General features: G+C 41.7%; 1 protein-coding gene across 1 annotated transcript; it reads right to left on the bottom strand.

The window, feature by feature from the left end:
* Nucleotides 1-38,245: 38,245 nt before the first annotated feature.
* On the bottom strand, nucleotides 38,246-143,698 carry LOC124137163. The gene is made up of 17 exons (XM_046503360.2): nucleotides 143,618-143,698; nucleotides 137,866-138,813; nucleotides 136,036-136,933; nucleotides 134,410-134,568; nucleotides 133,492-133,548; nucleotides 133,095-133,235; nucleotides 132,247-132,374; nucleotides 130,668-130,848; nucleotides 128,981-129,061; nucleotides 127,519-127,635; nucleotides 102,385-102,560; nucleotides 87,805-87,933; nucleotides 85,983-86,149; nucleotides 79,045-79,164; nucleotides 74,727-74,883; nucleotides 70,726-70,969; nucleotides 38,246-41,803 (listed from the first exon to the last, which is right to left on the bottom strand). The coding sequence occupies exons 2-17, from the start codon at nucleotides 138,805-138,807 to the stop codon at nucleotides 41,622-41,624; spliced, it is 3,879 nt and encodes a 1,292-aa protein (XP_046359316.2). The 5' UTR covers nucleotides 138,808-138,813; nucleotides 143,618-143,698; the 3' UTR covers nucleotides 38,246-41,621.
* Nucleotides 143,699-144,179: the final 481 nt, after the last annotated feature.

The following is a 144,179-nucleotide window of genomic DNA, read 5'->3' as shown; positions in this document are numbered from 1 at the left end:
GTCATCTTTAAATGGGGAATGACGAAGATGAATATGGCAGATGAAACTTGTCCAAACTCTAAACAGTGCTTCGGAATGTCTGCCCTAGGGGGTGCAAGGAAGGCGTTACAGTCGTGTGTGCATCCAACAGCTGACCTTGAACCGTGGCTTGTATGTATGGACACTGTATGTGTATCAATAATACAGTTATATGCGAGTAACGCTTAGTTTCACAAGGTTAACGTACAGTTCTACACCAACATGCATAGTTGTACATGAATAGTGCTGTGAATAGCTGTACACGAAAACTCATATTTTTATCCAGTAATGTAACTGTACGAGATATGTGTACGGTGCATTGGGTGTATGCAATATCCTACACGTTATGCATGTGATGCAACCGGTTCATGTTAACCTCTTTCTCTCAACCAACCAAACTCTCCCTGTCAGTCCAGTATGTCAGACATCCAACCAACCACTCTCTCTGTCAGTCCAGTATGTCAGACAACCAACCCACCACTCTCTCTATCAGTCAAGTATGTCAGACAGCCAACCCACCAAACTATCTATCAGTCGTGTGTCAGACATCCAACTCAACACCCTCTCTCTGTCAGTCCAGTATGTCAGACAACCATCCCACCACTCTCTCTGTCAGTCCAGTATGTCAGACATCCAACCCACCACTCTCTCTGTCAGTCCAGTATGTCAGACAACCAACCCACCACTCTCTCTGTCAGTCCAGTATGTCAGACAACCAACCCACTACTCACTCTATCAGTCCAGTATTCAGACAACCAACCCACCACTCTCTCTATCAGTCCAGTATTCAGACAACCAACCCACCACTCTCTCCATCTGTCCAGTATGTCAGACAACCAACCCACCACTCTCTCTATCAGTCCAGTATGTCAGACAACCAACCCACCACTCTCTCTATCAGTCCAGTATGTCAGACAACCAACCCACCACTCTCTCTATCAGTCCAGTATATCAGACAACCAACCCACCACTCTCTCTATCAGTCCAGTATGTCAGACAACCAACCCACCAAACTATCTATCAGTCCAGTATTCAGACAACCAACCCACCACCCTCTCTATCTGTCCAGTATGTCAGACAACCAACCCACCACTCTCTCTATCAGTCCAGTATGTCAGACAACCAACCCACCACTCTCTCTGTCAGTCCAGTATGTCGGACAACCAACCCACCACTCTCTCTGTCAGTCCAGTATGTCGGACAACCAACCCACCATTCTCTCTATCAGTCCAGTATGTCAGACAACCAACCCACCAAGCTATCTATCAGTCGTGTGTCAGACAACCAACCCGCCACTCTCTCCCTGTCAGTCCAGTATGTCAGACATCCAACCCACCACTCTCTCTATCAGTCCAGGATGTCAGACAACCAACCCACCACTCTCTCTATCAGTCAAGTATGTCAGACATCCAACTCACCACTCTCTCTATCAGTCCAGTATGTCAGACAACCAACCCACCACTCTCTCTATCAGTCCAGGATGTCAGACAACCAACCCACCACTCTCTCTATCAGTCAAGTATGTCAGACAGCCAACCCACCACTCTCTCTATCAGTCCAGTATGTCAGACATCCAACCCACCACTCTCTCTATCAGTCCAGTATATCAGACAACCAACCCACCACTCTCTCTATCAGTCCAGTATGTCAGACAACCAACCAAACTCTTTCTATCAGTCCAGTATATCAGACAACCAACCCACCACTATCTCTATCAGTCCAGGATGTCAGACAACCAACCCACCACTCTCTCTATCAGTCCAGGATGTCAGACAACCAACCCACCACTCTCTCTATCAGTCCAGGATGTCAGACAACCAACCCACCACTCTCTCTCTGTCAGTCAAGTATGTCAGACAGCCAACCCACTACTCTCTCTATCAGTCCAGTATGTCAGACATCCAACCCAACACTCTCTCTATCAGTCCAGTATGTCAGACATCCAACCAACCACTCTCTCTATCAGTCCAGTATGTCAGACAACCAACCAAATTCTTTCTATCAGTCCAGTATATCAGACAACCAACCCACCACTCTCTCTATCAGTCCAGTATGTCAGACAACCAACCCACCACTCTCTCTATCAGTCCAGTATGTCAGACAGCCAACCCACCACTATCTATCAGTCCAGTATTCAGACAACCAACCCACCACTCTCTCTATCAGTCCAGTATGTCAGACAATCAAACCCACCATTCTCTCTATCAGTCCAGTATTTCAGACAACCAACCCACCACTCTCTCTCTATCAGTCCAGTATGACGCCTAGTACACGTTGTGACAACTCCTCTTATCGGTGTAGTTTGTGATTCAGTGGTCGTTACCGACATCGTTCTCCTTGTGCACCTATACCTGCTGTTCCCGGAATATACGTGGTAGAGATGGAGCGGTAGCAATAGAACATGATTTATTTCATCAGAAGCTTTTCCCACGCAGTGTAATTCATTCATTAATCCTAATCGGCTGTTTTTGCTCTTAAACCAGCATCATCAGCGAACATCAATCACGAATATTTCCGCATTACATAAGAAATGATTGTCACATGTCTGTTTCTCGGTTAAGACTTACATTGTACTCTTTAGCGTGACACACCGTGACAAGCGTGACTGAGGAGCTCCGTGTCTGTGTAATAGCCTGTATCATCGGGCCGCTATGCTGCTGTACAGTTCAATATCACCATATTGACGTGACAGTGATACACGACTTGAGTGATTGGTGCCAAAAACTTTTAATACATTTCATCAGAAATGAGCAATTGTTTTCTAATGTATGCTGTTAGAGAGAGCAAAACGTTTGTTGTCACGCTTGTCGAGAGGCATCGCAGCAGGAGTCTAGCCATTGAAGAGAATTAGTGTGCATCTATCAGCATACCACACCGGCTTACACCCAAACATCAAACGAATAAAACCAATTAAAAGTAAATCAAATTAAAATGTATTAAACTCCCATCAGTTCAAGGCCGCTGATGCTGAACACCAGTTTAAGTCATCCGCATTTCTAACTCAGCATAAAACACGTTATTTTTTTAGTCATTTTGATCATATTAATTGAACTATTTCACATCAAGGTAAATATTGTGAACGTCCCATAGTAAACATGCAGAGAATGCTATAGATGCCGTCCTGTGCCTATCGGTGGAACGTGCGATCCATCACGACTAACGACTGTCTGTTCACATGGTATGTACATTCCCATAGGCGATAATCTATCAGTAGATATCTACGGTACTATCAACACTCGGGTATTTCCTCCCTAATAGATTTGCACTAACACTTCGTTCTAACGTCCTTATGACGTGACGTCGTGCGTTTGACGTTACGTAATATGAAAGGGTGTCTATTACTCGTGCCTGTTTATAAACACATTACTTAGGCCCCTATACCCTGGGATTACAGTTTAAGAAACCCTAGGGACCGACTTCACAGTGCTATGTAATATCTGGGTGAAACAAGCCTGCACTATCTCTCACTTTAAGGACTAAGGGGGGTCGAGGCACCCCCGATCTACCCCCGGGAGATAAGCCCTGGAGGGCATATTCAACCCTACAACCTTGGATAAAGATTTTAAACGAATTCTCCGGAAGGAGTAAATCAAAGTGCAAACAGTGTAAACGAGCGCCACTAAGGTCACGAGTCCTCCATATTTGCATGAAGTATAATAGCGATTTGTCACATTATTCTGAACTACCTTTCAAGGATTACCGCTGGAGAGCAATAGCCAATTTCATCAGGACATGTGAAAAGAGGGATTAAAGTGAACTCTAAATCGGAGAGAAAACGGAATTGTAATTTTTTTTATGACCGGGTATTGCTGGAAAGTGCCATTGTCTTTAGAAATTACATATCATATGTCTCAAATTGACCATTGTACCGGTGTCGTATTCTGTGGTGGGTACCATGAACTCCAAGGGGATACGAGAAGCGCATTAATGTTGTTTCCATCTCGGTGATCTCTGTTCGGATATGTTGTGAAAACTATATATTTATGCCCGTGGTTGGTCTTTCAGTATGTACAAGACAAACAGTTGACAAGCGAACGACCGCAACTTGAAAGATGTTTGTTTTGTTTGTTTGTTATTTAACGCCGCTCCAGCAATATTCCAGCTATATGATGTCGGTCTGTAAATAATCAAGTCTGGACCAGACATGATTGACATCATGAGCATCGATCCACGCAATTGGGATACGATGACATGCATCAACCAAGTCAGCAAGCCTGACCACCCGATCACGTTAGTCGCCTCTTACGACAAGCAAAGTCGACTTTTGAGACAAGCATGGGTAGCTGAAGACCTATTCTTCAGGCAAATACATAATGCCGATAAGGATTCTGTCGAGGTCATGAAGTAACGTCGTCTTAGACCATCTAGCGAGTTCGACTTGACAGAACTGGCTGTTATTGTGGAGATGGTCTTTTAAGCCGCTCCCAACACTTCAGAGCAGCATCACTTAGAAGGACGTCGTGTTCCCGTACAGGGACTCGAACCAGGTTACGTGAGTGAAAGTCGAACGTGGAAACCACTAGACTACCTTGCCTAATGTAGTAGTTACCTGTCTATATATATATATATATATATATATATATATATATATATATATATATATAACTGGAGTGTGTAAATACATTGTGACGTCACAGTTGTAATTTATGACGTCATCATAAGTATGACGTCATTATATGTATATGTCAGTTACACTGAAGAGCTGTCATGAGACAGCGAAAGTACTATGTATGAAACTGATATAAAGAAGATGATGGACTAACGTGGACTTTATTATTTTATTATAGATATAGATATATATATACATACATATAAATATAATATATAAATATATATATATATATATACAGTCTACCTCTGTGTGTGTGTGTGTGTGTGTGTGTGTGTGTGTGTGTGTGTGTGTGTGTGTGTGTTAAGCATATATATGATAAGTGTCATTGCATGTCCTTATATATTGGATTTGTGATGGTTTAGGCTGAGATTATGACTTAGTATTGCACGTGCAAATTAAATAATGAATAAGCTTTTTATTTTATTTTCGTAATTCAAAACTATATATATATATTCTTTTCCTTTAATCATTTTACTGAAACCATGTGATTTATGAGCTAACATATATTGACGGCGCTATAGTGTTTTTCACAAGATCAGATACAAGTATTCTCAACTTCTTTTTCAAATATGTGTGTGACTTCAAAATCCTTCAAACAGTTCTTGATCCAAGATTGAAGTAGACATGTGAGCCTACGCGATAGAGACCCTCAACAGACACGCACCATTCCATATTTCAATTAAATCATCAAACACCGCGCGAACAAGCTACTGTGTCTGTGCGAAACATTCACGCTCAATCTGTAGCACAATCAAAGACAAGTGCCAACGATGTCACCTATCGTGCAGCACCCCACGACGTAACCCAGGGACCAACCTATACCCCCAAGGACACAGCCTTTCCCCAGGAACTAAACTCTTACGCAACTGCCCCATGTTTAGAATGTGTCACCACTAATGTCATGTGCATACTCTGAGTAGCCCGGATTGAACTACTTTTATACGCGTAAAGATATCTAACTATGAGTTAATAGCCTCATGCGAAAGTCGCATTATCTCGCTATTGCGTGCCATTTAATCCGAACATTCAACTAAAGTAGATGGCCAACTGTCTCTACACTTTGATAAGCAACCATCTCCCAAACTGATCACTGTGTTACAAGACTCACAGCAGGAAAGTTCATCACATCTAAACAACGCTACTATTTAATTGAGATATTGCTTGTTACTACATAAGACACTTTCGGTTATCGCATTATGACGCAATAATGACGTAAGTCACTTAGCGATGACGTAACTCGCCTCATGACGTTACTCCCCTAACGTGTTAAATGTGTTATTGAATGGTGGTTTTGTGATAAATGCAAAGTAATTACATGCATGTGGCTCGTGCACCTGTCTCGGTGCATTTTTCACCTGCTGGTGCGTTCATCAACGCACATTGCTCGCCGCGTCTATCTGGGGTTGTGCGGTGTGTTGATAATGAAATAAAGTACATTTGACCGCAACAAGCATGTTATCCCTCCCTGTAACCTCTGTAACTAATATCAAACAGATTTTATCAAGGCTAACCTTTTCTTAACTGTGTGTTATCAAAACTGATAAAGACCTGTCTATGGTGTTATCGGACGATTTATGTAAATCTATATTATTAAAAATTAAATTAAGTGATTTCAAGGGTTTCGAAATGTAAAGTTAAACTGTAGTCGTCTCCTAGATAGAAAAACGAAATATACGCGGTGAGAGGTTTCATTCAAAATCACTGCCCATTTTCGTCCGATTTTAATGTTTTAGCACTTTGTGTGAAAATACGACTTTGTCTTTTTGTGTTTGTTTGGGTTTTTTTGTCATTAGAGTAGTAGATTATTGCTGGTATATTGACATTATCTTATGTGAGCTAACAGACATATAGAGTTGCGTTTTGATGGCTTTAATCAAAGTTGTCTGAACGGCCAGTTGACCCCGAGCCAAAGTCAAAGAAAATCGTTTTTCGCGGTTGGTCCAAGGGAGATAACTCCGTTTTTAGTGGTTTGCAATTCAACACAAATCACACATGATCATAAAAGTCGATTGTTTGAAAATGCAACCTTGGCATATAAATATATATGTTACATCTACGTCAGGGCCCGTATAAAGTTGCCGTGGGTTTCTTCACGAGTATTATGCTACTGTACACATGCAGTTTTACCCCCTCCTAAGCCGGATGTGTCACACGACCAAGCCGGGGACAAACACCCCGTGTCAGTTGGTCCCCCATACCAACGTATTTTGTATTCATTTTCTCTCTGATGTCCGACCTAAGACCTTAACACTCTCGTGAAAATATGTTTAAAATGTGTCCATGATTATAAAGATATCTTACTCAATGCAGTCAGGGCATGTATCGGCGACATCTAAAACATCACACATGATACAATACGCTGCGTCATCACCTACTTCGTAACAGAGAGCCAGCCCATCCCCTGAATACAGCAACGCTTTATAAACATGATCATACAGACACATACGTAGCCTTTCTTACAGACACCAGCGCACATGGTTGATAAATCGATCTCCTATCAGCCTGTGCATAGGGTCTTTACCGTTTTATACTTTATGTATTCCCATGTGTAGATAGTTTGTACCCTGCCCTAAGAGGGGTGGGGTGGGGCTGGGGTGTGTGTGTGTGTGGGTGTGTGTGTGTGTGTGTGGGGGGGGGGGGGGGGGGGGGGGGTGTACCCTTGTGGTTAAAGCGTTCGATCCTTATGCCGAAGACCCGCGTTCGATTCCCGACATGGGTACAATGTGTGAAGCCCATTTCTGGTGTCCCCAGCCGTGATATTGCTGGATTATTGCTAAAAGCGGCGTAAAACCATACTCACTCACTATTTCAGGGACCATATGTCAATCTAGTCAATCGCTTGGGAAGCGTATTGGTTGAATCGTCCGCTCTTGACACTGATTCGGGCAAATCTTACCATAATAACACGCTGATTTGGTTGGTAAAGTGAAATTATTAATGATGGTTTACATATCGTGTTTGTTATTTTGGGTAGTAGACTTTTGGGTGGTACCACCCCAGCTGAAGTTACAAATGGCCCGACTCCCCTCCCCCCTTTATATAATGCTTGATCTGCATGTGGGATATGAACCAGGACAGGCGTTACGATCGATCACTTTAACCACTAGGCTACCCCGATATTTCGCTGTGTGTAGCCGCTCGTCTCATCTGCACCATCGCTCTGTAACGAGATTCAAAATACATGCCCAGTGAGTAGAAGTCTAACACTATCAACCGTATGCATGTAGTTAACTTTATCAACGAAGTCATTACGCGGGAAGTTCTGTCTTAACAACGAATGAATTGGAGACCTACTCATTCATTGAGATAACCGCAGTGGCTATCAACCAATCGCTTTGGTGCATTATCCACAACCAATGGGAACCCGCCATCTGCTATCGTCTGTTATCAAAGAACTGCACATTTAGCAGGTGTGAGGTTTTGAAATTCCTTCGACGTTTTTTATCGAGATCCGTTTTATCGCTCGGGGGCGACACTGTTTTAACGGAGTAATGGGATTGTCTTTGATGTTGAAATCTTAGTTTATCGTCGGCATTGGGCGGTGCTGACGACGTCACCGACCCACTTGGTGATAGGCAAGGGAGATAACTCTAACACATTGCTGTAGCCGATTAATTCATTATAATAGCTTCAAGCCTGAAATTCCTATCTCGCCGAGGTGTGTAAACTGTTGCAGAAAATATTAAGTTTTGACTTCAGACTTTTTTATCAGACACCAACACCTACAGGTTACATCGGCTTTCTGAAAAACAACAACATCGGAATAAATGAATATTGAATGAGGAAGTGCTTTCAATGTGTTATGTTTCTCGGAACAGGTATTTCGGTGAAGTACATTTGGGTTGCGCCAGCGACTGACGAATCCACGTTCATCTGGGGACTGGTATTTCTGGTTTGATATGCAAGAATCGTGTTAAAACCGTGACTTCAATTTTACAGCTATATTTATCTACTCTGTTAAATGGGATACGCTGTTCGTCATTTAATACAGAATTAATTTGCCTTTCAAAAACCGCAGATGTCTCGTGCTGGGGCCACACACGTCACAATGATGTTTTATAGTTGTATAGTGACATCGGAAAGAATATATATACATTAAACACATATTCATATACACGTCTTATCTAAAGGTGTGAGTGAGTGAGCGAGTGAGTGAGTGAGTGAGTGAGTGAGTGAGTTGGGTTTAACAGCGCCTTGAGTTCAAAGTTTTTCAGTTGAATGACAGCGCCAGTATGTATGCCTGAAACGACACCAACTGTTAAAAAAACTTATATGTACAAAATATTATATTCCAAAGCCAATTCGATGGGGATTATGTCAGCAACAGGTGCACCTGCAATACGTGCATATTCCCGAGCACAGGCACGTGACTATCTGAAAAGGTCCCTCGCAATAATTCCTCTGACGTTCCGAATATCAATATCTTAACAGTGTAGAGGTCAAAGGGGAGATATCTATGTAAATTGATAAAATAATATGCCGTCAGCCGAAGTCACAAGACGAATTGAGAGCTTAGTCTAATTTTCCCCTTACTAAGCAATATTGAGTTACGCGAGAGGCGATGAATGGAGGCCATATTGGGAGACCGGATGTCGTCTGCTCGGGCTATTTAAAAACGCCATTTTGTTTGCCTAACACGCTTTTAAGAGGGTTGTACTTGTGTCCCCCACTCCCACATAGTCGGGTATCTGGGGTAGATAGCGAATAGACAGCTGTTGCCACAGTGTACCACCCGTTCACCTCGCGTCGGAAGAATGCTCGAATCAGCATATTTAGATATAAGATCTTTCCGATGGACTTATCTGCATGAACTCTGTATACAGTTCGTAGTATCTCATTGACAGAATAACAATGCAGCCATATATTTATTAAAAGACCCTAACTTGAAAAGAAATACAGAAATGAAACATTGTTTTTCTTGATTCCATTTAATTTACTATTTGCAAGTTTGTCTGATTGATCAATATCATAATAATCTTGTAAATCTATCCGTCTGTGTACGCGAAATGCGGAAAACATCGGAATTGTTTTTCTTAAACTGTTGAAATTATAGGCCAGTTTTGATACGTGTACTATTGTCAAACTGAGAAAAGCACAAGAGACTAAACTTGCAGTATTTGAACGATATATTCCTAAAATTACATACAGTAAATTTTAAACCACGGTTATAACGAACATGCTTATAACGAACTGACCGATATAACGAGCTTACTTTTTAGACCCGGCCATTTGTTGTATATATGCTGTATATATGCTTGTTACTAACTACGGCTATCACGAACTAAAATAAGCGGTCCCTATGAGTTCGTTATAACCGTAGTTTACTGTACATTATAAATAAAACGGTAAACAATGCACTGTATCCATTGATAAACGGAAGGGAGGACCGTTCAGAGCACACTGGTTCTATATGTATGTCTTGTCCTTTTATTCGCCATCAAACGTTGCACCAACAAGCAGGTAAATAAACTCCGTTTAGTCGACACCTAACACATATCTTTCGTCTTCTCATCCCAACATACCCGTGTAGATCCGGGGTAGAATAGGTCTTCAGCAACCCATGCTTGCCAAAAAAGGCGACTTTGCTTGTCGTAAAAGGCGCCTAATTAGAATATTTACAGACCGCTGTCACATAGCTTTAATATTGCTGAGTGCGGCGTTAAACAATAAACAAATAAATAAACAATCTCACCCCAGCTAGCGTCCACCTGGATTCGTTAGTCTAAGCTGGGGCCTACTTATACCAAGGCCTAGAAACATGCAATACAAAACTTTTGTAATATTATATGTTAGTTTTATTAATATTATGCAAAGTACTCCACTTGAAGCCATTGGAATTTAATCATTTGTATTCATATACATAGAGACATCTTTCTAAACTTTTTGTGTCCGTAAATATTCCTTTACATAATTGTGTACACTGAGTCGGATATTCAAATACGAAATGAAAATGTCTGTCGACTGAGGTATGGCCTCAATACATTGAGAGTTGTATAAAAGGATATGATCCTGGCCCGTGAATAGAACTGTAGGTGAGGAGGGGGTGGGGTAGGTTAGGTGTGTGGGGGCAGTTGAGTGTCACCTTGACATTGTACAACGTGTGAATGTGATCTAAATTTATTCTGATCTAATTTATAAATTCGAAAAAAGATTATATTAGAGCACTAGAAATTGTGACTGACACTTTATGCCTGCGGCAACGTCTATCTATAACTATATAAATGAGTGCATGTTACGTCAAATGATGGTGGCAACGTCACTCTACGTCAAACACTACATATGTAACAGCAAGGATGGCATCTACGTCACTCCATGTCAAACACTGCATATGTTACGGCAAGGATGGCATCTACGTCAAACACTAAATATGATACGGCAATGATGTCGGCTACGTCACTCTGCGTCAAACACTGCATATATATGTTGCGGCAATGACGGCAGCTACGTCAAACACTTAGTATGATACGCCAATGACGGCGTCTACGTCACTCCACGTCAAACACTTAGTATGTTACGGAAATGATTCAGCTACGTCTCTCTACGTCAAACACTTAATATGTTACGTAAGTGATGGCGGCTACGTCACTCTACGTCAAACACTTCATATGTTACGGCAATGACAGCAGCTGCGTCACTCTCTCTACGTCAAACACTTAGTATGTTACGGCAATGACGGCGGCTACGTCACTCTACGTCAAACACTGCATATGTTACGGCAATGACAGCAGCTGCGACACTTTGTCTATGTCAGACACTGCAAATATTACGGCAATGATGGCGGCTCGTCGTCCCCGTTACGTCCCTCAATATCAAACACTGCATGTTACGCTAATAACGGCATCTACGATGTCAGATGCTGCACACAAGGCCGGATGGCGGCTTTATCAGCCTGTTCGTGTTATCAGGGCAGGTCACTGCAACACGGGGCGACACTACAAGGGGGATATACGGTCGTGCTGATGCCCTTGGGTGTTACGCAACAAGAGGGAAGTGAGGTGATGGTGAGGGAGGGTGGGGTTTAGATCTGAAGAGGGTAGCTATAGGGTAGGATAAGGAAAGGATAAGAGTGAAGAATGGGGAAGGGTTTGACGATGATTGGGAAGGGTTAGGATAGGATAGGAAAGCGGTGGATGACGATTGGGAAGGGGTAGGGTATTGTGGGAAAGCGGTGGATGTGGATTTGGAAGGGATAGGATAGGGTAGGAAAGGGGTGGACGGGGATTGGGAAGGGATAGGATAGGGTAGGAAAGGGGTGGACGGGGATTGGGAAGGGATAGGATAGGGTAGGAAAGGGGTGGACGGGGATTGGGAAGGGATAGGATAGGGTAGGAAAGGGGTGGACGGGGATTGGGAAGGGATAGGATAGGGTAGGAAAGGGGTGGACGAGGATTGGGAAGGCTAGGATAGGATAGGAAAGCGGGGACGGGGATCGGGAAGGGAAAGGATAGGGTAGGAAAGCGGGGACGGGGATCGGGGAGGGATAGGATAGGGTAGGAAAGGGGTGGACGGGGATTGGGAAGGGATAGGATAGGGTAGGAAAGCGGGGACGGGGATCGGGAAGGGATAGGATAGGGTAGGAAAGCGGGGACGAGGATCGGGAAGGGATAGGATAGGGTAGGAAAGCGGGGACGGGGATCGGGAAGGGATAGGATAGGGTAGGAAAGCGGGGACGGGGATCGGGAACGGATAGGATAGGGTAGGAAAGCAGGGACGGGGATCGGGAACGGATAGGATAGGAAATGGGTGGTTGAGAGTAAACATGTTGGCGAGAAGGTAAGAGTAGGGGGGGTGTTGGGGGGGGGGGGGGGGGGGGACGTGAGAGAGAGTGAGTGAGAGAGAGAGAGTAGGGGAAGGGATAACAACCGACTCAAATTAAAATGTTTGATATGGAAATTGAAATAAAAGGTGTTCACAGTAGAGAAGTATATTTAAGCATCCACTAAGTTCAATGTTAGTTCAAAGACATAAAACATAATTTTATAACATTCGTTTTTCAGAAACCGCCCTTTCCTGTCTTCAGTAGTATTCATTAAAATCTACAAGTTGTATGAACACATGCTTTTTTTATCAGACTCTGTGATATTGACACCTAGCCCAACGCAATACAACATCTTCTATTACTATGACATCCGGAATCGAATACCCGCCCCCATAAAAAGGGATTAGTTATAACTAATATAATTAATGTTTAATCCATGAGAATCTGTATTTTTATACATTCGTACCAATGTGTGAATGCTTGTACCATTCTAAACGTCAGCATATTATACGTGATATATGACACATTTTTATATTTCAAAGAAGCTCGGCCACGTTGTTTGACAGATCTTGACGTGTACAAGTCTCGGATGTTAGGAGAGAGGGTATCATGGTGACACATTGCTCTTATAATTTGCAGATAAAACCTTTTTTAATAAAAATATGCAAATCGTTGTCGGAAGGACGAACATCAAACAAGATTTGATATTTCTTGTTACAGCTTCCAGCACGTGCAGGACGTGAACCCATATTCATTGTACAGACCGGTTTCGTCTGCAGATCTTTGCCGACGGTCGAGGGGAGGTAACTCATAGCGCCATGGTCACTTTCTGACCGCAAGCTGTACATGTGAGAGGTCAATGAGTTTCTGAATGTATATATATACACGATAGTAAAACAATTCAGCATCGGGGATCACGAAACAGCTTATAACGAGACACCGACAGTCAAGCGTCAAATAAAATAAAGCTAGAACCTATCTTATGGACAACGTCTAGATATCACGTTAAATCTTTACAACTATTGACTTATCAATAGTGTACGCTGCCAGCCACCTCATGATATACATAGATGTTTATATACTGTGATAATGATGTGTAACATCTCTATATAATGTACATTATGTATATCTACCTATCATGTCTATAATTATATTTATTCCCATATGTAGATAGTTTGTATCCTGCCCTACGTAACGAGGGTGTTCTGTACAAGAAAAAATCTTGATTCTTCATAAAATTCTTGATTCTTGATAATGTTTAGAGAAATACTGTGTGATGACACTCCTTGTTCCCAAGGCGCCGTGAAGTAACCTGAATGAGGTGAGGTGAGGTGAAATTGGGTTTAACGTTGCGTCAAAGATTATTGCACTTATATAGCGACGTGCATGTACGTGTGTGTGGCTGCTTGTACTAGTCCGGACTGATGCCGATTTATAGTGCTAGCTCACTGAGATACCATGCCGCAGTTTAACATGAATACCCCACTCAGACACAGTATACTGACTCCGAGCCGACCAGTCCTTGCTTTAACCCCTTGATGCCGAGCGCCAGACAGGGTAACAACAAGTACCTTTTTTACGTCCTTTGGTATGACGCGGCCGGGGATCGAACCCCGGACCTTCCGCTCTCCGGGTTGACGCTCTACCACTAGACCACGGAGGCGGTTTTTATGATAATATCGCTTTGAGGAGCGATGCTTACAGGCACTGGGTCAATTAGGGTTCAAGTTCCAGAGAATTTCGCTTTTCACATTTAACACAGCCCAACATTTATAGTTTTATTATTGTGAACGTGTTATTTTCCAAAGCATGTGAAGGTAATACGCTACCCCAGAACCACATTATTTCCCCTTCCTCCAAGCCCCTACTGTAATGCTATAGCTCTAAATGAAGCAAGTCTAGTTTTTTGCCACAGGCTCTGAAGCTCCCATGCTACTGGTGCTCCTTTTCAATTTAAATGTCGTTGCCTTTTTCTATCAAAATTATATATTTTCAGAGCCTCAGCTTTAATCTAATAATGAGTATGTGTCGACTGTAATTCTTTCTTGAAGGATTCTTGTAAACGATGACTCATTCTTCCAATGTCAAGGTTGTAGACTGGTCCAGTCAGACGTTGTTGTTAACGGGGGTCAAATATAGTACAATAAGAATGCTATAAGGACAGTTTTCATGAAAAGAATGATCTTTTACCAACCCGAGTCTTGGTAGATATATGTGAAAACAATACACCCTCCAGACTAAGGATGCTCCTAATTTGTACAGACTGACTCCGTGGTCTAGTGGTAGAGCATCTGACCGGAGAGTGGAAGGTCCGGGGTTCGATCCCCGACCGCGTCATACCAAAAGACGTTCAAAGATGGTACTTCTTGTAAGGCGACTATGCTTGTCGTAAGGGACAACTAACGGGATTGGGTTGTCAGGCTCGCTTACTTGGTTGATGCATGTCATCGATCCCAATTGCGTAGATCGATGCTCATGATGTCAATCACTTGATTGTCTGGCCCAGATTCGATTATTTACAGACCGCCGTCATACAGCTGGAATATTGCTGAGTGCGGCGTTTAACAACAAATAAACAATTAAACTTGTTGTAACCCTGCTTGACGCTCGGCATTAAGGGGCTAAAACAAGAACTGGTTGCCTCGGAGTCAGTATGCTCTGTCTGAGTGGGGTATTCATGTTAAAATCTGCGGCATGGTATCTCATTGTGCTTACATTTCACACACACACACACACACACACACACACACACACGAACACACGAACACACGAACACACACACACACACACACACACACACACGAACCTCCTCGTAGCCGCATTGCACTAATCTCGAACAAGACGTTGAAACCCATTTCACCCCACCTCGTATACCCGTAAACTGTGTTAACTGTATATACATAGGCCCAGGCCATCCAAATGCACCTAATGTCATATATATTTTTTTTTAAAAGAAGAAAAATCTATTAACCTAAATATATAATCCATAGAAAAGACATTTACATTTTTTAAATATCTTTATTAATACCATACCCCCTTCAAAGTGTCAAACGGTTACTCTAAACAAACTACAAAAAACAAACTCCAAGTCCTAGATTTATACCATAATCCATTACTATCAATACTCAAGACTTTTTGAAGAGAATAAGCCCATGAAAAACCAAATACATCAATAAAATATGATCCAATTATGATAAATAGGTTCCCCAGGATCAAAGGTCTCAATAGGCTATGATATTAATAAGTGCATTTTAACCGCGCGAGAAAACATTTCCGCTCTATCCGCGATCTGTGCGGTTTATGCTGTGTCGGATAGCATTGACAGGTTTATAAGACAAGGCATGTGATACTACCGCGCGTCTTATCTAGTGTGCATGTATCTGTTCTGTTTTTATCATTTATCAATCTGAGGGAGTTGATCATCTGTCAAGGTGTTTTATATACGTTTATGGACAAGAATAATCTGGCCCACACATTTTATAGAGTTGCTGCCGTATATGGATTTCATTATTTTGATTCTTTTCAATGCCGGAAGTAAAAAAGGTTCCTCTTTGAGAGGCAAGTACGTTTACTATCTAAGATAGAGAGGAATTCTAAAACTGATGGACCGCACTGTCAGAAAAGACAAACAAAGATATAGTTGACATACTGTTGTTTTAGCATGCATCGTGTACCGTTATCAGGTTGGTTGGTTGGTTGGATTGTTGTTTAACGCCGCACTCAGCAATATTCCAGATATATGACGGCGGTCTGTAATTAATCGAGTCTGGACCAGACACTCCAGTGATTAATATCATGAACATCGATCCACGCAATTGGGATCGATGACATGCATCAACCAAGTCAGCGAGCCTGACCACCCGATCCCGTTAGTCGCCTTTTACGACAAGCATAGTCGCCTTTTACGGCAAACATGGGTTGCTGAAGACCTATTCTACCCCGGAATCTTCCAGTTATCAGGAGATATCTTGAGTATAAGTGGAAGGGATAGACCGCAGGAGAGGAGGAAGAGCGCAGGAGAAATAGACAGTGTTAGGGTGTAGATGAAGAGAAAAAGAATTGAGCAGATGAGGTTAGGAAGGAGAGGTTAGAGGGCGAAAGAGGGAGAGACAAAGTGAGATACAGAGAGACAGAGACAGAGAGAAAGAGAGTGGAGGAAGAGAAAAGAGTTTATCAGATGAGGTGAGAATATAGAAGAAATAAAAAGCAGTGGGCATGTAAATACATGTATGTTTGTTTGTTGTTTAACGCCGCACTTAGCAATATTCCAACGATATATCTGTAAATAATCAAGTCTGGACCAGACGGTCCAGCGTTTCACATCATGAGCATCGATCCACGCAATTGGGATCGATGACATGCATCAACCAAGTCAGCGAGCCTGACCACCCGATCCCTTTAGTCGCCTCTTACGACAAGCATAGTCGCCTTGGGTAGCTGAAGACCTGTTCTACCCTTGATCTTCACGGGTCAATTTGGGGTGTTGTTTTTTGTTTATTATCAAAAAAAGCTGTTTTATATAATTATAACATCTACAATAACAACGTTCTGATTTCAACTTCTTCAATCTTCCAATGCAACGTGTCAGTACAGAACGGTACATGACGCGTTTATATCAAAGTTATCTAAACCGAGTTACCAATACCAATAACTGCTGCCTATAGAACACGACATGTTTTCAAGTGTAGAATCGCAACGTTCTACATAGACAGTTAGAGGATTGGTTGGCCACAATTTGTGACCTGGCTGATCGTGCGTCTTGTACCCCGATGTACCCCGATGTACCCCGATGTACATGCCAACACTCACTAGTTTACCCGGCTCGATTCTTTCCAGGCCGTGAAAACGCTGCGTAAAACAATATTCACTCACTCATTAATAGCTGATTCCCACTTTTATATAAGTGTTTGAATGTAACAGTTTTATATAGCGATATCGATAAGGCACATCGGCGAGACTGCACTCTCAATGCTCTTTTCGGGGCGGTCGGGTAGCCTAGTGGTTAAAGCGTTCGTTCGTCACGCCAAAGACCCGGGTTCGATTCCCGACATGGGTACAATGTGTGAAGCCCATTTCTCGTGTCCCCCGCCGTGATATTGCTGGAATATTGCTAAAAGCGGCGTAAAACCATACTCACTCACTCACTCACTCACTCAATGCTCTTTTCACCTGTGTTTACCAGCACTGCACTGAAGTCATCCATTATTTGACAAACCACTGTAGGGGTATCTGAAAAAACCTGTTATTTGTTTATTCTAAAACAACCGCCGTCATACATGCATATTCACAATAAGGTAACCTGCCTGACCTGCGGTACACAGTCAAGTGACAACGTTTACCGTGTATGTTTTTCCCACCCATATCAACTCAACCCACTAACACTCAGCCGAACTTGTCAACAAATTCCAACTTTTGTCGTCTGTACCTACCCGGGCACTTATTCTGTAGAGGGGAATTCCACGGAAGGGATTACTTCAAGGGGACAGTGATGTGTGGGGATCGTGTGACCGGGGGAGTCCTCGTGCGGGTACACGGGTGTATTCTTCAGGGTATGGGTTTTATCGTCCCTGCTTCATCAGTTAAAGTGACCATGGTTGAGATTGACCACGAGTGACCAATGCTACTCTGCTATTATAGGTTTTAAACAGAAGTACTACTGCAGCATTAGAGTTGTGTGTTTCCAGTGTCAAGAGGCGTTAAATGAATATATAGCGGCCACGTGTTTTGAGGAGGGCTGCATTCCTGTGGTCAAAGTTAATCTATATAATAAATAGATGAATGCATGTAATTTTCGAAGGAAATTGCGTTTGATAGCAAACGTTGTGTTGTCTATGTCTAAAACCAAACAGACTTTCGGGAAAAAGAAAGTTTTCAACCCTTTAATAATGGTGGTTAAAGGTGAAACAAACAAGAAATGGTTCTGCGATGGTGATGTACAGTTGATACGGGTATCATAGGTGTGTTTTAGACCTTAAGTTGGCAGTGTTTCGGCGATTGTTTTCAGCCTGCTAACGTTTTGACAACGTTAATAAGCTTTTTGGACAAATCCAATTGTCATTTATTCCGGGAATTTAACAAAAAATAAACGATCAATAAAATGTCATTAGAACAGAATAAAAACACTCCAAGTTATTTATGTACAGTGTGATAATTCAATAATATTAATTGTTAAAGCAAAAAGGATAGTTCTTAGATATATTAAAATTTATGCTATATTAGGAATATTGTGCTTAATGAGAAATCATCAATGGACGTGAGGCAAAGGGTGTTAGAAAACACCAGTATTTGAACTAGTCACTGGGTAAGCGTCATTTGGGAAGCGTTTGATGCGAGTTAACGACAGAAACTCATGGCGTTATAGATAAACCCATTCAGGGTATGCCACCCGGTCCTGCTCTGGTCAGTCGAGTGGTCAGACCGATACTGGCCTGTGCGAGTGACCGGTGAGCTGAAGGGCGACGGAAAGGACAGCACTCTATGTGTTAATGACACTGAAATGTAAACACACATAAGTTGGTGGGTGATAAAGGTCTTGATATGGACACTGGAAGAACAAGTAGCCTAATATAGAGGGGGCGGCATTCGTACAGAACTCGAGAGGATGTCGTCTCCCAGAATACCGTAACGTTATTATTGCCGTGACGTCCGCTGTAGGAATGCCGACTTCATTTATACACGTGTCTATATCTGCCGTGTTCACAGACCTCAGTTGTGTGTTGTTTTATTGCATGATATGGTTAGTTTGATCAAACTATAAATTTGCTCTGTTTGCTTTTTGGTATACTATAACTATAGATTTCATCTATAAACATTTGGACCAAAGAAAGAACACACTTTAAATTGGAATTGGCAAAGTTAATACAAATAAAAATACAAACATTTTCCAAACGTTACTCGAAACAATGCAAAAATAAAGTCCAAAACACAACCATGATACCCGTATCAAATCATCACCAAAAAATCACCACTCTTTGACAATGATCTCCATGGGTTAGTCAATGGATGTAAACTCACCTGTACGAGGGGCGATCAATAAGTTTTGCAACTTGGGCATTTGTGTTTACACAAAAAATGTCAACTTGTGGTAGGTGTGGCACTAGTCATAACATCAGGTTGACACGTGTCATAACAAGTTCCAGACACAACAATAAGTTAGATGTGATGGCTTCATTCACCTAAGGGTGGTCACAATCATGGATTCTCTCAAACGTGAACAACGCGCTGTAATAAAGTTCCTTACCCAGGAGGGATGCAAAGCTAAAGAAATCCATGATCGCATGTGTAAAGTGATGGGTAAGGATGCTCCTGACTATTCCACAGTTTGCCGTTGGTCTCTACAGTTTAAAAGGGTTAGGGAGTCCATAGGCAGGCAGGAAACCGAAACCATTGCTGCTATAGAAAGAAGAATTTTGTCTGACCGACGAGTGAAAGTATCTGAACTTTCTAGGGAATTCCAAATATCAGTTGGAACTGTTGGAACCATTATTCATGAGCATCTTGGTATGCCAAAGGTAGCTGCAAGATGGGTACCTAGAAACCCCTGAGCTCAAGATCGCCATTAGAGAACTGAAAGTTGTCGAGACCTCCTAGATCTCTATACTGCTGAAGAAGCCGGATTTCTTTCTCGTGTAGTGACAGGTGATGAAACATGGATCCACCACAGGGGCCCAGAAACTAAATTGGAATCCATGCAATGGAATCACCCCAATTTTCCGCCTCCGAGGAAGTTTCGCAATCAACCATCGGCTGGCAAGGTAATGGCCACCATATTTTGGGATGCAAGAGGCATATTACTGATTGATTACATGCCACCAAAAATTACAATCAATGGACAGTATTATGCTAATGAAATGAAAGAATTGCAAAAATCTATTCGCCAGAAACGCCGTCACCACGTGGTATTCTACTTTTGCATGACAATGCTCCGGTTCACAAGTCGAGAAACTGCACAGACCGTCATATGTGAATGTGGATTCGAACAGTTAAATCACCCACCCAACAGCCCAGACTTAGCCCCCAGTGACTATTTCCTGTTCCGGCAAAGGAAATCTGCTCTACGTGGAAGACGCTTCTAGGATGACGAGGACATAAAGGCCGCCACAGAGGCGTGGTTAGAGGGTCAATCTGCTGATTTCTATAAAAGTGGTATTAAAAGCTTGAAGGACAAATGAAATAAGTGTATTGAGGTGAATGGAGATTATATTGAAAAATAAAAGTGCAAAAGATATTCTGCGACTTGGTCTTATATTGAAGTTGCAAAACTTATTGAACGCCCCTCGTAACACCCAGTACGGGCCGGGTTATAGTAGAATCTCCCTGAACATATACCCCCGGTACAGTTGTATTTATAACACAGTCCGCAGAACTATGAGATGTTGACATATTGACAAGGTTTTAACAAAACTCCGCTAGAAGGGGTCGGATGGGGCCAGGGTATGGCATCTTGAGCGGGTCAATATCCGGACACACCACTCGAGTAGAAACATTGACGGATGGGGTGGGGCAGGGCAGTGCATCTCAGAGGGTCAATATCCGGACACATCACCCATGATGGTTTGGGTGTGGTGTGGTGTGGTGTGGTGTGGTGTGGTGCGGTGCGGTGCGGTGCGGTGCGGTGCGGTGCGGTGCGGTGCGGTGCGGTGCGGTGCGGTGTGGTGTGGTGCGGTGCGGTGTGGTGCTGTGTGGTGCGGTGCGGTGCGGTGCGGTGCGGTGCGGTGCGGTGTGGTGCGGTGTGGTGTGGTGTGGGGTGGTGTGGTGCGGTGTGGTGCGGTGCGGTGTGGTGTGGTGTGGTGCGGTGTGGTGTGGTGTGGTGTGGTGTGGTGGGATGGGGTGGGGTGGGGTTGGATATGATTTGGTGTGGCTGGGTAGGGTAGGGTTAGTGCTGTGAAACATCAGTAAGGGTAGAGAGACAGATCAGGAAGGGTAGAGAGACAGATCAGGAAGGGTAGAGAGACATCAGGAGGGTAGGGAGAGACATCAGGAGGATGGGGAGAGACATCAGGAGGGTAGGGAGAGACATCAGGAGGGTAGGGAGAGACATCAGGAGGGTAGGGAGAGACATTAGGAAGGACAGGGAGAGACATCAGGAGGGTAGGGAGAGACATTAGGAAGGACAGGGAGAGACATCAGGAGGGTAGGGAGAGACATTAGGAAGGACAGAGAGAGACATCAGGAGGGTAGGGAGAGACATCAGGAGGGTAGGGAGAGACATCAGGAGGGTAGGGAGAGACATCAGGAGGGTAGGGAGAGACATTAGGAAGGACAGGGAGAGACATCAGGAAGGACAGGGAGAGACATCAGGAGGGTAGGGAGAGACATCAGGAGGGACAGGGAGAGACATCAGGAGGGTAGGGAGAGACATCGGGAGGGTAGGGAAAGACATTAGAAAGGACAGGGAGAGACATCAGGAGGGTAGGGAGAGACATTAGGAAGGACAGGGAGAGACATCAGGAGGGTAGGGAGAGACATTAGGAAGGACAGGGAGAGACATCAGGAAAGACAGGGAGAGACATCAGGAGGGTAGGGAGAAACATCAGGAGGGTAGGGAGAGACATTAGGAAGGACAGGGAGAGACATCAGGAAGGACAGGGAGAGACATCAGGAGGGTAGGGAGAGACATCAGGAGGGACAGGGAGAGACATCAGGAGGGTAGGGAGAGACATCGGGAGGGTAGGGAAAGACATCAGGAAGGACAGGGAGAGACATCAGGAATGACAGGTAGAGACATCAGGAGGGTAGGGAGAGACATCAGGAGGGTAGGGAGAGACATCAGGAGGGTAGGGAGAGACATCAGGAGGGACAGGGAGAGACATCAGGAAGGACAGGTAGAGACATCAGGAGGGTAGGGAGAGACATCAGGAGGGTAGGGAGAGACATCAGGAGGGTAGGGAAAGACATCCGGAAGGACAGGGAGAGACACCAGGAATGACAGGGAGAGACATCAGGAATGACAGGGAGAGACATCAGAAAGGACAGGGAGAGACATCAGGAGGGACAGGTAGAGACATCAGGAAGGACAGGGAGAGACATCAGGAAGGACAGGGAGAGACATCAGGAGGGTAGGGAGTGACATAAGGAAGGACAGGGAAAGACATCAGGAAGGACAGGGAGAGACATCAGGAATGACAGGGAGAGACATCAGGAGGGACAGGGAGAGACATCAGGAAGGACAGGGAGAGACATCAGGAATGACAGGGAGAGACATCAGGAGGATGGGGAGAGACATAAGGAAGGACAGGGCGAGACGTCAGGGGAATAGGAGAGACATCAGGAGGGTAGTGGCATGCATCAGGCGGTACCGGGGAAGACATCAGGAGGGTAGTGACATGCATCAGGCGGTACCGGGGAAGACAACAGGAGGGGTAGTAAGAGACACTGATAATGGTGGGGAGAGACATCAGAACGGGTACGAAGCGACACCAGGGGGAGTAGACGGAGACATCAGATATACATTTGGTCGGGTAAGAAGACAATAGGCGGGGCAGAGAGAGACAGGAGGGGTAGAGAGACACACATTTAGTGAGGTAAGGAGAGAAAGGAGGGTTGGGGAGAGACATCCGACGGGGTAGAGAGAGACACATTTGGTGGGCTGAGAAGGGACAGGAGAGGTAGGGCTATAGATTAACACCAGGAAGCTTAGTGCTGGGGGATGACAGGGAGGAGGCAGAAGGTACAGGGGAAGCGGGCTTCACTAGGCATGGATGGGAGCAGATTAGCTGGATTAGCCAGGTATGCCTATACCTTCCGCCTGTAGGCCACATACCCCGCCCCTCCCCTCCCGACGCTGGCTCCGCCGGCTACATATACCACATGCAGGGGGCAAATATTGACCGTTTTAGCGACATTTCGCACGGGGATTTTCTGTGTGTGATCAGTTACTTACCGCTTGTTATCCCGGTCGGTGGGTTGCCAGTAATTGAAAATAAATATAGAAACACACTGAGGATAAATACACCCCTATGTATGCTATAATTGTAGACCCCCTCAAAATGCCCGGCTTTTCCCCGACTAGCATTTTTCACATTCCCAAATCATAAACCTGATCATACTTATATCCTATCATACTTTGTACGACGTACTTTTGTATGACGTTCCTTTGTATGACGTACAATATAGTGTATAGGTACGGAGTTTATTTCCGATCCTTTGCAAGACGTCTGTAGACGACGCAAGATATGGTATATACGTACGGGTGACGGTTGTTACGGGGTGTCTCTATAACTGGGCGTAAGATTTCAGGTGTCTCCAATTTCATGCGGATGGCCTATATCTGTAATTATATGCATGACGTACGATATAGAGTATTATATATACATGGCATACGATATGGCGCGTAGTTATATGTTTGACGTACGGTATAGCGTATCAATATGTATGGCGTAGATATATTGTATTTTATATGTATGACGTACGATTGGGGTATTAGATATGTATGGCGTACGATATAGGGTATTTGATATGTATGGCGTACGATATAGGGCACTAATATGTATGACGTACGATATACAGTATCGTATTTGATATGTATGACGTACGATATAGGGTATTATTATTATTATTATTATTATTATTATTATTATTATTATTATACCTAAGACTTGATTGTTCGTGGATATGATACTTTGTTGATTGGTTTGTTGATTGGTTGGTTGTTGGTTGGTTAGCTGCTTGTACTAAGTACGCCACGCACTACACCTGGATTCGAACCCTGTGTAACTGCCTTGTATCTCCATAATAAGGATGCATTAGCGACAAAAACCGCTTCAGATCACAACTCACTCATCCCGAATTTACGAAATATCAATGTACCTGAAAACCTCGAAAGGAGAGGAGTATATCCTACTGGTTTCTCAGTAGACTACCAGATGAGTAGATGTCTACTATCTACAAAAGGCTAACCAAGACATTCCGTTCCGTGTCTTAGGTTTCTTCCAAGGCTGCAGACCATCATCTAAGGCATCGTCAAATATCTCATCCAAGTATCACTAGGACATATCTGTTTAGATACATTTTCTTGTCAAACTCAGAAATATTATCTCACAAAATATTTTTAGCTAATGTATCGAGATTAGCGAGTAATCCTTATTTATTAAGTTATCAGCGATCTCGTTACGTTTCTTTGTGTGTAGATAAATATATCGTTATCTACCTGATACAGGCGTATAGGCATCTGTCTCATGTAATACCCCCGGTGATGAGCGAGTGACCCTTTATAGGGGGGAGGGGCTTGGGTGGTGGGATGAGGTCATCAGTCAGCGTGTGTCTATGAATTGGGGGTTAAGGATGGACGAGATTGGTGTTGTGGCTCACCCGGGTCGGAGAGGGTGAAACAGGGATGTTGGTCACGGCTTTGGGCGGGGTTGCGGGACTTATAATGAGGACGAGAACTAAATGTCATGGCAATGAATATTGATCAAAGTGAGTGAGTGAGTGAGTTGGGTTTAACGCCGCTTTTAACAGTATTCCAGTCATATCACGGCGTGTCAGCTAAATGTGGGAGGAAAGCCCGAAGTGATGCAGGTCTTAGACGTTTACCACTTCGGTGAAACCCACGAGCACGGGTATGGTGCTGACAAACCTAGAAACATAATCGGGGCGAACCGGGATTCGAACCCACAATCATAGGTTTCTGGCATGCCAAAGGGACGCAACTCTGCACAGCGAATTGCGGCGCCTTAGACGACTGGGCCACCCGTGCCTCCATTGATCAAAGGGGTGGGGAGGGTCTGTGGACGGGTTTGTGTACAGAGGGAGTCAAGATCAAAGGGTAGAAAAGGGGATCCATTGTAATCAATTTACAGGAGCAGACTTAGAGTAGACCTAAATCATAGCAAAGTGGGACGTGCATCCACTCTGTACATATATAATCCGGGTTCGAATCCCAATTGGACTCAGTATTTTCCCTTCGTAGTGCAAAGGTTGTGTACTGTGTAGCGTCACGCTCTACCTCATCAGACGCATGACGTAAACACAAATATTTAAGTCCACTAAAGTTCATAATTGTTTAAAGGGAGACTAGGCTCGATTATCTGGCAGTCCAAGCAAATTTGATGCCACCAGGGGGCTCTGCTGAGGAGGGTCCATCTCCAAAAATGTTCGGAATGGTTCAATGTATAAGTAGCAAGTTTGGTGCTTTTAACCCAAAGTGCACAATTTTAGCCTTAACCGCCCCACTATGACTCACGTCCCTTAAATAACAGTTTCTTGGTCTGTTTTTTCAAATTGTATTATGTATACCAATTGATGAGTTAATAATAACCATATTACATGCATACACTTTTCACATGTTATTGAACAAAATATCTTGAACTAGAGAGAATATGGACACCAAACCGCGATGCGTACTGTCCCTTTAAGACAGAATTAGTTTATTAATTATTTAAGGCTTCGTGTCATGTCCGAGTGCGTCGATGAGACGGGAGATGGTGTGAAGGGGAGTGACAATCATTGGACATTAGTCAGACATAACGATCGGTCACTCTCGGTCACACCTTGGTCAAGACAAAGGCACTTACATCTGACCTGGTTTCCGGAAACGGCCCCGGGGTAGCCCGCTCCGTGCCCTCACCTGTATCTGCTAAACACAGGGAATGTTCCCACTGTTTATCTACGCTAATTTATCTGGCGGAAACGAGGGAATGTATCGCTTGCTCTTTCTCAGACCGACCAGTGTGGTACATCACACCACACGGGACCGCCTCCGTGGTCTAGTGGTAGAGCGTCCGCCCAGAGAGCGGAAGGTCTTGAGTTCGATCCCCGGCCGCGTCATACCAAAAGACGTTAAAAGATGGTACTTGTTGTTACCCTGTCTGGCGCTCAGCATTAAGGGGCTAAAACAAGGACTGGTCGGCTCGGAGTCAGTATACTGTGTCTGAGTGGATTATTCATGTTAGACTGCGGCATGGTATCTCAGTGAGCTAGCACTATAAATCGGCATCAGTCCGGACTAGTACAAGCAGCCCCACAAACACACACACGTACATGCACGTCGCTATATAAGTGCAATAATCTTGGACGCGACGTTAAACCCCATTTCACCTCACCTCACAGCATACCACGTTGTTTGCTAGTGGACATCTTCGATATCAAAGAGGGGAGGATGGGTAGTACGGTGGTTAAAGGGTTAAAGAGAGAGTGAGTGAGTGAGTGTGGTGTTACGCCACTTCTAAAAATATTCCAGCAATATCACGGCGTGGGACACCTGAAATGGGCTTCACACATTGTGCCCATGTGGGAAACAACCGATGAGGAAAACGCTGATGGTTTAGAATCAGTGTATCCCTGATAGCACGTGAAGCACGGACCGTGTTCGAATCCCATGCAAATATCTTCATCCACTGGAAGATGGTATTGATTTATGAGGAATTTGACATTCAAGCTTCGTGTCACATCTGGAATAATAAAATAAAAATGCACATTAAATTAAAATTTAAAAAACCCAAATTGACTTTTTACAGGAATTGTTTCTGTCGAAAATCGGACGCCAAAAGATTAATTTTATGCCTGTGAATGTGAGCAACGTTTTCACAGCAACTCTCGGGTACCTAGTAATACACACGCGGTCACCGAAGACGTGTCCCTTTTTTATATGGGCTCAAACTGAAAAATTGGATCTGGCCAGACAATTACATATGTTAACATTATTTAAACATTACTATGCTAAAAACAGTCGTCGAAACACTGGAGACTTAAGATGCAAAATACAACCATGATACCTGTATGAAAGACACTGCATCGAATAAACATTTCTTGCTCTCTTTTTCCTTTTTTTTTCATTTCAACATGGGTGTATACTTTCTTTTGCCCGGCAGTTTACGTTGAATTCAAAGTCAGGACTAAGCGAACATAAGTGTTTGTAGACAATTCTCACAAATCACGGATACACAATAGGGCGTATAATCACCATTACTCACGGTCATAAAGCTACGTCATCATAAACTGACGGGTACCCTTTAAATCATTTGGGTTTATGTTACACAACGTTTAACGTTTAGTCATTTAACGCTGTGGAAATTCCTCTGTGCCTTGATATAAATTGGAAAACATCTGCCTCATGATAAACTTAATCCACCCGGGGTATAGAAAGTGTACACCCGTAACCGTATCTGCCCCGTGTATACACCGTGTTTAATCTACATGGTATAACGTTGCAGTGACTGTGGAGGTCTACACGATATATCACGGCGTACTGAGGTTCGGAATTATTCACGTGTGAATTACTATAGCAAATAAACTCAGCGTAAAACACATGCGCACAGTGACTGTAATGGACTAGATATACATTGTGATGCATGCAGACGTGAAATGTTCCGTTTAATGTGAAAATCGTCTGAGTGTAATGGCTGTTTAATCTTTAACGGCACTGCATCGCCGAGCCTGTCAGTGACCTTCTGTAAGGGGAGGTAATAAATATGATCTTGTTACAGCCAATGGCAAGTTGAGAAGGTTCACCTCAGACAGATGAACCTTCACTATCCAAACGGTCGCCAGTAAAACAGCTTTGTATCCTAACAACAGAAATATTGAGTACTTTACAATAAATGACTTCGTGCTTACAGCAAGAAGGAGACGGGAGGCTTAGTGGTCTGGGCGCCATAATTCGCTCTGCTTATAATCCTTTGTTCTCCTGAGTTTTACAAATGCTCGCGGGTGTCACCAAAAGTATTGAACGGCCCGGGCGTTAAACTCGCTTCGCTCTCGCAGGTGGGATTGCTGATGTACGGTCTCCGGTTTGATAGGGTTTAAATGTAGCTGTTGCTGCAATATATTTGGACCATACAGTAAACTACGGTTATAACGAACACGCTTATAACGAACTGACGGATATAACGAACTTACTTTTTGGTCCCGACTATTTGCTGTAGTTATGCTGTATATATGCTTATAACGAACTACGGTTATAACGAACTAAAATAAGTAGTCCCTTTGAGTTCGTTATAACCGTAGTTTACCATATATATCCATTCATGTGCTGACTACAATACTGACCCTACCAAGCTTGCACTTTCACCATGCAAGTCCATACACAGGGGCGGTCGGGTAGCCAAGTGGTTAAAGCGTTTGCTCGTCACGTTGAAGACTCGGGTTCGATTCCCGACATGGGTACAATGTGTGAAGCTCATTTCTGGTGTCTTCCGCTATTATTTTGCTGGAATATTGCTAAAAGCGGCGTAAAACTACACTCACTCACTCTCCCATACACAACTCACCATACCGTGCTCATGGGTTTCACCAAGCGGCGTAAAACCACACTCACTCACTCTCCCATACACAGCTCACCATACCGTGCTTATGGGTTTCACCAAGCGGCGTAAAACCATACTCACTCACTCCCTCATACACAACTCACCATACCGTGCTCATGGGTTTCACCAAGCGGCGTAAAACCACACTCACTCACTCTCCCATACACATCTCACCAGACCGTGCTCATGAGTTTCACCAAGCGGCGTAAAACCATACTCACTCACTCCCTCATACACAACTCACCATACCGTGCTCATGGGTTTCACCAAGCGGCGTAAAACCATACTCACTCACTCCCTCATACACAACTCACCATACCGTGCTCATGGGTTTCACCAAGCGGCGTAAAACCACACTCACTCACTCTCCCATACACAGCTCACCAGACCGTGCTCATGAGTTTCACCAAGCGGCGTAAAACCATACTCACTCACTCCCTCATACACAACTCACCATACCGTGCTCATGGGTTTCACCAAGCGGCGTAAAACCACACTCACTCACTCTCCCATACACATCTCACCAGACCGGGCTCATGAGTTTCACCAAGCGGCGTAAAACCATACTCACTCACTCTCCCATACACAACTCACCATACCGTGCTCATGGGTTTCACCAAGCGGCGTAAAACCATACTCACTCACTCCCTCATACACAACTCACCATACCGTGCTCATGGGTTTCACCAAGCGGCGTAAAGCAATACTCACTCACTCTCCCATACACAGCTCACCATACCGTGCTCATGGGTTTCACCAAGCGGCGTAAAGCAATACTCACCCACTCTCCCATACACAACTCACTATACCGTACTCATGGGTTTCACCAAGCGGCGTAAAACCATACTCACTCACTCTCCCATACACAACTCACTATACCGTACTCATGGGTTTCACCAAGCGGCGTAAAGCAATACTCACTCACTCTCCCATACACAACTCACTATACCGTACTCATGGGTTTCACCAAGCGGGTAAAACCATACTCACTCACTCTCCCATACACAACTCACTATACCGTACTCATGGGTTTCACCAAGCGGCGTAAAACCATACTCACTCACTCTCCCATACACAACTCACTATACCGTACTCATGGGTTTCACCAAGCGGCGTAAAGCAATACTCACTCACTCTCCCATACACAACTCACCATACCGTACTCATGGGTTTCACCAAGCGGCGTAAAGCAATACTCACTCACTCTCCCATACACAACTCACTATACCGTACTCATGGGTTTCACCAAGCGGCGTAAAACCATTCTCACTCACTCCCCCATACACAACTCACCATACCGTGCTCATGAATTTCACCAAGCGGCGTAAAACCATACTCACTCACTCTCCCATACACATCTCACCATACCGTGCTCATGAGTTTCACCAAGCGGCGTAAAACCATACTCACTCACTCCCCCATACACAACTCACTATACCGTGCTCATGAGTTTCACCAAGCGGCGTAAAACCACACTCACTCACTCTCCCATACACAGCTCACCATACCGTGCTCATGGGTTTCACCAAGCGGCGTAAAACCACACTCACTCACTCTCCCATACACAGCTCACCATACCGTGCTCATGGGTTTCACCAAAGTGGTAAACGTCAAAGACCTGCATTACTTCGGGTTTTCCTCCCACATTAAGCTGACACGCCGTGATATAACTGGAATAATATTAAAAGCGGCGTTAAACCCAACTCACTAACTCATAATGATGTCACTTTAAAATCCAACCTTGTACGTACTGCGGTCTAACATCGGCTCTCCGCTTGTCTCGAAGTACGGCTAACTCGACATAAAAGACACGTAAAGGTGTACACAAATTGTAGAAGTTATGTAAAGTAACAACACGCAATTAGATAGAAAACTTCTTTATTTACCCCAACGGGACTTGCTGACGAGGTTAGCAAACATGCGTCGCAACAGTGTCAATGACGAAGATGTCACCAAAACAAATATCATTGCTTGTTATTAAGTTTTACAGTCAACAAACACTATGATGTATGTGCGACCTTGAAAGCCTGCGATGCGGGGATAAGTGTATGCATGAAACCGCTTCATTTACTCCGTATTCACTGGAGGCGACATACCTAGCATACTTCGCCAGGTAGACCGGGCGTAACGCTACCTACCTATAGGCGATTATCAGCACTTTCTCACCTGTGACTGTCAACACGAAGCAGAGCATTAATGTCACCTGTCAGTGATGAGATGGTGATATATCATGACTAAATTCAATAATTATTCCACATAAATATACACAAAGCATTTGATAAAATAATGATAACTTCTTTAAGTGGCATTTGGAAATCGGTATGATGAACAAGGGAGATAATTCTTTGGATATACAACTTCTTTATTACAATGAATGGGCCGACGTATTCAGTGTAATATTGTTTTGTTTTTTTTGGTGTTTAACGCCGCACTCAGCAATATTCCAGCTATATGACGGCTGTCTGTAAATAATCGAGTCTGGACCAGACAATCCAGTGATTGACACCATGAACATCGATCCACGCAATTTGGATGATGCATCAACCAAGTCAGCGAGCCTAACCACCCGATCCCGTTAGTCGCCTCTTACGACAAGCATAGTGACTTGTGAAAGTTAACTTGAATAACAATTGAATAATCTTATCTTATTTGCCCCCCTGTTAAACTCTGTGGGTTCATTAAATTCTATATTTCATTAGTTAATGGCAGCATTAAAATGGGTTGCAACAAATGCTACCTTAAGTATAGCATGTCCATCACATGTCATTAAATAGGGTATTCCCCTAAGTTTGTCCCACAATTCCGTTTTAGCAGACACGGACGTTATCCTTCCCATCATCTGCTTGGTGTGGCGGGTAGTAGCCGATCTCTCGACTACACAAATTGGTCATAATTGTCAAATGCATGACTTCTGACCTTCATATATGGGATGTACATCACGTGTGCTGAGGGTTTCAATGTAAAACACAAAGGCTTTGTTTATCAGGCACCTGCATATCAGCGCATATTATTAGGCATGGCTGGTTTAATGACAGGTTAAAGGTACCCCCAAACCTCCAATAAGTTAATGACCCGTTAATGTACGGATGGTGTTAATAATCGTTTGATACAACCGAATGTGGTGGCATATTAATCAATGGTGTTTTGATATAACCGGGTCCAGGCCCACTTGCACAAAGCGATCTTAGCGCTAAGACTATCGTAAGCATATGTTAAAGTATGGGAGTTACGATCATCTTAGCGCTAAGACTATCGTAAGCACATGTTAAAGTATGGGAGTTACGATCATCTTAGCGCTAAGACTATCGTAAGCACATGTTAAAGTATGGGAGTTACGATCATCTTAGTGCTAAGACTACCGTGAGCACATGTTAAAGTATAGGAGTTACGATCATCTTAGCGCTAAGACTATCGTAAGCACATGTTAAAGTATGGGAGTTACGATCATCTTAGCGCTCAGGTCGTGTTGTGCAAGTGGGCCCAGATCACCTCCCACAACGACCAGACCACGACCATCCTGCCTGCTACTCTCTTATGGGGCCAGTAAGTCTAGGTTATTGTTTGTTTGTCGTTTAACGGCGCACTCAGCAATAATCCAGCTATATGACGGCTGTCTGTAAATAATCAAGTCTGGACCAGACAAACCAGTGATTGACATCATGAGCACTGATCTACGCAATGGATACGATGACGTGGATCAATCAAGTCACCAAGCCTAAACACCCGACCCCGTTAGTCGTCTCATACGACCAGCATGGGTTGTGGAAGCTATTCTAACCCGGATCTTCAAGGGTATATGGGTTAGTGAGTGTGTAGGGGTTACAACTTTCTGACAAAACCACGGTTTGGAATAACAACAATCGACTTTACACACTGTCCTTGTGAGAAAATCGAACCCGGGCCCTCGGCGAGTTAGCAAACGATTTAATCAGCAGGCTACCCGACCGTCACGAAATTGGGTATACATTCAAATTCGCTCATGACACAATTGAAAGATAGAGTAAAATAACTTTTCGGTGTTATTTCACGAACAGGCCTTCAGCGATTATCAAAGCTAACTGGGTAACGGAGGTAAACACATGGAACAAGGCACAACCTCTTTCTGGGGATTTTTTTCTACTTTTTTATTTGGTTCTTTTTTCACGTTCACTGACAATAAAGAAACCACGACTTACACAATCCCTTACATACCCACGCGGTTAAGGGTTACTGGGTTGGTAAGAAGTTAACATTTAAAAATGGTCTACGTATATCTCTAACGTCATTGCATCTCTCAATATAAAACATTGATCTGATTGAGAAATATGTCTCCTATACCTAAGGCTGTAACAAGACATATGCGTGTATCCAGATGGTCGCAAGTATTGAGGCATGACGCAGAGAAGCAACGGTAACAACTGAGCAGTTTAATAAATATTACAGTCGAACAGTCCCAAAATATGCGAATATAATCTCGATACTCACACGGCTCATTCACTCGGTGTACGGCGCAATTTCTCGCAGGTGGTTAATACAGTCAACTATATTTCACAATGGTCTTTCGTCTTCTTCTTTAATTATGTAGTGAATGAATATAATTGTACGCTACAAACTCGGTAGCGCGAAACTTGATTTACGATTAGGACGCTTTGATCCTTTAAAGGTTTATACAATAAACTCACACGAAGTTTAAATGAACAACTCGGTTGATGTGGTCTAATAGTATTCCAGCTGAACACACGTTGAAAAGTCATCTTTCATGACAGTGTGCGACAAATCTTAAAATATCCTTCAACAGAGACTGTCACTTCATTCCAACATCAACAATTTAAAACTTCATCATGTGTTTATAGATATTTTGCAAGGAAGGTATATTAAAGCATAAGAAAAATGTACCTATATAAACTACATAAAAAACTTTTAAGATCATAACAAAGGTGACCGTGTCCTGATTCAAAGTATAACCATTATGACACATTAAAAGGTTTTGAGAGCGACTCTTCCATATCGTGCTTTTACAGTCAAGACATTTTCACAACAAGATGCCTCTCCGCTGGTTAGTCAAGGCAGGAATGGGACATACTGTCATGGCTTACGACTCTTCTTCCAAGCTATTCACCCCTCACCCCATGCATGTAATGCCAGACATAAATGTGGGTTTAGATCTTTGTCACATAGAATATCAATGGGCGGGGGATTAAAGAATTGTATGTGTAAACTTTATCACCAGATAAAGCTATGTGGTCGGTGGTCCTCTACTGTTGACCTCTTCCCATACCAACAGGCTTTTGACCAAGACAGCAAATCAGTATTTCTGATTAAATAGTGTGTAAATTATATACACGAGTTTTGACACGCATGTTACAATGAACAATACATGCTCGACAATTGGATCTGGATTGAAAGATTTGTTTCTATTGTTAACATGAGATGAAAGGCTTATCTAGGGTCGTTAAAGACACCAAGTGTAAAATATTCAGTGGTTAACAACAATAAACGAGGGCTTAGCATGCACCCTTGTGCTAGTCCTGGATTTGAAAGCTAAATGCACATTTCCACTTCTGCAAAGGGTGCTTAGATTACACGGCTAAGTAAGCACATGGTCGGTATAGTAAAGATCCATCTGACCAAGACAGGGGATATGTTGATAATTCACTGCCACTGTCCTTACTGAAGGCGGACAATTCAATACAGACAAGCTTGGAATACCATCCTGATTTATGTAGATATCAAAAGAAGTTGACATTTCTGGTAGTTTGAATTTGACATTGGTTGAAGTCAGGCTCACAGATAATGACATGCGTCCACCCTTAGTGATATTAATTTTTCCCAGCTTCGGTTGAGGTTTCCCTGCCTACGCAGTAACCCCAGCAAACATTGAGTGGCATGCTTTACAAAGTGCATGTGTTCCCAACACTATATTGTGCAGGAGTGTTGACATTTTAAGGCCAAAACAGCAAGCATATGGTTATTAGTTTTGTTGTCAAAAGTTTAGTTTCTATAGCCCATGGTCCTCCATGTAAAGGTCAATCAATATGTATGGGGTTGAGTGAATAGTTAAATTCAAAGACTATTTGAACTGTAGTTTAGTGACAGTTTTATGTGGGAGAAAAGCCCAAGGTAGGGCAGGTGATAAAACTTGGGTTACCTACGAGCATGAGTTAGTGAGAAATCAAATAGACTGTGACTTCAAACTATGAGAGGGCACGGGTGGCCCAGTCGTCTAAGGCGCCGCGATTCGCTGTGCAGAGTTGCGTCCCTTGGGCATGACAGAAACCTATGATTGTGGGTTCGAATCCCGATTCGTCCCGATTATGTTTCTAGGTTTGTCAGCACCACACCCGTGCTCGTGGGTTTCACCGAAGTTGTAAACGTCTGAGACCTGCATCACTTCGGGCTTTCCTCCCACATTCAGCTGACACGCCGTGATATAACTGGAATACTGTTAAAAGCGGCGTTAAACCCAACTCACTAACTCAAACTATGATCAGCGGATCCTGGCACAATCAAGGTAGCACATTCCAGTCAGTGTGTGTTTGTTGTTCAAGCAATATTGCAGCTGTACGACAGACAGTTGTAAATTATTGAGACTTGGCCAGGCAATCCAGTGTTTGATATTATCAGCAATGATCCACGCTGTTTGGGTACATTGAAGCATCATCAACAAAGTCAGCGAGCCTGACCACCTCATCTATTAAGTTGCCTCTTACGACCAGCATAGCTTGCTAGGGACATATTTCTTACCCGAGAACAGAACAGGTGTGATCACAACCAAATACATCACCCATTGAAAAAAGTTGTCTCAACCCGTGTGTGAAAATGAAGATACAGCTAACGCCCTTACCCAAATGATAATGAACAATGAACCATATATTTATACATATATGTTGTGTCCTACTCTCATAGACGTTAGAAAAGTTGTGTTTATTACATTTTGGAGGGGTATAGTTAAAAAGTGGGAGCCTTCAAAAGTGTCTACCTTCTTGGCCTTGAACCAAGAAAGTCCCGATAGAGACAATTAAAAAAATACATAATAATTTTGTTCCCCACACAATACTATAAACATCACCACACACTGCGTCAAGTATATTGAAGTTTATTCAAAAATATGATTTATTTTCTGGCCTCAAATGATCATGCTAATTCAAGAAACGTCATGTGATGGATTAAAAAGGGAATCTGTCCTGTAGATAATGAAACGGGTGCACAGGTGAATAGTTCCAAGCTAAATATTTTATTAGGAAATGTGCTGCAGATAGTGAAATGGGTGCACAGTTGAATAGTTTCTGACTAAATATTTTATTAGGAAATGTGTTGGATAAAAGCCGAAGTTGTAAAGTGAGTGCGTGGATGTTTGTCAAGGCTACAGGAAGCTATATTCCAGCTCTATCACAGCTGCCTCTGTGTAATCCAGACAAACCAGAGACTTACTGTAGGAGTAACTATGAGGTGAGGTGAAACTGGGTTTAACGTCGCTTCTAAGATCGTTGCACTTATATAGCGACGTGCATGCACGTGTGTGTGTGTGTGTGTGTGTGTGTGTGTGTGTGTGGCTGCTTGTACTAGTCCCGACTAATGCCGATTTATAGTGCCAGCTCACTGAGATGCTGCAGTTTAACACGAATACCCCACTCAGACACAGTATACTGACTCAGAGCCGACCAGTGCTTGTTTTAGCCCCTTTATGCCGAGCGCCAGACAGGGTAACAACAAGTACCATCTTTTAACGTCTTTTGGTATGACGAGGCCGGATCGAACCCCGACCTTCCGCTCTCTGGACGACGCTTTACCACAAGACCACGGAGACAGTCAGGAGTAACTATGAGCGCCATCAGTACATTGACATACACCCTTGGCAATTCCAGGTTAGACTTGGTAGCAAGCAGCCTAGCCTTCTTGTAGAGTGAGTGAGTGAATGAATGAGTATGGGTTTACGCTGCTTTTAGCAATATTACAGCAATATCATGGCAGGTGACACAAGAAATGGGCTTCACACATTGTACCCTTGTCGGAATCGAACCCAGATCTTCAGTGTGACGAGCGAACACTTAAACCACTAGACTACCTGCCAGCGCCTCCTTCTTGTAGTAGTTGACTTACTGGATCGGGTGGCCAGGCTAGGGAATGGCATGTCAACGACTTGGATCATTCCTCACGTTCACTGCATTGTCTGGTCCATACTTGATTCTTTACAAGCCTCTATCATATAGCTTGAATATTGCTGAGTGCAGTATAAAACAACAAACAAAATAATGACACACAATCTACCCCTCTCCAGACACAGACACAGAAAAACACACACACACACACACAGCCTGACTACTCATCACAATTTTAGTTGCCTGTTACAACAGGCATGTTGTGCTGATCATGAAATCAGAAATCATGTGTATATTTCCTTGAACGTTCAGAATCTAATTTGATGAATGAAAAGAAAATCATGATATAATTCTTCAAATTTATTCATAATTTAAACTGTATAACAAAGAATAACAGTCAGTTGGAACAATCATATGTACAATCAACACAAGCAAGACCACCATTGCTGTAACCGATGACAAGGAGTGAGTTGGGGTAAGCATCTTAGTAATTCCAGCATGTTGCTATGATGCAGGTCATACAGTTTTAACACCATGACGAAGCTTCCAAGGCATCGGTGCCGACAGACCATGGACCATAAATGGGATTTGAACTCATGGCCAGAAGCTCGTGGTAGCCAGAGGTACAACTCTGTACACTGAGATGGAATGCCACTGTGCCCTGCTTTGAGTGAAAGACTAGCAGTTAAAATATGATGTATTTTCTGGCCTCAAATGATCATGCTAATTCAAGAAACGTCATGTGATGGATTAAAAAAGGGAATCTGCAGTTATTTGCATTTTGAACAATATTTCTGTGTCAACACAGCCTGTCAACTTAATGTGGGAGGAAACCCTGATGATGCAGGCCTTAGACATTTACCACACAGGTATGGTGCTGACAGATGCAAGAATCATGGTCAAAGAGGATGTGCACAGCACATCCCAGTGCTTCAGACAACTTGGCAACGGATGCACTCTTGGACAAGGAACACCAGCTACTCAGCAGGTCACACTAAGGGTTACAGCTCCAACCAGACATACATCCTAAGGGATCCGTATGCCTCATTTTCAAAGTTCACAGCACTGATCATCTTGAGTTGAGATTATTATAAATAATGTATGTACAATGTGAAGTATTTACAAATATGCCTGATGAAATTATAGTACTGATTGCTTCAGTAGTTTCTGTAGTACCAGTAAGTGAATATTACTTCATGCCATGCTCAGAAACGTCACAACTATATCACAGTGAAAGTAATCAAGACTGGACCAGAGAAACCATGAATCAGGGGTACAAGGGAATCAAGGACAACATCCAGAGCAGACAGTTCATCCTACCTTGTGTTACATGTTACATCCATGTCACATCTACTTACCTGCCACTGTGACCATCTAATCTGTTTTAGTTTGTTTGTTTGTTGTTTAACGCCCCATTCAGCAATATTCCATCTATATGATGGCGGTCTGTAAATACCCATGTCTTGACCAGACAATCCAGGGATTGACATCATGAGCATCAATGCATGCAATTGGGATCAATGACTTGCATCAACCAAGTCAGTGAGTCTGACCACCCGATCCCGTTAGTCGCCTCTTAAGACAAGCAGTCGTTTTTTACAGCAAGAATGGGTTGGTGACGACCTATTCTACCCCGAATCTTCACTGGTCTCTGTTTTAGTATGTACATGGCATGTGAAGTATTTACAAATGGGCTCAATGGTGATAAGCAAGACTAAGCATTAATGTATTTGATGCTTTCAAGAATGATTCTGCAGGAAGACTGTCACTGATGATAGTAATGATAAATCATGAAATGCCTCTTATAGACGATGGTCTCTGTGAAGACAAACAACTAACAGATAATATCAACATAAATTACATTGTTGGCAATTCATTCACAAAACATTATTGAGCACATTTTGAAATGTCTGCATAACATGTGAATTGTCATATCATTAATTTTGTTAATTCCATGTCAATACAGAAATCTCCACCCAATGACATTCCTGATATTACTTCCACAAAATCAACATGAAAGAACCAGTATCACCAATGTATCAATGTATCATTATCCATGCCATTTCACATATCAATACATTTTCCAGTCATTGACAGTCCTGCGTGATAGAACCATCACAAAATCATGTCGACATTAAAGTAAGTTAATGGACTCGGTGGTAATATCATCAAAATTCATGCAGACATAAAACATGTTTGACGTATAGAATTCCTGCCTACAGAAGTGTCTGGTAATGAAGGAGGCATGTTGATGTTATTGAAGGTCTGTCATACGGAAGAACCTGTCTCCAGCCCTACTTGCCCCAGGGTGGTGTAACCACCACATGCATTCTTCCTATTATTCTAGGGGCAAATCCACAGCTTGTGATAATGACCTGAAGTCTCTGGCCCCTGATGTGAGAGTGTATAAATGATAACATCACCATACAAAAGTCCTGCTTTGTGATGACCGGTGTATAGAACCTTCAGTTGAAGCATGAGCCGTACCTCCATAATCCTGGCTGACAAAAGAGATTCTATTGTGAAGAAGATGATGCCCTTCCTTGATTCCAGGAAATAGGTAACACAAGATCACTGGACTTCAATGAGAATCCATGTTTCATAAACAGAAGAAAATATAGTTATTGAAGACATCCAGGCTTGCGGCAGAACCAAACAGGTCAAGATGGATGCCCCATTTTCTGGATTCTGTCAACCGTTTGTTCTGATGTTGTTGTTGTTGTTGTTAAGACTGACTTCTTATATTTCATTTGTATACATTAGATGAATGGTCGACTTCCTTCTGTATACTGAATTCTATGGTATGCTCATATCATGAGAATGAATTAAAACATAGGACTATAATGATGTACTCGATGTGTGTGTTTAAAGCAAGTGTAGTGAAATGATATATCAAAAGTTGACACGTGTTATGATAAGCACCATTATTTCTTCCTGACATGGTTGGAAGCCATACCAAAACATAATTACCAAATTCATATCACATTGCATCAACCTTGAGACTCACACCGTGGCATAAAGTATCATGATGCATCAAACTTTCAGAATTCTACCATGGCACAAGGGTACGATCAAACCTTCAGTAAATCATGTATACCCCTATTACAACATTGCTGTGATGACAAAGACATATAGACAGTTGGAATGTATATGGAAATGCAGGTATCTCTCAAACAGATTCAAGCATCCAATATAAAAAATTAATGTATAAATATCATCAAATGTCACCATCAGCACAAGTTATTTTGCATGCATGTATACTATTTAAAAACAGTTAAGAACCATCTTTGTTTGTTCCTTTGTTGTTTCATGCTTCACTTAGCATTATTTCTGTAAATAATCGAGACTGGACTAGACAATCCAGTGATTGATGTCATGGGCATCAATCCACGCAATTGGGATACAATGACATGCATCAACCAAGTCAGCGATCCCGTCAGTCACCTTTTACTGCAAGCATGGATTGCTGAAGACTCATTCTACCCAGAAGCTTCAAGGGGATTAAGGACCATCTGCCATGACTGATTAACTATAGTAGAATGAAATAATCAGGTGGTCCATAACATTTTTTGAGTAGTGTATACAAATATTTGGCTGACACAGAGCTAGGGTCTGCTTCACAAAGAATACTTAGTGGCTGATCTGATGTGATGCACATACCCATGGTGTGTGGGGATACAAACATTCCTCTTTTATTTTGAATGTTGTTCAATAATGAACATAAAATTGTTTATCTCTTGGCAGGATGCTTTTCCAGAAGAGTTGATAACACAGGACATGATGTTCAGACACACTGACATTAAAAAGCAAACTTTTGACTTGTTATTGTACTGTTGCTTCATATGTTTGGACCTTTTCCACACGTTTTCATTCATGTGATGTAATGTGTCTTTTGGCAATATTTTCACCAAAAATTGTTCTACTATAGTGGCTATAACTAGCTGAGCTGAAAGTTACAGACTGTGACATAAGTGACATTTTACAAAGTATCAAAGCGAGGATGCTAATGGGAATCATGGTAACTGCACCCATCACTGGTACAAGGAGACATCAAAAGCACATAACTGTCCTGTAAATCCTGCAGAACATTGTAGCCATTATGCTGTCTTGTAGCACCAACTAATGAGGATGACTGATCTGCGCTGACAGAGTGGTCAAGAAGGACATCATCTAGACATAGCAATATTTCTAACTATCCTGTGGTTCAGACTATCATTTCAGGGTGACTAGTCAGTAAAACAAAGCATGTTATGAATCTCCCCACTATCCAGGGTTCTAGTGTGTGAGAATTCTTGAACCACTGGTCTGTCTAGGGTCTTATCCAGAACAATGTAATACTTAAATGCTTCTGATGAACAATGAACATCATAGAATACTGAATTCTTTCCTGACACCAACAGGATCATTAGCTCCTGAAGTTGTCAGTGGTGGCACCACCAGGATCATAAGCTCCTGAAACCGTCAGTGACTCCAACAGGATCATAAGCTCCTGAAGTACTCTGTGGTGGTGTCACCTCGATCATTAGCTCCTGAAGTTGTCAGTGACCTCTGCAGGATCAAAGAATATCTGAGACACCAAGTTCTTTCTCCTTGAAAGTGCAAATGTCCATGAGTTTTCTAAGTAGATCGGCAGATATTATTGTCATAAATGTGATAGCACCATAGGCTCATTCTGGCAAGTTTGTGACACTTCACAAGAGAAGTGGATCTCTGGAGAACATGGAAATGTCAAAGCCACAAACAGTGTCAGAATTGGTTCATATACTAACTGTTGCACAATCATATTCATAGCTTCCTGGTTACTCTGCTGTGTTCAAAGAGAGACAGATTCAGACATTCTGATGCTAATGTCTCTTTCTGTCATGATCATGAACATGTTCTGAGCCTCAATTCTTCTAAGATTCAGTGGGTCATTCTGCCATCGTCATGATCCCCTCGGACTCCATCTCAGACTCCTCCATCTCTTCCTCCTGGCGCTGAATATGTATGACCTCTGACATGACCTGCCCCGAGTCCACGACCTGTGCCTCGCTGACTGCAATCCGACCATCCACTACCTGATCCTCAGTCAAGGTCAGATCTTCCTCATCATCTGCAACAGAGAATCACAGTCACTGATAGCACTTGGTTGGCACCAATGGACATTGAAACATTTTTATTGAGTGTTTCACATTTTACCTTTTCTTTTTAAACATCAAAGATACATATGATGGCAAATAGCCTGCAACAAGGAATAAAGTACTTCTGGATGGGGCCTAATATAAAAATTGTATAGTAATAAACTGTTTAAAGACTGAGCAGCGATGATTTTCAGCCTGCTGGGGAGGAATGATTTTCAGCCTGCTGGGCAGCATTTGACTTAAGGCATGCTGAGCAGCAACTCTTTTACGCAGGGACCATGAATGAAGCAATATTGCTGAAGACAAACAGCATTAGGACATTTTCATGATTTTATCAGCTTCTTCTGTATCATTACCTAATTTGAAACAAACAGTCAGGACATTTGGATGACAGTCAATGTCCAAGACAATAAAATGATCTGAAACCTTGCAGATTGTGAAGCTGATGAATGACTGAGTGAAGATGGTTGTACACTGTAGGTGGCAAGATCACATTGTGCCCATCTTGCATACCATATTAATCCTCTTGGAGAAGACAAACAGTCATAACTGGTAAAACCAGGACTTATTTTCCTCAGCTCTTGCTGAATAATGATGATGTCTGGGCACACTTGTGGATGTGTTTGTAACATTTCACCCTTGGCCGTTCCAGTATGACGTGACAACTGAGATAGCTGGAAATAGCAGAGATGTTGCCGAGTAGCTACCCATCCTAAAACCAGCTATTGCAAGTGAGTAAATATTGATTTACTAAGCAGTCAAGACTCATGACATGGTTAGGCAAACCAGTGGTTGATAATATCGGCAACAATTCTTGTCATCAACTAAGAGGACACACAATCAGTCAAGTAACCAACTAATCCACATTTTACACATGACAAGCACAGAGTACGAGGGGAATATCTGCCCTAAAACGATGGGCAGAATCCCCACTGAACAGCCTTTGTGACTACCAAATGCCATCCAATGGACCTCATACACAAAAAAGATACCCATGCCCTGTTCTTTCCCTTATACCTCAAAGATAAGGTCTCAAAACTGTTGTCTTATAGAGTAATCCATTCCAAACAATAGCAACCACCCATGCAGGGTTTTGTCCCTTTACAACAGCTAACGGCCCCTTCCTGCCTTGCATCCCACTAGGTGAGGCCTCACTGTTAATCATTCTGCTCCTGCCTTCTCACAAGGTGAAGCCTCATAACTGTAAACTATTTGAAAATCTGACATAAACAAAACCACGCCAATGGAACTATTTCTGTGATCATTCAGACATTTCAGAACCTGTGGTGTTGAAAGAAATAAAACGTTCAACTCAAACATTGTTTGATGAAGCAGCATACAACACAATGAACGCTCAGGACCCCCAGTCCAGGTGAGCTATTAACTCACAGTGTCACCAAACATTATCAAACACTTAACTCCTCAATGACATAGAGACACTGTCAAGTCCAATATTAATTGAGTGTTTAAGTCCCTGGAACACCCTTAATCGCCCTTACTATTACTCCAGTCTTCTCATGATCATATAACTGTCTAATCAAAATGGTGGAAATTCCAAAAGGCCTCTGTTTAGAGTGCAGACGATATACAAACGTGTAGCTGACAGATGAGGCACTGGCGATGAAGCAAGTCATCCTTACAAGGTACACAGTGAATCTCTTTCTTCCAGTTACCTATACAAAGCCGTGGGAAAGTTTATCTCCATTCAGTCCAGAGAAGTATTAAAATAGTCTTTCTCTAAGAAGAGGAGCATTAAGCTATACTGTATTATGAGAGATAGGTCGTGTCATGGCCTGTGTTATGTGATCTGGTGCACAGGAACTTGGCACTTTGTCTCAGTGGCTGATAAAAAATATTTACAAAGGTATCAGATGAATATGGTCCTAATAATGAAAATTGCTTATTCATCAAACAATCATCTGAGTAGGGTATGTTATTATACTGTATGATTGTCTCCCAGATAATTGTGATATCAACAGTATCTACTACATCATCATCATGATCATCATCAATGACATTACCTGCATCATGATCATCATCAATGACATTACCTGCATCATCATCATCATCGATGACATTACCTGCATCAACATCATCATCATCATTATCATCAACTACAGCATCAATATCATTGCCTGCATCATCAACTACAGCATCAATACCATTGCCTACATCGTCAACTACAGCATCAATATCATTGCCTACATCGTCAACTACAGCATCAATATCATTGCCTACATCGTCAACTACAGCATCAATATCATTGCCTACATCGTCAACTACAGCGTCAATATCATTGCCTACATCATCAACTACAGCATCAATAACATTGCCTACATTATCAACTACAGCATCAATACCATTGCCTACATCGTGAACTTCATCTCATCTACGGCTTAATAATCCTTATCAAACATCTAATTCACTAGTATGTGGGTCACTAGGCTATAAGGGTTGTGATGCAATACACCCTGTGACACAAGGGTCACAATGCATTACTGGCTGAGGTACACACATTGTGATGCAATAGCCATTGTGATTCAAGGATCACTCTGCATCACTGACCGAGACACATGTTACAATGCAATACACACCGGGATACAAGGATTAGTCTGCATCACTGACCGATACACATGTTACGATGCAGTACACACCGGGATACAAGGATTAGTCTGCATCACTGACCGAGACACATATTACGATGCAGTACACACCGGGATACAAGGATCAGTCTGCATTATAGACTGAGACACATGTTACGATGCAATACACACCGGGATACAAGGATCACTCTGAATCACTGACCGAGACACATGTTACGATGCAGTACACACCGGGATATAAGGATCAGTCTGCATCACTGACCGTGACACATGTTACGATGCAGTACACACCGGGATATAAGGATCACTCTGCATCACTGACCGAGACACATGTTACGATGCAGTACACACTGGGATACAAGGATCACTCTGCATCACTGACCGAGACACATGTTACGATGCAGTACACACCGGGATATAAGGATCAGTCTGCATCACTGACCGAGACACATGTTACGATGCAGTACACACCAGGATACAAGGATCAGTCTGCATCACTGACCGAGACACATGTTACGATGCAGTACACACCGGGATAAAAGGATCCCCCTGCATTATTGCCTGAGAGACATGTTACAATGCAATACACACTGGGATACAAGGATCCCCCTGCATTATTGCCTGACAGACATGTTACAGTGCAATTCACACCAGGATACAAGGATTCCCCTGCATTATTGCCTGAGAGACATGTTACAATGCAGTACACACTGGGATACAAGGATCCCCCTGCATTATTGCCTGAGAGACATGTTACAATGCAGTACACACTGGAATACAAGGATCCCCCTGCATTATAGACCGAGACACATGTTACAATGCAATACACACTGGGATACAAGGATCCCCCTGCATTATTGCCTGAGAGACATGTTACAATGCAGTACACACCGGGATACAAGGATCAGTCTGCATTATTGTCTGAGAGACATGTTACAATGCAATACACACTGGAATACAAGGATCCCCCTGCATTATAGACCGAGACACATGTTACAATGCAGTACACACTGGGATACAAGGATCCCCCTGCATTATTGCCTGAGAGACATGTTACAATGCAGTACACACTGGGATACAAGGATCCCCCTGCATTATTGCCTGAGACACATGTTACAATGCAATACACACTGGGATACAAGGATCCCCCTGCATTATTGCCTGAGAGACATGTTACAATGCAGTACACACCGGGATACAAGGATTAGTCTGCATCACTGACCGAGACACGTTACGATGCAGTACACACCAGGATACAAGGATGACATGTTGTGATGCAATATACTGTCACACACATGCAATTACATCTTTCATAACAAAGCTAAAGCCAATATGAGACATCTTTTAAATCCAGAAATCTATTGGAAAACATTATTCAGAAGATTTTTCTACCACTACAAATCTAACAAAGCGGAATATTTTGGTATCTAAAGATAACATGTATAGATCCTTTCATGGTACAGAGGGCATAGAATCTCTCCAGAATACACTGAAGGCCTACAGGGGTCTACTAAAGCATGCAAGATAATGCCCCAGATATAAGTATAGGGTGTGCGAAACACTGACTTAGTCATACTCATCCCCATCAACACAACTATCCTGGGAACGTCCCTCAGTGTGCCTGATGGATACATCGCCCCTTCCCCCAAACCCCCACCCCACTTGTTCCATGTAATATGTCCTGAACCAACACGGGTTGGGAAGGAGTGAACATTTTAGAAAATATATTGATATCTATTGTAAGACTACTTGAGGATTAAACGATACAGGAATTTCTGATAAGTCAATCAGTCTGTGGGGGGTGAGGGCCTGATAAGTCAATCAGTCTGTGGGGGTGAGGGCCTGATAAGTCAATCAGTCTGTGGGGGTGAGGGCCTGATAAGTCAATCAGTCTGTGGGGGTGAGGGCCTGATTAGTCAATCAGTCTGTGGGGGTGTGGGCCTGATAAGTCAATCAGCCTGTGGGGGCTGAGGGCCTGATAAGTCAATCAGTCTGTGGGGGGTGAGGGCCTGGTAAGTCAATCAGTCTGAGATGAAGGCCTGATAAGTCAATCAGTCTATGGGGGTGAGGGCCTGATAAGTCAATCAGTCTTAGGGGGGTGAGGGCCTGATAAGTCAATCAGTCTGTGGGGGGTGAGGGCCTGATAAGTCAATCAGTCTGTGGGGGTGAGGGCCTGATAAGTCAATCAGTCTGTGGGGGTGAGGGCCTGATAAGTCAATCAGTCTGTGGGGGTGAGGGCCTGATAAATCAATCAGTCTGTGGGGGTGAGGGCCTGACAAGTCAATCAGTCTGTGAGGCTGGAATGCTGGAGACAAAGGGACAGGATTGTGAATGGGGATGGTCAGCTAACCCGGTAACCCTCCCTATCCCCTGACACCAAATTGACCAACAAGCAGTCCTCACCAGGAATAAGGGCAATCGAGGGTGACTGCATCAGGGTATTTGTGCTACAGGGAGGTGATTAGTCTTCCTGCTACAGTCGTGGCTACAATATGTTTTCAACTTTCCCACAGGTATTAGTGTTATGAGGGGAATTACAAACCACTGGAGATTTTTTGTAACCGCTAATTTGACACTTCTATCTTGATAAAGAATCTAGAGGGTACAGTACTGGAGGAACTTGGAACCTGTTATATGGCCGCCAATGTTGTGTCACTATATAGACAATAACGTGTGGACAGATAGCAGAGGGTGAAGTGTAGACAGCAGCAATTGAGTCTAGAACACCATGATAACTTTTTGAGGAGAGATTGTATGGTGCATCTCCCATGGCCTATAAGTGGCCCAGATCATCCACTTCCATGACACACAGACTTAAATTAAGGGACTCCTAGTTTCCTCAAGGTCTTCTTCTACAGAATCTGAACCTAGGGACTCCTAAACCTGACTGGTAGCTGTTAGTAAGTGTTACATAAGGGTTTTTAGGAACCCTGAATTTCTTGTTGAATTTGAACACTGCATAGAGAAGAACTTGCAAACTCTGAGGAAAATTGTGAGTGAGTATGGTTTTACGCCGCTTTAGCAATATTCCAGCAATATCACGGCGGGGGACACCAGAAATGGGCTTCACACTTTGTACCCATGTTGGGAATCAAACCCGGGTCTCCGGCGTGACAAGCGAACGCTTTAACCACTTGGCTACCCGACTGGCCCCTCTGAGGAAAAACAGATTACCCATCTCAAATAAATGATTTTCTGTTTAGTGAACATTAATTTTCATAATAATTTCACAAGGAACAGATACTCCGTAATTTTGATAAAGAATTGCTGAGTCCATCTACCCTGTACCCACATTCCTCTTCTAATTAGTTTGTCAATAAAGTGACATTGCCTTCGCTAAGATTTTATTCTAATTTTGTCACATAACATCGTGTGACATGAGCAACAGAGGCCATAAACATGAACTCCCTGCGACATCACCCAGGTATAACATCTCCGTCAGTAGGACACTTTACAAACAGGAATAATGGCACAGTAGGCATAATTGAAATGACGACCATCAAACCAAATCCTATTTCTCAGCAAATATCAGTTCCCCCAACATCCACCTCGATGGGTAATAAATATGTGTTTCTCCGTAGGTAAACTTCTTTCACATACACCCCACAATGCTTCCCATTCATACATCCCACTTGTAAACAGAGAGCCCTTGATTTAGCGTTCAGCGCTCCCTGTTCAACATAAAGAGATTCAATTAGATTCTCACAATAATCACTTCATCTGCCTTCAGTTTATAATATCCCCATGAAACACAGGAAATGACATGTCTTGATGTTCTTATTGATAGCTCTGCCACTGTATCCACAACATCTCAGATGATGAGGCGTCTAAGGCTAATAGATCAACCGACCTCCATATTTTCAAACAGTGTTCCCATAGCCATTAACACAGTGGTATATGAAATCATATACAGGAACTAGAAATCATATACTATAACTGGTTGTTATACATGTGCATACAGAAGATTACCCCATAATTCCAGCCTTTCAATTATACTTTACACATCACATGGGTTCAAGTTGTAGTCAAGAGGTCAAACACAGTGATGGTAAAAGTGAGATTTTCTTAATACTTTAATGAAAAAAATAGGCCACTTACAAGAAAACTTATCCAAGGATGTGTTTACTGGGAGTGACCAGCATGGTAGATGAGGGGACTGAAATGAAGGTTTTGTGGCTAAATGTAATAATAATGACAGTCAACAACGGTCGGGACGGATAATAACACATCTCTGTGACAGTGTGGAGACCCTGTGTAAATACACACTGATCCCATGTCCAGCAAAGACACACGCTACCCCGGAATTTCAATTACATGACAAGACGTCTATAATGTGTCAGGAAAACGGTATTTATATTAGCTGGTGGTCAGTGGCAGATTACCGATGACCCCTGAGAATTGGCCAGATTAGCCCTTCACCCTCCTCCTCCTCCTCAAGTGGCCACCATCAGCTGAGAATGTGTGGGAGCACACTGGGCGAGTCCCCAAAGATGGAGAAGAGCTTGCAAGGCTATATTCACACTCGGCTGAACAGGAATTTAAACTGTCAGCATTTTTGCCTTAAATCTGTGAAACATAAACAGCGTAATGTTGAACAAAGGACCCTCTGGTGGGAGGTTGGTGGGTGCACTGCTGGTCGGCTGCACAAAGAGGAGGCACACTCTGTCAGTGGCAGAGAAACATGAATACCCTCAACTATTGAATATATGTCACGTTATCTGTACTTGTAGACAAGAGAGGACAGATATTTGACATCAGTGACAAAGTTTCTGCTGGGACCATTAAACAATATTGTCTTACAAGGAGTTTGATCGATGATTTCACTTCATATTCATTCAGAAATGCTGGGGTTATGATATTCCTTCCTACTTTTATTTTCGGTGCAAGTATGGATCTTTTTGGAAAATACATACACCTAGTGTTATGGCACTGTAGCTCACCTGTATATGTAGTCAACTGTTTATAATGTCAACAAAGACAGACACTTAACAAGTGTTGCTGTCAGTATTGAAATGATGTCTGCATAAACACTGAGGCCAAAAGTATCAACAAATATCAAACCTGTAACTAAATGTCTGCAGTTGAGGATGAATACACCATTTGAGAACATTGCTGCAATGCACAACAGTTACCTTTTCTTCACAGCATATTAGCAGAATTTGGCATTTTCTAATACCATACACGATTTGTAATTGTTTCACAAAAAAAACACGTAAAATCCTACTGATTTGAACAAAATATGATGTCATCATAAGGAGAAACATACACACCAAGCTTCCTCAGTCTGGCAATTTAAGAGAAGACGTTTACAGGGCCAAAACTGCATTTTAAGAGCATTTGAGAGCATTACAGTACATTAGGAGCAGAAAAGGCTGAGTAGTGGTCATAAATAGATTTTTCAATATAGTTGCCATGGCGGCCATATTGAAAAACAGATTCAAATCCGTGAACAAATTTTCAGACATCAGCACGTCAGCATGTGATGTTTCAGCTTCATTGGTAAAGTGGTTTCTGGTTTAATGGGCAAAACATAAATGCTCCACAATTGATTCTAATATCGAACACCATGAGCTCAACTATCAAGGCAAAGCCAAGAGGCAATTCTGTTTCTTCAGGTGGGTATTGTTTTCAATGGCCATGTGGATAGGAACCATTTAATAGTCTTATCTGACATCAAATTTCACTGGTAATCTCTGATTAAAGTAAATTACCCATAATGGCTTTCAATGGCTGGAGTGATACCCGTTTTCATATTCACAACACTGGCACACAATTTCGCCCTTCAACATGCCGCTACTATTAGCAACATCCAGTTCTCACTCAGTTTGTGAACATATCTATAATTTTGATATCTTTAATTTGTAATCAGTGTTTACACCCAGAGCATAATAATGAGAGAGACTTGATAGAATTACTAGTCTTGCAAAATTGTTACTGACCACAACAAACAGGCTGTTATTTTGAACAGCCGTTTTTCTTGGTGAAGTGTGTTGATCAATACCTCAAGTGAGAACCACAGGTCAAGTTGGCCCCAATGTGTGAACAACATTTATGACAGTTTCCGAATTATAACAACCAGTTAAAGTTCTGTTCAAACTACATGGTCAATGTGTAAACAACATAGAGTGTTCATGGCAACCATATCACAAATTAGCCAGCTGTCAGTTCAACATCAAGCCCAGTAATGATTACACTTTAGAGTCTAGTAGCCTGAACATGGCTCTGACATCTTTTTTTGTAGATTTTAGTGTTATGGATCATTATTGCTAACAGACTTTTACAAGACTATAATAGGGCTTTAGACACCAGCAGCTAAATTTGCAGACTGCAACACAGATCACTAGAGTGAGTGAGAGAGTGAGAGAGTGAGAGAGTGAGAGAGTGAGTGAGTGAGTGAGTGAGTATGGTTTTTTGTCCCTTTCTAAAAGCAACATTCACGGCAATATCACGGCGGGGGACACCAGAAATGGGGTTAACACATTGTACCCATGTGGGGAATCGAACACACGTCTTTGGAGTGATGAGTGAACGCTTTAACCACTAGGCTACCCGACTGCCCTACTAGAGGACAATGGAGGTCATACTTAAATTTACCTTCGAGTGATTGAGTGAGTGAGTGAGTGAGTGAGTGAGTGAATCCAGATATAACTAGGCAACACAGGATAAGACATGTTTCGGGGTTTGTGTAATATGGATGCAGTCTAAATTCCAGCTCTAATGACCAAATGACACGTCCAGATTCAGGTGGTTTGATGGTATACTAGATGTAGACCAACCAGTATATATCTGGGGACGGTTTTCCAATGTGATCACCCATCCCCACAAAGTATCATCCAATCTCCAGTGACCCTGTTCCTCCACAAATCCCACCTAACAGATCACCTTGCTCGGAACACACTAAATATCCACAAGAACATTATTCTGTATCACCAATGTCTTTAATCCATAGATTTGTTAATCAAAATGATTTCAATGGAAACGGTAACGTCTGGATGAACAAGGTCGCTAAATACATCTGTCCACATGAAACAACCTGTACTATAACACAACTCTGTCACCTCCATGACCTCATATTAAACAAAGTCCACTCCATCCTGGGAAACAGGGCACCTTATTAGCACCAGAGTCCCTAAAGGAACCAGCTTCCTGAAGTTACAAACCAAATAATACAAAAAATAGAATACAAAAAGATCAAATTTCCTGATATGTGAAAAAAGACCAAATGGCTCACAGGCTGACTCTAACACCAACACAACAGACAAATTGAAGTTCTATCATACAACAATCCTACATGATTAACAGCAATGATTCAAAATGATTAGTTACCAAAAGTATCAATCAACACAAGTGCACTTCAATAAATAGGATTTCTACATGGATGACACCTGGATCTGCTGTGAAGGACTTGCCTGGGGGGAAGGGCTTCGGGGTGGGAGTTGGTGTTGGGGAGGGCAGCAATCAAGGGTACAGCATGCCGACAAGGGTGACTGACAAAACACTAACACAAGCCTTTGTAACTGTGTGGGCAGAGGCCGTTCACACTACTTCAGTGTTGGTACAAACTGTGTACATTATCTACCTTGATATGCAACCACTCCACTGCTACATAGGCAGACTGCTTCTATGGGACAGGTAATTGAATGACATTCAGCATGGAAATGTACATCTTGAGGCTTGTGTTGGACCTGAATGAGTTTATTCTGGACTGTTTGGTCCCACACAGGATCTCTACTTGTACAACCTCACTGGGAAAATGTCCTCCATTTTGACCAATTGTCAATCCTATCAAGGACATAGTAGTCAGTAAATAGCTGAGTCAGCAATATTAGAAAGGTATTTGTACCTCAATGAGAACTGCTAAATGATCATTTGAGTTGTCCTGAAGGAGTCCTGTCTGGTGAAATATTTCATGCATAATCAGTCCTCGCCCCATAATCACTTCCCCGCCCCCATATTTCCTTTTATGATTTTATAGCCTCCGGTCAGGTGATGCCAGTCAGTTGGGTTTACACTGCTTTAGCAACATTCCAGTCATAGCACAGCTGGGTCATCATAAATGGGTTTTACCCAATACCCCTACGGAGAGTCGAACCCGGGTCTTTTACATGTCAAGTGAACACTTTAACCACTGGGCTACGCCACTGCCCCCTCAGGTGATTCACTATTCCCTTCCAAGTGAGTGAGTGTAAGACGTTCTGACAGTGTTTCAGTCATACAATAGCAAGTTGGAATGTTCCCCAGAGGTTTTGTCAGACATCAATCATCATCAGGTCTCCTTCCCCTTCAGATTAACAACTATATATTTATAAGGAAAGTGTCCTTCCAACATCACCCCAACACACACCCCTCTTTCTCTCTTTTGTGTGTCAACTTAAAACTTAGAACATAGATGTACATGGATGTCTTTCCTTTCAAAATGGTAAGATAAGAAGTATAATGTAATGTGATGTGAAGTATAATCACAGCTTAAATGATGTCACCAAGTTCATTATGAAGAATACTTTATAGCATTCCATGTGGAAATAACTTGAGCTACTAAAATTATTCTTATCTGTTAATTATTAGTTCGTGACTTTTATCTCTAAAATATGGCAACATATTTCAAAAGAACATGTTCAAAACTGTTCCCAGATTTAAGAACCCGCCTACAGGCAACTCTCATACACACAACCGGACGGAGCCCCCTTGGCAGATGGTGACCCAGTAACCTGCAACTGTGATAATAAAAAATCTGCAATTTTCAATGTCATATTATACATGACAGAAGAGGACAAAAAGACAAAACACATACTTCCACTCTGAAGAGTGAGTGAGTGAATATGTGTACAGTAAAATTAATATCACAGATTCATATCTCTGTAGAATTATCATAATTTCTATGTCTGACATGACCTTAAACTGTCTACGTGTTTAGAATTAGATGACTGTATGCCAATATTGTAAATATAGTGTAAAGTGTTAACCCACGAATCAGATGATGTGACAATCCAAAGACTCTGTTTGAGTGACAATCCCAAGAATCAGATAATGACAATCCCAAGAATCAGATAATGACAATCCAAAGACTCTGTTTGAGTGACAATCCCAAGAATCAGATAATGACAATCCAAAGAATCAGATAATGACAATCCAAAGACTCTGTTTGAGTGACAATCCCTAGAATCAGATGACATGCCAATCCAAAGACTCTGTTGAGTGACAATCCCAAGAATCAGATAATGACAATCCAAAGACTGTTTGAGTCACAATCCAAAGACTCTGTTTGAGTGACAATCCAAAGACTCTGAGTGACAATCCCAAGAATCAGATAATGACAATCCAAAGACTGTTTGAGTGACAATCCAAAGACTCTGTTTGAGTGACAATCCCAAGTATCAGATGATGACAATCCAAAGACTCTGTTTGAGCGACAATCCCAAGAATCAGATAATGACAATCCAAAGACTCAGTTTGAGTGACAATCCCAAGAATGAGATGATATAACAACATAGCTAGTAGTCCAAATTGTGAAAATGTTCCAAATAAAAGGTGCATCATCAGCATTTTGTCTGAGTTGGGAAACACATTTCAAAACATGTCATTGATTCCCCTTCCCTGTTTTTAGGCACTGGTTGTAAAAAGGTAGGGAAATGAAATAAATGTGTTCAGCATAAGATCAGAATAGAACATAAAAACATACATCTCAACACATCCTAAAGATAATGCAGTGCAAGCACAGAAAGGAACCAGTCTTGATGACAAGGCATCTTGTGTGACATGTCAACACTGTTAGAAGAGAATGAAAATAAGTCAAACATTCTGGGGGGTAGAAAATATGGACATTTAAAAAATAGTGTGAGAAGATCAGTTGGAATGGATTGTCATAAATAATCAATTAGCATGATTATCTTTTATTGATAGATGAATTATCTCCCACGGTGGTGGAGCTCGACGACGTTCTTATCCTACACGTATGGTGACACGTAAGCTTGACCTTGTCGGGAGGCCAGTTGTCGGGTGGCCGACCTCCCCCACCCACCGTCCCAGCGGTCCTATGTCCCCCCAGGGGGTCACACACACACTGGTCAGCGGACTGCCCACTGCCATTGTCCAGTAACAACATGGGCCCTCCCAGACAAAACACTCTTCACCTCCACAATGTGAACTGGTGGTGATTTTATCAACCACTCATAAATCAAACTTATTTTATCATGGCTCAGTACATCATCATCTATCTTTCTTTATTCAAGTATAAATCATATTTTGTTGTCATGGATAACACCTTGGCTGTTTGGTCATGCAGAAGTTTGTCAAATGTCAAAATATGAGAAGTAAGTGGATGAAATTAACCAGAAATTGAATCCTTTACATGTCAATGTGTTCTCCTGTCCTGAGTTAGTCATCAGTAATGGTGAATACTGGACAAGAACAGCCGGACATCCATCACCTGTCACATGGACAACTGGTCAAACCTTCTGCCCTATAGCCTCAGCACTCCATCGTACATCTCCCACAAAGTTCAAACAATCTCTAGGAACATATTGAGAACTTTCTGATATATAGGTAAAGTACATTCTGATATACATAATTACAATACATTATTAGAATCTCTTCATATGAACTTCTAACACATACAATCTTTCAACACATATAAAGAATCCTCCAACATGGATAGGAAAGATATAAATATACAAAGAATCTTATATATCAAGAATTCTCCAAAATGTAATGAAATTTCCAATATCGGTAAGCAATCCTCTGCTACACACATTACAAAATCTTTCGACTACACAAGGAATCTTGTGATATACGAAAAAATACGATGATAAACATAGAAAATCATTTCAAATATAAGGAACATTGCGATATGAGAGATCCATTGATACCGATAATGTGATAGAAATTTCAGTTCCAACATTCAATTTTGTCCTAATGTGTGATGAACAATAATACTAAGTATATACTGATTCCCTTGAACAATTATTACATTTTTAAATGCTTGAATATGGCCAATGAGAACCCATAAAACATGGATTAAACTATAACATAAAATACAGGGATGCAACTTGGCACCAGGTACAAGACAGTATGTGGGGGACTTGATGACGAGATGTCATACATGTACCTTGGAATGGTCACCAGGTGATCAGGCACAAGCTGGACTCCACATGGCCTTGCTATGGTCAAAGGGAGGTAACCTACATATGACTCATCAGCTCAAGGTCACTCACATCCTCTCCTCAGACGACACTCCTTCATCAACTTATAACCGGACTCTCAAAAATATTAAGATCCTTTTGTTTATATGCAGTGAAAGAAAGATCCACTTATTCACTCACACACCAATCAGCCCTATGTCAAGACAACTTTATTGTCTGAATTGTCTTTCATGTTATCAAGTGACTATGTGTTGTCATTGCTTGGCCAAAAGCTTGGAAAATTGAGTTGGTTTCCAGTACTATAATTGTTTTTTAAGGATTTTTTAATACGATTAGTTCTCATTTAATTATTTTTTATTTTAAAGAAATAGAATTGTATCATAAGTTTTGTTAATATGGTTTGCATAAATTAATAGCTTTTTCAGAATTAGTAGAATGAATTTATATCTGAGATTGTTAGTGGCAGTAACCTCGAAGGGGGTTGAAGTATTGTAAAATTATTGTCCCCCTGAGAGGGTATCGTAAGTCCCTGTCATTCAAAGAATATTTACATTTACTACACTTTTAAACGTAGAATTTTTGTCATTTTAATTGTGGCTGATCTTACATACAATCACCAGCGACTAAAAGGATGATGTAAATCCTGCTGGGGTCCATGCAGGTAGCAAAGGTACTGTAAGTCCCCATGGACCCCAGTATGTACCTCAATCTACCTATAGCTCATTTTTAACTTGTATTGTTACTTATGGTGTTATATTTTAATGATTATCTGCTAGTTTTAAATAAAATCTGTGATAAATCTAGTTGTTTTACTGTCCTTCGACGACAGGTTTTTATAGTCTAAATAGACCTATTTTGAATATAGTACTTTTTCTCGTCAGGATATGGCTGAAATAATGCCGATGTGACGTTAAATTTCAACTCAATCACTTACTCATTCTAATCTTGACTAACATTTTGTTGCTGAAATGAAAATAATTAAGAAAAGAAAAAGGATAATAGAACTTAGAAAGGTGGCAAGAGAATCTCTTCTTTTTTGGAAACATTTGTCCTGACGCTAAAGAAATCTAGACTTGCCAAACTATTATGGATTTCCATCAGTTTTTTTTATATTTCTGTTTCAGGCTCTGAATGACAGACTAATTCAAATCTCAACCTTCGCCTTCTTAGTGTACCTTATGAGAATATGAGAATATGACGTCAATGTTTGTTACAAAAGACAACTCAAAATTGTCATTTCATCAAATCTGTTTCAAGATCACAAACAATTACTGAAAGCGATTCATAATGGTGTTTGCAATCACAATACTAGCTAAGTGCTTTTTCAATTTAATATTGAAGCATTGTCGACATTTATCCTGAAGGAAGATGGGGGAAGTTCCCTGGTCTTCAGAATGACAATGCCTCCTCCTTCATTGTCACTGTTGAGTGTATTCCTTGTGTTCAGGTGTATATTTCATGAGTGATGAAGTGTTTCTTAATCAGTGCTACATCACTAATACTAGACCAGTAAAGATCTGGGTTAGAATAGGTCTTCAGCAACCCCGACCAGTGAAGATCTGGGTTAGAATAGGTCTTCAGCAACCCCGACCAGTGCAGATCTGGGTTAGAATAGGTCTTCAGCAACACCGACCAGTGAAGATCTGGGTTAGAATAGGTCTTCAGCAACCCCGACCCATGAAGATCCGGGGAAGAATAGGTCTTCAGCCACCAATTCTTGCCATAAAAGTCGACTATGCTTGTCATAAGAGGCAACTAACGGGATTGGGTGGTCAGGCTCGCTTACTTGGTTGATGCATGTCATCTTATTCTGTTTGCGTGGTTCGATGCTCATTATGTCGATCACTGGATTGTCTGGTTCAGACTCGATTATTTACAGATCGCCAACATATAGCTGGAATATTGCTGAGTGCGGCGTTAAACAACAAACAAACAAACAAACATCTTCAGCAACCCATGCGTGTTGTAAGAGGCAACTGATGGGATTGGGTGGTCAGGCTTGCTGATTTGGTTGATGCATGTCATTGCATCCCATTTGTGTGGATAGATGCTCATGATATCAATCACTGAATTATCTGGTCAAGACTTGATTATTTGCAGACCGCCATCATATACCGGTAGCTAGAATATTGCTGAGTGTGGCGTTAAATAAAAAACCCAAAAACAAACAAACAAACAAACAAATACTGTTATTAAATACTGTCATACTCAACTTAAGGGACAATGAGAAATGATGTCCTATCTGGTCTAATAACTTCCAAATTATGAATATGGTGTAACAATTGGAAAAACAGGAAACTTTTCAAAAATTAAAATTTTTGATAAACACTTTTTTGTGGTCCAATATCTCTGTTGCAATATCATGAAAGAAAGCAATCCTGTTAAGTTCTCTTAAAACCAGGTTTGTCCTTATTAGACAATAAGTGAGTTATGAGCAGCACAACAGTTCTGCAATAAAACCCCATCAGGCACAGCTGTAAAACCAATGCAGGCACAGCTGTAAAACCAATGCAGGCACAGCTGTAAAACCCCATCAGGAAGGCCGTAAAACCAATGCAGTCACAGCAGTAAAACACCATCAGACACAGCCGTAAAACCAATGCAGGCACAGCCGAAAACCCCATCAGGCAAAGCTGTAAAACCCCATCAGGCACAGCCGTAAAACCAATGCAGGCACAGCTGTAAAACCCCATCAGGCACAGCCGTAAAACCAATGCAGGCACAGCAGTAAAACCAATGCAGGCACAGCTGTAAAACCCCATCAGGCACAGCTGTAAAACCCCACCAGGCACAGCTGTAAAACCAATGCAGGCACAGCAGTAAAACCCCACCAGGCACAGCCGTAAAACCAATGCAGGCACAGCCATAAAACCACTGCAGGCACAGCCGTAAAACCCCACCAGGCACAGCCGTAAAACCAATGCAGGCACAGCCGTAAAACCACTGCAGAAAAACATCCACCACGTCAACTGACCACTATGGGATTTTCTCACTTCATTACACTTGTCCAAACATGACATCACCCCAAGGCTGATACCATGACCTTTAGCAGAGTGATTATCCTGCAATAGTTAGAATGACACATATGAAAATTATGTGTGAAAACTATGACAAATATCATAGACCACCAAGTGGCGGTGTGTTGCTGTGTGATTACCCTGTCAATGGTAGGGTCCCACAGTCTATTGTCTGCTCCTCGCACTGACTGGGTAATAACACACAGGACAAAATGGTTTATTTGTTGATAGTCCCAGCATGGCACTGAAATGCTTCTGCTTACTTTCAAATTTGCTTATTGATCTCCGTGGCATCAGATAAGGTTCCGTATTTTGACATGTGAAATTGGTAGTTGATTCTACCTGGACGGTATAACAGCAATTGGGGCAGTGTATGATACTTTACCAGATAGGGCAGTGAGACTATTAACCTACTTGTAATGTTCATCATTCATTCATTCTCTGGCACTGCAGGAGTCGTGAGAATCAGTGACCAGTCCGGGCCAAACACTTTTGAAGTGTCATGCTTGACATCATTTTCAGAACATTTTAGACCAAGAGAATCTTTTCTAGACACAGGCTTTGGATTTGTGTCTCAGTGAGTGACAAGGTCAAGACAGTCTAGTGATTGATATTATGAGCCTCGATCCTCACCACCAGGGCACAATGAATCATGTCAACTAAGTCCTTCGTGTGTTTGAACATATGTGTATGTGCGCGTGTGTATGTTGGTTTTTATCTACCTGTCAGACCACTATTCTTGTACAGCTAATCACAAACTCTCAAAGACATCCTGACAGTAACATGTCATCTCTTACAGAATGGGCTCAGAGAGCGAACCAGCAGATGTTTTTTGAAAAAAAATGTCATTAAGGGGGAGGGTTAGACTAACATCTAGTCTCTGAAATGAACATATTTTACAGAAGAAAAAAGAGTTGTTAAATTATGGTTAAAAAAATAATAAAGAGGAGCCCCGAGACGTGTTGATACTGCAGTAATCTAGACTTGTCAAATATAATAGACTTGCAAGGGCTGTATTTGATATATTTGTTTCAGGGTCTGTATGGGAGGGTTGTCAGAGACATACGTGAGAAAAAAAATCCAACCAGTTATTAAAAGATTCAAATCTATAACAATAATGTGATTTTCATAACAAACTACTTCAAACATTTTGCTTCAAAAGAGATAGCCAGGAATGAAATGGACAAGCATTTTGATTGACAACTGTTTTTAACCTACATTCGGAGAGAGTCATCACTTTCTTAGCCACACAAATGAACCCTATAATAAGTGTTCAGAAAGAGTGTTGAGGAGAGGAAGGGTTCTCTGACTCCCGCTGTACCCAAAAGGGGCCTCAAAATAGGGTAATAACAGGGTGGACACAGGGATCAGCACTCGCCACAACAGGGGGCTTTGTCAGGGTGTACTGAGGTGGGAAATGAGGCAGTGAGGGGCTGCCCGGTCCCTCCCGGTCCCCCCGGGTCCCCCCCTGGTCCCCTGGGATCACATTCACCTCACCTACATCCCTTATCAGGTAATCATACCCAGCTTTGTGAGAGCCAGGTTTACCTGGAGTCTTTCTGCTTGGAGAATATGGCTTAAGCAAATTATGTCCTGCTAGATTCCTGGCTGGAATGTTTCTGTTTACTGTCGAGGAAGTGATGCATGATGGGAGATTACTTATACTGAACTACACGACTTCTGACAGTGATACGACACATGTCCTGGCTCGACTTACTCTCACATGAAGGAATCAGGTGTAGTCTCTCTATATAAACTCATTAAACTGCCGCCAGTCATAAAATCACCTGAGAAAGAGTTCAATAAATTGTAATACGACTTGGGCAGAAAATTATGAGTTTGTACTTTCTGTCCAGTCTCTAGCCCTGGGGACAAGTGTATATTCCATTTCCAGGTGTCAACATGACAACAACAGATGGAGACAGGTGAGTGAGGCAGTCATGTCTTGCACTGTCATCAGCACACGGAGGCTGAGACTCAGTGCCGTACACAACATCCAAATAGAAGGCATGGGTTTGGTGTCACACACTTCTACCAAACTTCTACCACTGACATCATGGTGATGCAGGGAATGTGTATCTCTCATTGTAACGACGAGGGGCTTTAACCCAGGTCTTTGGTGCGATGCAGACATTTTCCTCACTGGTGCTAATGGCACTGGTCATTGTTCATGCTATGGCTTTGATCATTGTTCCTGCTAAGGCTTTGATCATTGTTCATGCTATGGCTTTGATCATTGTTCATGCTATGGCTTTGATCATTGTTCATGCTATGGCTTTGATCATTGTTCATGCTATGCCATTGATCATTGTTCATGCTTTGGCTTTGATCATTGTTCATGCTATGCCATTGATCATTGTTCATGCTATGGCTTTGATCATTGTTCATGCTCAGGCTTTGATCATTGTTCATACTATGGCTTTGATCATTGTTCATGCTATGGCTTTGATCATTGTTCATGCTATGGCTTTGATCATTGTTCACGCTATCCCAATTGAATCAGGCTGCAGTGATCTAGCAGGGTTTAACATTCACTCAATTACTCAGTCTGACTTCTTTAATGGATGATCCGACAAGTCTTTGGTGCCACGGATCGACCACTGAGATTCCTTCAGACCCTTGGAAACGAACTCTTATTACAAGCTACGAGATAACTTTCATATTTGATACATGTGTTATTTCCCAACCCGTTGGACCCATGTACTCTTGCAACCACTTGTAGTTCAACTACTTCCTGCATAATATCACTGGTCATCAACACCAGACAGAGCCTATCCTCTAAAAGGTGCCCCCAAATGCATGTTTTCAGATGCCCCAGTGCATACAAAATGAGACCTGGCCTCTATCAGAGGTCTGGCCACTATTTCCTTATTACAAGGTCGGGATCATTACTTTACCCTGTTCCCCAAAGCAATCTTTATACTACGATTGTTGTAAGTCCATGTTTAAGAATGGTAGTCATGATGATAGCACTAACATCCTCAAGAGGATCCACGTCTCTATTCTTCCAGTCTGGTATGGACCCGTGAAGATCCAGGTTAAAATATTCAGCAACCCATGATTGTTGTAAGAGGCGACTAACTGGATCAGGTGGTCAGACTTGCTGACTTGATTGAAGCACGTCATCGTATCCCAACTGCGTAGATCAATGCTCATGATGTCAATCAGTGGATTGTCTGGTCCAGACTCGATTATTTACAGACCGCCATCATATATCTGTAATACTGCTGAGTGCGGCGTTAAACAACAAACAAACAAAGTAAGTAAATCAGGTTTGACCCAGTTTCTACTGAGAACATCTGTTCGAGGAAATACGGTGTATGTTAAATTCCTGGTTCAACAACCTCCCTATCAGCTTGGACCAAACACAGCCCTACTTAGACAAAACTCTTGATACTTCACTGAACTTGATCGTGCGATACTTCAGTGTATGATTACATCGCTGAGTATCACCAGCACTTGTCACCATCTACCAACAACTGCTGACAAGTGTAGGAGTCTATACATGCATGTGGTTTATCAGTCAGTGCAATGGTCTTGGTCTCATATACCCACTCAGACTGGCCAAATTTCACAATGTAGATCTACATTAGCACATCATAGAGGCCGTAGCTGACTCCTAAATATGAGGCTACCACTTAAAACAAATATAAAAATAATAGATTTATCCTGACTGACTGGATGAATGAATGAATGAATGAATGAATGAATGAATGAATGAATGAATGAATGAATGAATGAATGAATGAATGAATGAATGAATGAATGAATGAATGAATGTTGTTTTATGCCACAGGATTATTATGAGATATTTGACAACTTGTTAGGAAGCACATGTTGCGGCCAGTAGACTCTCAGTATGTCTTGATGTACACAATAGATGCATATATTTGTGCCAGTTCAATGTTCAATGTGCTCATAAAAATATGAGCATTCCCATTTTAGCTGTGAGTTAAAGAATATTTAAGAATCTCTACACATCATAAGTTGGCAACACAAACACACAGAACCTGTTTAAGCTAAGAAGGGCATTGGCAGCCTCTGAATACAATGTTGGCAGGGGATGATATATCACTATAGAGCATACACCCACGAAGACCAGTGACATGGCCGCAATAGGTGGCTTACATCAGGGAATAAGAGTCGGTGTGTTCAGCACTGACAACCTTAATCCAAACATTTTTTGTTTGTAAATATGTTAATTAGTATAAGAAAACAAAAAACACAGCCACAGAAAGTTCTAATATATGGCAAAGAGCAGTGAGGAAGCTAGCCTCTTCATGTAGGTAAGTACTTGGCCTGGTATGTGTGTAGTACTTGAACAAGGTCGGAGGTGGGTCCAAGGCCTGGCCTACACCTGGCACAGAGTGGGGGACACTTGACATGTTCTTCCTGCTTCCTGGCCACCACCACACCACCACCATCACAGGCATACCAACTCAGTCAGACCATCACCATCACAGGCATACCAACTCAGCCAAACCATCACAGTCAGACATGCACAGTCAGACCACCACCATCACAGTCAGATCAGCAGTTAGGCCAGCACAACCAGACCACCATAGTCAGACCATCACAGCCAGACCAGCACAGTCAGACCACGACCATCACAGTCAGACCAGCACAGTTAGGCCAGCACAGTCAGACCATCACAGCCAGACCAGCACAGTCAGACTACCATAGTCAGACCATCACAGTCAGACCACCACCATCACAGGAATACCAGCACAGCCAGACCATCAGAGTCACACAAGCACTGTCAGACCACCACCATCACAGTCAGACCAGCACAGTCAGACCAGCACAGTCAGACTACCACACCACCACCATCACAGGCATACCAGCACAGACAGACCATCACAGTCAGACAACCATAGTCAGACCATCACAGTCAGACCACCACCATCACAGGAATACCAGCACAGCCAGACCATCAGAGTCACACAAGCACTGTCAGACCACCACCATCACAGTCAGACCAGCACAGTCAGACCAGCACAGTCAGACTACCACACCACCACCATCACAGGCATACCAGCACAGACAGACCATCACAGTCAGACAACCATAGTCAGACCAACACAGTCAGACTACCACACCAATACCATCACAGGCATACCAGCACAGTCAAACTACCACACCACTACCAGCACAGTCAGACCAGCAGTCAGACCAACACAGTCAGACCAACACAGTCAGACCAGCACAGTCAGACCACCATAGTCAGACCATCACGGGTAGACCATCAGAACCAGATCACCACTGATGGACAACCAGTCAGACCACCATAGGCAGACCTCCACAGTCAGAACACCACAGGCAGACCATCATGCGCAGATCACCACCACCACATGCTCACCACCACCATCACCACATGGATGCTGCTGCCACCACCACCACCACCACAACAACAACATGGAAATCAATATTCACTTACTCACACACCAATACTTTTCATTTTGACATCCAATTTTATATCAATTATTCACATAACTAGTAAAAAGCTGTAAGAACTAGTACTTTTCTCCTGAAATGTATGTACTTTATTTGAAGACCGAGCCTGAATGGAATTAAGGACAATTTATGGAGTCTACCCCTAAGAGCATTAACAGATCCATATTAGCATAAGCTATAGCAAGACCACATTCAGGGTGTTCTCCAAGTAATCTGCTCTCATTGTCTCACCCAGTCTCAGGTTGTGTGGACTTATTGTGACCACTTCCTGGTAAACTGAACCCAGCCTCGGGGACACAGTCAGTGTCAACACTGTTTGAGCTGACAGTGTCGGCAGTCCCTTGCCTGCATATATCTCCACCCTCCGACAGGTGAACATGGGAGCAATGGTAAATATGCAGCAGAGCGGCCGGACCCCACCAGCGAACACCAGCGACACAATGAGGGGGACAGCGGCACACTACATCAAAGGGAGGGGGTCTTTGAAGTCCCTCCACTTGTGACACCCGATCCCCACCTCCCTGCATGTGTGTATTCTGATACAGGGGACAAATTGCTCATCATGGGATCTCCATGGCAACAAAGTCATAGATCACTTGTACCTTCACAACACAGGAGGTATGCTGATCATGGATATGAGGAGAACCTGTTTTTCTCAGATTTGATTTATGATGCATGTCATACAAATAGGGTTCTATTCTGTGTCAAATATTCCATGATATACATCATAATCAGTTCCATGTTAAGAGCCCCGTCACGAATGTACCGGCTTCAGTCATATTCAGGCTGAATCTTTGAAGTTGATATGTGCAAAAATATCATGGGAATGCTTCAATCCACCATAGTAATGAATGAGCTTTCAGAAATGAATATTGGTTCGCCACAGTCAACAACATTCCAGCTGTATCACGGTGGTCTGTAAATGATCAATTCAGGCAAGGCAAACCAGTGGTTGATAGCATGAGCATCAGTTCGATACATCCGGGCAAAAGGACACACATAACTATCAAAAGATAAAAGCACAGGGTACTTGGTCGTCTTTTAAATCAATCATGCCAATAATGAAAAAGTGAAATATTCAGGAGATCCCTAGATTCAAATACTGTAGGAACAAACCTCGATGACCCCAGGACCCACCTAAAGTCTGAACCCTGCTTGGGATCAGCCCCATGAACCCCGCAGCATAGAACTACAGTCAAGACAACAGTAGTGCTGAAACAATCCCTTTTCTAGTTTTATGAAACATATCTTGATAGTAAGGTGGCATTGTTGGTGTGACATGACGGGTGCTGTTCTGTAATGATCATCCTGGACACATGAAGCAGTTGTTAACCTGTTGGTGTGACATGGCAAGGGTGGGCGGTGATGTCTGCCTCCCACCCACGTCACTGATCATCCCGAACACATGAAGCAGTTGTTAACCTGTTGGTGTGACATGGCCAGGATGGGCCGTGATGTCTGCCTCCCACCCACATCACTGATCATCCTAGACACATGAAGCAGTTGTTAACCTGTTGGTGTGACATGGCCAGGGTGGGCGGTGATGTCTGCCTCCCACCCACGTCACTGATCATCCTGGACACATGAAGCAGTTGTTAACCTGTTGGTGTGACATGGCCAGGGTGGGCCGTGATGTCTGCCTCCCACCCACGTCACTGATCATCCCGGGTTCATGAAGCAGTTATTAACCTGTTGGTGTGACATGGCCAGGGTGGGCCGTGATGTCTGCCTCCCACCAACGTCACTGATCATCCTGGACACATGAAGCAGCTGTTAACCTGTTGGTGTGACATGGCCAGGGTGGGCCGTGATGTCTGCCTCCCAACCACGTCACTGATCATCCCGGGTTCATGAAGCAGTTATTAACCTGTTGGTGTGACATGGCCAGGGTGGGCCGTGATGTCTGCCTCCCACCCACGTCACTGATCATCCTGGACACATGAAGCAGTTGTTAACCTGTTGGTGTGACATGGCCAGGGTGGGCCGTGATGTCTGCCTCCCAACCACGTCACTGATCATCCCGGGTTCATGAAGCAGTTGTTAACCTGTTGGTGTGACATGGCCAGGGTGGGCCGTGAAGTCTGCCTCCCTCACACATGACAGGATGCACTTGTCACCCAACCCCGTCAGCTACAACACTCTTACACAGCACCAGGCAGTAAAGCTGACAACATCGACTTCAGGAGGGCTCTCGAGTGTATGTCTATGTAGCAGGATTATGTGGCAGGAACATGTATCAGTTCTAGATGGAGGTTTGATGACAAAGAACTTTGTTAATTCATATGCAGAATATCAAATAAGGGTTACATCTATCATGGCAATGCTCTTTCTGAGTGACATCCATCAACAAATATTCCAATCAGATTATCAGTGATACTACTTATGCCAACAGAAAAAAAGTTTAACTGAACATATTTTTAAAAAACTAAAACATCTAAAACACTTATCTGCATTGCTCAAATGAACTGTATTAAACATATTTTAATGCATTTTTGTATCCATTAGAAAATAGATAGCAAAAGAAGGCATTTAATCAGGGACATTGTAAACTGTATTTTTTATTTCTCTCACAGACTACGAATATTAGGCTTTTGTAGTATTAGCTGATTAAGCACTTTTCACCCCTGACACAGCACATAAGTATATGTCATATTACCAGGAAGTCCCTACAGTTTGTGGGTGGGTCTAGCAGTCAAAGGGAAATAACCCTTGTACTATGACAAAAGGTCAACAAGTGGAATATTAATGCTGTTCTGTGCTACTGAGTGAGGTGAGGTGTGGCGTTCAAGATTATTGCACTTATTCAAGAAAGTGCAATGTGCATGCATGTGCATGTGTGCATGAGTGCATATGCTTGTTCTAGCACCGCTTTTATAGTGCCAGGCCAGATAGCAAGCCACAGTTCTAACACGAAAACCCAACTCATACACAGTTTATTGACACCGAACCAGCCAGTCCTTGTTTTATCTATTAATGCAGAGTAACATGCAGGGAAATAACAAGTACCATCTTATAACGTATTATGGTATGACAGAGCCAGGGATCCAACCACCGATCTTCCACTCTCCGAGCAGATGCTTTATTGACTTAAAACGGAGGCAATCTCTTGCCACTCAGTTACAACGGCATTAGAACACAACTCCTTCATTATCCACACTGTCTTCTACTCGATAGACTATTTACTAGTCATGATAAACCTGACAGGCCCCGTTCCTCAAAGCGATCTTAGCGCTACGATGATCGTAAACCCATGTTAGAGTATGGGACTTATGATCACCTTAGTGCTAAGATCACTCTGTGGAACGGGGCCCTGGACTTTTCATGTTGTACAGCAGTAACCGAGTTTGAAGACTGCTGGTACAAGCACTATTTTGGTAGCTTGATTGTGAAGTTCTCTTTACACATAGTATGAATGAGGTAGTGAAGGAATGAGAAAGGTTTTACCACACTTTGGGTGACACTGATAATCGACTTCACACATTCGGGAGCCTGGGTCTTCGGTGTGCGAGTGAACAGATCAACAACCACTGAGTTATCCCACCCCTCCCATAGTGTGGAGAATCACACGTCATAAATATACAATATATTTAATGACATAAAAAAACTCTTGTTTCTCACCCACTAGTGGCCTCCCACACTAGACACTGTACTGGCCATGGGCTACAGTGCTTGGAACACTAAATCCAATAGGAAGCCGAAAGATTTTTCACAGGAGTGCTCAGATTCTCAGATTTCCAATCAAATAATCAATTTATAGGACCATTTGCTACAGAATCAAACATGCATTTGCCACAGAATTCATTTGATACAATAACTGTTCACTTCAATCATGTGTTGGCACCCTGATAGTGAGTAAGTGAGTGAGTATGGTTTTATGCCGCTTTTAGCAATATTCCAGCAAAATCACAGAGGGGGACACCAGAAATGGGCTTCACACATTGTACCCATGTCGGGAATCGAACTCGGGTCTTCGGCGTGACGAGCAAACGCTTTAACCACAAGGCTACCCGACTGCCCCTGGCCCCTGGCACCCTAATAAATCAACATGGTGAGCACAGCCCACTTGTCAGCATGCTGGGTAGGAACAGAGGTCCCCAGCAACCTATGCTTGTTGTAAGAGAACTACCTGGATCAGGTGGTCAGACTCTATAACATGGGTTGTTTGCATGTCACTGGATCCCATTTACATGGGTTGATGCTCATGATGTCAGTCATTGGATTATTTACAGACCACTGTAATATAGCTGGAGTACTGGTGAGTTTCACTGTGGCTTGAACAACAAACAAGGTGAGGTGAGGTGAAATGGGGTTTAACGTCGCGTCCAAGATTATTGTACTTATATAGAGACGTGCATGTACGTGTATGTGTTTGTGTGGCTGGTTGTACTAGTCCTGACTGATGCCGATTAAGATACCATGCCGCAGTTTAACATGCATACCCCACTCAGACACAGTATACTGACTCCGTCCTTGTTTTAGCCCCTTAATGCCGAGCGCCAGACAGGGTAACAACAAGTACCATCAGGATCGAACCCCGGACCTTCCGGTCTCAGGGCGGACGCTCTACCACTAGACCACAGAGGCGGTCGACCAACAAACAAACAAACAAAGCAGAGAATAGCTTTGAGAACTTTATGTGGACAATGTTCTCACAATTTGAAATGTGTTCAACTCCTTTGCATAAGATAGTATTGTTTTAAATAAGCTTTCATTAGCTCTTGAAACAGAACTGAGGGGAGAATACATCATGGAAACCGTTCAAAAGTAATAACACTCATGGAATCAGTTCCAGGGCATAAACTCATCATCAGTTCCAGGGGATAATCTTATGGAATCAGTTTCGCGGGATAATCTTATGGAATCAGTTCCAGGGAATAAACTCACAGAATCCGTTCCAGGGGATAAACTAATGGAATCAGTTCCAGGGGATAAACTTATGGAATCAGTTCCAGGGGATACACTCATGAAATCAGTTCCAGGGCATACACTCATGAAATCAGTTCCAGGGCATAAACTCATGAAATCAGTCCCAGGGGATAAACTCATGGAATCAGTTTCGAGGGATAAACTCATGGAAACAGTTCTAGGGGATAAGCTCATGGAATCAGTTCCAGGGCATAAACTCATCATCAGTTCCAGGGGATAATCTTATGGAATCAGTTTCGCGGGATAATCTTATGGAATCAGTTCCAGGGAATAAACTCACAGAATCAGTTCCAGGGGATAAACTCATAAAATCCGTTCCAGGGGATAAACTAATGGAATCAGTTCCAGGGGATAAACTTATGGAATCAGTTCCAGGGGATACACTCATGAAATCAGTTCCAGGGCATACACTCATGAAATCAGTTCCAGGGCATAAACTCATGAAATCAGTCCCAGGGGATAAACTCATGGAATCAGTTTCGAGGGATAAACTCATGGAAACAGTTCTAGGGGATAAGCTCATGGAATCAGTTCCAGGGGATACACTCATGAAATCACTTCCAGGGGATAAACTTATGGAATCAGTTCCAGGGGATACACTCATGGAAACAGTTCTAGGGGATACACTCATGGAATCACTTCCAAGGGATAAACTCATGTAATCAGTTCCAGGGGATAAACTCATGGAATCAGTTCCAGGGAATAAACTCCCGGAATCAGTTCTAGGGGATACACTCATGTAATCAGTTCCAGGGGATAAACTCATGGAATCAGTTTGGAGGGATAAACTCATGGAAACAGTTCCAGGGGATAAACTCATGGAAACAGTTCTAGGGGATACACTCATGGAATCACTTCCAAGGGATAAACTCATGTAATCAGTTCCAGGGGATAAACTCATGGAATCAGTTCCAGGGAATAAACTCCCGGAATCAGTTCTAGGGGATACACTCATGTAATCAGTTCCAGGGGATAAATTCATGGAATCAGTTCCAGGGAATAAACTCATGGAATCAGTTCCAAGGGATAAACTCATGGAAACAGTTCCAGGTGATAAACTCATGGAATCAGTTTCAGGGCATAAACTCATGAAATCAGTCCCAGGGGATAAACTTATGGAATCAGTTCCAGGGCATAAACTCATTAAATCAGTTCCAGGGGATAAACTCATGGAATCAGTTTCAGAGGATAAACTAATAGAATCAGTTCCAGGGGATAAACTCATGAAATCAGTTCTAGGGGATACACTCATGAAATCAGTTCCAGGGAATAAACTCACGGAATCAGTTCTAGGGGATACACTCATGTAATCAGTTCCAAGGGATAAACTCATGGAATCAGTTCTAGGGAATACACTCATGAAATCAGTTTCAGGGGATAAGCTTATGGAATCAGTTTCGGGGGATAAACTCATGGAATCAGTTTGAGGGGATAAACTTATGGAATCAGTTTCGGGAGATATGTTATGCATGGAATCAGTTCCAAAGGCATTACATACTGATATGCAAACTTCTTTGGGGATGACATGAAAATCATACACTCATGCCAGCAGGTCCAGTAGACTACAAATACACAGAAACAGTTCCAGGACGCAACATATTCCTGCAAAACGTTCCATGGATTGACATACTCCTGGAAACTGTCCTTGAGAAAGATCCGCAGAAGATCATTTAGTCATGGCAAACTTTCCAGACCCCAAGAATCAGCTTCTGGAATGGTTGGGGGGTGATCAGAAACTAAAGGTTCAAATTCCTACCTGTCATGACTTGTTCCACAGTGATGTTGACCTGACTTCCATCTACTGCAATCTGCTGCCCATCAATAGTGATGTGTTGGCCGTCATCCACTGCTATCTGTTGTCCATCAATAGTGATGTGCTTGCCATCCACTGACAAGGTGGAGGGGATCTGGATTGTGGCCTGACTGGTGCCCCCTGATGATGTGGCTATAGCCAGGGCCTGCTCTATCATCAGCACCTCGCAGGTGTCCTTCTGGTGGTCCTGTTGGCAAGTCATGAAGCCATTCATCAACAGGGTCATGGTTACATGATACATAATTAATATATTTCTCTGATCATATCCACTTCAATTGAAAAACGATTGATCACAGGTTTTAGTTATACTAAGTGAGAAAATGCATTCATTAACATTCAATTTGATCAAGATGTTGCAGTGAATATACATAACGAACATGAGACATAATATTTTTAACTTTTGAAATCAGTAAAAGTCAGAGAGTAAAATAATTCCTTATCATAACATTCAAAGGGTATGTAAGGAACTAGACGGAATATCTGTGCTTCACAAGGGTATGTGTGGAACAAAGTGGAAAATCTGTGCTTTACAAATGTATGTGTGGAACTAGATGGAATATCTGTGCTTCACAAGGGTATGTGTGGAACTAGATGGAAAATCTGTGCTTTAAGGTAGGGGTGGAACATCGTGGAAGGTCTGTGCTTCACAAGGGTATGTGTGGAACTAGATGGAAAATCTGTGCTTTAAGGTAGGGGTGGAACACCGTGGAAGGTCTGTGCTTTACAAGGGTAGGTGTGGAACACCGTGGAAGGTCTGTGCTTTACAAGGGTATGTGTGGAACTAGATGGAAAATCTGTGCTTGAAGGTAGGGGTGGAACACCGTGGAAAGTCTGTGCTTTACAAGGGTAGGTGTGGAACACCGTGGAAGGCCTGTGCTTTACAAGGGTTGGGTGTGGAACACCGTGGAAGGTCTGTGCTTTACAAGGGTATGTGTGGAACTAGATGGAAAATCTGTGCTTTAAGGTAGGGGTGGAACACCGTGGAAGGTCTGTGCTTTACAAGAGTAGGTGTGGAACACCGTGGAAGGTCTGTGCTTTACAAGGGTTGGGTGTGGAACACCGTGGAAGGTCTGTGCTTTACAAGGGTAGGGGTGGAACACCATGGAAGGTCTGTGCTTTACAAGGGTAGGGGTGGAACACCATGGAAGGTCTGTGCTTTACAAGGGTAGGGGTGGAACACCATGGAAGGTCTGTGCTTTACAAGGGTAGGGGTGGAACACCATGGAGTGTAGACCTGTGTTTTTCAAGGTCATAGTTTGATGAACTGATCAGAAAATGTAGCCTGATAGTGCCTTTATTTGATGGGGAGTTCATCTCATTTCTATCAACATTTAGTTCTTCTACACAGCTGGGCAAATATATGTTGTTTAAGAATGTTGCATAGCTGAAATATCCTAAGCTGAACATCCATATTACTTTACAGTTTTTCTTCTTCCAAAAGTTGTGGAACAAGCTGGGATTATATCAGGCTTATGTTCCTTAGACTAAAAAATAATTATTTCATGTTTCTCCTAAAATTCCAATTCACAGCCTAAGTATATTATTTCAAGTGCTCTGTTTCCCCTCTGAAAGCAGCTCTGCCGGGGGATGAGTTCCCCACTTGGTGTCCCCTATCCTCCCTGTACGTCTCTGCACTTCCCTGCTCCCTGTCCCCCTACCCTCCCTGTATGACCCTGCTAGGCCTGCTCCCTGTCCCCCTACCCTCCCTGTACGTCTGCCAGACCTGCCTGTCCCCCTACCCTCCCTGTACATCTGCCAGACCTGCCTGTCCCCCTACCCTCCCTGTATGTCTGCCAGACCTGCTCCCTGTCCCCCTACCCTCCCTGTATGTCTGCCAGACCTGCCTGTGCCCCTACCCTCCCTGTATGTCTGCCAGACCTGCCTGTCCCCCTACCCTCCCTGTATGTCTGCCAGACCTGCCTGTCCCCCTACCCTCCCTGTATGTCTGCCAGACCTGCCTGTCCCCCTACCCTCCCTGTATGTCTGCCAGACCTGCCTGTGCCCCTACCCTCCCTGTATGTCTGCCAGACCTGCCTGTCCCCCTACCCTCCCTGTATGTCTGCCAGACCTGCCTGTCCCCCTACCGTCCCTATACCCCTACCCTCCCTGTCAGCTCTGTACATCTCTGTCAGACATCCCTGCTGTCCCTCCTACGCCCTCCATATATATCTCCACCAGACCTGCCATGCACCACTGGCTTCTATTGCAATGTAATAATCTCCAGTTTATGAAAGCATGAAAACACCAAATGTGCACATTTTGCCCGATTTGTAACTTAACCGACAGACTCTTAATTCATTAGTTATAAAACCTATTTGTGGTGTTATGTCTTGAGCAGCTGATTGGCTGTCTAGGCCTCTCAGCACGTGGCATGCTCTTCTGCAGGATTTGTTTCAACACAAAAATTGTCAATGAAATTCACAAAATATCCACATGCACAAAGACTCCACTTGAGTCTGCAAAGGGCTGGCAGCTGGAACTGTCATCCAATCCTGTCCAGGACATTCTTACTAGAGATTATACCGGCTGTGATAGAATGTGACGACTCATCACTTTCCTTCAACATAAGCCTCACAAACCCATTACCCTAACTGCACAGCTATTGCAGATCACGATCAAATCTCCCTGCTTGTATCTTACGTTTCAACATATTTAAGGAAAAAATACGAAAATCATAAGTTTTCTTGTAATCTGAAACAGTTCTGAGAAATTATATTTAAATTTTTTCTTTCTTATATCTAACCTCAAACGTGTATGGTTTTATCAAAAAATTGTCAACTCATCAGTTTTCCTTTCATCTTGACAAAAACACAGATGACACTCAGATCAGTAAATCTTTGGCCACCCTAAAGTAACAGTTTCAGAGACTGTGTGTGCCAAGTGTAGAATTTATTAGTTGAATATTCAATTGAAATGATGGTTCTTCAAGCATCTTCTTATCCAACTGATGATTATTTTATTAATTAAGTCATATATCAGTGTCAGGTTCACCAAAGACATAGATGGGTCAGGAATGGTATTGATAATCCCTGGGTGAGGAGGGAGGCAACAACTCCCCCTGGGTGAGAAGGGGTTGAAATGACTCCCCCTGGGTGAGAAGGGTTGTAATGACTGTCCCTGGGTGAGAAGGGTTGTAATGACTGTCCCTGGGTGAGAAGGATTGTAATGACTCTTAATGTCTGTAAGGGTTCTAACGACTCCCCCTGGGTAAAAAGGGGTTGAAACGATTCCCCTGGGTGAGTAGGGTTGTAATGATTCCCCTGGGTGAGAAGGGTTGAAACGATTCCCCTGGGTGAGAAGGGTTGTAACGACTCTTAATGGGTGTAAGGGTTGTAACCACTCCCCCTGGGTGAGAAGGGTTGTAATGACTCTCACTGGGTGAGAAAGGTTGTAATGACTCCCCCTGGGTGAGAAGGGGTTGTAATGACTGTCCCTGGGTGAGAAGGGGTTGTAATGACTCTCCCTGAGGGAGAGGGGCTGTAATGACTTCCCCTGGGTGAGAGGGCTGGAAAGAACTCTGCCTGCCTGGGAGGGGGTGGGGTGCTTCATCTGCCCGTAGGTCAGGGACAAGTTAGGACTCTCCCCTCAGAGGGCAGGGGTGGTACATGATATCAGTGGGCAACCCAGGAAATCTGCGTCCACTAGAAACAACATGAATACAGTATTCACCACCGTGATTGAGACCGACTGTTTGCACAAATAACCTCCTATATTTACCACCTGTTATGTCTCTATCAAATATCAGCGAATAATTCAAAACAAAAAGAGCAAATCTAACATTCTTAATCCTCAAGCAATACGTAACCAAAACAATAGCGATCTCGTAACAATGCCGATTAGGACCCAGGCAAATAGTTTCTGCACCTTTGGCCCATCACGATCACGTTCAATGTTACGCCCCAAGTAGCGACACATGTGCATGACTTCCTCAGAGCGCCACCTACCCTCAGCAGAGCCTCGGACTTGAACGCGGAACCACATTTGTCGCAGACCAAGGTCTTGATATCAGCATGTTTCCTCTCGATGTGTTTACGAATATCAGTGAAGGTGTACCCGTAGAAATCACACACACCACACTTATAGTCTCTCTGACCGTTGTGTCTGAAAGCCAAAAAAACATGTTCATAGCAAACAGCAAAAACAAAACATAATTAACCACAGACATCATATTCTGGTAGGAAATGTTAAATATGATAAATAATAATTCATACCTTAAAAAAGAAGAAGCATTGTCTGGTGTCATATATATATACAATGGTTGAAAACAAATAGCTGTGAAACTTTTGAGATGTAATCAATTCTTTATGTAATTAAACAGAAATGAAAATATTATAGACTGTGATAATGATGAAGTCAGCATCAGAACCAAGGGAACCATATAGCTTCAAAATAGATGGTAATTGTTTCTGTTCAGGGAGAAGTCCGAAGTACAGTTGTCGTTCATGACTTGCAACTATCTAAATGTAGGACCAAATGCCAAATCCCATCAAACTGTTAAAATCTGCTTTTCATAACTGATCCTGCCCAATTCCCTCCGTACTTCAAATGTTATGAGAATAATCTAACATACCCTTGCTTTATGTATTGCCAGTTACTTCCAAAGGAGAGTATCAGGAATAATAACCAACAAAGAGATACCAATGAAGAGGAAGAGGCTTTGAATGCTTCCCAGTAGTTTTACAATAGTATATTGAATGCAGTCTCAAAATACAACATTAAAATACCTAAGAATTTTAGAAAATAAATTAATTTTTTTTTTTTCAATTTTGGACAAAATAACATTTTTTCCCATATTCTCCTGCCAGGGCACTTTGTTTGGAATCTTTGATAATTCCTGAGCCCTTAAAAGAAGAATTATCTAAACTTATTGTGACATCCTCACTGCCCATCTTATGCCCACCATCTGCAGCCAAGCCTGCACTGTTTACATGGAACTGTAACAAAGAAACTAACACTATCCTCATGTGCAACTTGGACCCCGACTCAACTACAGTGCCATTTAATGTGGAAACCTCGCAAATGTCCGGTATTAATGCCAGACAAGACCAGCCTATGTAGAAGAAGCTGGTGGTTGATAGCCTCGAGTCAGAGAGTTAACCATCCACACACATTCACACACAGCCTCTCACACCTGTAAGCATTCCTACCGGGCTTGCCAGGGTGAAAATGGCCACATGAAATGTAAAGCACTGGGTCATATTGCGTCCATCTCCGCCTACAGGAAGTGACATATTGGTCAAAGGTTACATCAAAGGTCAGGTAATGGCTAGTAAGTAAGCAGGAAATGGTCACTCGGCCAGTATGATCGACATCACATGCCAGGATGTACAATATGCACCGGTAATGACCGATCATGTACGACTACAACAAGCCATAGTCTAGAAATGATAATTAGTGTCCCCAAATAATAATTCAAATACCTTTGATTTTGTAATAAATACCAATAAAAAGTAGAATTGAAAAAAAATAACCTTGTTGAACCAAAACAATCTAAACCAAAATAATATTTGGTGAAATATTGAATTGAAAAAGGATCATAATAATTTAAGTGATGGGTGTTTTTGAAGTGATTGGTGCCACTCACACCATAGCAAGTTATTTAGAGAATAAAATGGTAATTTGTTTATTTAAAAAATAATTGTAACTTTGACATCTGAAGAGGAAAAGAGGAAAGTTGATACTTCCCGTCTAGGGAGTACCTTTGACATTCAGAACCATTCCATTTTTTCTCATTTAGATCTTACAATTTTTCAATCAAATTCATCGTTTAAAAATAAGTTTGATTTTTTATTTTATTTCTTAGATCCATAAAATGTGAACGAATATCATTATATACAGTTATATTTCTCATTTATCCAAAACTGACTTTTTTGCTGACTTCTCAATATTCAGAAGAAAGGGGAAGTAATAAAGATTGTTTCCTCATGGCGGTGTTTTTTTCACATGCTTCTGAATCTCGAAATAGGACTTTCATAAGAGGAGGTCAAAATGTGTTGTCAATTTACGCCATGTGAGTGAACTAGCGAACTACCCCTCTGGAGGTGAAATACAAATATCAAAATATTTCCCAAATGTGGACGAAAATTTCTCAAAATATTTACATTTGGCATTACGTGTGATTAGCTGTGTCGTGTTGATCTGGCTATAGAGACCCACTGTGTACTTACTGTCAACTAACAACAGAGAAATACACATTTAAAAACCACACCCTCACATACACACTAAGTCCAGAAATAGCAAACCTTTTAAAAGTAATTCAAAAGTTCATGAAAAATGCCATTTCACATCACAATGCTTTTGATTTGTTTAACTGCTCTCGCCCACTTCTCAATCCTTTACTTCAAATATTATGTAAGTAATTTAAAATACATTTGTTTTACATATATATCCATGTAATTCTTTTACAAACTTGAAAAAGGGTCTGACCATTACCTGTGAAAACATTATGACACATGTTGACACATGTAGGGGGTCAAAACATTAAGTCTGTATGAAATATTTCAACTTTCCTCAGTGCAGTTGGGGGAGTGTCAACTATTATGAAAACAATTTAAAATACATTTGTGATAATTAAAGCCCTTTTAATTTTCTTTTCAATTGAGATCTCACAGTTTGTGTTATTTTGCATTTCCAAAATGCCTGAATGATGAATAAATGAATAAAGGTCATAAGCAATTTAATTGGTATTATCATCTTAAATATACTGATGTAAAACTAAAAAGAATATTTTTTTGCCTCAGTATTCCCAATAACTGTTGAAGTGTCTATACTAATGGAATTAACGAAACACATACAGTGACCCCTCGCTACAACGCTACCTTTGGGGTCCCAATAATTGATGAGCGTTATAGACGATCAGCGGTTTAACTGAGGTGGAGTGGTAGGGGATGGATGACCAACACAACAGTACATGCTCTGCCTGCCTCATGTACTTAAAAATGAAAAGAGTACTGACAAGTTCAGGAAATATTTCTTAGATCTGCAAATCAGTGAGTCAAGTGCTGGTGTCTGTGTTCGCTTCTGCTGAATAATCTCTTGAGGATACATACAAAAGTCCCATGTCACTCTACCTTCATAAAGAAAGTCCTACGTTCTTTTCTACCTAAATATGGAAAGTCCCACATTGCTATCTACCTCAATATCAAAACTATATGCACTTCCAGGTTCATCATATCGTATCCCAATTGTGTGGATCGATGCTCATGACGTCAAACACTGGATTGTCTGGACCGCCGTCATATAGCTGGAATATTGCTGAGTGCGGCGTTAAACAACAAACAAACAAACATCTGGTTTGTGAAAACACATGACTATTCTTGTTCATGCAGTACAAAGAAAAGTTCCTTACGTCCCTTGTCTCTATCTACCAGAATAAGAAACATGTATATGCACTTCTGGTTTAACGACAACACTTCCAGTTTGGGAAAACACATGGCCAAAGTAGTACAATTTAGAAACACAAAGTTGCATGCCTTTAGCCACATAAATTACTAAGCTACATACACATCCACAATCAAAACCCTTTGTGTTTGGTTTTGAGGAGATGGTTCTTAAAGATTTTTATTCATATTATATTTTATCTCACATGAAACAAATCAAAATCCAACTGTGTTGCTTCCTCCATAAAAAAATTCAGATCTCGAGACATTTTGGTTTCTTTAAAAAAGAACCCAACCCCAAACTTATCACAACCAAGAACCAAACCCCAGTGGCCCAGTCATCTAAGGCACCGTAATTTGCTGTGCAGAGTTGTGTCCCTTGGGCATGCCAGAAAATTATGATTGTGGGTTTGAATCCTGGTAAACATGGACCAGCATCACTTGGGCTTTCCTCCTACATTAAGCTGACACGCCGTGACATAACAGGAATACTGTTCAAATCAGCATTAAACCAAACTCTTCATATTATGGCACTCAACATCACCTTAAAGTTTCAGACTCATCCAAAGAAAATTATGAAGAAATGTAGACAATGTTGTAAAGACATTTAGTCCTGCTGAGCTAAGAATTCTTACTTCAGCCATGCTTTGAAGTTGGCGTCTCCGTAAATCAAATTATTTATTGTAGGTGCAGCAGAGGACTGTCCTCATCACTCAAGGTAATAAAGAGCGATTAATGTAAGAGCGTAATTCATGAGGAGATTTGCTGGTGTTTAATGCAAGCACTGGGTGTAAGGCACTGCCACCAACACGGAACTAGAGTGTAGTAAGTGACACGGTGGTGGAGGGGAAGTGACAGGGACCAGCCCTACTGTCAGGCCTACCTCTTCACGTGGAGCTCCTTGTTCTTCACATGGCGGAACGCCTTGCCACACACTTCACATACATGCTTGGGGTCCTGGTGTATCAGCAGGTGCTTGGAGATGTCCGACCGTTCACAGCCCCTGGAAGCACAAACAGACAGTACAATCCTACAGACAGTACAATCCTACAGACAGTACAATCCTACAGACAGTACAATCCTACAGACAGACCTAAGGTGGACTGACCATTTAATAATCCGAGGAGGTGTCAGGGTGGGGCTTGAGAGCATATTTGTTTGAAACAGTACCAGCGTTTTTTTATTCTCTGGACCTTACTTATTTCATTGTCAGGACATCCAGCAAAACCAATATGGAAACTGGAGATTTAGGAGTCCCCAGATTACCAATGCCAGAGCAGGAGACCTCAAGGAATACATGACCCCCTCAATTTCTAACACTGTGTACAAACTTTAGCAAGGCCACTCATTTTCTATTTTTCACTTCATGGGTCTGCCGCCCCTACTGAAAAGCGGCTGGTCATGAAAATATTAAACATGATATATTTATTTTTATTATGTCTCCCACAAGTAATATAGACCCTCGTATACAATGTAATCTGTTATATAAATTCCATATCTACATCACTATCAGTGATACATGAGGGGCACCTGCAGTTTTAACTTCACGACGGAATGACTTTCATATCAATAAATAAATAATTGACATAGCTATTTATATTTATTTTTATTTCGACCAACCATGTGTGAAAAAGCTGGAATAAATCGGTGAAACATAAAATAAAACAAGGGCAAAAGTGAGCGTGGCTCACTAATGACCCCGACCTGCCTAGTGTGTCAGTAGTTTCAAATTAAATAATGGATAGGGTTCGGGTTTGAAAAATTCATAAAAAAATGGAAAATTAATAAAAACAATTTTTTTCTTTTGACTGCATCCCTCCATATGACACAGATTATATGTACTAAGTTTGAGATGAATCTACTGAATAGTTTAAGAGAAATCGCGTGGACAAAGTTTTCGGACGGACGGATGGATGGAACCTTGGTATAACTATATACCCCGACCTTAAAGGTCGGGGTATAAAAAGTGGCCTTAGGTACAGAACACATAAAATCAGTCATCAGAAAGTGTGCACAGTCAAGTAATAATTCCTCAGACAAAATTATTTGCTTTTGTCTACAACTAAGTTACTTTTGCAGTTTGATGTTTGTTTGTTGATTTATCCCACAGTCAGCACTATTTCAAGTCTGCCAGGGAACAATTGTGACCAGTCTAGACAAGCAAGTGATTGATAGCATGAGCAGCATCCAGGCCATCAGGGTATGACGACATGCCATCAGCCATGCAGGTCACTGAGCCTGACCACCTGATCAAGTTAGTTGCCGCTAAAGACAAGCAAAGATTGCTACAGACCTATATTCTAAACCGTAATGCACAAGGGGGTATTTCGTAATGAGTGACCCTGGGATTCAATCTCAACCAACCATTTGTCAGAAAAATTCTCCTGAGATATACATTAACTTCTCTACATTTGCTTAGGGATATCTGTTTTTATCATATAATAGGTAGGTTTCTCGGCAGGATAAAGACAACGGATAAAAACGATATCCGTTGGGGTCATATGCGGATAGAGATGCAAATATCAAAGGTCAAGTAGGGACTACTTTCACTGTTTATAAACAAACATGGCGTCGCCCTTGTCATTCGGCGATCGAGTCAGATTTAACCATCGGGAATCTGGATAAACTACAGAGATAATTGCTTTCATTATCAAAAAAACAGTCTAATATACTGAAAATCAGTGTCTTACTGTGACATAGCTAAGGCATTATTTGGTAACTTGGAGATATAAATTTCGACACAATTTTGCGAGGGCACGAGGCCTAGCCAAGCAGGATCAGTAGCCATATCTGTGCTTGTAGACCTCTGCGGCTTGCTCCACAAATTAATAGTTGGATTTGGCCGAAATATGTTTGAATTGTTACCTTGTTTCTTTTTGTTGCTGTGTGTACATCTGACTACACTTCTTAACGTTATGACAGGTTAGGCCGACTGTCAACAACGTCTGACCGTGGCCGTGACGTCTCATAGACTAGGGTTAGAGTAGCTTCCCTTTGACAAAGGGCAGTTACTCTAGCAGACAGACCAATGGATTGCCGCGAAAGGCAATTAAAAACAATTGTTGTTTTGCGTATATGTTGCTTCGCCACTGTATAAGAAAGAGATTTCAGTTGGAACTATATTGGCTACTGTCACTGTCCGACTGACACATCACTTAAATGGTGGCGTAATAAATATTAATGCGTGCATTCCAGGAAAACTCGCAATGTTTCGGTAATGTTTGTAAGAGAGGGAAAGCGATTTTGAAGCACAGGATTAAAGAATGACACTATATGATAAAGAGGTTATCACGCTTGTGTGTTTGGGGATGGTAAATATCCTGTATTAGGAATAAACACTATGTATTTTGCTCGCCAAGGCTTGCTAAATACAATGTTTATTCCTATTGCAGGATATTTACCATCCCCAAACACATTCGCGTGATAACCTCTATATATTTCCATTAGGGCTGGGACGGGTAACTCGTGTACCCAGGTTGGGTAGGTACTGAGTAATACCTGGGTACCCACAGGACTACCCGGACCCGTGGTTAGTCACATGATATATTGTTTAATGACAAACATTATCTAGAACTCTATGGTTACACTACAAGTCACTAATGCTCGCATTTCTTTCTGACAATGCACCCAATCCTTCTGACTTTTCATATGGTTGAATAAAGATAGAACTTCATTCAACTTCAGTGTATGAATGGCCAGATTATTTAATACATGTATCTAAATATGTTTTGCCAGGGCTATGCTAAAAATGTTCCCAATCGGACATTTTGAGATCTCTCCTAAGACCTACAGTGGGTACCTGGGTAGGGTCGGGTAATAGGAGGGTGGGTACCCGGGAAGTAAATTTGGTGAGGTGAAATTGGGTTTAACGTTGCGTCCAAGATTATTGCACTTATATAGCGACATGCATGTACGTGTGTGTGGCTGCTTGTACTAGTCCGGACTGATGCCGATTTATAGTGCTAGCTCACTGAGATACCATGCCGCAGTTTAACATGAATACCCCACTCAGACACAGTATACTGACTCCGAGCCGACCAGTCATTGTTTTAGCCCCTTAATGCCGAGCGCCAGACAGGGTAACAACAAGTACCATCTTTTAACGTCTTTTGGTATGACGTGGCCGGGGATCAAACCCTGGACCTTCCGCTCTCCGGGCCGACGCTCTACCACATGGACTCGTCCCAGCCCTACTTTCCATGACACACAAAACTGATATGTCAAGTGTATATTACAGCAGAATGACATATCTAATTATCCTTATCAAACGTTGAGTAGTATAGAAAGTTAATCTCAAACATTGAAACACAAGGCTCTCTAGCTCATCTGAAGTTTACTTCAGTATTTGCAAGATTTGTGTTGAAGGTCAAAAACAAAAAGGGTAAAGACGAATATGCAAACAAAAGTTACAGTAACTTTGACACAGCTTGAACGTTTCATCCTCAAAAGTAACAAAACATAACAAAACAAACTGAGAGTGGGTCTGAAATTAATATGGCCTATATGCATGAAAGAATTATGACCTTCACATGAACTTTCATTTTGATATATTTCAGACGCTCACCGAGACATTCACTAAATATACATATTGTGAATGAACAAATTCAAATGAATACATTTATCATTCAAAGGCTTAAAGTAATGGTTAAGTTTGAAAAAAAGCATGAAAATTTACAGTAATTTCAAGCAAAATAAAACTTCTTTCTTTCAACTCAGCAATAAAAGTGACAAGCCTATCCACTCGTTTATGTCACAGTTATGCGCAGTATCGTTTGAAATATGATTTAGAGCTTTGCTACCTTGTGAGGTTAGACATGAATATTCATAACATTTGTGTTTCATGAATGAATTCAGCATATTTGTCTTAAACATCATGGTAGGACTGTACAGAGCAGCAGGAGAGAATATGACAACCAAACAAGCAATAAGGAACCGAATATCAGACCACCAGAACCGAATATCAGACCACCAGAACCGAATATCAGACCACCAGAACCGAATATCAGGCCACCAGAACAGAATATCAGGCCATCAGAACAGAATATCAGGCCATCAGAACAGAATATCAGACCATCAGAACAGAATATCAGACCACCAGAACAGAATATCAGACCACCAGAACAGAATATCAGACCACCAGAACAGAATATCAGACCACCAGAACAGAATATCAGACCACCAGAACCGAATATCAGGCCACCAGAACAGAATATCAGACCACCAGAACCGAATATCAGGCCACCAGAACAGAATATCAGACCACCAGAACCGAATATCAGACCACCAGAACCGAATATCAGACTACCAGAACCGAATATCAGGCCACCAGAACCGAATATCAGACCACCAGAACCGAATATCAGACCACTAGAACAGAAAATAACATGGAGAGATTTGCTTGAGACTACAATTTAACACATAAGAAATACAAGATGATTTCGATCAGCAAATGTGAAAGAATTAACCAGCCATCCTCATCCAACCATCCCCTCCCTCAACAACCCCACCTTTAACCAATTAAATCCCCACAAACCTACAAACAAACCATATCCATCTTCAACCAAATAACCCCACTCTCAACCAACCATCCCTACCCAATACAAGCTAACCAACACCAAGCCAACCAACCAATCACAACTGAAACCAAACCAACCCACCCCTCCCTACAGGCTGCACCTGAGGCCTCACAATCCCAACACATCAATTATTTATGTTTGTTTCTTTGTTGTTTAACGATGCACTCAGCAACTTTCCAGCAAAATGAAGGTGGTTTGTAAAAAAAACAAGTCTGGACCAGACAATCCAGTGATTGATATATTGAGCAGTGATCCATGCAATTGAGTGAGTGAGTGAGTGAGCTGGGTTTAGTGCCGCTTTTAACAGTATTCCAGTTATATCACGGCCCTTAGCTTAATGTGGGAGGAAAGCCCGAAGTGATGCAGGTCTTAGACGTTTACCACTTCGGTGAAACCCACGAGCACGGATATGGTGCTGACAAACCTAGAAACATAATCAGGGCGAAACGGGATTCGAACCCCAAATCATAGGTTTCTGGCATGCCCAAGGGACGCAACCCTTCACAGCGAATCTATCCATGCAATTGGGAATCGATGACATGCATCAACCTAGTCAGCGAGCCTGACCACCTCTTCCTGTTAGTCGCCTCTTACGACAAGTCAATTATTTATACCACACTTGGCAGGTCAGCAACAGTAAAATCAAATTTGGAATCGTTAGATAGTCTTGCAACTTATGCATGAAAGCAAGGGGTCATTTTCACAACCTTATATATACCGGTAAGACATGATAAGTTAGGGGGTCTCTAGACTCAGCAGAAAGCCTCAAGGACCCCAGGGCCCTTCTTTAATTTCCAACACTGATAACAGTCAATTATTTATACCACAGTCAATTATTTATACCACACTTGGCAGGTCAGCAACAGTAAAATCAAATTTGGAATCGTTAGATAGTCTTGCAACTTATGCATGAAAGCAAGGGGTCATTTTCACAACCTTATATATACCGGTAAGACATGATAAGTTAGGGGGTCTCTAGACTCAGCAGAAAGCCTCAAGGACCCCAGGGCCCTTCTTTAATTTCCAACACTGATAACAGCAGATATTCTGACTAAGACCTCAATGAGTGCAACAATCGCCAGATGACAAATGTAAATTGAATGTCAAATGATGAGCTCTTTTTATTCAATGATGGGTGACAGTTGTATATGGGCTTTGTGTTGCCTTTATTAGTACCGGTGTAATGAAAAGAATTCTAACCCTAGGCCAGGCCATCAATCATGTATGACTCAGGCAGTTTGAGCTGTCAAAGAGGTACTTTTTGTGTCTGTACATTCTCAATTAATTGTACTCTCTCTAATCACAAATGGCAAACTCAGTCATCTTTATGACCTTGGCATGTGAAGCCTTTGCTGGGATTACAACACATTCATAATACATGTCTTATCAAAGGCAGGTCTTAGTGATTCAAAGGATTGTTGAAACCAAAAGAGAATATCTACAGTTTGTGAATATGGATTTTGCTTTAAATTTATTTACAAAATGATGTACCTATTGATGCTATTGTGTTAAATCGTTAATAGAATATATTAAACATTAAACTAGTATTTCCTGGAATCTCCACATGGAGACAAGTATAGGTATACTGGGATTCTATATTGTCCAGTATGGGGTATTGGGGACCTATATTGTCCTGGAATCCACATGGGATACAGGTCTCGCATATTGGGGACCTATATTGTCCTGGAATCCACATGGGACACAGGTCTCGGGTATTGGGGACCTATATTGTCCTGGAATCCACATGGGATACAGGTCTCGCATATTGGGGACCTATATTGTCCTGGAATCCACATGGGACACAGGTCTCGCATATTGGGGACCTATATTGTCCTGGAATCCACATGGGACATAGGTCTCGGGTATTGGGGACCTATATTGTCCTGGAATCCACATAGGACACATGTCAGGGGTACTGGGGACCTATATGTCCTGGAATCCACATGGGATACAGGTCCCTGGTACAGGGGACCAACACTGTCCTGGAATCCACATGGGATACAGGTCCCTGGTACAGGGAACCAATACTGTCCTGGAATCCACATGGGACACATGTCAGCGGTACTGGGGACCTATATTGTCCACACAGGGAACAAGACGGGGGTACTGATGACCTTCTCTGACCAGACTGGTGACAGGGGACAGACAGGATTCACACTGGCATTTAATTAATGTGCTGACACATGGATAATCATATGATAGTTATCAGTCATTAAATGCTGAGTCAGCATCTGAAGTTACTGACCTATATTCGCAATGGGGGCACTTGAAAGGCTTTTCAGGGTCGTGAATACGTAAGTGGCGTTTGAGGTGAGCTTTCCGTGTAAACTTCTTTGAGCATACTGTGCATTCAAACAACACCTCTGCCGGCATATGAACCATCTTGATATGCATCTTCAGAATGTACTGATCCTGAAACATGGAAAGGATACAAGTGATGAAATCTCTGACAAAGTGAGTGAGTGAGTGAGTGAGTGAGTGAGTGAGTGAGTGAGTGAGTGAGTGAGTGAGTGAGTGAGTGAGTGAGTGAGTGAGTGAGTGAGTGAGTGAGTGAGTGATTTGTTTGTTTGTTTGTTTGTTTGTTTGTTTGTTTGTTTGTTGTTTAATACCGCACTCAGCAATATTCCAGCTATATGACGGCTGTCTGTTAGTAATCGAGTCTGGACCAGACAATCTAGTGATTGACAACATGAGCATCGATCTATGCAATATGGATCGATGACATGCATCAACCAAGTCAGCGAGCGTGACCACCTGATCCCGTTAGTCGCCTCTTACGACAAGCATAGTCGCCTGTGAGTGAGTGAGTGAGTGAGTGAGTGAGTGATCAAAGATTCAGCTAATATACGGAAGCACTGACCTAGAATCTGACAATGATAGGATGATGTTCTACAGTAACCTGTATGGTGACTTCACTCTTTTTTCAATCATCCTAGAGATCAAGGTTATTGAAAAACAATAAACTTTGAGGAAGTATAACAAATACTTTAGTACAATTTTCATCTAATGTAAATAACATTTGTATGTTTTCCTAGAGACAAATCACCAAAACAGAAAGTAAAATTCCATCAAAATCTTCCAGTTGGCACCTTTCATTGAGTTGGTGAGTGAATGTTATTTTATGGCTGTCAGCAATATGCCAGCATATCACTCAGGGTGCCCTGGGCAAGGCAAACCTGTGGTTGATAGCATGAACAAAGAACCATGCAGGTACAAGGACAGACACAGGCCCAGATCACACACAGTAACCACATAGTTCTAACTGAGTCTTAATGACAAGGCATGGACCTATTCCGACACTGCATCCCAAGTGCAAAATTGTGAACATTGTCGTTACAATATATATCGATTTATTAATGTTGTCACCTGAATTGTTTGCCCCTGATTTATGTGAGGACACTGTGTCTGGAATCTGTGAAATGTTCCAGGTGCCATGTGACAATCTAACACTTGTTTTAGCTGCTGGACTGATGCCCAGATAATGAAATACCTGTGAGAGTAACGACCATATTGACAGGTGAAGCTGACAGTATCATACCTGTGCCTGTCTCTATCATAAATCTCTGTCAATCACCTTGGGGGTCAGGTCATAAGTAGTCAGTATCTATACTAATACTATATCTCAATCCCTTCTTATGAAAATAAATTGTGAAGTTATGATACGTTCCCTTGATCAAAGCCCCGGGCAATGACACTTGTTATCCAAGTGAAGATGTTATGACTCCAAGCTGTTGGATGGGACTGACCAAAACCTTCCCTTGGTTGACGAAAAAAAACCTATTTCCACAAAAATGATGGTTGAGTGGGAGGACACCACTTCTTCACAACCACAGACAGAGTGTGGACATATCTTGAGTGTGATCTAATCATCATCTAATCAGGTTGTATTTTGAGAGTTATCTCCCCTTAATATATCATGATAGTTAACTCTCTTTTATATATTATTAGAGTTATCCCCCCTTTATATAATATTAGAGTTATCTCCCCTTTATATATTATGACGGTTATCTCCCCTTTATATATTATGATGGTTATTTCCCCTTTATATATTATGAGAGTTATCTCACCTTGTAGACCTTGCCACAGAGATCGCAGGTGCAGCCTTGAGCATTATGTCGCATCATGTGTCGTTTGATGATGTAGGCGTGCTCAGCCATGAAGTCGCAGATGCTGCAGATACAGCGTGGATGTGTGTCCTGTTAATAAGAGGGGAGACAATAGCAGTACAGAAACAATGATTACAATCACTACTTGAACATGGAAATTATATGTACATGTAATCCTTGTTAGACTTGAACCTTTTCATCCGTAAACCTGGAGAAATACTGTAAAGACTGTACATATAGAACACTCAAAAACACAGATTCATTTTATAACATCGCTGTTTGGCCTACAGGAAAAGTCAAATACTGCTGTGAAACTGATCAGTCAGGTTCAAGTAGTTGATATGTAACCTGTTTTCTTTCAGACACAAGCAACGTTTGGACTTCAGACACAAACATTGCTAAAATATGTGAAATTGGATGTTTTGTCAAACTTCAAGAGATATTCTAACAATGGGCAACTCTTAGACTCAAGATGAATGTTATACCCAATGTTTGCACTGCTTTTATCTGGAAGAAAATCAGCTAAGGTGAAAGACTTGCTCATGTTCAATGAGAAAAACTCTCCCTGAAAACCACTAAAAATAGTAAAATCAACCTTTTTGACAATTTAGGTACCTCACCTATGCATTTAGTGTTGTCATAAGCGCCAAAAATGCAGTTGTTGGAATGAACAAAGTTTTATTCTCTTTCAAACACATCTGATAACTTTCATATCAATCTATAAATCAAGTTTTGCTCATTTCTTAGATTATCCTGAACCTGTTTTCTTAAAAGGTCCTGCCATCTTATCGGTTAATCATTGTCTTGTGTGAAAACCAATGCAAAATGGAAAGAAATCCTGATGGCATGATGCTTGATGTTTGATACAAACGCCATGACATTTTTGTCATGTTGAAAATCCTGAGTGTAAGTTGGAGGGCCACAAGATAGAGATAAATTACACACAAACATTTCAAAAGTAATCTTTGTGCTTTGTAAACATGTTAAATAAATAATTATTCTGGGGTAATAACAATTCATTATCAAAAGTTACTGGTGTGATAGGTGTTCCTGGTGCCTTCAGTGAGAACTAACTTGTTATAGAAAGTTGTCAATATGTTGTTGATGTGTGGAGGCAAGTGAAAAATATAATTGATCCATTTCAAAGATGTAAACTGGAAGAGACAAAAATTAGTAAAATGAAACAACTTTCTCTTTTTTTCCATTTAATTATATTCCTCTTTGTGATGTACACAAAATAACTGGTCACTGTCATTTAAATACTTTCAAACATTTCAGTTGAAATGCATCATGCTTCCACCCTTTCCATGCACAAAAACTACTTAAAAATAAAAATAAAACACATGAGCAAAAGGCTCATGAATAGAAGAAAGATCTTATTCGGCCAATTAAGTCATCATAAATAGAAAAAATTATGCATTTGGATAATAAATAGCAATCAATGTTTTATAATACTGAACTGCCCTATTTGCCATGGAGGGCAGTCGGGTAGCCTAGTGGTTAAAGCGTTCGCTCGTCACGCCAAAGACCCGGGTTCGATTCCCGACATTGGTACAATGTGTGAAGCCCATTTCTGGTGTCCCCCGACGTGATATTGCTGGAATATTGCTAAAAGCGGCGTAAAACCATACTCACTCACTCACTCACTCACTCACTATTTGCCATGGGGCATCACAGAGTACACTCACTATAAAAAAGCTCTAAAAACAATCAGGAATGTGTAGCATTAAATCATTGTAAACTTGACACAGTTCATTGCCCATGCTTATTAACCAGTATGTCAGTAGCCAGCCGGGGAGAGTAATGCTATAACATAAAAAACACCCACAGGATATGAGCTGGTACAAGATGTCACTTTCAATGAATATGTGACAATTAAGTGTCATTCCTGCAGCCTTACTCATAGTCTAACTGCCTTGTCAATTCCCCATCACATACCACAGCCTCCTCTTTATAAGGCATAGAGTGCTGCAATCATTCCACAAACACTAAGAGGAAAGAAACTTATTATTATTTTCATAGGAAGTTATCCAATTTAGGTAATTTGGTACTATCTGGGAGGAATGGATCATTAGGAGTATAAGATTAATGCACCTAATAGCAGTCTCATACTTTAGCCATTTCAACTTTAATAATAATAGTTTACTTACACTAACAAAAAAAACAGTTAGGGATTATGAATATTTTTGAGGCATTTTTGTGAAAATTGTGTTTTCAGTCTTAATTATAACAAAATATTGCAAAAAATATTCATGATCCTTAAACATTCTTGTTCAGTGAGGTGAGGTGAAATTGGGTTTAATGTCACGTCCAAGATTATTGCACATATATAATGACGTGCATGTACGTGTGTGTGTGGCTGCTTGTACTAGTCCGGACTGATGCCGATTTATAGTGCTAGCTCACTGAGATACCATGCCGCAGTTTAACCCGAATACCTCACCCAGACACAGTATACTGACTCCGAGCCGACCAGTCCTTGTTTTAGCCCCTTTATGCCGAGCGCCAGACAGGGTAACAACAAGTTCCATCTTTTAACGTCTTTTGGTATGACGCAGCCGGGGATCGAACCCCGGACCTTCCGCTCTCCGGGCGGACGCTCAGTATAGATAGACCATTATTAGCTGTTTATTATTCTGTAAATTAACATAAAAATCTGTTAATAATTTCTTTCCCCCTTTTTTTAATGCTGCACAAAGAAATATTCTAGCTATCTGAGTGAGTGAGTGAGTGGGTTGGGGTTAACGCCCCTTTTAACAGTATTCCAGTCATATCATGGCGTGTCAGCTTAATGTCTGAGGAAAGCCCCAAGTGATGGAGGTCTTAGACGTTTACCACTTCGGTGAAACCCACAAGCACGGGTATGGTGCTGACAAACCTAGAAACATAGTCGGGGCGACCCGGGATTCGAACCAACAACCATAGGTTTCTGGCGTGCCGAAGGGATGCAACTCTGCACAGTGAATTGCGGCGCCTTAGACGACTGGGCCACCCGTGCCCCCTTCTAGCTATCTGAAGTTGGCCTGTAAAGTCGGGAACATTTAGTCTAGTGATATTAGAAGCCATGACCCACATGGCATGGCATGATTCAACCTAGTTTCCAAGCCTGACCGTAAGTCATCGCTTACCTCCAGCGTAAGTGGATGGGAACCAATTCTAATCTGGAATCCCCCCGGGGTCATAAGAGCTAAACAAATGTTGTTTTACGCCACAGTCAGCTATATTATCCAGGTGGCAAGGAAACAATCAAGACTGGCCAGAAAACCATAGGCAGCAAGGTTACATAGTCTGATCATCCAATTCTCTTTTAATGAATCAGCCATTATGACAAGCACTTGGTGATGAGGCTCATGTCCAGCTTTAAACTAGCACAGCATTAAACTCATTAAGTTATAAAGGTACAGTGAAAATAAAGGGGTATGCTGTCCACCAGGTTTTCCATGATAGTACTTGAATCTAAGGACCCTCCAAATCTCAACTTTTAACATTTGCATCATGACAAGGATCCTAACAACGTGTTGGTCTGACGTTGATTAATGAATAATTTGCATACTCGTATATGCAAGGGGCCGACGTATGGTTCTCAGTAGGAAGTGACAACTTGGAGACGATGGCTTGCGGTATATACAGTTTTACTTTATACATGTAGATATATACATACAAAAGACACTGTGTGCCAGGTCAGCACATAGTGGTAGTGGTTGTTGTCTAAGTGCCCCGGAGCACCTAGCCTAACCCTAGCTAGGCTAAGGGTAAGACCTTTCTTTTTCTTTTTTCAATCTCTCTGGACCAAGGCTTATATAGCCAAGGTCACCTGACATTTAGTAAGTAAAAATATAAATATAAACAGTTATTCATCAGTGACATACTTGCACATCTCATTCAGGATGGCAAATGGTCGATGTACACAAAAATGGGGATTAACAAATAGGATTAGCATCTTATAAATAACAGCAATTAAGTGTTTCAAGGCATATAGATGTCATGGCTCCAGGGTAATGAGCCTTTGCAATTAAATGTTCTTCAGACAATGGGTGTCGTAAATCAGTCGCTATGACAATCCCTTGACTTTCATGCCTAAAATAGAACACTGATGGTATGTCATCATACATGAAAGTCACACGACAATATAGCAACCTTGACCAGCCACCTTCATCATGACTGACCAGGGACTGATATGGTAGAGCTACTTACCCAACTGTTAGGTACAGATTGGAGTTATTTCATTCACTACCTACATTCACTACTCCAATAATTCCAAGAACTATTCAAACTCAACAGCCATTTTAGCCACCCAATTCCCATTTTGGTTACATTCCTAAACAAAAAATCATGTACTTTGGATAATTTCTTCATGGTGACACCCACGGGTATTTAAAAAACTGCTGACGTCAATTGAAACAAAGAAGGATTTGATAAATGATTAAAACTATCAAAAAACAACAACATCTATGTATGAAAGAGAAATTTGAAAATGAAATCATCTATCAAAGGTAATGTGAGCATAAAGACCATACAAAACATATCTCCTGTGAGTCATATTTCAGAGTTATGAGTGCATCAATCTGCAGGGAAAGAAGGGCAGAGGAATTAGGAACATAAAATATGTTGATGGATACAGGACTTCAAAGAAATCAGCAATGGGGAGGGGCTAGTCACCATGGAAACTTTCATATGATTGAATGTACATGTGCAAACAATTTTATGAATCACATTCACACAAAACAGAAACGGGTTAATTACACACTCACAACTGGGCCGATTGACACGGATTGAAGCCTGCTGGCTGATTGCCTGATTGATGTGGAATCTTGTTACGCCAAGGAAACAATTGCGTTCATCTTCCCTCATAAATTCACTGACTTGTCAACTTAAAAAATATGTTATTTTTTTAATGGATTGATAACCTGTCAATAAATTCATATTCATTCATGCTGTTTTTGTTTTTGAAAGGATTTTTGTCACCTTTGATTGTTTCTACATTTGTTGATGGAGGTGATTAGCATTAAAAACAATTTGATAACATGTGTATGTTTCATATCTACATAAAAGAATTATATTCCAGAAAGAAGCAGGAAAACCTGTGTTAGCAGCATCAGCATCTGTTTAGGTATGTCCTCATCCTGAACAGCCACAGTAGCAGGAGGAGGAACCCACTTATTCTCTGCAATGTTATTTCTCATTTTGAGGCACACACACTAATTGCAGATCATTCTATGATAAAAAATTTAAATTATTTCTACAGGTTGAACTCTTTGCAAAAAGAGAAACTGATATGCAATCAATTTTACAAAGACATTTTTATGGAGAAAAACGTTCATATGACAAAAAATGTGAATGATATTCAGTTTCATTTCATTTTTATTCCATCACCATTTTTAGAATGGGCAGGAAAGAATTGGTAAAGAGGCATTCCTAAAGAGCAAAGTGTAGGTAGTCTACCATTCCACTTTTGACAGGGCTTGGCAGTCAACTATGACCTTGGTAAAGTCAGTCACGTGTCAGTGGATGTGACCAGTTTAACAATAATATTCCAGGAAAGGTTAACACATACCAGCCATGTGAGACATGGTTTTACATTAGATTCTGGTTTCAGTGACTACACTAATCGGTCACAGCTCAAGGTGATCCTGGGACGGTTAAGTTGACGGAGGCTCCTTCTCTGCCTACATTCACTAATGATGACAAGAACAGCCCATGCATAAAACAAAGAGGGGCAAGCTCATAGAGTCAATGGATCAGTGTTTGCTATACTTGCATTCTCAGATCCCTGGGAAGTATAGAACCAAGCTTCATGTAACAGATGAACATACGTTGAATACCCATTTGAAGCTTCATGTTACAGATGAAAATATGTTGAATACCCATTTGAAGCTTCATGTAACAGATGAACATACGTTGAATACCCATTTGAAGCCGCATGTAACAGATGAACATACGTTGAATACCCATTTGAAGCCGCATGTAACAGATGAACATACGTTGAATACCCATTTGAAGCTTCATGTAACAGATGAACATACGTTGAATACCCATTTGAAGCCGCATGTAACAGATGAACATACATTGAATACCCATTTGAAGCTTCATGTACTGGATAAACATATGTTGAATACCCATTTGAAGCCACAGTATGTGTACTAGGTATGACAGTGGTACATGAGCTGTATGTGGGCCAGGTATGACAATGTCACATGAGCTATATGCGGGCCAGATATGACAGTGGTACATGAGCTGTTTGTGGACCAGGTATGACAGTGTCACTTGAGCTGTATGTGGGCTAGGTATGACAGTGTCATATGAGCTGTATGTGGGCCAGGTATGACAGTGGTACATGAGCTGTATGCAGGCCAGGTATGACAATGTGACATGAGCTGTATGCGGGCCAGATATGACAGTGGTACAAAAGCTGTATGTGGACCAGGTATGACAGTGTCACTTGAGCTGTATGTGGACCAGGTATGACAATGTCACATGAGCTGTATGTGGGCTAAGTATGACAGTGGTACATGAGCTGTATGTGGGTCAGGTATGACAGTGGTACATGAGCTGTATGTGGGCCAGGTATGACAATGTCACATGAGCTGTATGTGGGCTAAGTATGACAGTGGTACATGAGCTGTATGTGGGCCAGGTATGACAATGTCACATGAGCTGTATGCAGGCTAGGTATGACAGTGGTACATGAGCTGTATGCAGGCCAGGTATGACAGTGGTACATGAGCTGTATGCAGGCCAGGTATGACAGTGTCACATGAGCTGTATGTGGGCCAGGTATGACAGTGGTACATGAGCTGTATGTGGGCCAGGTATGACATTGTCACATGAGCTGTATGCATGCTAGGTATGACAATGTCACATGAGCTGTATGCATGCTAGGTATGACAGTGGTACATGAGCTGTATGTGGGCCAGGTATGACAGTGGTACATGAGCTGTATGTATGCTAGGTATGACAGTGGTACGTGAGCTGTATGTGGGTCAGGTATGACAGTGGTACATGAGCTGTATGCATGCTAGGTATGACAGTGGTACATGAGCTGTATGCGGGCTAGGTATGACAGAGTCACATGAGCTGTATGCATGCTAGGTATGACAGTGGTACATGAGCTGTATGTATGCTAGGTATGACAGTGGTACATGAGCTGTATGCAGGCCAGGTATGACAGTGTCACATGAGCTGTATGCCTGCTAGGTATGACAGTGGTACATGAGCTGTATGCGGGCCATGTATGACAGTGGTACATGAGCTGTATGCGGGCTAGGTATGACAGAGTCACATGAGCTGTATGCATGCTAGGTATGACAGTGGTACATGAGCTGTTTGCAGGCCAGGTATGACAGTGGTACATGAGCTGTATGCAGGCCAGGTATGAGAGTGGTACAAGAGCTGTATGCGGGCCAGGTATGACAGTGATACATGAGCTGTATGCGGGCCAGGTATGACAGTGGTACATGAGCTGTATGCGGGCCAAGTATGACAGTGGTACATGAGCTGTATGCATGCTAGGTATGACAGTGTCACATGAGCTGTGTGTGGGCCAGGTATGACAGTGGTACATGCGCTCTATGTGGGCCACTTATGACAGTGGTACATGAGCTGTATGCCTGCAAGGTATGACAGTGGTACATGAGCTGTATGCGGGCCAGGTATAACAATTGTACTTGAGCTGTATGCATGCTAGGTATGACAGTGGTATATGAGCTGTAGGCATGCCAGGTATGACAATGTCACATGAGCTGTATGTGGGCCAGTTATGACAGTGGTACATGAGCTGTATGCGGGCCAGGTATGACAGTGGTACATGAGCTGTATGCAGGCCAGGTATGACAGTGGTACATGAGCTGTATGCAGGCCAGGTATAACAGCGGTACATGAGCTGTATGTGGGCCAGGTATGACAGTGGTACATGAGCTGTATGCAGGCCAGGTATAACAGTGGTACATGAGCTGTATGCGGGCCAGGTATGACAGTGGTACATGAGCTGTATGCAGGCCAGGTATGACAGTGGTACATGAGCTGTATGCAGGCCAGGTATAACAGTGGTACATGAGCTGTATGCAAGCTAGGTATGACAGTGGTACATGAGCTGTATGCAAGCTAGGTATGACAGTGTCACATGAGCTGTATGCAGGCAAGGTATAACAGTGGTACATGAGCTGTATGCAAGCTAGGTATGACAGTGGTACATGAGCTGTATGTGGGCCAGGTATGACAGTGTCACATGAGCTGTATGCAGGCCAGGTATGACAGTGGTACATGAGCTGTATGTGGGCCAGGTATGACAGTGGTACATGAGCTGTATGTGGGCCAGGTATGACAGTGTCACATGAGCTGTATGCATGCTAGATATGACAGTGGCACATGAGCTGTATGCGGGCCAGGTATGAAAGTGGTACATGAGCTGTATGCAGGCCAGGTATGAGAGTGGTACATGAGCTGTATGCATGCTAGGTATGAGAGTGGTACATGAGCTGTATGCAGGCCAGGTATGAGAGTGGTACATGAGCTGTATGCATGCTAGGTATGACAGTGGTACGTGAGCTGTATGCATGCTAGGTATGACAGTGGTACATGAGCTGTATGTGGGCCAGGTATGACAGTGTCACATGAGCTGTATGCATGCTAGGTATGACAGTGGTACATGAGCTGTATGCGGGCCATGTATGACAGTGGTACATGAGCTGTATGTGGGCCAGGTATGACAGTGTCACATGAGCTGTATGTGGGCCAGGTATGACAGTGGTACATGAGCTGTATGTGGGCAAGGTATGACAGTGTCACATGAGCTGTATGTGGGCCAGGTATGACAGTGTCACATGAGCTGTATGCATGCTAGGTATGACAGTGTCACATGAGCTGTATGTGGACAAGGTATGACAATGTCACATGAGCTGTATGTGGGCCAGGTATGACAGTGGTACATGAGCTGTATGTGGGCCAGGTATGACAGTGGTACATGAGCTGTATGTGGGCCAGGTATGACAGTGTCACATGAGCTGTATACGTGCTATTTGTCAGTGTCACTGTGCCAGTTGTGGTGCACCATGTGAGCTGCGGTGTGGGAGGAAGATGACTTACAGCAGATGCATGTGCAGGAATGTGCAGGTGGTAGGGGGGTCCCACCAGTCACGGGCTGTACACTGTTACAGCGGATGTCTTCACCAGTTGAACAGCTCTATTGGTGTAGTAGCCCACTTCACACAATGTGAGAAAATTCCACTTGTGACACCAGTTATGAAAATACCACCGATGAAGGACCTGGAACTTTGTGAATGAACAGCCAGGAGCTTCAACTCTGGTATTAACACAGGAATCCCTTCTGCCATTTTAGCTGTTTTAAAGCAGGAGGAAGCATGTTTGACGGAATTTTTTTTCAAACTGACCAGGAAATCATAATTTCAAACAGAACTTGAGACTAAATGTCGTAAGTCAATGAGGACCTCAGCTTTAACCAATATAGAAAATGTAACAAGACATGCGTGTCTGCAAAAGATCTGTTGTGTTTAATCATTAACAAATGCTTGAGATATACCACAAGCTTTGCATCCACTGTCCTAGAATGCATAGTTACAAACAGATAGAACAGGCAGTTAGCAATGGTATGTAACAGATTGTATGTCTCTCACCAGATCGGCGCCATTGCATTGCAAGCCATTTCATGTGACGGTATTTACTGACACGTCTATTTACACTTGCTCTACGTTCTTGTAACAAGAGGCTGACAGTGTCAGAACAATTGACAAAACTATACTAAAAGTGTTTAGCCTTTCACATAATTGATAGTGAATACATTTCTTTCTCTGAATTGAAGTGAGGACATTCTAAGACAACATGGCATTCATCACTGACTTTATATAATTTGTAGTTGCCACGACAACAAAAATTACTTCTTTTTTTTTTTTTAGCTAAGGTCATTTTATTTCCTGTTTTTACAGATGATGCACAAATGTGTCATGGGGCAAGAGTTTGTTTGAAACAAAATAAAAAATAAAAGTGCTGCAGGTTTTTAGGACGTTTTAACCTATAAGTGGATATTTTGAGAAAGTGCCTTCTTGTAGCATGGTAGTGGTTTCATTTCTCTGGAAATGTAGCTTGAATAAAAGTTCAAATATAATTACAGACAAGAAAGGGGTTGAATCAAGGATCCTTATAATAAACACTTTGGGTAAGCACAGCTGTGAAACAACAAAAAGAGATATCCTTGATCAGGTCTGTAAGACAATCTGAAAAATCCAATATTACTAGAAATCTGTGTTTTTCACACAATTACATAAGAACATTGTCTTGCATGTTATGTATCACACTGATTGCCCCAAGTTTTAAAATGAACTTTGACTTTGACCTCTCATCCCCTGAAATGACCTAAATTCAATTATGGTATTTGGCGGTGATTATCTGCCCTAGTCAGGAAACAAAGCATTGTGGATGAGTATAAACTATTTAAACTTTGCCACAGCGGCAGATATTTGTGGTTGGCAAGCTGTGGATGTGGAGGGAAGCTCTAGTGCATCATCCGTGAGTCAGAAACAGATAATTACAGATTATCGCACACATCCTTCACAATAATATGACAAGTTAATAACTGCCTGGTCTGCAGTGTATAACTGTATCAGGCTGCTACTGATAGGCCGATCTCTGATAGACTCAGAGATAGTTCTCACCCAAACAGTATCTCTTCCAATACAGCTTGTTCTCAGTCCATCAGTCTCCTCTGACACAGAACAAGTTGTCAGGTTGATAGTAGCTGTATTAACGAGTGATTGATTAGTGAATCAAACTCAAATGGATTACATGACGCTTGGACAATAACAAAGATCAAAGTGTGCTGACTTTGCAAGAAATAGATTATCTAAACTAAATGCCTAAATAATAAAATCTTTTATGAATATTCTCCCTAATGATATAAAGGATAAAAAACCCAATAAGTACATGTCAGTTAAAATATGATTACAAGGGTATATAGAACACCTAAATATATATTCTACTTAAAAGAAGTTAAAGAACACCTGATTCTTTCTAATTACTTTAGTTAATCTGTCATGAAAGAGTCATGACAGATTAACTAAAGTAATATGAAAGAGCCATGACAGATTAACTAAAGTAATATGAAAGAGCCATGACAGATTAACTAAAGTAATGTGAAAGAGTCATGACAGATTAACTAAAGTAATGTGAAAGAGCCATGACAGATTAACTAAAGTAATATGAAAGAGTCATGACTGATTAACTAAAGTAATATGAAAGAGCCATGACAGATTAACTAAAGTAATGTGAAAGAGTCATGACAGATTAACTAAAGTAATGTGAAAGAGTCATGACAGATTAACTAAAGTAATGTGAAAGAGCCATGACAGATTAACTTTAAAGTTATATGAAAGAGTCATGACAGATTAACTAAAGTAATGTGAAAGAGTCATGACAGATTAACTAAAGTAATGTGAAAGAGTCATGACAGATTAACTAAAGTAATGTGAAAGAGCCATGACAGATTAACTAAAGTCATATGAAAGAGCCATGACAGATTAATTAAAGTAATATGAAAAATCCATGACAGATTAACTTAAGTGATATGAAAGAGCCATGACAGATTAACTAAAGTGATATGAAAGAGTCATGACAGATTAACTCAAGTGATATGAAAGAGCCATGGCAGATAAACTAAAGTAATATGAAAGAGCCATGACAGATTAACTAAAGTCATATGAAAGAGCCATGACAGATTAATTAAAGTAATATGAAAAATCCATGACAGATTAACTTAAGTGATATGAAAGAGCCATGACAGATTAACTAAAGTGATATGAAAGAGCCATGGCAGATTAACTAAAGTAATATGAAAGAGCCATGACAGATTAACTAAAATCATATGAAAGAGTCATGACAGATTAACAAAATTAATATGAAAGAGCCATTACAGATTAACTGAAGTAATATGAAAGAGCCATGACAGATTAACTGAAGTAATATGAAAGAGTCATGACAGATTAACTAAAGTAATATGAAAGAGCCATGACAGATTAACTGAAGTAATATGAAAGAGCCATGACAGATTAACTAAAGTAATATGAAAGAGTCATGACAGATTAACTGAAGTAATGTGAAAGAGCCATGACAGATTAACTAAAGTAATATGAAAGAGTCATGACAGATTAACTGAAGTAATATGAAAGAGCCATGACAGATTATCTAAAGTAATATGAAAGAGCCATGACAGATTAACTAAAGAAATATGAAAGAGCCATGACAGATTAACTGAAGTAATATGAAAGAGTCATGACAGATTAACTAAAGTAATATGAAAGAGTCATGACAGATTAACTAAAGTAATATGAAAGAGCCATGACAGATTAACTAAAGTGATATGAAAGAGCCATGACAGATTAACTAAAGTAATATGAAAGAGTCATGACAGATTATCTAAAGTAATATGAAAGAGCCATGACAGATTAACTAAAGAAATATGAAAGAGCCATGACAGATTAACTGAAGTAATATGAAAGAGTCATGACAGATTAACTAAAGTAATATGAAAGAGTCATGACAGATTAACTAAAGTAATATGAAAGAGCCATGACAGATTAACTAAAGTGATATGAAAGAGCCATGACAGATTAACTAAAGTAATATGAAAGAGTCATGACAGATTAACTAAAGTAACATGAAAGAGGCGGATGTTCTGGAGGAGAATATAATTGTCTATTCATTCGATTCTGATAAGCTTTGAAATGAAAGAAAAAATCCAAAAGTGTATTTTGAAGCTGAAAACTATTTCAGATTTGCATTGCTGTGAAGTGTCTGAACCCATGCATTCTAAATCAGTGCTCCTGCCAATTATAGCATCACAGAATCACCTGGAGGAGGAGGAAGGTACAATTTATTATCCGTCAGGGAAGAAGGTGTCAAGCAAAGGCAAATCCCCAGACTCATATTTAACCTCAATCAAAGGAAGAGCACTAAAGCTGCAATCTCCCAGTGCGATACGTGCATTGAAACACTTACTTCAACCAAGAACCACCCCCACCCTCACCGAAATAGACGTCCCTCTGCCGACCCATGACAGGCGGTGATGGTCCATATCTTAATGAACGATCCTCTAACACAAGGGAGATAACCCTGCACCTATTCTCAGCCTAGCAGTTGAGAGTCGGAGACACTAGAGGCAGGTAATCAGGCATCCCTGGCAGCATGGGCCACTGACACTCATCGCTTCCTGTGATAGCGCCACCTACCTGTTAGAATACTCTCAAAATACTCCTAGGATAGACAGACTGAGAGGAAGGGCAGATGGGGAAAAGGAAGGTAGGAAAGACTGAATGAATGGCTCCTATGTCATTGTTTGAAATAAAGGATGAAAGTCAAAGAATACTTGTCATAAGCCTGGTGTTGAAAATGTTAAGACTTGAAAATGCTGAACAGCTAGCCTATCATTGTCCAGACAGTTGCATAGTCCTCCAAGACTGTAGACCAAGATGTCTTAAATCATATGAAGAAGATTCACTACACTGTTATTTTGCAACAGTCTATTTGATAAATTAGAAGGTAGACTCAAAACTATGATCCATCATTAAATTATCAACAGCTGTTTGTCTAACAGTTATTGGTCATGATGTGTATTTGTTTGTTTGTTTGTGTATTGTTAATAATCAGCAATATTCCAGCTATATGACGGTGGTCAGTAGTAATTGAGTCTGGACCAGACAATTCAGTGACTGACATCATGCGCATCGATCCACGCAATTAGGATACGATGACTGGCATCAACCAAGTCAGTGAGCCTGACCACCCGATCCTGTTTGTCACCTCTTACGACAAGCATAGTCGCCTTTCATGGCAAGCTTGGCTTGCTGAAGACCTATTCTACCCCGGATCTTCAGGGGTCTGTCAATGATGTGTACGTCATACACTAAGACTCCTCTTTCATTACTGGGTTTGTTCCTTCATTCATTCCCTTCAACAGGAACATCAATTGAAACCAGGCACTACCAAATATGTCTCGTAAATAACAGACTACTAACCGAGTTTGAATACCACTTGCCCAATGCACGAACCATTACCATCAACATATCTGGTACAACAAGCACTGATTACATTTGTTGAACGTGTATTCTTCATGTTAATACACATAATTGACAGAACATGTCTCAAAAGTAAAGAAGGAAGTGAGTATTCTGTTTTTACACTGTTGGAAGTTTGGACTCTTAACTAACAATAAGCTGGACAACTCTTTTTGTTCAGCCCCAGTTTAACCTATATTTGAAGTGGTAGTTTCCAAATAGATACATACATATCTTTCTGTGACTACAGTGGGATCCAACTGGATCCCAAAAATGTGTATAGCAGCGTTAGATTTTACGCCGCTTTTAGCAATATTCCAGCAATATTACAGCAGGGGGCACCAGAAATGGGCTTCACAAATCGTACCCATGTCGGGAATGGAACCCGGGTCTTCGGCGTGACGAGCAAACGCTTTAACCACTAGGCTACCGGAACGCCCTAGTATCATAGTAACCTTGGTGAAGCGTCAATGTATTTTCTTACCCTGAAGTGGGTGAAGAGGTCATCTTTATCAAAGGTGAGATAGTTGCAGCATTTACACTTGTGGATGTCGTCCCCGTGCTGGGCGATGTGGTCCTGGTACTGCTGGGGGTAGCAGCCCTGGAAGTCACACTTGGGGCACTTCAGTCGCTCCAGATCGGTCTCCGATGCCTTGATACCTGAACAACAACCAACAACATGTCATGGACTCATTGCACATTGCACATATTGCACCTTCAAATCTTTATGAGAAGGCAAGGCTCTAGGGTATTTTCAGTAAAGGACTAGACACTGTAATTAGTGCTCTGTGTAAAATCTAGTTAACTGAAATATGTTTTGAAGTTATGAATCAAGGTTGCAAGACTGGCAATATGCTCAAGCCTGGCAGTGAAGATTACACAAGGGTCTCACAATGTGCAACAAAATGATGTAAGTCAACAACTGAATCAACAACTGCATGATAAACAGACATCACAACCTATATAGAGTTCTCCCTGTCCATGAACTTTGTCTAGGCATTCAAGAACCTATGAGAAACATCCTACGCCAGTCAGAGAACATATGACAATGCATGAAAATTAACTTCTCACAGAAAACAACAGTTGTTATGTCTCCATTAATGTCATCATAGCAATGCGCTCTGAACATGATCAGCCATTTCTGAAACAGATCTCTTGAGACTCCTAGCCATTGTAGGCCGGGACTAAATTTTACCCGTCGACCATGTAAGCAAATGACCGTGCCGTGATGTAAATATCCTAGCTTGCAGTCACCATCCCTGTACACCTAGTCAGATGGAAAAGATACAGAAACCTGGTAATCTGGTTGTAGTATACGATTATGAACAGCGATAGATCACTACTTTGAATCTTGTGTGACAAAAGCGGCCATTTGCAAAAATATGTGGGGACCCCTCTAGTGCCGATACCTCATGCTATTGTTTATAGTCACAAACTTCTAAATAAGTAACTACGTATATGTAAGACTAACGAAAATTAAACAGTTAACACGCAAAACATGTGCATCCGCAAACATGTTTAGATTAAGGACTGTTTACTGTATCGCCACAAGCTGCCCCGTTTTCTACATTCACAGCCGAGTCATTGACACAGGGCACCAGTTACAATGTCTCAGTTTGACACAGAGCAATAGTTACAATGTCTCAGTTTGACACAGGGCACTAGATAGAATGTATCAGTTTGACACAGGGCACCAATTACAATGTCTCAGTTTAACACAGGACAACAGTTACATGTATCAGTTTGATACAGGGCACCAGTGACAATGTCTCAGTTTGACACAGGGCAACAGTTACAATGTCTCAGTTTGACACAGGGCAACAGTTACAATATCTCAGTTTGACACAGGGCACTAGTTACAATGTCTCAGTTTGACACAGGGCACCAGTTACAATGTCTCAGTTTGACACAGGGCATCAGTTACAATGTCTCAGTTTAACACAGGGCAACAGTTACAATGTTTCAGTTTAACACAGGGCAACAGTTACAATTTATCAGTTTGACACAGGGCACTAGATACAATGTATCAGTTTGACACAGGGCACCAGTTACAATGTCTCAGTTTGAGACAGGGCAACAGTTACAATGTTTCAGTTTGACACAGGGCACTAGATACAATATTTCAGTTTAACACAGGGCACAAGATACAATGTTTCAGCTTGACACAAGGCAAAAGTTACTATGTCTCAGTTTGACACAGGGAACTAGATACTATGTCTCAGTTTGACACAGGGCACTAGATACTATGTCTCAGTTTGGCACAGGGCACTAGATACAATGTCTCAGTTTGACACAGGGCACTAGATACAATGTCTCAGTTTGACACAAGGCACTAGATACAGTTACTATATCCCTGTTTGGGAAGCAGGTTTTGAACATAAGGGGAACCTTGGATCTGTAAGGTATTCTGCAATATTTTTCATATTTTTCAATCTTTAACATGAAGGGACACGACTCCTTGACTTTTATCCCTAATTTCAGACCAGTGATTGTATGTCAGCTCTGCTCCAACTGCAATGATACAAAGTGCTATGAAAAAGAAAGTGTTTTACTTATTTGTCCCTAAACATCTCGGTGCATACAGGGGTCTTTGTCTGCTGTTTCAGCAGATGGTAGAAGCCTTTGCCAGCAGGCTGCTGGTCTCAATGGTGTGTTCAGTGCTTAGTTCAACATAAAAACTTTTACATATATGATCAACTCCTGTCTTCTAAACATGTTCCAATATTGCAAGCTTGGCATAAAAACTTGCTGTGACTTGAGTAAAACTAATCACCGAACTTTAGAACTGCACATTTTGTCAGGGGCTCTCCATGAGGGGGCACATTTGATCAGTTCAGTGTACATATTATACATGTACTAGGATACCTTTTGTTAGTATGTCATCCACATCTTCTTAATCTAGCTGTGACAAAGGGGTACGGGTGGCCCAGCGGGTTGAGGCGCAGTAACTCTTTGTTGTGCACCTTGGCTGCCAGGATCCAGTTGGTGTAAATGAAATCCTTCTCCAGTTCCTATAAAGAACTCTGATGGGTACGGGTGGCCTGGTGGGTGGAGTGTTGCAACCCTTTGTTGTGCACCTTGGCTGCCAGGATCCAGTTGGTGTAAATGAAATCCTTCTCCAGTTCCTATAAAGAACTCTGATGTGTACAGGTGGCCTGGTGGGTTGAGGCGCTGCAACTCTTTGTTGTGCACCTTGGCTGACAGGATCCAGTTGGTGTAAATGAAATCCTTCTCCAGTTCCCAATAAAGCCTCTGACAGGCATGAGTGGCCCAGCGGGTTGAGGTGCTGCAAATCATTGTTGTGCACCTTGGCTGACAGGATCCAGTTGGTGTAAATGAAATCCTTCTCCAGTTCCTATAAAGAACTCTGATGGGTACGGGTGGCCTGGTGGGTGGAGTGTTGCAACCCTTTGTTGTGCACCTTGGCTGCCAGGATCCAGTTGGTATAAGTGAAATCCTTGCTTCAGTTCCCAATAAGGCCTCTGACAGGCATGGGTGGCCACTGGATCCAAAGCACATCAATTGTGCCCCATTATAGTGATCTTTGGATTGTTAAAGAAATACCTGTGCTTGTTGGTGTCCACCAATACCCATACCTTCGACCACATTAAGCGGACAAACTATGAAGACATAACTGAATCCTATTGAAAGCAACCCTAGCAAGGCAAGTCCCTCACTCATTCTTTCATCTGTTACACAGTGTCTCTTTCTAAAAGGCCTCAAGGCAATCATAAATAAGTAATTTGGGATCAAAATGCCATTCGAAATTATTACTCTCCAATTACACAATCTGTGACTTAAAATCAAATCGTGTTAGGTCTGGAAAGTAATGTTAACATTTTTTCTTTGTTTAACGCTGCACTCAGCAATATTCTAGATATATGATGGGTGTCTGTAAATAATCAAGTCTGGACTAGACAATCCAGTGATTGACATCATGAGCATCGATCCACACAATTGGCATTCATCAACAAAGTCAGCGAGCCTGGCCGACCAATCCTGTTAGTCGCCTCTTACGACAAGCACAGGCACCTTTTACTGCAAGCATGGGTTGCTGAAGACCTATTCTACCCCGATCTTCACAGGTCGGAAAGTAATGTTAACATATATAACATAAATGACGACAAGAGACCAGGCTTTGGGTTGGTGTGCTCATTTCAAGGAAGACGGACAAAAAGTGGCAGTTATATGTGGGAGGATTCTGATGATGCCATGACAATACAGCCTGGAGCAGGGAGACCAATGTTGTGAATTCAGGGAAAGGAACCCACAAAGGACATTTTACCACGATTAATATATTCCAACAGCTTGTTACTTTAGTTGCAGTTTTTGCTTTATATCTTTAAAATAGATATAGCCATACATGTATCACTTTGATGTATTGACAGATGGCAGAAACAATATGAAAACATATAATTGATTTGTTGTTTAACGCCACACTCAGCAATATTCCAGCTATATGACGGCGGTCTGTAAATATCGAGTCTGGACCAGATAATCCAGGGATTGACATCATGAGCATCGATCCACGCAATTGGGATACAATGACATGCATCAACCAAGTCAGCTAGCCTGACCACCCGATCACATTAGGTGCCTCTTACGACAAGCAAAGTTGCCTATATGGCAAGCATGGGTTGCTAAGATCTATTCTCCCCTGGAACTTCACTGGTCATTAACGTATAAAGTGAAACAACAACAAATAGGACTTTTTATGAATCAAAGTACGCATTGATATATGCAACCATTCTCTGATAAAGAACAAAAAGAAATTTTGAGTAAGATTAACAAAATAGATTACAAACATAAAGACGAGATGTATACAGTGAAGACTTTTTATAACTTGATGGAGTAATAACAGGATTAACTTGCATACTTCGGTACAGATTTGTTGACATGCTTTTTCTGGTGTTTTGTGTTCACTTGAACGTCTTTCCATCGGGAAAAATGATCAAAATTCATTTTCTGCACATTCCCCTACACAGCTGTATTTTTTGGAAAAAGCATATGCACTACTCAGTTGTAGAGCCACAGACCACTAAGTTCCCATGCCTCCACCTCAAGCCAGCAGATCCTGGCAACCAGGGGACATTACTCTGTATTATTAGGCTGCTGTATCGCCACAGACCACTGAGTCGCCATGCCTGTCAGCATGGAGACAATACTCAGTACAGATAGTTATTGCACCACCAACTACAAATGTTTTCCGGTATTGCCCTCCTTAAACTTCTGGTATTGTCAGTCTGTGAGTTCCCTCGACTAGCCAGGCTAGTACTTCTTCATTGCAGAAAGTTTGTTTTACTTAATTGGGCACTTTAAATCGAGTTTGCAAACACAAAAGAAAACTTATTTGACTTGAACTCTTGGTAATAAAGGTCACATACAGGATTAGGATGATACGACATGACATTGCTCACCTGTTTGGCTTGAATCTTGTAATAATCAGAACAAGGTCTTCGAGGCTACCATTGGGTACCTCCAACATCTTTATGCTAACCATCAGCTACGTCCAACATCTTTATGCTAACCATCAGCTATGTCCAACATGTTTATGCTAACCATCAGCTACGTCCAACATCTTTTTGCTAACCATCCACTACGTCCAACATCTTTATGCTAACCATCAACTACATCATCATCTTTATGCTAACCATCAGCTACGTTTAACATCTTCACACTGACCATCAACTACGTCCAACAACTTTATGCTGACAATCAGCTACGTCCAACATCATTATGCTGACCATCAACTACGTCCAACATCTTTATGCTGACCATCAGCTACGTCCAACATCTTTATGCTGACAATCACCTACATCTATATGCTAACCATCAACTACGTCCAACATCTTTATGCTAACCATCAACTACATCCAACATCTTTATGCTAACCATCAACTACATCCAACATCTTTATGCTAACCATCAGCTACGTCCAACATCTTTATGCTAACCATCAGCTACGTCCAACATCTTTATGCTAACCATCAGCTACGTCCAACATCTTTATGCTAACCATCAGCTACGTCCAACATCTTTATGCTAATCATCAGCTACGTCCAACATCTTTATGCTAACCATCAGCCACGTCCAACATCTTTATGCTAACAATCAACTACATCCAACATCTTTATGCTAAATATCAACTACATCCAACATCTTTATGCTGACAATCACCATCTTTATGCTGAACATTGGCTTCTCTTGACTTCCTAATGCTGAACATTACCTACGTCCAATGTCTAAATGCCGAACATCAGTAACCTCTCACGTTTTAATGCTGATCATCAGCTACTTGTAACATCCTAATGTTGAACATGAGATACCTCTATTTATACATGTCTTAATGTTGAACACTGGCTTCCTTTCAACATCTTAATGCTGAACATCGGCTACCTCTAACATCTTAATGCTGAACACTGGCTACCTCTAACATCTTAATGCTGAGCATCAGCTACCTCTAACATCTTAATGCTGAACATCGGCTACCTCTAACATTGTAATGCTGAACATTGGCTACCTCTAACATCTTAATGCTGAACACTGGCTACCTCTAACATCTTTATGCTGAACATCGGCTACCTCTAACATCTTAATGCTGAACATCGGCTTCCTCTAACATCGTAATGCTGAACATCGGCTACCTCTAACATCGTAATGCTGAACATTGGCTACCTCTAACAACTTAATGCTGCACATCGGCTGCCTCTAACATCTTCATGCTGAACATTGGCTACCTCTAACATCTTTATGCTGAACATCGGCTACCTCTTACATCTTAATGCTGAACTGGCTACCTCTAACATCTTAATGCAGAACATCGGCTACCTCTAACATCTTAATGCTGAACATTGGCTACCTCTAACATCTTAATGCTCAACATTGGCTATCTCTAACATCTTAATGCTGAATATCGGCTACCTCTAACATTGTAATGCTGAACATCAAGTACCTAATGCTGAGCATGCTTAATGATGAAAATCAGTTATATTTTACAATTTAGTTTAATTATTGGAAAATCTCCATTATGTTATGCCCTTTGGCAGTTTGATAGGTCCTTAACACTTGTCCAAAAGCAGTCTTGTAGCGTCTCTCCTACACAACATTGCAAGATAACTTTGTGGGACAAGCAAGGCACCTGCTGTGGAGAGCCTCTTCTTGGGCTAGTGTGTCACATTCTGGGAGAGCGGAAGTCAGTGGAGTTAATATCTTCAAACATTCCCCCCATCTCACCACCTTAGATGGAATATTTACGACACAGTTGTCGTCATTTGAAAACTAGGACTTGAACATTGAAACTAGGTTGAAATCAGGCCTGCTGTCTCCAAGGCTCAGATAAGACAGGGCCACGACTGGGTCGAACACACACAATTTTTTACACATCTTGAAATGGATAACCAATAAATCTTTGATAATGGGAATTCAAAAGCAGTTAATGTTTTATCAAGATTTCTGCATGGGAAGCATCGTAATAAACTGTGGATTTCTTGCAGTGTCCTACAGGCCGACTCCTTGTCACGGAATCACAGTTTATGTGGGTTTCCTCATGTAAATTACCCTGTCATGTTTTATACATTTATTTCATAATAGGTGAAAGTTCTAGCTGCTATGCGGGAATGAAGGTGATACATTCCAACTTTCGAATCTATCTTATGAAGCCCACAGCATCTTCTCCACTGCTTTGAATACTTTTTATTCTGGATGGATTTGCAAATCTTCTTAGTTACGTGTTTCAGCAGGGATGCAGTGTGATTGTGAGGGTCATCGCCATATCAGAATACAAAGGAACATGTGTTGTACTCAGTGTCTGTCACGTTCTGATAAAAAGACAATCTTCTTGGCATGATATGGTTAAGACAACCAAGTGAAATATATTTTTTTTTATAAAGATATTTCAGCCATACCACAATTGGGTGTATTCATACACAAAGTATCAATGTAGGGAATTGAACCAGGTCTTTGGTTGGGTGTGTGAGGCTATACGCCAAGGTTATACCGAACTGTCCCAACTGAGTCAAGCCAACAACTGCACAAAGAGTCAGGGAGGATACTGCACTCCACTAGCATCGTCTCAGCTATTTCAAAGGGATGCAGATCATTTGGTGAAACCCATAGGTAGGGTGCTGACAGACCAAGACCAACTCAAGATCAGCAGATCCTGGTCCATAAGGGACATAACTCTGTATAGTAAAGAGGCCTTTAGTTTGTTTGCTGTTAAACGCTCCATTCAGCAGTATTTCAGCTATAAGACAGCAGCCAGTAAGTAAGAATCTGGACCAGACAAACCAGTGATCAATTATCAGCAATGTCTCCAGCTGTCAGAGTACAATGACCGAGCCAATCCCCTAACCACTCAATCAGTTTACTTGCCTAGTACAAGATTCCGGGTTAGAATTGGTCTTCAGCAACCCATGCTTGTTGTAAGAGGCGACTAACAGGATCAGGTGGTCATGTTCGCTAACTTGATTAATGCATGTCATCATATCCCAATTGTGTAGATCGATGCTCATGATGTCAATAACTGGAGTGTCTGTTCCAGATTTGATTATTTACAGACTGCTATCATAGATCTGTAATATTGCTGAGTGCAGTGTTAAACAACAAACAAACAAACCTCGTACAAAAAGGTCACTGGGAAACTATTGTAACCTGGAATCGCCATAGGGGCATCGTACTAACACACAGGAATCTGGACTCTAAACTATTAGCAGTTTGAGAACAGGGTGCCATTGTACAAAACATCCTTAGCACTAGGATGATGATCGCAAGCCTATGTTAAACTAGCTTGCACTGCGGGATACAGAGAGTATGAAACAACTCAGTATAAGCCAGTTACAACTTACTATCTTTCAATGAGGTCACATGTTATTGTTCTCAGCATGTTTAGCCGCTATTTTGGCCAAAAAGTTCCCTTGAAGGTGCACTGCTATATGACATGCAATTACAGCTTGCTGATCATCTACATGTTAACAGTCTTCTTCTATGGGCGCAGACATAATAAGACATGTAAATTTATTAGTGTTTAAAATATACACTTGCCCAACAGTCCAAGACGGTCTATTTTGCTGATGGACGGTCAGTTTTGAATAGTTGCACGCCTGATGGTTGGGACTTACAGTTACTAAGCTGGACAATCCACCAGTTTATTCTCTATATATGACTGTGACGTCATATCTTTTGAGTCACAAGAAGCAATGTGACGTCATAATAGAACCGCGGTGTAGAACGAAACCTTTGCACGGCTTGCTTAGTTTTCTTTTGGGGGTGCCCACCTCATCCTGGTTCATCAAGTTGCCGTGCTACATGCTTTCAGTGCCTGTCATATGTTCGAGTGAAGTAAACGGTGTAAACAAAGTGCTTGAGGATATGTGCACCATATTGTGTTTAAGCATTACTATTCTTATGTTTAACTTTATGTTACTTTTGTTCGTTAGAAAATTCTGGACTGGCAACATCTGATCTTGACTGGTAACTTAGCCCCCCTGCCAGTTGGTTGACTGACTGAAATTTTGAGGAATTTAAAACACTGAAATTGTATTTTAAACAGTAAACACAACTTTGGAGAAAAACTGTGAATAAAGAACACATTTGGAACTCTTCCAAAAAGTGAGCGACTTGGGTTTTTTCCACTCTTGCAGCCATATTATAGCCATGTCAGGGCATGGGGAGAGCTGATATAAGCTTGACACATGTACCAATGTGGGGAATAGACCAGCTCTTGGGTTTTCAGCTAGACAAACAAACACTTTAACCACTAGGCTACCCCACTGTCTTTCTACAAAGAGCTAAATCATTGACTAGCTACACACACTCTCCACCCCCTGAAAACTGAGGTGAATGGGTACATACTTTAAATAACATGTCAACCAATCTCCATTTCTGCTGTGGCAATAGGTAACAGACACCATATTTGCAAAATGGAGTATTAAAAATTTATTTTTGCAGTTATCTACACAATTATCTGCATGATCAGTGACTTTTCTATGGTATACGTCCTACTGCCCACAGTAGATGATAAAATACATTTGTCAAACCCTGGAAAGCATAGATACCCCACTCAAACACAGTATACTGTCTCCAAAATATCCAGTCTACACAAGGGAGGTGGTAAAAAAACCCAGTGGAAATGTATTGCCTGAAAAAAAGTTTTCTGTCTGTGACCAGTTCATCTCAAGGCTCTTGGTAACATGGCTCTAGTTTCAATTTTACATTTTACACACACCCCCTCCTCCCAGCTGTGCTTCCCTAGAAACACAAATCTGGTTTCTATTTTTTGTCGTGACCTCTGCTACTCATGCCCTCGAGGTCACCCAATGCTGAAGATGCCTTCCTCCCTCCCACACATTCCCACGTGCCTGCAACTCCAGCAGTTGTATAACACTTCATAACCACTGAAGGCACACCGGCTATAGTCAGTTCTACACTAGTCTGACGGGCCTGAAACTCCAGCAGTTGTATAACACTTCATAACCACTGAAGGCACACCGGCTATAGTCAGTTCTACACTAGTCTGACAGGCCTGAAACTCCAGCAGTTGTATAACACTTCATAACCACTGAAGGCACACCGGCTATAGTCAGTTCTACACTAGTCTGACGGGCCTGCAACTCCAGCAGTTGTATAACACTTCATAACCACTGAAGGCACACCGGCTATAGTCAGTTCTACACTAGTCTGACGGGCCTGCAACTCCAGCAGTTGTATAACACTTCATAACCACTGAAGGCATACCGGCTATAGTCAGTTCTACACTAGTCTGACGGGCCTGAAACTCCAGCAGTTGTATAACACTTCATAACCACTGAAGGCACACCAGCTATAGTCAGTTCTACACTAGTCTCACAGGCCTGAAACTCCAGCAGTTGTATAACACTTTATAACCACTGAAGGCCCACCAGCTATAGTCAGTTCCACACTAGTCTGACAGGCCTGAAACTCCAGCTGTTTTTTACACTTCATAACCACTGAAAGAATTGATTTTGTTCCAGCAAATGTTTGTGTTGCGTTTGGTGAAGTATGACTAAACATTTCATTTACCAATTGTGACTTTGGCTCCCTTATATTTTTGGCTCCTTAAAATACTATATGGCTCCTTTAAAAAAAAACCCTTAGGAGCCAAGTGGCTCCCTGTAAAAAAACATTAACACTGAGGCCTGACAGACAAGTTTAATTATCTTGTACCTCGTATTCAGCAGTTATTATTAATTTTTTAAGCAGTGAAGAGCAAGTAAGGATTCACTCAATTTATAAAATACTCCAATATATTCACTGCAGAGAGCTTCCAAAAATCCTTTAGGCTTCTCAAATTGTATCAATGTGTTGAATCAAACCTTGAGCTCTGGTGTGATGAGCTAATGCTTCTATCACTGGACCACCGCAAAACTCTGGATAAACTTACAGTGTTGAGCAGAACACATCCATCCCATCACAGTGAGTAGAAGGCTTGTATGTATGCCAAGAACAGGTTTCACAAGCATGTACAGGCATTTGAAGATAGAACTGATCTGCTGTAACCTATTGATGTATAAGGTAACTACATTGATCTGGTGGTCAGGCTTGGTGACTTGGTTGATAGCATGTCATCGTACCCTGATGGTGTGGATGGTTACTCATAATATCAATCACAGAATTGTCTGGTCCTGTTTCTATCATTTAAAGGCCGAAATCATTTTGCTAGAATATTGCTAAGTGTTTTGCTTAACATAATAAACTTAACAAGTTTCTACCTACATGGTGGGTTCATCATTGCACTTATCAGATGACACATTGACCAGCTCGAATAGTGATAAGATATAATGGCAGGCCCACCCCCAAAAAGCCTGAAATTCTACCATCACACATGACATATATGCCACTAGACAAACTGTCTCTGACCATCAGGCTTGTGCCAGCTTACATCCCAGCTGTATACAGTATTAGTTGAAGGTTTCTATCACTTGAAAAAAGAATTCTAAGTTTCAATAAATGATGTCCTACAATGCCTTCATACAACCAACAACAAAACCTTGATACTGAACTTGAAAAGCTAGCCTTGCTCCAAAGCTACACAGAAAATAAAACACTTGACATTCTGGTTATCATATCTCAAAAATGAGCAAGTCTAGACAGGCTGAACACATAAGAACAAAAAAATAAATCTGATGTATTGTAAATGACATAACTGTTAATTTTTCATGATATATTAATTTCCTTACAGTCTTAAGCAAGTCTAAGCTCTTTCATTCCTCTAGTTTTAACAAATATGACATATGACAAGACGATTTTTGTCCCAGCACATGGGTGGTCACTGGCATAACAGTCACAAGGAGCTGGTAATCATCTCGACGCGTGTCTCGTATATTTGCAATTGTTACGCAAGACTGGTGCCTCCAAAGCACAGCTGGCTTGTCAGGCTATACCCCTCTTTTTCCACTTTCTGTCACCAAACACAAAGATTTTCCCAGTTTTGGAGACTTCATCAAGGTCTTATCTTGACATGCTATCCATCTATCAAACTTGTAACGGATGCCGACTAACAATGCTCATGAAATGTAGCAAGGAAAGAAACACACAGGATACTCCGGGAGATTTACAAATGGTTGACATAGCTGTGGAGATAAGGCCTCAATGATATACTTGTGTTTCCGGTAACCAAACCAAGTCCTCGTGAGGTTTAATTATCTTTTTCCAGTTATAATATCTGTAACTGGTTGTCATGAAAACAGATTTTGAAAAAAAGGAGTTATGTTTTACACAACTTGGAACAATATTTCACTATTTTATGGTGTGTCAGCTTAATATTGGAATACCTTGGTGGTCTAGCGGATAGAACGTCTGCCCGGAAAATGGAAGATCAGAGGTTCAATGCCCAGCCTCGTCATACAGAAAGACGTTACAAGATGGTATGTGTTTTTACCCAATGTAAAACTCGGCATAAAGGGAATAAAACAATGGCTGTTTGGCCTCGAGTCAATATACTGCATCTTTTGGGGGTATCCATGTTAAACTGCAGCATGGTATCGCAGTGGGCCAGGACTATAAAACTGCCAGACATTAGGGGTGTCACGATGAATCGAAATATCAATATATTGCTATTGGGAAGCACTTAAAGTAAATAAATCGATTGTTAAATCAGTTTGCGATCAATAGTATAGATTTCAGTTAGGAATATTGATTGTTTCGATTGTATTAAATATATTAATTAATAACATGCAATGCTGTAAAAATTTGTTTTTCTTTTGATCATGAGTGGTAGTAATTTACACACAAAAATTCTTTTTCTTAAATTATTAGGGTAAAGAAAAAACAAATCAGTTATATCTCAAACTTTACTTTTTATTTGTTGTTATGGTTGTCACATTCAAAGGAAACTTCAGTTCCAAGATTTAATTCAACTCTAAAATCCATCTAAAATGATACACTGTAAACTATCGATATTTATCGCAATAGTTGCTTGCAATATAAACAGTTATCGCAATACTGATTTCCAGACCAATAGTCACCCCTACCAGACATGGTGTTGCCAAACCAATGATCATTGGTCAATAAAGGATTCGGATCACATCATAGTGTCAAGAAACGCCTTCAAGACATAACTCTTCACAGCCAATTGTAGCACCTTAGCCGACTGGGCCACCCATGCCCTCTTGAAAAAAACCCGTAGAAATAACGGAAACATTGTTTTTGACATACTCCACATCACATCCACAAGGGGCATGTGAAACACAAGTTGTTATTTTGGCCTAGACTGAGATGCTGGTGGCGCTACACACATACATTCCTGGTGGCTACAGAGGTAACCAAGCATCAGATGCAGCTTACAATGAGGAATTCACATTCAGAGTTAATGTTTCAAAGCATTCCACAAAACAGAGTAGTAATACAAGCAATTGCATGAATATTCACCAACTCTTTCTCAACACTTGACATGGAACCTCCATGGGGCGTTCCCCCTCCCCGGACAGAATAGTTCCCCAGCACTCGATGTGACTAGAATGAGGATTGAGTGGTCACAGTATGTGGCCAGGCTGGTGGCATGTCAAAAGTACCAAAACAGGGTGGAATATAGCTCCTGCTGTCCAGGATGTCCGAACGTTTCAAGAAAATAATTCATTTTTGAAGGAGCCAAGATTTAATAGAACATAGTTTGCATTGCTACTTTAATTGTTAATTAATGATACTTTTGATACCTTTGAAACTAGATGTAAAACACTATTACTACCATGACTACCCATGGGGAATTGTCCCTAGCAATGATGCTTGTCGTATCGGGTGGTCAGGCTCTGTGACTTTCATAATATTATTCATAATATCAATCACAGGATTGTCTAGTCCAGACTAATTATTTACAGGCTGCCACTGCTGCTGCTACTACTACTACTACTACTACTACTACCACTGCTTCTACTACTACTACTTTTGCTTCTACTACTACTACTACTGCTACTACTACTACTACCACTAACACTGCTACTACTACTACTACTACTACTACCACTAACACTGCTGCTACTACTACCACTGCTGCTACTACTACCACTACTTTTGCTACAACTACTGCTACAACTACTACTGCTAATCCTTCTCCTACAACTACTTCCACTACTACCAAAGCTACTATAACCACCCCACCTTCAACAACTGCTGCTACAGCTACACCCCCAACTACACAGTACAGCTCCCACACCACCAACACTCCGGCCCAGCTAGCCAAGCAGTCATCATAGTGAAATCCGAACTGACAAAGACTCCCAAATGTTCACAAATCAGCAGCAAATGATAATCTGTGAAACACTTATGATTGCATTCCACAGTAGGTCAGTAAACCCCCTTCTATCTGCCAGGCTGAGTCTCATTACAAGGTATACACAAGCAGTGGAGGAGGAGGGTCAATGCCATACCAACACACTCATCAGGCATCTTCAGAGTTCAACAGGCACTGGGAACCACTTTTTTGCTCATTTTTTTGACAAGTGGTAGAGATTTGATGATAAGTCGAGGGGCTACAAATGAATGGATGACTGGAAGGGGGGGGGCTGAGTACAGAATACAACATCTGTGACGGCATAATGGCTACCATAGTTCCTCTGAGAACGCCACAGCCAACACCTTAGGGCGGATGGTAAAACTGCTGTATGGCACTCAGTAAACACAGTGTATGTTCTAGATTTCCTCATTCCAGCAAGGCAAACAAACACAATTATCATCCATCCATCAACTAAATATTAACAGTGAACATGATGATATCTGAATTGTTTACATAAATAATTACGTTTCAGCAAAAAATTTGAAATGTATTTTTAATCATAATCTTTGTAACATCGGACGAAAAATACCATTCTGACAGGCTGATGCAGTGATCAAAATGTATTCCTCTACAGTACTTGAATCTAGATGCCCCCTATATTTTAACTCTTAAAGGTAGAGTTATGAGAAGGGCCCCTTTTAATTCATGCTTGACAATGCTTCAGTTTGTTTGTTGTTTAACGCCTCACTCAGCATTATTCCAGTTATATGAAGGCAGTCTGTAAATAATCAAGTCTGGACCAGACAATCCAGTGATTGACATCATGAGCATTGATCTCATAATTGGGACGCGATGACTTTGCATCAACCAAGTCAGTGAGCCTGACTACCCTATCCCATTAGCCTCTTATGACAAGCATAGTCACCTTTTACGGCAAGTATGGTTGCTGATGACCTATTCACTGCTGTGTGATGTAGAAAATGTGCTGAATAAGTTGGAGAGGCTATATACTACTCTTTGCGAATATTCAAGCCCAATCACTGTAGGGACCCCCAAGAATTGGCTTCACACAGTTCCAGTGTGGGGAATCAAACCTAGGTAATGTGTGTCATGAGCCAACACCCATACCAATTGGCTACCCCACTGCCTACTGACTGATAAGGAACATCAACATGCAAGGATTATGGCCACTGCTGCTTCTGTTAGGATTCCCTTGGCTGTGTGGGGAATCAGTCCCTAGTACTCATCAAGCTTGTCTCCCTCCATATGGGGAATCAGTCCCTAGTACTCATCAAGCTTGTCTCCATGTGGGGAATCAGTCCCTAGTACTCATCAAGCTTGTCTCCCTCCATGTGGAGAATCAGTCCCTAGTACTCATCAAGCTTGTCTCCCTCCATGTGGGGAATCAGTCCCTAGTACTCATCAAGCTTGTCTCCCTCCATGTGGGGAATCAGTCCCTAGTACTCATCAAGCTTGTCTCCCTCCATATGGGGAATCAGTCCCTAGTACTCATCAAGCTTGTCTCCGTGTGGGGAATCAGTCCCTAGTACTCATCAAGCTTGTCTTCCTCCATATGGGGAATCAGTCCCTAGTACTCATCATGCTTGTCTCCACGCGGGGATTCTAGGGCAGGACATGTCTCCAGTTGCCCATACTTGTCTCTGTGTGGAAAATCTAGAGCAGAACAGGTCCCCAGTAGCCGATATGCTCGTCTCTGTGTGGGGACTTGGAGGCAGAACATGATTCTAGTACCCTATGCCTGTGTCCATGTTTGCAGTACCCAGTACCCTATGCCTGTGTCCATGTTTGCAGTACCCAATGTTTGTCATAAGTGACTATAAAAAAAATAAGGACTGAGTGGAACAAAATAGTGACAAGTATTTTTGTGTACCCAAACAACATGGATGACTGCTCTAGCTATCAATCAGCAGTTTGCCTGGCAATGACATGATGAAATACAGGCTGCCATGCTACAGGTGGAATATTTATGACTCTCTTTCTATTAGGAAATGTACGGTCCTGCAGAAGCAGAAGCAATCCCTTCCTGCTGGCTGCCATCAGAGGGTATTAAGTGACAACCATCTTACTAGCAGCAGGGGCTGAAGCTGCAGTTGGTGTGGCCTACACCTTCTGGCTTGAGATTGAATGTCAGAGGAACACTGATCACCGGTCCACTTCATTCAGAGCTGATTCACGGGGCGGCTTCCCCTGCTTGCAGCATGGACTTCATTGTACTGGAAGACACTTGCTGCTGTTGGCCCTTCAAACCAGTGGCAACCAGAGCAGTTCAGGATATGGACTCGAGTGGAGTGACAACTTGGAATACATGATGCTACCACGGAATCGTATCAAATAGATGAGACTTTGAAACCTATGTGCGTCATATAAAGTCAAAATAAGGAAGAGATAAGGAAAATGTTGATAAATTGAAAAGGAAAGGACATCAGTTATCTCAATTTCACATATTTGAGGAGTGAGTCATTGACAAAATAAAGTGGTCATTCTCTTCATGCAATTGTAGCCTCAGGTTACAAGAGAATTTGTTTGTGCTTCATCAAATCCACATCTACCTGATATAATAGAAACCCATGTCGTCATCTACATAATTTACAAAAACAAATTCAGTATGATTTTCTGTTATTAGCTGACAAGCCTCATAACAAAACACTACATATAGAGTCGAGAACTAGAGCCCAAACTGACTACCCGGGTACCCACCCCCCTATTACCCGACCCTACCAGGGTATCCGCTGTAGGTCTCAAGAGATAGGTACAAATGTCCGATTGGGATTAGTTTGACTGTAGCCCTGGCAAAATGTATATAGATACGCTCATACAACGATCTGGTCATGCATACACTGAAGTTGAATGAAGTTTTATCTTTATTCAAACATATAAATTCAGAAGGAATGCATGCAGAGTCAGAAAGAAATGTGAACATTAGTCACTTATAGTGTAACTGTGGAAGTTCTAGATAATTTTTGCCATTAAACAATATATTACGTGACTAATCACGGATCCGGGCAATCCTGTGGGTACCCGGGCCTACGTACGAACCACCCGACCCGAGTACTCGAGTTACCCGTCCCAGAACTAATAGAGACAAAGCACAACAAGAATCAGTTTGAGAGATAGTGAGTGAGTATGTTTTTACGCCACTTTTAGCGATATTCCAGCAATATCACAGCGGGAGACACCAGAAATGAGCTTAACACACTGTACCCATGGGCTACCAGACCGACCCCAGTATGAGAGAGACAAGTTGTGCAGCATCAGAATAACCAGGACCGTTTCTGTGATAGCAACACATCACAAGTCAAATGTACACACCACAATAAACACCCTCCCTTCACTAACAGATTTCCATTCATATCGCAACCAAAATGGCATCAAGGAATTGACCAATGGTCTAACTGCATGTCTAATAGCTGGGCCAATATCAAGATGGGTTCGTATATCCAGAGACCATATATCGGTATATGGTCTCTGGTATATCTGATTCTCCTCACTAATAAATGATCATTGGTTTGCAGTAAACTTCAGTGACCTGCATCAGTGCATGGTGACAAGCCATGATATAAATGATAAACTGTTTCAAGCAGCTTTCCTCCCATCTCAGTGTTCCATCAATAATCCCGCTTCATCACTCCCACTCCACACCATGTGGCCAAACCTTTCCCTCCATGGAGCACTCCTGGGACGTACATTACACAGGCCAGTGATAACACAAACCTTACTCAACCGACCAATCACTTACTTAAACCCATTTAAAACACACTTTGAAGGATCCAGGCCAATCTGGTTTTGATTTTTGTCAAAGCAAATTTTCAGTATGGTGAAAATAGGCCAGGGGTGACATGAACTCGCAGTTTGATATTTGATTACATCAAAAACGAAAACATTATCCGAAAATTAGATTCATTAACTTGTTTGGAGAACTGATTATTCTAGAGTTTTGAAAATAAATGTTTCAAGAACCTACTGTGGGTCTACTCCTATGACAGGGAGACACACTGTCATGCCACACTGCTGGGACCCTGCAAAACAACCCAATGAAATACATGCCTGATTTTTAATTCCCATCCATTAACTGCCCACAGCTACTAGTAATTAGGGCCCGACCATTTGATATTTTCAGAAGGGGTGATGATTTTGTATTGAGATTACATATTTTTTCAGCTTCAGCTACAAAACCAGATATTTTTTTTATTCTAACCTACGATCCTGATTTTTCTATTTTAGAAAAACACCTTGCAACAATCTAATTTTTGTGGCAGGCAATTTCATTTTTTTTTTCAACAGAGTGAAGCTCCTCCCCCATTAAGTATGATTTTAAGCCGATTTAAGCAATATCATGGTGGGGGACAACACAAACGGGCTTCATGCCTTGTACCCATGTCGGAAATCAAACCCGGGTCTTTGGCGTGATGAGCGAATGCCCTAACCACCAGGCTACCCGACCCCCCCATTAAGCAGAGAACACTTCTGTCCAGTTTTCGATGTCTATGGCAATACTCCAACAAAATCATGGCAGGGGGCGCCACAAATGGGCTTCATGTGTACTCAAGGGGACTCAGACACCTTAACCAGAGCGGAAGGTCCGGGGTTCTATCCCCAGCTGCGTCATACCAAAAGACATTAAAAGATGGTACTTGTTGTTACCCTGTCTGGCGCTCGGCATTAAGGGGCTAACACAAGGACTTGTCGGCTCGGAGTCAGTATACTGTGTCTGAGTGGGATATTCATGTTAAACTGCGGCATGGTATCTCAGTGAGCTAGCACTATAAATCGGCATCAGTCTTGACTAGTACAAGCAGCCACACAAACACACACACGTACATGCACATCACTATATAAGTGCAATAATCTTGGACGCGACGTTAAATCCCATTTCACCTCACCTCACCTCACCTCCATTGAAAAGTGCATTCTTCAATTAATTGAACTTTGCAGTGGAAGAACAAACACTATCCTGGATGAAGCAAGTAACATATGCCCTATATTAATGGATCTTTCTGAAAATAAATCTACAACTTGTCCACCTATAATTATCACAGTAAGTGCTTATATTATCATTACAAAAACTCAGACAAATTAACTAACGGTCTACTTATCATTACACAAAATTACGTATTTTTCTCTCCATTTCCTTTGATGGCTAATGGCCAACTATAAACCAAACAAACAAGTTTCTTTATGCTGTTAGAATGTAAGCTGTAATATCGTATTTTATTACGATTTTATTAGAAATAACCGAGTTCATAACAATAGTATGGGGACTCATGCAAATATCATTTCCCGGAATGACATCACACCAAACACAAAATCACAGCTGAAGATTGTAGACATCATTCGACAAGTGTTGTTTTCTAAGTCAGCATACGTGATCAGTGCATTTTTCTAAACTGGAGCCCCCCAAAATAAGAAATAATGAGTAATAAAGAAATTATTACACTCACACTCTCTATATACTGTTGTTATGAAATAGCTTCCTTTAGTAAAACTATTACGCCTGCTGATGAAGATCATTAAATTTAACTATTTAGGTTCCAGTTGTTTCCTATTGCTGAAAATATCTGTCTGTTCCCTTCTGGTGTCCTAGAATAACATTGATGACTAACAGCACTGAGAGGTTTCAGCAGAGTGTTCAGCTGTTTAGAGAAAAGCAAAGAAAGCCCTGCTTGCAGCACTGTCTGCACCTGCTTACGTTGAATGTTGAATGTTGAATGTTGATCATGACGTATCAAGCAAACACAGAACCACATATGATCATTATTCACATCAAGTTTCAGCTCTGTGTTTTGTGAAAAAGAGTTCAAAACACTTTTTTTAAATTGATTTTTTTCCCCGTCTTTTTTCATTTGATGAAAAAAGCCCTAATGATGATAGCAGCAGTAAGGATGTTTGGAAATATATCTTGGAATAACCTCCTACTGGCACATGATTATCTAATCACACCTACTTCATTCCTTGTGCTGGGAATAGGATTTCATCATCAATCATTTATCATAATCGCATAGTTACAACTGACCAATTGTTGATCATAAGTTAATAGCTACAACTGACCAATCGTTGATCATAAGTTTATAGTTACAACCGACCAATCGTTGATCATAAGTTTATAGCTACAACTGACCAATCATAATCGCATAGTTACAGCTGACCAATCGTTGATCATAAGCTTATAGCTACAACTGACCAATCGTTGATCATAAGTTTATACAGTGATCGCTCGCTATTGCGCTACCAATGGGGTCCAAATAATTGGTGGGCGTTATAGACGATGAGCCGTTTAACCGAAGCCGAGGCGGGGGAGCGCGCTCGGCAAATCTCAAATCATCAATAGGCCTATGTGTTTATCTCACGTCACGTCAAAATAGTATATATTTTTATGGACCTAGATCTACCTGTAATATCATTCATTTATTAAATCTGTCATATTTCACAATGTCTGAAATACGTATTCCATTCTAATTTATCATTTTTTATCAATAAATTAAAAAATTATTCACTATTTCCCGCGATGTTATTGAAAATAAAATTCTCGGACACACATTTCGACAACGGGTCCGCATCGAACATGTCAAAGAGCAAAATATAGACTATTTTAAGCAAATCTTTAAATATATTATACAAAGTGATAAATAAAATCAACAAAAATATATCTAAAAGTAATCAAACTTACATCTAAGTTATTATTTCCATCGTTTTGTGCGATCGCGTGTAATGTAAGTCAAATGACATCTCGGCTTTCGTCGCCTTGAATTCTCGGCTCGGACACAACGTTTAATGCAAAAATATATGCATGAAAAATCTTTGTCACAGCTCGTAACCTAGCACGATACATTCGCGAAGTTCCATATTTTTAATATATATCGTGATTTCCTGCTTAAAACGTTCAGAATAACACGATTTAACAAAAAATCTTTCGCTAACTTCTGAAATTTATCAAACACGAGCTTTGTATCAAAGCTTGATTGGCTGCCTGAGGTCACGTGCTCAAAATTGACCAATCACGAAACTTGTAGCAGATTTCGGCAAGAAAGCGTCATTAGAAACAAATTTTAATCCAATGAAATCGCTTGTTATAACTACGGGGAAAAAACAGGCGATGTTACGAAAGCGCGATTACGAAATGAATGACCGCCGTGTTGTGACAGCAACTACATTTGTGTGACAGTTTAGCCTTAAATTGGATTGCCCACTAATTAAGAATATAAACTTCACTTGTGGTTCTCTTTTATTGCATGCATGCGCTTCTAAGATCAAAGGATGTATAGTGTGAAAAGTTAACTAGTTGAACAATCGTATTTCCGGGACTTGCCGCGGATATTTTCAAACAGATTATTAGAACTCCATTCAGCGATAAACCGTTGATTATGCAATGAGAAGCGTTATGTGCAAATAAACAACGAACAACAATACAATCATGTCTGTGTAAAACTCTCAGTATTAAAAGTGTACATAAATTTTGGGAGCCATGCGTTACCGCGCGTAATAACCGAAGTAGCGCTTTATCGAAGAGCGCAATAGCGAGCGATCACTGTAGCTACAACTGACCAATCATAATCGCATAGTTACAGCTGACCAATCGTTGATCATAAGCTTATCGCTACAACTGACCAATCGTTGATCATAAGTTTATAGCTACAACTGACCAATCATAATCGCATAGTTACAACTGACCAATTGTTGATCATAAGTTTATAGCTACAACTGACCAATCATAATCGCATAGTTACAACTGACCAATCGTTGATCATAAGTTTATAGCTACAACTGACCAATCATAATCGCATAGTTACAACTGACCAATCGTTGATCATATGCTTATAGCGTATAACTGACCAATCATAATCGCATAGCGTACAACTGACCAATCCTTGATCATAAGCTTATAGCTACAACCGACCAATCATAATCGCATAGTTACAGCTGACCAATCATTGATCATAAGCTTATAGCTACAACTGACCAATCATAATTGCATAGTTACAACTGACCAATCATAATCCAGACGTAGAAATTAAGCATGAAAATCAAGTATCCTTGTCATATCCATATGTTCAAAGCAGGGGTCCGGAAACCGTCATATGCGCCGGACATGTCTGATTGGGAATCTCAAATGTCCGGTCTAAAATATTGCTTACCGGACATTTAAATTTTTCTGTCCGGACATTTTAAAAAGGATTGTCCGGACATTCTTAAATTTTGACCGGACATGATCAACAGTTAGGACTGAGCAGTTTCTGTCTGCAGTTGTAACACAATGAAGATTATCTACACGGACAAGCTGACAAGCTAAATACATAGTACCGACAATGATAGTCCAATCGGTCAATCACTGTAATTGGCAATAAACTGAGTTGACACTGATTAATCGAGGATTAATTACTGAGAACATCTTGTTAATTTGAGTAAAATGTGTTTACAACTGTACATAAATACCTTGCATCATCGATGTACCTCATTATCCTCACAATGCTACGATACGTAACCTCAGACAAGAAGCGAAAGCGTGACGACAGCCAGTCGACCGATGCAGATCAGTCGAGCGGATCTGCCAAACCCTCAAAGTCTGAATGATCATTTTGTAAGTCGTGGCTAACGACTTTCACTTGGTTGACATACTATGAGGATTTGCAGATTTTATTGTTTTCAGTAGCTAGTCGTATATTGAATCTTGATTGACCGCCATTTTGCTTTCTGTGACGATCGATATCAATTTTTTTTATGGTCAATAATTAAGTACAGATGAAAAAGTATTCAAATAACTATTGCTATCAACGATAGTTTAGGATTTATGATTATATTATCTGTCTTGTTTTTAAATAATCTTTAGTTTTAAAAAACAACTTTTCCCGTGAGGTCACGTGATAACCAAATATGGGATAATAGTCTCGATCCAAATGTTACAACGCGTACACTTGAGCAGACTCATGAATATTAATTAGACTGTTCACAACGTTGACAAATCGTTATTATAACAGAAACAAACCTATGTTTTCCATATATATCTAAAATGATGTTATTTATTATTAATTGTCCGGTGAATTAAACAATTTAAATTGAAACAATTCATAATTCATCATATTATGAATACGTAACAACTTGTAATTTGTGTGTAAAAAGTCGTACTAAAACACGCTGTTTGAAGGGGGCGTAGCATAAATGTAAATGTCCGATTGGGATTTTAAATTTTCCGGACCCCTGGTTCAAAGTAAAAGATATTTGGGGTACTCTGATTCAAATTCTAACCCCAAAGAACCCAGGACTGTAATCAGCTATCAACATTCTTCCACATTCAACTGTCATATATGAACAATGCACTGTGGTAGCTTCAGTGATAATCGTTCATCGGAACATCGCTACCACTGTTTCAATCCTCAACAGAACCATATTTGGCACTTATTGAGGTCACCATAGCAACCAAATTCTGCACTTGGCACCCCTGAAATATCAACATACATGTATTGCCTGGTGGCTACCTCATGTCCAGGCCCTGGTTTCTACTGGGTTTTGGTCTTCAGAACCCCATAAAGTAACATGCTTTCAAATTGTGTCAAGTTTGTGATGTTGCTTCCTTCAGTCAAATGGTCTACAATAGGATTAATGTTGTTTTATTGCATTGCTAATTTGGCTCCCTGTGAAGTTATGTTATTGCGTTGGTACTAGAATATAGCAGTAGGAACCATGTGGCTTCCAGTGAGTGAGTGGGTGTGGTTTACGTCGCTTTTACCAATATTCCAGCAATATCACAGCGGGGGACACCAGGGCTTCACACATTGTACCAATGTGGGGAATCAAACCCTGGTGTGCCCAAGGGACGCAACTCTGCACAGCAAATCACGGCACCGACTGGGCCACTCGTGCCCCCGGCCAAACAGGAAGGTGCATTGCTCACAGAAGAAAGCAATTTTTGGCAGAAGTATCAAAAGCAGAGATACGTCATTTTCAGGGTGCTTCACTCATCTTGTCCTTTAGCATGACAACTTGTAGCTGATATTCAACAATAAGTGTTATTCACACGGTGGTTATTGAATTTATTTGCCATGGAAAATATTATTTCAACTTGAATGTTATTTGTATTATTCATATTTCCAGCCCATCTGTCATAGACGCTGATGAACTTTTCGAGATTCTCAATTGTCAGCATGATTATGCTGCAGGGACCATTGCCATCTTTTATCAAACAGCCCTCACATTCATTCAACTGTTCCAAATGCTGTCATGAAAGTTGGTGTGTGATACGGTACTTTTATTCCTACTTCTCCAATCCTGTTAAAGTACATGTGTTATCAGTGTATAAGTGTATGTACATTTGATCTTTCAACAGACTTGAATGCTGAGCTGGTCAAGGAAAAAGTTGGTCCAGGTTATAGTAAAATATGACAATGTCACCCATACTTCTCAGGAGGGTAAATCGTTTTTGTCAGTAAAACAGTATTGTGGTAGGGCCATCTCTCTGGATGGAAACCACAGCATATATCTAACATGCATCAATCTAATCATAGCACTCCAGCAAGCTGATAAAACAGCAATTCATTTTTGCACTGTAATCATTTGGAAACATATTTCTCAGTATTTTTAACTGTCAGCACTATTATCCTGCAGGAAGCGTTGTTGTTCATGATCAAGAAGCCCTTACCTTCCACTGTTTGAAGTGTTGTATAAACAAGAGACACGAAACCTATTGTGGATAACAACATTGATAATATTTCTTTTTCTACATCTTGCACATCTACCACGTTTTTGAAAGCCATGAGCATGGGTACAGTGCCGACATACCTAGAAGGATAATTAGGGTGAATCTGGGTTCGAACCCAAAAACATAGGATTCTGGCACACGTAAGGGATGTAACTCCGCAGCAGCAGGGATATGCTTGTACTCACCAATCTTGATGGGGTCCTTCTTCTGCACAAACATGCTGAGAACATTCTCAGGGATCTGGATGATGGTGGCCTGGCCACCTCCATCATTCCCCTCCTCGTCCACCGACACTGGCTTCTCTACAACACAGGGCAGCGAGTCAGCATGGACTTAAGCCTATCATAGTAACTCTCATATCACACCAGGAGACACTAGGAACCATAGTACTAGCTCAGGAAACACTGATTATTCCAACTTAATCCAATGTAAGTAGTGAAGGGCTTTACTGCAAGTCAGCATCTTCAAGAAGCGAACTCAGCTTATAACTGTTCAAATATTAAAATGTAAAAACATACTGACATACATGTAGCAACTAGTAACTGGAACACACTAAAAGTACAGAGCAGCATAATATTTGCACTTATTCATGGAAACAAGACTCACTGGGAAGACAAGAAATGGTCAAGGGGGGACAACTCTTACACATGACATTTTGCACAGCCGTTACAGCTCACATTAATCTTGTAACATTTAAATAAGATGGCATAACAAGGAATGAAGATGGGTCATTTGACATATATAGTTCATTTGAATTCAGTTGATCTGTGCAACATAAACAGCATTTTCAGCTTAATAGTCCAGCATCATCTTTCGCAGACACTGGACACAGACATCTGTACACCAGCACCACAGCTACAAGCTAAAGCGAACCTCAAGGAAATTCCAGCAAGACTTTTGGTCCCTAGTATCCCATAAGAACAGATGAAAAAAATGTGACCTTGGTGATTGTGAGTCATCCTCCATGACGGCATGGATCGGTGCTAATGCTATCAACCACACGGCTTGAAGCACAAAGTAGGGCTGGGACAGGTAACTCGGGAACTCGGGTCGGGTGGGTCCTGAGCAGGACCCAGGTACCCTCAGGACTACCCGGACCCGTGGTTAGTCACGTGATATATTGTTTAATGACAAAAATTATCTAAAACTCTATGGTCACACTACAAGTCACTAATGTTCCCATTTCTTTCTGAGAATGCACCCATTCCTTCTGACTTCTATATGTTTGAATGAAGATGAAACTCCTTGCAGTTTTACACGTGTATCTAAATACATTTTGCCAGGGCTACAGTCAAACGTTTCCAAATCGGACAGTTTGTACCTATCTCTAAATATCTACAACAGGTACCCGGGTAGGATCTGGTAATAGGGTGGTGGGTACCCGGGTAGTAAATTTGGACTCGTCCCAGCCCTAGCACAAAGTGATCATAGCCCTACAACGATTGTAATGCCTATACTATACCACAGACGTATGACTGTCTGAGCTCTATGATTGCACTGTCAAACACGGGCCATGTCTACCCCACCCTGACTTGTTTATTTACAGAACAGCAGTTATAGTTGGTCTAATGCTGACTTTGACACAAAACAACACTAACACTCAATGCTACAAGTAAATGGTAGCAGCATGCTGTTGCTGTGACTCACCAATCGTGTCAATGTCCTCATTGTCGGAGTCCCCGCCATCGTCATGCAGGGGGTTGATGAGGATATTGCTGCTGTCAAGGACTGTCAACAACAAGGCTCTTTATTAAACCCCTGGAGTACACTCGTTAAGGCAGTGATGTTACCACAGTCAAATGCAAACTTCCAAACTAGGCATGTGCAGAACAAGAGGATGTCACGAGGATCAACAAACAGCGAATACATTTACATATTACAGCACTAATTATAATAATAATCATCAAGAATATTCTATATTGTGCTGTAATATGTAAATTTACTCGCTCTTTGTTGATACTTGTAACTGGTTTGGAATGTTGTGTTGTTTGTCAGCAAGGTCTGTGTGTTTTAGTGCTGCCGTTTCCAAGTTTTCAGCATGCTCTCAGATTAATGATGCTGGGTTTTTTTTTAATTAGTTTTCTGTTGCTGATTCCTTGTGTATTGTGTTTTTTGTTACCATGGTTACAGTCTGTCTGTTTTCATTGGCAGGCCTGACATGGCATTAGGACATGACCATGATTCTATCAACTCTTACATCCCTCTATCTTTAGGACATTTAGGACGTGTGATCACATCAGACTGTGACAATGTTGATACTGACAACATCAAAAATGAAACTGCAACAATTAATTATTAATAATATTAAACTAGGATAACGAATAGAGGATTGCATATTTTCTAACCCAGCTATGATTTCTAATCACATTTTGTACATATGTGAATACATCAGGGGCATTCGTGTTTGTTTGTTAATGCTGCTCTCAGCAATATTACGTCCATATGACAGGGGTCTGTAAATAATCAAGTCTGGACCAGATAATCCAGTGATTGACATCATGACATCAATCCGCGCAATTGGGATACCATGACATGCATCAACCAAGTCAGCGAGCCTGACCACCCAATCCTGTTAGTCGCCTCTGACAACAAGCATAGTCGCCTTTTATGGAAAGCATGGGTTGCTGAAGACCTATTCTACCCTGTATCTTCACAGGTGCGGAGTGTGAGTGAGTATGGTTTTTATGTCGCTTTTAGCAATATTCCAGCAATATCACGGCGGGGAAACACCAGAAATAGGCTTCACATATTGTACCCATGTCGGGAATCGAACCTGGGTCTTCAGCATGACGAGCGAACGCTTTAACCACTAGGCTACCCCACCGCCCCTAACGGGTGCAGAGCATTTGTGAGGGGACAGTGTCGGACAGATAGGTACTACCTCATCTAGGGCTAGAACAAGGGCTGAACCATGCAATAGACACCACTAGAAGAAATAACTTTCTTTTCCCTTTTCACTACCAGTAACTTCAAATGAAATGTGATAGTATTACTTCAAATACATACTGTGATAATCTGGCACATCTACGGTCCACAGTCTTTTGTGTCTAAATCATAATGTTTTGTCTGTTTGTTTAATGCCACACTCAACAATATTCCAGCTATAAGATGGCGGTCTGTAAATAACTGAGTCTGGACCAGACAATCCAGTGATTGACATCATGACTCTCGATCTATGCAATTGGGATACAATGACATGCATCAACTAAGTCAGCGAGCCTGACCACCTGATCCCGCGGGTCGTCTGTTACGACAAGCATGCGTCGCTGAAGACCTATTCTAACCCGAAATCTTCATATCAGTATTGATAGAAGGAAGCTAGTGATGAACTCACTTGAGTTGTTGGAGGAGTCGAGTGCTATGGGTGTGACATTGGAGCTCAGTTTGGCTGGAGTTTGGGTGATGAGAGTGCCGTCGCTGATGGCCAGTGCTGCCTCTGTTGACTCTGCAGGCTTTGGTTCAATCTTCTGGAGAGTCTTGGCTTGGTTCTGAAGAGCTTGGAGACTCCCGATACCCTGGCAACAAGATATTGACAACTACATGTTGAAGTACTCCCGATACCCTGGCAACAAGACATTGACAACTACATGTTGAAGTACTCCCGTTACCCTGGCAACAAGATATTGACAACTACAGATTGAAGTACTTCCTGTACCCTGGCAACAAGACATTGACAACTACATGTTGAAGTACTCCCAATACCCTGGCAACAAGACATTGACAACTACATGATGAAGTACTCCCGATACCCTGGCAACAAGACATTGACAACTACATGATGAAGTACTCCCAATACCCTGGCAACAAGACATTGACAACTACATGATGAAGTACTCCCGATACCCTGGCAACAAGACATTGACAACTACATGATGAAGTACTCCCAATACCCTGGCAACAAGACATTGACAACTACATGTTGAAGTACTTCCTTTACCCTGGCAACAAGACATTGACAACTACATGTTGAAGTACTTCCGTTACCCTGGCAACAAGACATTGACAACTACATGATGAAGTACTCCCGATACCCTGGCAACAAGACATTGACAACTACATGTTGAAGTACTTCCGTTACCCTGGCAACAAGACATTGACAACTACATGTTGAAGTACTTCCGTTACCCTGGCAACTAGACATTGACAACTACATGTTGAAGTACTTCCATTACCCTGGCAACTAGACATTGACAACTACATGTTGAAGTACTCCCAATACCCTGGCAACAAGACATTGACAACTACATGCTGAAGTACTCCCATTACCCTGGCAACAAGACATTGACAACTACATGTTGAAGTAGTCCCGTTACCCTGGCAACTAGACATTGACAACTACATGTTGAAGAATTACCCTGGCAACAGGACCTTGTAACAATGGCTGAATGAACACTGTTATCCTAAAATGTCTGTGCTGCAATCTGTAATGTCAGGTAATAATACATCAGAAGTCAGTGCAAAATGCTTTGCCTTTAAAAGCCTGGGCACTGGTTTTCTTGCATCATTTTCAGAACAAATCAGCCTCTGTATATGAACTTGTATTAGTTAAGCACTCTTGACAGAAAGAAATTTTACTACTCTAATTTAGATTAGCAGCTTAAGTCACAGATTTCATCACAGCATCACATTGAAATCCAATTTGAAAGGTGTTTATTACTGTTTCAAAGTTCCAGAAGTAAAGTTTGCTAGACCCCTATTTGTTTTACAAGCTGTTTCAACATCTCATCCGAATCTATTAGGATACCTTATCTGGATAAAAATACATGGCCACAGAGCTTGCCACTGACATGTAATCGCAAGGGTCAAGTGTCTAGTGACATAAATATTGCTCATAAAAGGAGGGTATTTTGTTTCTTTCAGGGGTAGGTGACCCCGCCCGTCTGGCAATGTGAGTCGAGTACATGCAGACGCACCTGTATGGGGGCCATCATGAGAGTCTGGCCGTTGGCGGTGGGGATGATGACCGCTGGGATGCTGTTAGGGGTGGACGACTGTCCCGGTGGGGGGTAGCGGCGGGGGCGACCTCGTCCTCTCTTAAGACCTGCAGACACATTCAAGAATAGAAGAACCAAGCCTAAAGAAGTGCAGCATTGTTGATTGTCTGTTTGTCTGTACAGCGTTATTGTGTTCAAAATGTGTCAAAATAACTATCAATGACCTGAAATTTGTTATCAATAATATCTTTCACTTGACCTCAGCTTCAAAGTTTATCATATCACATATATCAAGTGAAATAGGGCATATTATGTAGAAAGCTAGTGTTTGTGGAAGGTGTAAAAGATGTTAGATATTACCTGTGATAGTGACAGGTGTGTTGGGTGTTACCTATGACTGTGACAGGTGTGTTAGGTGTTACCTGTGACAGTGACAGGTGTGTTAGGTGTTACCAGTGATAGTGACAGTTGTGTTTGGTGTGACCTGTGATAGTGACAGGTGTGACCTGTGATAGTGACAGGTGTGAACTGTGAAAGTGACAGTTGTGTTAGGTGTTACCTGTGATAGTGACAGGTGTGTTAGGTGTTACCTGTGATAGTGACAGTTGTGTTTGGTGTGACCTGTGATAGTGACAGGTGTGTTAGGTGTTACCTTTGATACTGAAAAGTGTCTAAGGTGTGACCTGTGATAGTGACAGGTGTGACCTGTGATAGTGACAGTTGTGTTACGTGTGACCTGTGATAGTGACAGGTGTGTTTGGTGTTACCTGTGATAGTGACAGGCATGTTAGGTGTTACCTGTGACAGTGACATGCGTTTGGTGTTACCTGTGATGGCCATAGGTATGGTGGGAATTTGGGGTGCTAGCTTTCTCTTTTTCATCCCCGTAATGGTGATTTCGGGGTCGGCCTCATAGTCATCTTGTGGTGACTCATCATCACTTCCGGACACCTCGAGGACATCGTAGTCTGCAACAATCACATCCTCAGTACTGGAGCTTCAGATGAACTATTTGACATCTTTGTATATCTTCTGATTGATATTCTATTGTCTTTCTGTGTAGCTCATATTCATAAGCTGCTACCTAACTTCATTGAAACAAGAATAATATACCAACATTACCGCTACCTTCGGCAATCATTCAAAGGCTAACAATAATTGATAATAACAAGTAACATAAATTGATCACAAAACAAGGCTTCTGTCGCCAAAATCAGGACATACCATCAAGGACCCGAGTCTTCTTCCTCATCCGACCGCTCCTCCGAACCCCATCAGGACCTGCAGGACACAAGGCACATGTCTACATCATAGTACCATAAGCTTCTGACAAAAGCCACTCTGTTAACAAGTCTACATCATAGTACCATAAGCTTCTGACAAAAGCCACTCTGTTAACAAGTCTACATCATAGTACCATAAGCTACTGACACAAGCCACTCTGTTAACAAGTCTACATCATAGTACCATAAGCTCCTGACACAAGCCACTCTGTTAACAAGGCTACATCATAGTACCATAAGCTACTGACACAAGCCACTGTTAACAAGTCTACATCATAGTACCATAAGCTACTGACACAAGCCAATCTGTTAACAAATCTACATCATAGTACCATAAGCTACTGACACAAGCCAATCTGTTAACAAGTCTACATCATAGTACCATAAGCTACTGACACAAGCCACTCTGTTAACAAGTCTACATCATAGTACCATAAGCTACTGACACAAGCCAATCTGTTAACAAGTCTACATCATAGTACCATAAGCTCCTGACACAAGCCACTCTGTTAACAAGTCTACATCATAGTACCATAAGCTACTGACACAAGCCACTCTGTTCACAAGTCTACATCATAGTACCATAAGCTCCTGACACAAGCCAATCTGTTAACAAGTCTACATCATAGTACCATAAGCTACTGACACAAGCCACTCTGTTAACAAGTCTACATATAGTACCATAAGCTCCTGACACAAGCCACTGTTAACAAGTCTACATCATAGTACCATAAGCTCCTGACACAAGCCACTGTTAACAAGTCTACATGATAACAGCATACTAAGAAGTTACCTACCTACACAATCCTTCAGTAAACATAACTACTACCTCATTAGGACAAGCGTACATGTCCCCTACCTGCATTGGAAAGTTCTAGCAGCCCCTCTGCAGCGCTGGACGTCTGGTCTCTCTGGGAGTCATCCCCCGGATCAAAGCCTACAGAACCGTCGAGATTTGGCGGCAGATATCCGTCCTCACCTGGCTTGGGCTTTCGTGGACGACCACGCTTCTTCTTGCCTGTTTGAAGTCAGAATTCTTCACAATTCAAGACAAAAATCACAGTGCATGGAAACTATCTGTCCTATGTTAACAACATCCCTCAGGTGAGAAGATAATTCTTATGTTGGATTCTTTGACTGTAAGTCATGTATTATTTTGGTGAATCCTATCCCAATCCCGGTATATTAATATAAACCCAAGACACATATATTACTCCCTTCGGTCTTCCAGGTCTCACTCCTAGGCATTGTGTTTACTATACCACACTTACACCTTACAGACACTTAATTCCTTCCCACAGACATCCTCCCATCCCTCCCACACCTGTTCACCCAGGTCCTCCTGGCTCCAAAGTTCCTCGCCCTAAACACCCATTGTGTGACACACTAGGCATCAAGGTCCCTGGACACACAATCCCATTAACAACGAGGCCCCACCCCCATGACACCTCAGACACCAATTGCCCTCCTTGTGACACCCTAGGAATCAACGTCCCTGGACACACAAGTCCCTTCCATTAACAATGAGGCCCCACACCAAGACACCCATTGCCCTCCTTGTGACACCCTCTGCATCAACGTCCCTGGACACACAAGTCCCTTCCATTAACAAGAAGGCCCCACCCTAAGACACCTCAGACACCAATTGCCCTCCTTGTGACACCCTAGGAATCAACGTCCGTGGACACACAAGTCCCTTCCATTAACAATGAGGCCCCACACCAAGACACCCATTGCCCTCCTTGTGACACACTAGGCATCAAGGTCCCTGGACACACAAGTCCCTTCCATTAACAAGAAGGCCCCACACCAAGACACCTCAGACACCCATTGCCCTCCTTGTGACACCCTCTGCATCAACGTCCCTGGACACACAAGTCCCTTCCATTAACAAGAAGGCCCCACCCTAAGACACCTCAGACACCCATTGCCCTCCTTGTGACACCCTAGGAATCAACGTCCCTGGACACACAAGTCCCTTCCATTAACAATGAGGCCCCACACCAAGACACCCATTGCCCTCCTTGTGACACACTAGGCATCAAGGTCCCTGGACACACAAGTCCCTTCCATTAACAAGAAGGCCCCACACCAAGACACCTCAGACACCCATTGCCCTCCTTGTGACACCCTAGGAATCAACGTCCCTGGACACACAAGTCCATAACATTAACATTGAGGCCCCACACCAAGACACCCATTGCCCTCCTTGTGACACCCTAGGAATCAAGGTCCCTGGACACACAAGTCCCTTCCATTAACAAGAAGGCCCCACACCAAGACACCCATTGCCCTCCTTGTGACACCCTAGGAATCAACGTCCCTGGACACACAAGTCCATAACATTAACATTGAGGCCCCACACCAAGACACCCATTGCCCTCCTTGTGACACCCCCTGCATCAACGTCCCTGGACACACAAGTCCCTTCCATTAACAACGAGGTTCCACCCTAAGACACCCTTGACAAGCCCTGTTCACCCACCTGGTGGAGGCAGCAATGGGTAGGCACAAATCTGTTTGGTTTCTGGGTTCATCATCAGGACACATTTCTTCCCTCCAATGACTACCTCAGTCTTGTCTCCCACCATGATGGGGCTGTTCAAGTCTGGCTGTCGAGGTGGAGACTTCACCTCAGTCTTACACAGCTTCACTGACGTCTGCCCCGATAAAAGGCTCCCCTCAGAGACTGGAGTTCCAGTGTTAAGTAGTGAGTACTGGACAGTGTTTCCACTTGACAGGTGTCCATCTGAGACGGCTATCTGACCACCAGATGACACCGATATATGCCCCCCTGACGACACAATGATCTGATTTCCTGAGGTTGTGAATACTGTTCCTGAATGACTACTGAATGGAACTGCAGACTGTGAAGTGAGTTGTGAGTCTGACACAGTGGTCAGTTGTCCAGCGTGGCCTTGTGCCACGGCCATCAGCTGTCCCTCCCCAACCTGAACCAGCTGGGGGTTGCTGCTGAGCCCATCTGTACCGGCAGCCACAGTTCCGTCAGCATCCCTCACATAGTGACCTTGTGACAGAGTGAACTGACCCTCGGGGGTTGTAATTATCTGACACTGAGATGTCGCCTGCGCCAGATGTCCATCTGCCTGATTGTCCACAACTGATGCCTCCTCCCGTACATCATGTTCTTCCTTCACAACTGTCATAGCACCATGTGCATCACTGGATAGGTCCTCACTGTCAATGTTGGATTTCTCAATCCGGATGAACTGACCTCCCACCTCTGTCACCATTCCATGGTCTTCCTCTCCAGTTCCCGGGTGCAGGCTGTACCCAACCAGGTCACCATTCCCGGTAGCGATCACCTGCAGGGGGTCGCCTGTTCCCCCCATAGCCGGACCAAGTGTGCCATCCCCAGTAACCTGTGGGTTATTGTAAAAAGGCTTAACTAATAATAGTATATTACAATATATAACACAGAGATTTCTCTTCCTTTCAGATCCAGTAGCAGACCTGTAGATTAAGGACAAAAACCTACATATTGTCTGAACCTATAGTTTGTATTCATAACTAGTTTAACAGGCATGGAATACTCATATCCCCCACCAAATTGACAGCAATACCAAGTTCCTTTGTCAAGTGGTATATATCTCAATTAGGTAATTATGGTAACGGTTCTTAGACAACCCTGCCTAGATGTTTTTGTAGAATGTGTAAACGGTTTCAAAGTTATGCTCTTGCTAAGGAAACATTCGTAATCAACAGGCACCAGTTAAGGCAAAGTCTAATTTTTTCATAAATCCCAAACTATGAAAAGGCATTGGTTTACCAATAGACCTATTAATATGCCACGTTTGGTGAAGAAATATGGTACGTTTTTCAAGATCTGTGCCAAGTTTGGGGATTTTCAGTCAAAGTCAAAGTCGTTGCCAGGGAAACTAAAAAAATAATTTATAAAAAATCCCAAACTATCAAAAGGCACCAGTTTACCAATAGACCTATTTATGTGCCAAGTTTGGTGAAGAACTATTGTAAGGTTTTCAAGATCTGCTCCGGAAACGTGCACTTCTGTCATTTTCAGTCCAAGTCAAAGCCGTTGCCAGGGATATTCGAAAAATATTTGTTTTAAAAATACCAAACTATCAAAATGCACCAGTTTACCACTTGACCTATCTATGTGCCAAGTTTGGTTAAGATATTGCTCATGTTTTTTAGTTCTGCTGACAGACGGACGGTCAGAAGGACGGAACCCATGGCGGGGGATAATAATATAAGGTAAAACAATAATAAGAAATCAACTCAGAGAATCAAGGATGCTACATTTATTTCTTGTACAATAGCATATGAGTCTCACCTGTATATAGGTCCCTGGGGCTATCTGCACTGCTCCTTCTATGCCTTGCTGCTGAAGGAAGATTTGTGTGGCCTCCTCCAAACTGATGGTGATTGTCTCAGGCTCTGTTTGCTCACTGAGAGAAGCTTCTCCCTCCTGTGGAAGTGTGATAGTCTCAGTCTGTCCCTCACCACTATCTTGATGCAGAGTTATTGCCCCTGACTGTTCCTCCTGACTGTCCTGGTTGAGAGTTATTGGCCCTGATTGTCCCTCGCCACTATCTTGATGCAGAGTTATTGCCCCTGACTGTCCCTCCCCACTGTCCTGATTGAGAGTTATTGCCCCTGATTGCCCCTCCCCACTGTCCTGACTGAGAGTTATTGCCCTTGATTCATCCTCTGAAGCAGGAACTAGGTGGTCTTCTTCCTGCAGCATCTCTGCATCTGGGGATGTGTTCACAGATTCAATATCTACAGCTGCATCAGCACTAGGGACAAGATTCACATCATCACTAACAGCGCTCTCAACAGCTTCTTCTCCAGGATCTTCCTCCATCTTCTCTTCCATGTCCTTTGGATCCTCCTCCTGTGCTGTGTCAATCATCAAACTGTCCTCACCTACAGTATCAACCGTCGTGGTGTCCTCTCCGCCAGTATCAACCGTCATCACATCATCACCAACAGTATCAACCGTCACTATGTCCTCACTACCAGTATGAGCCATTGCATCCTCCCCGGAGCAACCAACCGTTGCCACTTCCTCCACTGCTGTGTGCATCGTTGAGTCCTCTGCAACAACAGCAACTGCATGTTTGCCTTCTGCAGCACCAACCTCTGTCAGACTGTCCTGACCATCAACCTCAGTGACAGTGCTGCCTGTGCCTGCCTCGTTCCCTTCATCTGCATCTTCTTCCTCTTCTTTGACCTTGACAACCTCAGATGCTTCTTTAGCCTCTGCATCCATGCTTCACTAAGTGTTGAAAGCAAACATCGCAAGGTTAATATTGTAAAACCCACACAAACTTTAGTTTGGATAATGCCTAGTTTGTTATACTCTCAAATACCTCCCTCTATATATATTGATTATAGTCAAGTGTGCTTTGTACACAAGAATATATGGTACTATCACATCTTAATAAACAGAAAGGGTTTCACTGAAAAAAAGATCTTGCATTAGTCATATGAGTTGTAAACAGTGATACCATTAAACCATAGATACTGACATCAAAAACAGTATGATGAAGTCTGGACACAATAACACACAATCTACCAGATCACAAATTGTAACCATCCAATCCTCATTTGTCAGCTCACACAAGCAAGGGATACTCTAGACACTAGCCACTTGTCATACTATTTACATTTTAAATCTACTGGAAATAATGTTTGCCACACTCTGGAGTGGTGTAATACTATACCACATCCATTGTCTAGTTATTCACAAACTCAATTTCTGTCCCTTACATCCGTAATGATGAAGTGTCAGATTGGGATGGACCTTCATTGGCTTGTTACACAGAAAACACTGATTTGAATCCCACATGGGAGCAATGTGTTATTCTTGGTGTTTCCTCTGTCATATTGCTGTGATTGATATCATGAGCAATAAACCACACTGTCGGGTACGATGAGCGTGTGAGTATGGTTTGATGCCACTTTTAGCAATATTCCAGCAATATCATAGCGGGGGACACTAGAAATGAGCTGTGAGGATTCAGATACGCTAAATAATTTTACTGTGTGCAGTTGGGTTCAAGTTTACGAACTTCTGACATGCATGACCGTTCCATTTTCCAACATCAGGGTAAAGAGCTTTTCTATCTTTTCACAGCAAAAATCGATTGTACCTCTGACAGTTGTGACTGAAAATGAAGTTGACAGTAATTTTGGAACTAATAATAGTGATGTTTGATGTAATTCCGAGCTGATGAACGCAAACAAAGACATGGAGAAGCAGTCACTCGAATGTAAATAAAAATTTGTTGCTATGAAAGGAAAATTAAACACAGAATGGCTAATGAAATACGCGTGGCTAATAAACGATTCCAAGACTTACGCTATGAACTTGCTAATAAAAGATAATTTCAAATAATTTTGGCCACCTACAATATTGGCTCAAATTCTTACTTTTACCAGTGGCTACCTTGAAAAATGCATTCGTAGCCATATGACTACTAATGCTTTTACCCAGGTATTTCATTAGTTAGTTGTCTGGTGTTTTGTCTTGTGTTTAGCTAGTATTTTGATTGAACAAAACAACTAAGACAAACATACACTTACTTTTTGCTCCCCATAGTTGAAATAGTTCCAAACATCACTTTTCCCCCTTCTGCTGAGCCATTGTTCATTACTGGGGTAGAGGCAAAGGGGGATAACTCCAAATAACAGGTATCTTGGTCCGAGTAGGGTAATAGGGGCAGGTACACAAGTAATTTGACCTGTCCCAGCCCTTAGGACAGTGTTTGATGTAATGCCAAAAATAATTCACCAAGCACTATGTGCAATCTGGTATGAAACGCAGATTGCAAATTGACATAAATATTTTGCTAAATGTTGATTTGTACATGTGAGCAAATGTTATTATGTGACCAATGTTATTATGTGATCTCTTAGCTGCTGATGAGACGAGATGGAAGTTTGGATGAGATGGAAGTAAACATTGCCATTAGCTGTTTGATGAGCCAGTCATTTTATGCATCACTTAACATCCCAGCTATATTACGGTGGCCTGAAACTAATAATGCTCACTGGTACTTTAAGCGGTGAGGGTGACACAATTCATTTATCAACATGTTTGACGAATCAAAACTTGAGGGACACAGAATCTGCCATTATCTGAGACAACTTCAAACCAGACAGATCATTTTCAACATCATATCTCAATTTTCTCAGCAATGCTTTTTTCCCCCCCAAGTATATTTTCTACACAGAGCAACTAATATGTGTTTGTGTATTCTACTTGGTCTACAAAGTGGCCTCTCTTCTCAATAAGGCATATTCAGCAGCTGTATTGTCATTTCAGTTGTGATCAGTGTTCGATGCATGACCTGGCTGTGTGTCATCCTCCTACCCTGACAAGTATTGTTGCTCATGCCACCTGTTTGACTGGTCCACAATGTCGTCAAAATATAGCAGGAATATTGCTAAATGTGTCACAAAACATTTACCCACTCACTCACGATCTTGGATGCATCTCTAAAACTAGTTTTAGCCAATGAACTTTTCTTGTGACCGCAAGAGGGATGCTAGTGAAAATGATGACAAAAGAGACGAGTTACACTGCAAACATGGAAATGTTTCTCACATGATTCATAGCCTTGAATGTTGAAATACCATTTGAGATCAAATAGATTTACATTGCTCCTTTTATAAACCTTCAACACAATATAATTGAAATTGATTCTCATTAGTGCTGTTACGATTCAACAAACTGTATACATGTACCTTCATGAATCAAATTTGTTATTCGTGGTCACTAGAATCAAATACGTACGATTTTTCGGAAAAGAGTGTTTTTTAACTCGTCAGTTATTTATCAAAGCGAGATATGCAAAATGGAATATAAACAAGCCACCAGTAGCGTAACTTGTGTCATTTTGTCAAGGCCCCTAATGGTCCTGTCATCCAAAACATGAGGCTATAGTATAAGCATCATTGTTGCAATGTATTGCTTGTTTGCTTTACAAAATATATCACAGAAATGTTTCAACCTAAGCAATTACATGACGTACATTTACGTACATTTTTAATAAACTTAAGTTTTACACTGACACAATGTTTTTCCCCAATGCAAAGTAAATACCAGCTCATTAATGTGAGCAGGTAATACTGAAGTAGTTTGTAATTGTAAAAAACATCCCATAATAGTGTATGTATCAGTCCCCTCTACACTAAATGAGTAGCATTACTTAACTTTAGGAAACAAAGGCAATGTTCAGGCTAATGCCAACAGAAGTGTGTCATATTGACAAAATATACAATTAGGCGGCACTGTATACTTTATATTGTCAGGAATACTTTCAAAATCAACCCAAGCAACTCATGTTCAGGCCTCAAAGTTGCTAGCTGTGTTAACCATATCTACAGTACGTTTGACTCCAAATGAGAACGATGAATTGCAAAATAACTCGAAATCCAGAAAAGTGTATGAAACATCAATACGGTACTTGACCATGAATACCCTGTACCAAAAAAAACTGAATTTTGTTATTTTAAAACCCATGACGGATGAGGTTCTTTAAGAAACTATCATGTAATTTTGTATAGAAATGTGTACATGACATGTAGGGGGACAAACCGTGGAAGGCACAGGTCTTAAAATAAACAAAATTCAGATTTTGTTGGGTACAGGGTATTCATGGTCAAGTACCGTATTGATGTTTCATACACTTTTCTGGATTTAGAGTTATTTTGCAATTCATCGTTCTCATTTGGAGTCAAACTGACTGTATGTGCTGCTCACTATAAACGATTTTCATTTGTCGTGACAGAGCTACAGACTGTCCTATAGTATTTTACTTATAGATTCCTTATTAGGAACTTACCGCACTAATAAGCCAGCCACACTGTACATGAATCAGTCTCACAAAAACTTACTCACTTCCTAAAACACTTCCCTTCAAATATGCATACTTATGTATATTTTCGATCATTCAAATTTTCGTGTACTTTTCCGGATGGGATCATTGCAAGTGTCCAGATTCTTGGCCTTCACCACTGTGTGCAATGCCAAATATTTACCAGACTGGTTTCAAACACGATTAAGAAAAGTTATTGTTACTGTGATCTAAAATATTTGAAGGCAAGAATCTTAGGAAGTGAAGCGCGTATTTTGCTCAATCAAAGGGTGACCCAGATTTGGATCAGGAATCTTTTAGGAAAATACTATAGGCAGCCTGAAGCTCTGTGTGGCGTCAAGTCAATATGACAATTGTTCACAGGAGCAGCACAGAGACATGGAATCCGCAGCTTTAATGCTGCTGGAGAAAGAATAATATCTGTGTGTCAATTCCTACAGATGCTGATACACATTATAAAGTGTCAATGCTTTATGGAACAAATGAAACATACAGTAGAATCTACCATCTCGTTTTTTTGAGCTGGAAGTTGAACTAAAACTGACAAGCTAATGGATTTTTTGCATTAGGCCTATTTCGTAGCAGATACAAATAAAAAACAATCTGACAGTAGAGCAAGGATCAAATAGAGAGAAAAACACAACATTCAAACGCCTTGTCCCGGTCTACCCGTCCCATTTGACCAACTATTTACGAAAAGGCAATTCAAAGAAAAGACAACTGAGGTACTTATAAATCGGATCAAGGTTTATTTCAAACACAACTGTTTTATGTATGAAAGGGTGTGCAAAGGACATGCCCGTCCCAAAGGATAACTGCACAGAATATTACTACTCGAGCGCACGCCTGCTTTGCTGGCTGGCAACCAAACAAACATGGCGGGCTCTGTTTCATATTTGTTTCGGAATTGTTATTTATATCACTTGTAAAATTCAATACTATTCACTGAGGAAAAATAAAAAACGACAAAAGTGAGATGTAACAGAGTCATCCATATCATTTTCGTAGATTTGATGTGCAACAAAATCAGTTAATTCGAAATTTTTGACAAGTGAATGTATGCAAATCAGATTTGCCCGAACATCAGGTGCGGTCCGGGCAAAATTGGGAATATAACAAATATCAAAACTACTCAATGAAAATAATCTAGGCATAGGCTAATCTAGTGAACACACGAAAAGATAAAATATAACATACCTTTCAGATACGATTAGTTTGAACAGATTTTGCAAGCGACCCGGGACTTGTATTTTTGTCACAAGATAGCCGCCATCCCATAATGTATTAGTGACGTCATTTAGAGTTGTCTCCCTTTGGCCATCCCCGTTCGCCATAACATTTGAATGTGTTTCATCGCGTACTTTTAGGAATAAAAGACAACATAGAACACCCGACATAGAGTATCAGAAACGGCTTGTTTTCTTGAAAATACTACTTGAATATTTACAATAATTTGCAGTAATGTCATCTTACCCAGTGTGCTGGGTTTTCTTAAATATACACTAGCGAACAAAAATATCAGTGCACATACATATAATTATTCTACAATAACTTTAAAAGAATAGTTTCACGAAATGGCTTAGAAATGTGCCAATCTACCTATTGTGCAGCTGCTTGTCAAGATAGCCATGGAGTCTTTTGATCTCGCTTTTATGCGTTGTATTAGATTATCAATATGTTTGAGTGAAAAATGGAAATAAGTTAGTTCAGGACCTTTTATGTGTATACGAGTACATGGCTTTAAATTCACTTCTGTCAG

The sequence above is a fragment of the Haliotis rufescens genome, unplaced genomic scaffold (genome assembly GCF_023055435.1).
Source record: "Haliotis rufescens isolate VD_foot unplaced genomic scaffold, xgHalRufe1.0.p SCAF_5, whole genome shotgun sequence".
Lineage (NCBI taxonomy): Eukaryota > Metazoa > Mollusca > Gastropoda > Lepetellida > Haliotidae > Haliotis > Haliotis rufescens.
The sequence above is the reverse complement of the archived record's forward strand: the minus strand, read 5'-3'. Positions and strand labels throughout refer to the sequence as shown.

Coding starts and splice junctions, on each gene's coding strand:
- LOC124137163 (XM_046503360.2), bottom strand. CDS start 138,807: ATGGATGCAGAGGCTAAAGAAGCATCTGAGGTTGTCAAGGTCAAAGAA. Junction 132,375..133,094: donor CATACCTATGGCCATCACAG/GTAACACCAAAC, acceptor ATGTGTCTGCAG/GTCTTAAGAGAGGACGAGGT. Junction 41,804..70,725: donor TGTGGAACAAGTCATGACAG/GTAGGAATTTGA, acceptor TCTCTGTTGCAG/ATGATGAGGAAGATCTGACC.